The 122233-nt window shown below is 43.6% G+C and overlaps 6 protein-coding genes, 2 long non-coding RNA genes and 1 pseudogene across 14 annotated transcripts; 3 read left to right on the top strand and 6 right to left on the bottom strand.

Annotated features, from left to right (window-relative positions):
- Positions 1-1464: 1464 nt before the first annotated feature.
- LOC103708640 (uncharacterized) lies at positions 1465-2998 on the top strand. The gene has a single exon (XM_008793662.6). The coding sequence runs from the start codon at positions 1665-1667 to the stop codon at positions 2595-2597; it is 933 nt and encodes a 310-aa protein (XP_008791884.1). The 5' UTR covers positions 1465-1664; the 3' UTR covers positions 2598-2998.
- Positions 2999-10130: 7132 nt separating this feature from the next.
- Positions 10131-23000, bottom strand: LOC103708639 (nuclear transcription factor Y subunit A-3-like). 2 transcript variants are annotated; one of them, XM_039129411.2, is made up of 6 exons: positions 22724-23000; positions 18164-18562; positions 15519-15631; positions 15314-15385; positions 11163-11330; positions 10131-10794 (listed from the first exon to the last, which is right to left on the bottom strand). In XM_039129411.2, the coding sequence occupies exons 2-6, from the start codon at positions 18462-18464 to the stop codon at positions 10423-10425; spliced, it is 1026 nt and encodes a 341-aa protein (XP_038985339.2). In that variant the 5' UTR covers positions 18465-18562; positions 22724-23000; the 3' UTR covers positions 10131-10422. The 2 variants fall into 2 exon arrangements, with proteins under 2 accessions (XP_038985339.2, XP_038985340.2); XM_039129412.2 differs by having other exon boundaries at positions 22576-22808.
- Positions 23001-53266: 30266 nt separating this feature from the next.
- Positions 53267-62710, top strand: LOC103708641 (alpha/beta hydrolase domain-containing protein WAV2-like). Of its 4 annotated transcripts, none has more exons than XM_026805243.4 (8): positions 53267-53675; positions 54121-54156; positions 54243-54321; positions 54437-54491; positions 54584-54700; positions 58264-58428; positions 61621-61837; positions 62250-62710. In XM_026805243.4, exons 1-8 carry the CDS (start codon positions 53438-53440, stop codon positions 62264-62266), a joined length of 924 nt encoding a protein of 307 aa, XP_026661044.3. In that variant the 5' UTR covers positions 53267-53437; the 3' UTR covers positions 62267-62710. The 4 variants fall into 4 exon arrangements, with proteins under 4 accessions (XP_026661044.3, XP_089786736.1, XP_026661043.3 ...); XM_026805242.4 differs by having other exon boundaries at positions 53268-53675; positions 61621-61873; XM_008793663.6 differs by having other exon boundaries at positions 53268-53675; positions 61621-61938.
- A 2574-nt stretch (positions 62711-65284) lies between these two features.
- On the bottom strand, positions 65285-66972 carry LOC103708642 (phloretin 4'-O-glucosyltransferase-like). The gene has a single exon (XM_008793665.5). The coding sequence runs from the start codon at positions 66888-66890 to the stop codon at positions 65478-65480; it is 1413 nt and encodes a 470-aa protein (XP_008791887.3). The 5' UTR covers positions 66891-66972; the 3' UTR covers positions 65285-65477.
- A 7184-nt stretch (positions 66973-74156) lies between these two features.
- LOC148703323 (uncharacterized) lies at positions 74157-75268 on the top strand. The gene is made up of 2 exons (XR_015986897.1): positions 74157-74978; positions 75086-75268. It is a non-coding gene; the product is annotated as an uncharacterized LOC148703323 (long non-coding RNA).
- A 6274-nt stretch (positions 75269-81542) lies between these two features.
- Positions 81543-84268, bottom strand: LOC103708669 (phenylalanine ammonia-lyase pseudogene; annotated as a pseudogene). Its single transcript, XR_015986896.2, has one exon. The product of XR_015986896.2 is annotated as a phenylalanine ammonia-lyase pseudogene (transcript).
- Positions 84269-90834: 6566 nt separating this feature from the next.
- On the bottom strand, positions 90835-93510 carry LOC103708643 (phenylalanine ammonia-lyase 2-like). The gene has a single exon (XM_008793667.6). It carries the CDS (start codon positions 93383-93385, stop codon positions 91112-91114), a length of 2274 nt encoding a protein of 757 aa, XP_008791889.1. The 5' UTR covers positions 93386-93510; the 3' UTR covers positions 90835-91111.
- A 3514-nt stretch (positions 93511-97024) lies between these two features.
- LOC103708644 (PHD finger protein ALFIN-LIKE 3-like) lies at positions 97025-121609 on the bottom strand. 2 transcript variants are annotated; one of them, XM_039129409.2, is made up of 5 exons: positions 121390-121609; positions 121206-121238; positions 117679-117907; positions 98644-98767; positions 97025-97689 (listed from the first exon to the last, which is right to left on the bottom strand). In XM_039129409.2, exons 1-5 carry the CDS (start codon positions 121484-121486, stop codon positions 97423-97425), a joined length of 750 nt encoding a protein of 249 aa, XP_038985337.2. In that variant the 5' UTR covers positions 121487-121609; the 3' UTR covers positions 97025-97422. The 2 variants fall into 2 exon arrangements, with proteins under 2 accessions (XP_038985337.2, XP_038985336.2); XM_039129408.2 differs by having other exon boundaries at positions 97025-97692; positions 121390-121608.
- LOC148703322 (uncharacterized) lies at positions 119291-120746 on the bottom strand. Its single transcript, XR_015986895.1, has 2 exons — positions 120617-120746; positions 119291-119380 (listed from the first exon to the last, which is right to left on the bottom strand). It is a non-coding gene; the product is annotated as an uncharacterized LOC148703322 (long non-coding RNA).
- Positions 121610-122233: the final 624 nt, after the last annotated feature.

Raw genomic sequence — 122233 nt, 5'->3', positions numbered from 1 at the left:
AGCACATATATAACTGCCAAGATAGGTTTATTTTCTAATCTCGAATTATATGAATGTTTTGTTTAAACACATGTAAAGCAAAAGATCTTACAAATAAAACAACCAAAATACATGCAGGGACAGCCAATATAACGTGCCTAACACACTATCTGTGATTGTGATATGTTATATCAATTCTGGAACAAAATATAATTAGATATTAGATATCTAGACAAGATTTACCATACCTCTTAATAGGGCTTCCAAACTATTCCTAGTTAATGACCAAATATTTGGGTAAAAGAATTGATTACGACTTGTCTACAAAAATACTATGGGATCATTAATTTTGATTTATTTTATTTTTCAAGTATGTAGACACAAACCTACCTTGTTATGAGACCTACTTGTATTTTCCTATGCATCTAATAAGACGTTTTGTTAGTTTTGGCAATTCTTAATAGCAATGCAGTTTGACAATTAAAGATCTCTTGACAAGGGAAAATACTTATGTAATAAGGAATATCCATTATCCAGTTGGCTGGCATTATCAAACTCTTAATAAAGGAAAATTCTTATTTTAAAATAATGAAAATTTCCCTTAGATTCTTCTTCAGTATCTAGAAATTTGTCATGTATTAAAACTACAAGAAACATTTCAACACTAGAAGGATTGGCTGCTCTTTTTTTTTTTTTCCTTCGTACAGATCTAATCACATATTTTTGCTAGTGATTTGTTATGTACTTTACATCATATTTTGTTGCCAATTCTAATTACATATTTTGAAAAATTGGATCTAATTTGGGTATAGAATTAGAAAATTTATAGTCGAATTTAGGCTATGAAACCTAATTTTGCCTCAAAAAGGTGTCAATTAATCAACTGTTCAAATATTTCACTCAATTGTTTACTCTTCAAATATAAGCCTTTCAATGTGAATCACAAGCTAGATTATATCCTGACCACCTTAAAACCATCTTTCAATTCTGGTGTCTGTTTGGTCAACGGTAGCCCGGTAGGACTGCGGGATGGCAGCGCATTGGCTAAGCCCTTCTAGTGGTTTACGTGGCCCCCAAGCATCTCCACACCGGTTCCCCCTGTGGGGACCACCACATGAAAGCTGGTTCCAGAGAGCTTCCGTGGAAGTCATCGCAAGCTGCGTGCGTTGAATTAAAACCCTCCCCAGACGCCATGGCGCTTTTGCGTGGGAAAGACGAAACTTTACAAGTAGAATCAAAGTTCTAAGCTTCCAAATTGCCCCTAATCCTCTCTAAGGTCAACTGCTTCCCATCACAAACTATAGAACAAAACCAACTTAATTTTTTAACATAAGACTTCTAGAATTCAATCCATTTTTTCTTTCTATCTCGTTAAGAGAGAGTTTTAGATAAAGGTTAGGGGGCACTAAGGCCATTCCTCTATTTCTAGAAGGCCCACCCATGAGCTCATGTCACATTATGCGTCATCACATACAGCCTAGCGCTTAGGAACTATCCAGACTCATTTGAACCTCCTCTTTAAATCCCCCCTAAAACCCTCCCACCACCTTTCCCCCATAGCCCCTAAATCCCTCCTCTCCTCCCAACTTCTCTCTCAACTTCTCTCATGTCCCCATAAATCTTAAAGTTTATTTTTTTTTCATTTCTCTCAACCAATAGCTTCCTTCTTTGTTTAGTTGATAGCTATGGGCACTTTGGTAGGCCATGTAGCCCCTGGGTTTGGGTTCCTGGTAATTGGGCTGTGGCAGCTTTTCAACCATATCAAACTCCACTGCCTCCACCCCAAATCCTACGTAGCCCCGCCGTGGTTCCCCACCCCATTCTTCCGATACCTGGAGCCCGTCTTGATAATATTGGGCAGCCTGGCCTCCATTGCCATGGAGCTCGTGATCGGCCCGGAGGCCCATCAGCCGTTCGACGCCGATGGAACCATCCCTTCCAACCATCTCCACAACTTCGAGCACGCCTCCATCTCCCTCACCTTCCTGATCTACGCCGCCTTCGCCATCGCCTTGGACCGCGCGAAGCTGAAGCAACGCGACGGCATGACGCTGTTGCTCGGCGCCGTCGCGTTCGGCCAGCAGCTGCTCATGTTCCACCTCCACTCCGCTGACCACATGGGCGTCGAGGGCCAGTACCATTGGCTCCTCCAGACGGTGATTGTGGTATCCTTGGCCACCGCTCTGATCGGGATCGGGCTGCCGAGGAGCTTCATGGTGAGCTTCGTGAGGTCGATCAGCATCGCGTTCCAAGGTGTTTGGTTTGTCGTCATGGGATTCATGCTGTGGACTCCAAGCTTAATTCCGAAGGGTTGCTTCATGAATACGGAGGAGGGGCACCAGGTGGTGAGGTGCCATAGCGATGAGGCACTCCACCGGGCCAAGTCGCTGGTTAACATCGAATTCAGCTGGTACATGGCGGCCATGGCGGTGTTCTCCATGTTGCTGTACTTGTTCTTGTGCAGGAGATACCCGGAGGCGCCGGAGTACCTCCCGTTGGTGAAGGAGGAGGGTGTTCAAGACGATGATGAGGACCTGGAGTCGCAGAAGAGGCTCGGGGAGTCTGATAGCTTCGTTGAAATGGGGAAGGGGATGAGGGGCATGGAGCTCGAGAGATAAGCGCAAGGAAGAGGGCCCGTTGGATTAGGTTTCGTTTTCTTAACCATCCGGTCTTCTTCTTTTATATATATATTTTTTCTTTTTTATAAGGGTTAAATGAGGTGGAAAGATGTAGCTAGTGGAAGTTTAGGGGATTCTTTTGGATTGGAGCCTTTTGTGGTTGGATCGATAGAAGTGGCGTTTGGGTTTGGTTCTTCTCTTTTTCAAAGAGAAATGGGAAGGTGGGCCCTTTTTTTTTTCTTTTTTTTTTTCCGTTGTATGTGTGTGTTGCTAGTTGTGAGATTGAAACAATGGTCTCAACTTTGTAGTATATTTAGCAGTTGCAATCATGTAAATCCGGTCTAATCAGAGTTCGAGTTGTATCTTCCGTGCAAAAGAATGATCTTTTTTCACAACATCAACCATTGAATCGCATTACATAACAGTCATAGAAGTCGAATATCTTTCTACCATCCACATGAGCAAATCTCGAAGCGGCTATTGCGCGATTGAATTGTTGACATCATGAAAGAAGCAACTTAGAGATTTGGGTTTATATAGGGCTAGACATATTGCATAAATCTCACATGAGCCATGACTCTTGCTTTGCTACATATCACCTCTCCTTGAGCTGGACAACACATGGAAGATTCAAAAACTCCATTGGAAAATGCTGTGCTTTAACTATCCAAAATATAATTTGATAAAGGACTTGAGGATATATATATATATATGAGCATTTATTCTCGGTTGATATGAGAAGAATGATGTCATGAATTTTCTTCTCGGACCAGCAAAATGGGAATTTTGTATCGCCACCATGTATGTTTCACAAAGGTTTAGCAACTCGAGCAAGGCAAAGGATCCTATGCAGTGCTCACATGTTGATATTTAATCAAGACAGGAACACCAATAGGATAGGCTCAATTGACCAAGATGCGTTATTGGGCAAACCATCAAAATCAATAATATACTTAATCCAACAGATGCATTATTTTAAGTCCTTTCCTGATAAAAAAAAATGATGATTTCGGTTCCTAAGCAATTTCGGATGGGCCAATCAACCTAAGTCACTACCTGACTTTGCATAATTAATTTGAGTAGCAATTTCTGCAAAGAAATGGAGCAATAACCTATTTCAAAAACTACCATTGATCTAAAGATAGTGAATAATTCAATCAAAATAGTAAGGTCAGAAGCTAATACACCCCTCAATGTGACAAACTTATGAACTCTTTTGCACAAACAGTGGCCATCAGATCCATGTCAATTTTCCGAACTGTAACATAAAAGTACCATGAATTGAAACTTAAATGATCTATTAGATCAAATTGTGACATCAGAGCATCTGAAGATGGATCACAGACTGCAGTCTTTGCAGGCTTGCGAGACGACAATTCGGATTCGAAAAGGTCACTGTATTCAGATGGAATGAATGATCTTGACCATTCCTGCAATATGAGACTAGTTTGGAAGCTAAAGACAAGGGATAAGCATCAAAGATAAAGACTGATGGGTGAAGATTTTGGACCAAACAGAGCATTCAAGTTGTTGTGCCTTCATGGAAGGGCCTACTAAAGGGATTAAACCAAAAGAAGGCCTAATTTAGAGCCATAGAGAAGGTTGAAGTCGGTCAAGGTGTTCCCACCTGGAGAAGGAGCCCACCAAAAATGTGAACTTTTCTGTGAATATTAAGCAACTATTACAGTCTAGTCAACATTTTTTTTTTCTATGTAGAAGTCAATAGTTTGGTCTAATACGTTTTATTTGCTAGCTTCTTGACCAATGGACCTATTAACTGTCAATCTCCTGGGAAAAGGTAGCCCACCGGTTTCTCGCACTGCTTCCAGGAAATTAAGATGAAGACTATTTATTTTTGTTAGCCAGAATGGATGGTATCTGTCTCAAATCCAATTAGCAAAATAAGCTTGGGTTGAGATACACTAAATCTACATCATGTCTCAATTCAGTGAAACTCAGGCGAATTCCATCATGAAATCTCTTGTGAGCACAAGGTGATCTCGCCAAAAAAAAATAATGCGTGACTTCACATAGTGACTTCATATAATCTCATGAGATCATAAGCTGATCAAAGTGTGATAAAAAGAAATGAAGTCCACAGCGCCTAACTCTCTCCTTTGAAAGGCAATCAACTCTCTACTTGGTGATATCTGGCAGATGGTGAGAGACTGCAGTACCTTTCAGGTAATGCACGTATATAAAGAGGCGAACAGAGTTGTCGACTAGATCACCACCTATACAACACAGCATTTCAGAGGGGTTCTCTAGATCGACTAGGATACCCCTCCTCTACAGTTCTGTCAGATTGTTGTTGTGGCTATACTAAACTAAGACGAGCAGCCGTTGTATAAAAAAATAAAAAAAACAAAGAAAAAAAAAAGAAGGCAATCAGCCCATTGGAGAGACCTCCAAGAGACACACCCAATCTTTTATGTTTTCCTCTGAATAGAGGCACCATATAATTGGGTTTCCAAGAAAATGCAAGCATTCAAATGATGAGAGACAAAGATTCTTCTACAAATAGGCGAGAAATTAGGCTTCCCAGCCCCTTGGCAATTCCAAATCAAGATTTCATGATAACTGAGAGAGTGAAGGGTGGTTACCTCAGATTCTTCCTGTTTTGCCGGGTGCTTCTCCCCGTCGGGTGGTTACCTCAGATTCTTCCTGTTTTGCCGGGTGCTTCTCCCCGTCCCCTCCAAATCAAGCATCGGTCTTCTCTGGAAGATCTTCCTCGCTTCCCCATCCTCCACCGTGGCCTGACCCTCACCATCGTTGGCTTCGGAAGGATTTGAATCACCCGCATCCATCATCTCGTCTTTCCTTGTTCCACTTGCCAACTCAAACACAAGGTCGATCACCTTGGTGAAGGGGATTGCCTTAGCCGGAGGATTCCCACCCTTTTTTTTTTTTGATAAATTTTAAAAACTCCCTAAATTAACTTTTATTATTCTCGTACCAATAGTAAAAGGTTAGAATTATTTCTGAGTGATAAAAAAAAATTAAAATATATTTATATCCAATAGCTTGAAAAAACTATAATCCTGGAATTTATTTTTATCCAGCACGTTAATCCATAACTTAATATAATATTAGCCAAATCATTGACTTAAAAAGATATGAATACCACATAAAAAATTTTAAAAAATAACCAAATTAACCTTAAGTGATATGGTATCTATCTAAGAAGGAAAACAGCTGAGAGGCGTCATGGATCTAGAGCTTAATTAAATCATCATAAAAGAGTTATCTGCCCAAAAAAAAAAAGCAATCTAAATCTCTTAGGTTAATCTAAAATGATTTTCAGATCGATGTGCACTACTTTGGCCACTACGAGCAGAGCTAAACAGAGTCTAGAAAAACGATCTGCTACATATAAAAGTCGAGTCGCAGACCAAACTTTTCGAGGTCATAACTTGATCATACAATCTTCGATTGAGATTGTTTTTTTTTTTTTTTTTAATCTGGCAGATTTTTGGGATCTACGGCATGCCACCACACCCTTTAGGCGTAGCACCCCTAGCAATCGAGTCCAAATTCCATCATTTCGGGCTTGAAATGGTCCGGTCAAACCAAAATTTTTTTTTCGAATAAGACTTTGACCGGATGTAACTCTCTATCCAAGAAGAATCAGATAGAGCGACAAAAGATGGAGTTGATGTAAAAGTCGATATCTACCTCCTCGAAAATTTCAGTTTTTTCTAGAAATTTTTTACTAGAGAAATCTATTTTAGAAAAAAGAATCCTACTATGATTAAGAAGAGTAATTCGACCCAAATTATGTAAGGACGGACCTCACATTATAAAAAAGGCTAGGTACCTCATTTTATTTAATCATCAATGAAAGAAAAGGAACTTAAGTCCTACTTTCAAAATTCTTCTATCTTCTTTTAGTTATCTTTCGAGAAATTCGAATTGAGCGGGTTAAAAAAAATCTTTCTCGGATTACAAACAAGTAGATACCTTTAAAATTTTCTGTTGTAGAGAATTAGTGTCAAAAGTTTTATTGCTTGAGCCACCTACTTATGATCCAAGCCAGGCCATGGAACCCCAATTGATGCACCCTTTAAAAAGAAGAGTTCTCATATACGTACTAATTTAGATCCTTTTGATGAGAGGTTGCCAGAGGTATTCATAATTCTATATGCAAACATAAGAATCCTCATCCACAGCGATAATATTAAGGAATCATATCTATAGTATTGAGAAAGTAGAATTCAGAATCAGTAAATGATACACAAATATTCTTGATCTCTATGATGTGGTGGGTGGAGAAGTGAGAGCAAAATCTGATAAAAAAGGACGCTCGTTGCCGAATACTGATCAGAAATTAAGGATGCTCGTCACCGGATATCGATTAAGAAAAAAGCTTGTCGTCGGTTGCTCATTAGAAAAGGACGCTCCTGATGGGGTGGCGAAGCGAGAAAGAAATCCTAGCTACTCAATCTCGAAAAGAAGAAGTTTCTCAAAGAAGGAAGACTTCAAAGAGATCAGAGAGTCAGAAAAGTGAAAGAGCAGCCTTATTTTTTTAAGTGGTAATTTTGATTTTTCATAATAGATAAATAGTTTCACTAATGTTATTAATTTAGCTGAGTTTAACTATAGGTTTTACAAAATATTGGGTGTAAGTGTAATAAACGTAAAGCTTAGAAAGATTCTTGTAAGATTATTTTGATCATGTTAAAAAAATTTCTAGCATGGCACTTAGATCCTGTTGCTGGAAATTGGACCCGGGGGCGGCCGCGAACCGAGGAGGAGGAGCTCCGGCGAACACTGGCGGACGGCGATCCGTCGGCGAGCGGCGTCCTCCGGAGGACCTGCAAGAAGCCGGTGGCCGGGCTTTTCCGACGCCGCCCTCCGATGCCTAAGTCAGAGGGGGGCTTAATTTTGGAGAAGAGAGAGGGACTGTATGTGAAGTCCGAAAAATCCCCTTGGGAGGAAGAAGCCTCCTTTCTTTTAGAGGGAGAAGCTCCCCTTTTATAGGGAGAGTGGCAGGGTTACCTGTGATGTGACTGGGCGAATTAATGGGTTACCGTCACGATTGGACGTGGGCGTGGAAGTAATGAGTTGCCGTGGATGGCCCGTTCCCATCGTGGGAGGAGATGGCATGCAGCCAGAGCTTGCTTGAGGCGCGCAGTGCAGTACATTCTTGGAAATGATGAAGCGTTGACAGTCGTAGCAGAGTATGGTTCCTGATTAATATGTCATGGCGTGGCCGGCAAGTAAAACATGGTGCGGTAAAGCTGCTGCAGGGCATGGCCGCAGCATATAGACGACGAGGTCGGCCTTCTGAGGTCAGCTCGGCCTTCTGAGGTCAGCTCAGCCTTCTGGTCTCGTCCTGCTGGTCTTAACCTTCTGTGCTCGGCCTTCTGTGCTCGGCCTGGGAAGAGCCCGAGCACTTAGATAAGCTCGAGAGCGGAAGAGCCCGATCACTTAGATGAGCTCGAGAGCGGAAGAGCCCGATCACTTGGATGAGCGGAAGAGCCCGATCACTTGGATGAGCTCGAGAGCGGAAGAGCCCGAGCACTTGGATGAGCTCGAGAGCGGAAGAGCCCGATCACTTGGATGAGCTCGAGAGCGGAAGAGCCCGATCACTTGGATGAGCTCGCATAAGCTCGGCCTGGATGAGCTCGATCTTGCTGACGGATTTGGGTGCTATAGTTGCATTTGTGGGGTGGTCCATTTTTCCACCAACAGATCCCATTAAAAGTTAACAGTTTGATTAATATTTTGTTAAGTTATGAATTAAAGTACTGGATAAAAATAAACCTCAGAAAGGTAAACATATGTTTTTTATACTAAAGTGTAAATATAATTTACTCCTAATCTTAGAAAAATTTTTGTAAAAAAAAAAAAATATTTTAGAAGGATTTGTCCTCTATCTTCATTCGTAAGAGAGGGCCAAAGGGATCACACGTGCCCCATTTGAACTTCGTTCATTTGGGCAAACTAACTACTAAACGTACAAGTAAATTAACTACCTTTATCAACTTTAGATCTTCAATAATTAACTACCTTTATCAACTTTAGATACCTTCAAGATTTTTACTTTGTTGGACCTAGGATCCTCAAACCCTCCCTGAATGGTGAGTTATGTGGCTAATCAGACCGACACCACTCTATGGATTGCTGAGTTAGATATTGCTTTTGATTTCAAATTTTTTATTTTATGATTCATACGATAGGGATATATTTTTACTAGATTGATTTAATAAATCTATTTTTACCAAAAACTAGAAAGTGTCCTTGAACTCTTTTCTTTCTTTAACATGGAAATTCTCCATTTTGTACACTCTGTGTTTCTAGACAATAACAGAAGGAACACTCACCAATTCATTTCATTGGGAAAATGAAATGAACAAGCAAGAAAAAAGAAACAACCTCCTTGGAAGAAATTATTGAAAATTCAGTAAATAACAAGCAGTAATTATAATAGAGGCCTTTTTCTCCTTCTTAGTTAGTTTAAGATAGGGGCTTTTTGTAATTACAATGATGGCGTTGTTGGATGCCACGAGCTAGTCACAATTTTCCTTGGAGGCTTGGATTTCCTCGTGGACAAGCTGTGGTTTGAGCCCAGAGAGATGGGCTTTTCACTGTGATGTTCAATATATCGGCACACGTACGTCATTGCCAGCCACTGGAATAATGATTAAAGAGAGAGACGTGTATCAGACTTTTCATGGCGAGATGTTAGACCAAGTCCAACTTGAATGTTGGAAAAAGTCATACACATTTAGTAGGCTTAAAGTTTTAGATGCAATAGATTAAATTTTTATAGACGTCTACTTCTATTCTACTATTAAATTCAAGCTTCCTATTGGCAATCCGTGCAAGAATCCCTGTCCCTAGATAATTTGTCACCACGTCCTTTTTTCCTGTATTATAATGTAGAGAGAAGCTAAGCAGCCACGGCTCCTTCTCCCGGATTTCCCACGCCCTGTAATTGGCTAGGACCAACGTATTTATCACGAATCATCCAGTTTCCTAATAGAAGATATTCTCTCTTCTCAATTATACTGCCAAAATCCCAAGTCCTCCTTTCAAGAATCTGCCCCACTTTTCTGGCTCTCACTCCCAGTTTCTCCAGCAGGCTTTCTTTTCTTTTCTTCTTGGTTTAAAAAAAAAATTCCCTAGAATTGTGTATGGAATTAGAAATATCTTCCTGCATATCAAATTGCTACAATTCAACCTAACTCACCCTCCTTATTGAGATCAGAGCCGGAGACACCTACATAGCAAGTGATGTAGAGCGAGTTATGTTTGATGTAGACTTGGAGGTCTGATGTGGATCTAGTTATCTAATGTCTAATAGACAGTACCATAGACAGCGCACACACACACACACACACATATATATATATATATATATACACAGAGAGAGAGAGAGAGAGTCCATCTGCAAATATTTCAGTTCATAAACTATTTAGGGTTCTTCCATGTACCACAGAGAGTGGGCTTCACTATTACCCTATAATCAGTGTGAACCATTAACGAACTGGTTGCAGCTCCACATTTAGGATTATCCTGGTGACTCAATTCAGTAAAATCAGTGTTGTCTACCTTGAATCTTGCTGCAAAGCCATTAAAAAGCAGGAAGTCCAGATAGCAGATCTGAAATAGCATCCGGCTATCCACACATTGCCAAAATAAGAGAATGTCAGCATTAGCATTACCATACACTTTTTAAGTTTTTGATCCTCCTAATGACGCCATCTAACATTAGAAATTTTCAGAAAATAAGTATTAAAGCCAAGGATGAATTGCCCAGGAAACACCAGACAGATGTCGAAGTACAGACCACAGCCAGTGCCAGGTAAATTCCCCATGTTCACCTCATAACCGAGACCCGCTGCTGAGAACCACTATGAATTCTGCTGCTCCCACCTTGCGTGCTCCCCCCGACAACACGGGGATGGAAGTCAGTTGAAAAGTTGAGATGATGATCCTGATGCTGGAACAAACCACCATCGGATGCAGCCGTGACCTCGGAGCAAGTGGGTGTGGCTGCAGCACCTGTAGTGCCATTCCCTCCACCTCCCCCTCCACCCAGTTGCAGCAGAGAGGAACTGGCGGCATTCTTGTTGTCTTTGGTGGTGGTAGTCTGGGACCGCTGCTGGAGCTGCTTTGTGTTTAAGAATCGCCCACCTGATCCCCTTGCTCTTTTCATTGCATGACGATGCCGAGACTCATGAAGGTATGGCTGAAAAAGATGTGCAGCAGCAGATTGATAGAACAATGAATTTAGAACAGTCATAGCATATAATAAAATGCAGAAAAAATAAAAAGAACTCCACCCTTTCATATACGAAAAAGGCAATGCAACCACAGAATGCTTCGTTTCATATATGAAAAAGGCAATGCAACCACAGAATGCTTCATAAAAGAGTTTATACTACTTGGAGGTATCATGGCACAAGCACAAACTAAAGTGCCCGAAAAGAAACCCATTGAAATTTAACTCGAATTAGATAGCACTTCATCTCTTGGAGCAAAAACAAAACAAAAGCGAAAAAGAAACAAAAACACGAAGGGCAAGAGGGCAGGACCCACAAATGTCTAATAAGCTACCTTTCGATCTTTGATGAGTTTATTCTGAGCCTCTAACTTCGCACGCAGCTGCCTCCGTCGAAGAATTCCATGATATTGTTTTGCATTGACATATATGGGCTCATCCTCCAAAGGTTGCGGCAGGGGAACTCGAGCAGAAGGTGCCATTCCAGCAAGTTGGGGGTGAATCTGTTTTCAAGTATAAACTGATTAGGGATGCTAAGATGAAGAAAATTTTACCTCTAAAATATGTTTAAAAAATAATGATGAAGATGAATCAGCAGAATAAAAAAGTACAGTCCCTAATTCAAGAATTCAGTAAAACAAGCATGGACCAAAATCCTTATAAGTACATATTTGCACCCTCAAACATGAGCAAGTATTTTAAGTTATTGCAGCTTCCTATACTGGTCATCAGACCAAAATTCACTGATGAAACAGAGCCAACGTTCAAACTGCAAAAGAAGCTTATACACAAGTGAAGAAACTTACAAATGCACACATGCATGCATGTACAAATGTCTCTGTGTATTATGGACTTTAAATAATTAAATTTTATGTGTAAATGGTAAAGAAGGCAGATTGTAATTCCCTCCGAAACACAAATAAGAGGGGCCGCCGAGTGCCTCTCAGAATCAACAAGCAAGAGATTTTCCTAGAGGCATGATTTAGATAATGAGTAAAATTGAGGCCATCAATCAATAAAATATCTGTCAAATGTCACCCTCATAAAGCAACAGATTATATTACATGATTGTTCTTTTAGAAATTTAGGCAAGATTTACTGAGAGAACAGTTTCCTGTACATATTACCATGGAAAAGTAGAAAACTCATCCAGCAAGGAGTACTAAAAGTAAAATGACAAGCAAATCCAAGTATAAATCTCAATCTAATATATGATATTTCTACAAGAAGGCAGAATAAATTATCAATTGCAAGTTGCATTTATGATGTTCCATCCATAAATATATTAACATAGAAATATCCAAGAAAATCAAAAAAGCAGATATCTACCTCAAGCTGGCAGATATGGCACAAAGGCATCCAAGCAGGCAATGAACAATGTCTTGTAAGTAACTCAGTGAACATGCATCATCAATACATTATTACCTTATTTTCTTATGTACTGTATTAATACATGCATTAATTGTTGATTTGAAAAGATGCTGGCTTGGGCATGTTATTAGCAGATTAGATAATGCTGCTATGTGAGAGCAAAGACACTAATGTAAAAAAAAAAAAAAAAAAAGATTATATAGAAGGAAATGCTAGCAAATAAAGACGTAATGGTTAATCAAAAATAGAACAACCAAAACACTAGACAGAATGCAGTTTGAGTGGGTAATTCATGCAGGAGAAAGAAGCAACCAAAAAGATCGTTTTTCACTGCATTGGTCTGTAAAAGAGAATAGGTAAGGAGGATTGTTTAGACCCTTCTGTCAAGCACAAAATTAGATTTAGGCCCTGTTTAAATGCCAGATTGCTTTACATGACTGGCAAGGGACCCCGATAGAGGGATATAGTTTATAATGATGAAGACAGAAGTTATAGAGTCATGTGGCCCCATCCATTTCCCTCATCCCAATTTTTCAGAGATTATAGATTCCACTCCCAAAGGTTGCATGTGGTTAGGGAATAAAAAGAATATAAGCATTTAACCCAGTTACTTGAGCATCTAGACTAAATCACCTTTTCAGCTGAAAAGTTGGTACAAGATAAATGCTTCATTTTTGTCTGCCTAACCCATTTACTCCAATAACTACTCCTAAAAAAAAAGGTGGAATAGTTTAACCTTCAATTTTCCCCTCCAAATTTATTCAAATCAGGTAACCTGATTTTTTGGTCTTGAAAAAAACATAACCAAAGGATTTATCTTATCTGAAAGAATAGGGATTGTTAATACAAAAGGTACCCCAATTCTCTCCAACCAAGGGAGGAAATCCATGATTCAACCCACAACTGACATGAGTTAAGTGGATTTGGGTTTCGCATAAACTGGATCAGGATGCAAGGAATAGACTGAATTAATCCATTTATTAAATGTACAAGATTTAGGTTTGGAGTCCTGGTCTAACTTGTTTCAATTTGTTTAGTAATTGGGTTAGGTCTACACAGTTACAACTCAACCCATGTAAGACCTGTTTAACATGTTAAGCAATTTAAGACCTGTTTAAATGGTTTTTTTTTATAGATTCAGATTGATTAATAGGTTACACAGACCCAACACAACTTGCCTGTTAGACAGTTTACACATGTCAAGTTACCTTTTTAATAAACAGGTCAGATTTGGTTTTTGACTTTTGACTTTTACCTATGTAATAAATTGTTTAGGTTTGTGCTGACAGATTTTCCCTAATATATCTCAAGTCTCAACCCAACCTGACCTAACCCATTGCCACTTCTAGCTCCAACTCCTTCCTTGCAATTCCCTCTTCAACATAAATTCTTGCCAATGGCATCTTAACACACCAGCAGCGTAGTATTCTAACATTCAAACTGGCCCTTCATGGAGATGCCCAATCAGTTGATAAGTAGATCTAGTGGTTTATTCCAAACCAGAGTTTCAAGCTTCAAACCAACCAGACCCAGGCACTTTCACTTACTTTTTCCCTTTTTTTGTCTCGTTATAGTTATGAACTTGTGAAATAAACAACCATACTAAAAACTCAAGTTCATTTCCATACACTCCAACAGTAGTATCCAAAATTTTCATCTTTAGATGGAAGCACCGACATCTACACCTCATACCCCAAACTCAAAGCTGAAATGTGTCATATTTTAGTCTGTCCTATTTTATTCTGAGTATTGAAAAACTCTGAAATACTCCCAGACAAAAAAAAAATAAAAAATCGAAAGCAAGGGAAGCATGTTCCTCATTAGTGTACAAGTACATAAGTGTATGTTTCAACAAGCATCATGAAATATCTGCATAAATCTCAATCCAGTATGATGTGAAACTATCACAGAACATTTCAACTAGAACAGCAATTTTAAGTAACAGAGTGCAAGCATTGTATAGTTTTAAAAGGAAAAAAGAAAATCCAGTCAAAGATATAATGAAGCCACCTATGCAATCATCAAAAAGTAAATGTAAAGGCATTAATAAAGATATACAAAGAAAGTAAAGATTACTAAGCATCAAACTAAATTCTAACAAGAAAATCAGTGCATTAAACAAAAATAAAATTATGGTCTGCCCAACTTCTGATTGACTAACATCAAGTATCTGTCTACTTGTTCCACTATTACTGTTGGGTAGGAGAAAATAATTGTGCCTTCCTGGACCAGCTCAGAGTACAATATCCACTGTTATTTTGCAGCATAAATTGCAAAACATGGAAACCCTAACTTACCAATAGTTGTAAACCTGTGCCACCCTCTCATTGTTGCAGGTGGAGATTATTGCATGCTGCTATACCAGCAACAAGTGCAATGTTCATCAATACCTTGCCTCGCACATTGTAATGAAGTGTGATTAACCCCTTGCTTCCAAGCAGTAGGGCCTCTATATTTCAAATATTCATGGAGTGGAAATAAAATTGCAGTATCTGTTTCGTTCAGTATGTTCTGCCTTTTATTTGCAACTGAAAAATTAGATATGACGTGCTATATTATGCTGCATGAACACATGTCATCAAAAATTCTATGAAGATGTACACAATTTTCAAAAGACTGCAACAACATATAGCAAGAAACTCAACAGCTCCAGGCATACATAAGTCAAACAGGACTCAAAGGACAATCGAGTAAAAAGCAAATCCACCATGACTAGCATGAATTACTGCTGCATGAAAATGTTTGAACCACAACAATGTCATGATAAAATTTCACTCGTAGTTGTCAATCCAATTTCCAAAGCAGTATCACCTTAATGATGAAATCATACACTATCCACCGAAAATAGCTAAATGGAACTAAATTGGACTTGAAACAGAAATTGTCTCTTTTCTTCTTGCCTGGATTATTACATGCTTTAAGAAAATCTGAATCTAACCATTTTCATATTGTTATGAAACACAAGTAACCCTTTTTCTTCTCATGTTGTCTCTCTCATTCAATCTTAGCTCTAATCACATGCAAAAGTCCAACAGCTAGGCACACATGACAGGTAAGAAGAACATGTCTAAGAAAAGGTAATGCAGGAAAGGGAAATTTGCCCAAGAATACTAACCACAGCATGCGATCCATAAGCAGCCAGAATCCCTCCAAAGTATGGATCTGCATAAGGGCATGGAATGCAAGCCTGTGATGGAAATAACAGAATACCAATCAAACAAACACATGCAGATGCAATTAACTGCACAAACATGTAAAAATACATGTCTGAAAGTGAATATAATCAAATATTAAGTTCCATAAAATTAATGTGAACTCACAATAGACTGGTTAAAATCAATTTTTTGAGGTTGACCGGCAACTCCTGCAGTACCCAGAGATAAAACTTGCTTTGCATGACCTTCAACCTGCTTCCTGGAGGTCACATTATCACCTGCATGAAAGTACAGTAACACCATCAGACGCCTGTTCATATGAGAGAAAGGTGACATCAGCAAGTTGCCAAGTTTCAATAAATACACATTGCAGCAATACCCCACGAAAAAGTTTCTGAATTATCTAAACTCAAATGATGATTCACAATTATTCAACAAAAAGAAATTGCCATATTGATTACAATTCATTTTGAAATTCAAAACTTGTGATACTGAATGCAGAATATATATGTTGTATCCACGAAAGCATGCTGCAAATACATACTTTCATAGAAAGTACTACCACCATACAGACAGAAAAAATTACTTACCTAGAAAATGACTGGCAACTTTTGGCCACTACTGCAAACTGTACCCAAATATCAAAAGCTTGAACACCGGACATTTACACCATATCTAGTTATCCAATCTCTCACCTTGGACTGGCCAATAAAGTAAGGTTGGAAATATATTGGTTTTCAAAAGTAAAATTTACAAACAAAAACACAAGAAAATGAAGATTCACTGATTGGCACTTGAATTGCAGATAACCTTGAAATTAAAACAAAAATTAACATAAAAACATTTGGGGCATAGCCCAAGCAGTCCTAGATATGTATCGTGTTCCAGGATTTTCATTGGTTACGGGTTCAATGATGTAGAGGGCTTTTGTAATGTAGCAAGATGCATAGAAATATGTCGACCAAAATTAAGTCTTCTTGCCCAGGGATAGTAGAGTTTTGTGCCCAGGGAGAACAAGGTCCCTTGTATTTGACCTTCAAACCTTAATGGCTAAAATATTTACATGGACATGCAGTGCACACTCAAGCATGCACGGACACAAGCAAAAGCCTCGCACTCTCCATTCTTACTGAAGATAACTGGTACATTGCGATCAAGTATATGTTGTGCAAATTGTTCAACCTGATCGAGGAAGTCCCCTAGGAGTCATTCCATTGTCCAGCTTTTACTGACATCCAGGCTAATTCATGAAAGATGCATGTTAACAAAGCTTGATGATGGATTTGCAGTCTCTTAAATGCATGTAAAGCTACATCAAGTCCCTTAGTGCAAGAAATCCTTTAACAAGATAAAGAATGTCAATCATAAGAAAGCCCCATCACATTTTCATGATAACTTTGAAGAGATACTTCATCAATATTCAAATATTTATCACTGCCTAGATACCAAATGTATTCATGCTCTGAATATCGGAAATACAAACATGAGAATCATGAATAAAGATGATACATGTGACACTTGAACTTTAAATTATTTCCATTCTAAAATTGAGCTGAAAAATCAATATTTAGGGAAGATAAAAGGTGTAGGAGGTAAAAGTTGTACTTTGAACATATTGATATGGATTCCCTTCAGTATAAGCATCAATTATTTCTTGGAAGTTGCTGGATAGAAGACTCCCCCAACCCCCACAAAGAAAAAAAAAACATCAACTGCATATGCAGGTCTCAAGCTAGTAATTAGCTATATCTTATAGAAGAAGAATTGCTAATAACATTCACTTTTGTGCTCATACTCCTTTCCACTTGCAATGAGGCATTCCAACATTCCCAAGACTGCTGACCATGCATCAAACCACTTCTGAAAGATTAACAACAATGCTACCCAAGATTCGTCATCTCGGTACCAGATCCCGTACCGGTACATGGTACAGTACGAGACTGCAAAAAGTACCAAGTATTAGTATGATATGAGACTGCATGCTGGTTCATTACCAGTACGGTATGGTACCGACTAGTATGGAGAATCTTGATGCTACCATTACCTATTATAGTAGATCAAAGGAGTAAATAACCCAGAAGAGCAGTGGAATTATACGTTCCTGAATTTAATAAATTTTACTTCAGAAAAGTATGCATTGTCCTTAACTTCTCATAACATTTCTCCAAATCCAATATTTCAAAGCCACTTCTAATGGATTTTCAGATTAAGAATAAAAGCCTACTTTCGTCTCATTTGTTTCATCCAAACAACAAATCTCTTGCAATTTAGCTTGATCCCATCAAACCATGCTCATATGCAGATGCACATGTTCACACACAACTCTAGAATATAATTGGCTATCAAGTACATAAGATGTCATTTGTAAGTAGACAAGTAAAAGAAATGGAAAGGAAATGAAAATGTGCCTATTAGTACAAGTTACAATGGATGTGCAATGTAAGTAGATACAATCTTTGAAGAAGATATAAGACTGAAGATGATTACAACCATAACATGACAATTTATATTGCTTACTGTAAATAGTTTGTAGTCAGTTTCATGGATGGAAGAAATTCAAATGTGACTGATTAAGAACATCCGGAGAAAACTGACAGGCATAAATTTCAAAAGTATTATAATGCTAAAAGAACAAAATGACTAAAGGAACTAGCTAAAATTTAAAATTTCAACCCTCTAGCCCTCCATAAAACTGTTTTTGCATATTTTATGGACAGGAAAGTAATTTGGAAAAACTCAACTCAAATTACTTAACACAAATCTTAATTGGAAACTTCTGCTGAGTGATTAATTTCCATAGCAGATCATACCAGAATGTGCCAAAGCACCTTGCTCATGAAGGTTTCCCTCCATTCTTGCCGCCAGTTCTTGATGGGATTGACCAGTTGATTGAGTTGATGATGAGTCTTGGTCAGGCAATTGATGCACAGGTTGCTTCATCTGATTAGATTGTTGTGCTATGGTGCCCATGTTCATATATAAGTTCTTGGAATAAGAAGATTGCAGCATGTTTGGCCCGCTAGAGTTCCACCATGATGGGCAAATGGTTAGACAATTAGCTGTTGAATAAACCGAGCTTTGCTCAGAGCCTTTGTTGCTAAGGTTCTGCATCTCAAAAGCCTTATATTGCCACGCGGTGACTCTTTTTGACAAACACACAAGTTCCAAAACCCTAGGGATCTCAAATTCCTCTTGTGCTTACTTCATTCCTGTTAATGATAATTGAGTTATTCAAAAAATATGGTAAATTGAAAGAAAGACAAGAACATCCGCTAGAAGCATTGAAAGCCACTTTCACTGAAAAGTTTGTTTGCAGAAGTGTTAACTTTTCTGCTTAACAGAATGCCCATGAAGTAATATATAATTACCAGCAAACCTTATAATCTTAACCAACTAAATTACTAAGTAATTCTACAGAAGAACAAAGGGGTCAAGGATAATATCGTAAAACAGGTAGAATTACAGATATATCTTACATGAAATATTTTTTAAAAAGTAAGAAAACTTCATATATAAAACGTGGTAAGAAGTTGAAACTGAAAAAAATCCGAAATGGTACTATGTACTAACTATTAATATGTACCAGGTTGGTGAAAACTTATCACCAAAAATATAGAAAGCGGGAGTGGATTTTTTTTGTTTTTTTCTAGTCCTTTCTCACAAAACTTCTCACCGACATTTTAGAGATGATAAATATGTCCAAACCAGTCGATGCACCAGCCTTCGTCCAGCATGCTAGAGATGAACAAGAAGAGATTCACACAACTCCCACCAGTCCATCAAAAGGGTCTCAAAAATCTGGAAAACAAACCTAAAAATCTGCAATGCATGGAACAAGAAGGAATGTCCTTATGTACTCTACTACACAAGGTACCAAATCAGTCACCAAAAATATAGAAAAGGGAGGTGAAATTTTTTCTATTCCTTTCTCCATGAAACTTCTCACCAACATTTTAGAGATGATAAAAGCATATTTCCTTTTCTATCACTATCCAAACCTGTCGATGCACCAGCCTTCCTCCAGCATGCTAGAAACGAACAACAAGAGATTGCATGCAACACTGAAAAGTCCATCAAAAGGGTCTCAAAAATCTGGAAAACAGACCTAAAAATCTGCAATGCATGGAACAAGAAAGAATGTCCTTATGTACTCTTCTATGCAAGGTACAGCATAAAGCTTCATGCAAGATAGTCAGCTGGAAGTCTGGACCTACACAATTTATAGAAAAAACCTTTTTCTTAGAGTTGAAAACTTCCCTCCCTTTTAGCGGTCAACAAAGAATTCAGTGTCCATGCAGGAGGTGTGAAAACATTTCATCACAAATCTCCCTTAGCTTCAGGCTTCCAGACTTTCTTATCTTCCAAATCATGAGGAAATAACGACCTTGAAGGTCATGGAGATAAAACAAAATTCCTCATTTTCCTTGATTTTTCCTTCTCCAAGAAACAACTTGCCAGACCAACAAATTCCCTATTACAATTCTAGCAGTTATGAACTAAAGACTTTCACATCTTCCTCCAAATTACTCTATTCTTCTACCAACAAAAGGCAATGAAGACCCCTCCAAAACCTTATATTCCTATTACAAGAAAGGATACTCCAGTTTCCAAGTCCCATTTCTAAGGCTTGAGAAGTTAAGAGTTACGCATGCCACCCCATCTCACATCATAACTCATAGCCCCATTCACCTTTTATTTTAACATTAATCAACCTAGTCTGCAGGTTCTTCTTTCCCCTCATTGCTCAAAGCCCATGTGATGCAATAGGCAATCCATATAGTAATGTTACATATCTTAAATCACTGTAACTTAATACTATCTCTGCTATTCAAATGATATTTGCTAGCTCAGTCATTACTCCTAAATCAGGGAAACTGCACAGAATACTTATAACACTCATTCCATGCCTCTTATTCTTGCCACCACAAGCATGTAACTTCATTAGAATTTTCTAGCAAAAAGAAATTTTCTGAAAGTTACCATATAAAAATACCCAGGAGTGACCAGGACTTCAGAGATCTATGTTTACATACATGCAAGTTATGTTTACTATGGTCAGAAGCCCCTCCCCCTTCTTTTATCACAGTATGTTCAACCACACAATGTTATAAATTCATGGTGTTCCATACTTAAATATGTGAATATGTCCATATCCCATGATTGAAGCCTTATGTATAATATGCAACCTCGACAGATTATCTTATTTCAGTAAAGATACTATCCAATTAAAATATGAACAGATAGTTCTCAGTTGCCACCAAGGATAACCAGATGGTCTTTTGATATGAGATGTACCATCTCCCCCAGTTGCACTTTAATGTCATGTAGCACAAACTGCCAACTCTCTTCCTTCATCATAGAACAGTTAATATCAAAAATAAAAAGAAAGAGACTACAATAAATAAGAAAACAAGCAAGAAATCAGCAAAAAATAAAAGTTTCTGGTCTCTTGCTTTATACTTCATATTGTAGAAAAAAAAATCCCAAGCCAATTTAGAAAACATCAAATATTAAAACAACGGTTTAGTGATTTACAGCTTCCCAACACTTTTTTCAATCTTGTAATACAATATATTGTCATTCATGAGGGACTCAAGCTCACCTTGACTCATCATAATGCTAACCTCAACGATCTATCCCTTAAAATATTTCCTTTGACTTATGTTTAATTGAGCTTCTTGGTCTTCTCCTACATACAGAATTGTATGTTTCCCACATGTAAAGTAATGCCTCATTGCAGGTGCAATCAAGTTTGCATTCAACAAGCTAACATATCATAGGATTATGCCTCAACTGAATCATCATTACAAACTTTGGGCTCATAAATTCTCCATTATACTCTCTCAAGGTCCTCCTCGCCACCTACCTTCATATGAGAAAATACTACACAGGCCTTGAAGCTTCATTATGTTAAACCACGCAGAATCTGACAAATTATTAATAAAACAAGATTCAAAATTCTCGCCTGCCTGTAAATACACATCCATATTTAACTTCTCCTGCCAAAATTTCTAATACAGAAGAGAAATAGACTAATAGTCATCTTGTCCATCAATTTAATTTTCCTTTAACAACATTTTCACTTACTCGTAGTAAGTCAGCAAGTCGAAAAACACTTTTTCAACATCCTACCAAAAAACTCATATTTAGATATAATTAGTACCTCTAATATAGCTAGATTACCTTTTCAAACACTTGAACTCAGTAGTAAAGACCAAGATATGTTATTGAAGCAACACAACTACATGCAATAAATGAGCAGGAAATAGCCTGAATCATGTGCCTTGAAGAGGAACAGAAAACTGCTAAATACATGTGCCACGGCTTTGTGTCAGTGACTGGAGAGTTAGGGGGAAAAAAAAGGCCTTACGAAACAACTAGATTCTTAAATTCTTGCATAATAGCCACCTAGATATCTGATGACCCATCCCAGAGACCAGATTACCTTTGAGAATTATAGATTTACCCAAATTTTGTCCTGTCTACTTCATTCCATGAGTTCTATAGTTAACTTAGTTCCCATGGTCCTAAAAAATTAGACAGATTTCTTCAATGGCAACACTGAGGATGCCAGCAAATCATCACTTTTAACATCAGCACTGCACTCTCGCTCCTTCATTTTATCAAACATCCACTCTATATGATCAGCAAACATTTGCAGAATTGCCTCACCCTTTCAAAGGAGCGGATAAAGCATGTAAATTCATACCATAGCATCCATTAAATAAAGAGGGGAAGGTACTAAAATTTCTGTGCTCCAGATAAAAATTCTAGATGAAGCAGAAAATCTTTCTTTGCGATTGGCAGAATAAATATTAGGGGAGTCGAGCAAATTTCCATCGAAACAATCAAGTTCCCGCTCACAACTTCCATTCCAAACAACCAAATCCTACCGATAAACCCCTTTCTCAAATTGAATTCCAGCAAGTAATCCCTTCATTTTTCTTACCCCTCAACTAAACACAAGCAGTTCAATCAAAATCACATCCAATAGGAACAATCGCACCAATCCTATGTACTCCTTGAAAGCAAAAAAATCGCACACCCAACTCTCGAAATCCATCAAAAATAACCTAGCATACTGAAAAGAAATACAAACCCAAGCACCCAAAATGGTTCAAAAGAATGTTCATAAACCAAACCTCCTACCACCCCACATCCCCAACATCAAACAATCACCCAAAGCAATTCAAACAGAACGATAAACAGAAAATCAACATACCCTACCCATCGTCTGCAGCAACCGATATCACAGAATCAGAAATAGAAGAGATTCTATCCAAAAATAAAGCTAATGATAGCAAGAAAACAGAGACCAGAGAGAGAGAGAGAGAGGACAATAGTGGTTGGGAGTTGGGACAGAGAAGAACCTTTCGAGGTGGGGGAGCCATGTCTCCTAGCTTGAAACCCTTGGCCTTGCATCAGTGCTCTTCTCTCTCTCTCTCTCTCTACTTCTCGCCTCCTGCCACCTCTCCGACCTCTTTCATCTTTTCTAGCCTTGGCTCCATTCCACTCTTTTCATCTCCCATTAAGAAAAGTTTTAGGCATGTATAAATTAATTAATTAATTAATTAAAATCATTAAAATAAACTTTCTAACCTAATGGGCTTCGACACCCTCACAAGCCACCACAACCCACTCTCTCTCTCTCTCTCCTTTTTTTTAACTCAAATAAATAAATTTTGGGTCACGTACTTCTTTACGAGCTAACTAGCCGAAACCTCGCCACCTCACACAGGCATGCACACTCTCTTTCTCCCTCCCCACTTTTTGATGTGATTAATTAATATTAACTTCTTGTTGTTACATTAATGTAACTTGTTGCCAAAAACTATATATTTAAACTTCATAAGTGCCACCTTATCATTCTAGAGGTTGCTAGATCTATATTGCATATCATGCAGTTTGGCTGTGTGATGATATACCATTGCTATATGATGCAACATTACAAGATTCTAAAAGAGATGCCCTCATGCTTTCTCTCTAGTTTCATGCATCTTTTTTCTATACCAAACTAAAACAGCATACATCATTATTTCTCTATTTCCAAAGAAAAGTATTGAGAGTTCGCTAGAGACATATCTGGTTAGGAAGAGTTAAACTTTGAAATGAGAATAAAAATGAATGATTTTTATTTAAATTTCTAACTTCTTTTCGTATTCAAATTTTATTCTAATTCTGATTTCAATTTCCATCGCGAACCAAAAATATTGGAGGATATAGCCATTCCGATTCCAATTCCAACTCATTCCAATTTTGATTTCGATTATGAACCAAATGCGCCCTAAATGAACACATGCGTGTGCTTATAGTGCATACGAACAACTAAAAGATTTATTGATTAAATAGTTTAATAGCTATCCATGCTTTTCTCCCATGCACTACATACAATAAAAAGTTGTGTAAAAATAAATATTTTCAACATAAATCTAATAAATCTTATATAGCGCATAATTTTGCAATGCAAACCATATTGCTAATGCATAAGGAACCTCACTTGGTATCCTCCTCTCTAAGTGACTTCTAACAACCAATCAAGAGGCGGATTAGAGTGTTGCTACATGGTCTATTTAATCACGATGATCTCAGGACATGACTTTTTTGGCCGTCCAGTAGTGAAGTCTAGCCTGGTATCTGCGGCTTTTATTAGTACAAGACCAATGGATAAGCGCCACATCATACAACGGATGTTGTTGTAGCTATTTTGCATCCAAAGTCATATAAGGTTATCCAGAATGTTGGATACATTGTTTTATTATATTTTTTTACCTTCGTATCTAATAACTTTTCAGATGATCTGTGACGTAACATCTGCCATCTTGAAAGGGAAACAGTACCAGAAGCATTAAAACAAACATGGGGAACGGGTGAATAGTCCTTTGCCTCCTTTTTCCTTTTTTTTTTTTTGTATTAATCCAATCATATGTTAATCAAAGGCATGCATCACCTTTGAAAAATATGAAGTATATGTTGCCTTGGAAATAGTTTGGTAGTTAGGGCTGCAAATGTAAACCAGCTTGTTTCGACTCATTCAATTAAGAAATAAGTTTCTTTAAAACTTGGTTTATAAATAAGATAGTTTTGAATGATTTATGCTCTAAAACATATGTAAAACCTTGGTCTCTTCTTTATAATCTGATAATTGATACTCTTGAGTGTTGAGATTGTAATGTTTCGAACCACTGTGATCAATTTGCATGTCTCATCTGGTTGGTTAAAATTGGGATCAATTAACCTTGTCCATTGAGCTAAAAGAGCTTGATGTGACTCCAAAAAAAAAAACAAAAAGGTTTGAACATTTTACATCTCTTGATTAGTAAATCATGTTGATGCTATTAAAGTCAAAAGCGTATCGGTCATTTTAGTAAAAGTATATTCTTTATCACTACTATGTAATTTTCTTTACCACCACGCAAAGGGAGGGGGGAAGATGATGCAACATAAGGTTTCATTGCTTATTAGACTGATATCCGATTTTTTTCCAATAAGTAAATTCAGACCAAAATCTCAAGAGCTGTATTTTGTGCTGTTAAGATAGGGTGGCCCTAATCTGTCTCTTAAGAAAGTAAGCATGATTTAAATGTTATATTTTCTCTCTCATTATTATACTTTTTTTCTCATAATTTTCATCTTGTATGTCAGGATGTTTTCACATCTTCTCGCCTACTTGCTTGCATGATGTTCATATTTTGAAATGCTTTATTTGCAATATATATAGAGCGTTAGGTGAGCATTTATCAGTGCATTTAGTTCGAAATGCTTTATAGTGAAATTAATGATATAATTTTTCAAATAAAAATATCTAGAGACGAAAATTATTTATTTCAGAGGTCTATTACCTATGTATCAAGTAAGCATAAAATGAATAGTAGCAATGCAATTAATGAGCTAAAGTATGTTATACCTATACAACTTACAACTCTAAACCATTGGTCTTGATCGAACAGATTAAATTTTAGGCAATTTAGATATATCTAGTATATGTGTGTACGTACATTAAATTTAGAACTAGTCATAGAAGACAAAAAAAAGCTACTTTTCCACCTTTTTCAAAAATATCCTTCCATCAAAATTTACGAGTAAAACCTCTCTCTTTATTAAGAGTATAATAGTTATTTCATATAATTTTTCAGAAAAATAGATGCTCAACCAAACATAAGTGCGGAAAATTATTTTTTCATATATTATATTTTTAAAAATTTAAAAAATATTTTAGTAAGAAAACAAAATTTTGAACTAAGTGAATCCCATATTATAATCTATGAGTAAGATGTAATTGCTTTGCCCCATACTGTAACAACAGGGTAGCCGAATCGGCTCGCCAACGGAACTCAGCTTTTTTTTTTTTGTGGCTTTCGGAGAAGACATCCGGTTTGCCCATCGATCTGCCGTCATAAATGAGTGCCGTATTTTTGGCACTTAAATATGACAGCGGCGGGGAAGTTGTGGCAAGCGGAAGCATTCATTTAGGAGTTTCGTTGTTTCCGATGTAACGAATTAAATGAGCAGCTCCGGATAAGTAGCTGGTGCAAGAAGAGTCAAAAGGGTGATGGTTACGCCCTACCAACAAAAAAGAAAGAAGGAAAGATCGAAAGAAAGAGGTGATGGTTATCTCCTAGGATTTAGCTTTACTTGAGTTATTGGGTAGAAACCAAGCACCAACCATGCCAGCTATATCCTAAGTCCTAAGTCGATGGTGGGGAGAGATGTTTCCGACCAGGACCACCTAAAGCTTCTTTTGAATAATGGCAGCACACGGGACATGGATGGGGTGGGGGAGGAGACGAGCATCTTTCTTCGGTTTAACAGACTTCGAGAAAAGTTCTTTAGCAGACTGGGCATGATCAGGACTGGCTGACTTATTGAATGGACTATATACACCGACTGGCCGCTGAACGGACAAACACTTTGATCTTGATTGTGCAATCGATGCATCACGAGCAACGCTTCTTTTAAGCTGGGCTCGATTGAAAAGAAAACCGGGCTTATCCTTTTTTTTATCTTTTCTTTTTTGGGGCTCGGCTTAATAAATGAGGCTAGTCTGAGAAAAAATAGTAAGAAAAAAACATACGTGTGTTTCGTTCTATATCTGACTATACATTAAGTAGATATAGAGTACTAAGGAATTCAAATAATACTTTATAGTTAGTTTTTTTTTGGATGAGATCTTTAATTGTGACAAATGATATTAGAGTAGACTCGATCAATGATCCATACAGACTAAAGAACCATGCAACACAGGTCTATTTAGGTTGATCATCATACTTTATGATTTGATTTGTGGTATTAGGGATTGAACTTGAATAGATTTGGACCCTTAACCTGGTAAACACATCAGGACTTAAATAGGTAGAGTATGTAAGGGTTCAAACGGACGTATGTTTAATCCTACTTCGGTTATGTAATAAATAGATTTTGGGTACTTATACAAAGTCTAAAAATTCAGATAACACTTTCCTACTAGTTTTTTTGGATGAAGTCATCGCTGTTATGGCATCCTAACTAGTGTATAGTATCTACCACTGGGGTTGTTGTTGTTGTAAATTATTAAAATTAAAGCTCTCTCTCTCTCTCTCTCTCTCTCTCTCTCTCTCTCTCTCTCTCTCTCTCTCTCTGTCTGTGCACAAATCTATATAAATATTTAAGTGTGCATGTGTATATGTCCTCAATTGTTCTGCATGGAAATCATGAATGGTGCCCGACCACAACGTCATAGGGTGGCAACATCTCAAACTTATCTCAACTAATATCCTCATCTCAAACTAATGATGATTCATGTCATAAGACCCTTGAATGTATGCATATCAAGGAGCATTCACATGACACATGCCACCATGTCGATGGTTACAAAAGGTGGTAAGCTTGGTTAGCTAACTCAAAGCCTGTTTTGGATATAAGTTTATACTAATCCTAACATGTAGATCAAGAATTGGTTCATCGAATCACATTCTTTACCTACCCATCTTTTCGCATATATTTGGTACTTTTTTATCTTTTCGAAATCGTCCCTACGTGGTGGGTTCCCTTTTAAGTTATTATTACCTACCACTATCTCCCATACCTTTTTTTTTTTTTTTTTGATAAGATCTATCTCCCATACCTTCATGCGCGTTCCTTGATCGCATAACGTGATTCACAGTACTGTTCACCCTTTGCCATTAAGCCTTGCCAGGTCTTAAATTAATGTGGGCCATGGGAAGTTGCAGGGTTGGGAAAATAACATGAGAGGAAGAAAAGAAGCATGGTGATAGAGACAAGCATGTGGGTTGCCAACTTCAATTATTAAGTCTGCATTAGACTAATCCTAAGTGCCCATAATTAGTTCAGTCCTAAAGCATTGTTTAATCTAGATGGCATTTGCAAGTCACTATGTTGGTGGATTCTTAATTTATGAAAGATGCTAACCTACCTAAAAGCAGCAGCATCCCCTTGGAAGCCTCATCATTTTAGGTTTTTCGCTTAGCTCTATTGGAAGCAAACATACTTTGAGCATTCATCTAGTAGAACTTATCTCTACTAAAACCTCGTTTGGTTCGCACGAAAAAGAGAAAAGAAAGCAGGGTCAATAGGAAAATAGAGACATACCTTATATTTAGACGGAGTTTTCTATTCATATTTTATGAAAAAAAACCTTTATGAAATATGAGAAGGTAGAAATTAGGATATTTTTTTTCAAAAATATTCTTAAGCTTTTAGATAGAATATGATAAGATATTTCTCTTTATTAAAGGCATAATAGATATTTTATACAATAAGTAGATATTCAACTAAACGTAAGTCATGTTGTAATATGCTATTTTTCTTCGGTCAATCAAATATGAAAAAATTACTTTTCAAACATCATATATCCAGACATCGGCTTTTTTAAAAAAATATTTTAGTGAGAAATTTTTTTTCCACGAACAAAACTAGTCCTAAAAGTCTAGAAGCAATTGTTCCTATAGTTTCTTCATTAAGTATTTCTCAAACAACGATTATTAAACTTCACACGGCTCCCTTCTTCATATATTTAAATTTGGGCACGAATGCAAGGTCCATGGAAGAGTGTTTGTCCGTTAGTCACAAACTTAATATATATGTTTCCATTTTAAAAGACCCAGGATGCGAAAGGATCGGCCAAAGTTGGATTGGATCAATGTAGATCCATACCAGGATAAAGTGCTGTAGCCGAGTTCCAATGGTTCGGTTTTTGTTTTTTGTTTTTTGTCCTTTGTTTTTTTCCCTTTTTTTATAACACAATGGAGAAGGTGGGGGGTCATGAGGAAGGGTCATGCTCCAAAATTCAGCATCAAAAAATCTGAGCCTGCATTTGCCAACCAAGCAGCTGATTGGTTTCCTTCCCTAAGTATATGACTGGTTTTATTAAGTATTTTATTGATCCATTAGATTACAGTAATCCAATCACCTTCCATTGTGTAGATTTATATCTGAATACTGCAGTACATATACCATGCCATGCTGCTTGTAACTCGGCTTCAAGAGTAGAGCAAATAGAAAGACATATGGTTGCCACATAGCAATGATATATGATAATAAGTTGTGAGAAAACGTGCGGGCGTGTGTTTAGTTCTATATTGGTTATTCATCGAGAAGATTTCAAATACTTATACAGGATCAGAGAACCCAAATACTACCTTTCAGCTAGCTATTTTGGATGAGGTTTGGGGTTGTTACAAATGGTATTAGAGCGAACTCGGCTCATAGCTCATGTGAACTAGGAGACACTGCAGCATAGATTCATGGAGGCTAACCATAAGCTGGTTGCGATTAGATTTGAATGAATTTCAACCCTTAGCCTGACGATGGCGTCAGGGCTTGAACGGAGGCGTGTGTATGTGAGGGCCCGTATAGGCGTGTGTTTAGTACCACATCGGTTATTCGTCGAGGAGATTTTGGGTACTCATACAAGATCAAGAAACTCGAAGCTTCAAAGGCTTGAATTCAGGCCTTTTCTGGCTAATATCACCACCATTAAAGCTTCAAAGGAGTGCAGAGATAGGTTCAGGTCATGCTGAATTAAAATTTAAGTTCCACATGGATGTGGCAATTAGGCAATTCACCAAAACATGATCAACATCCACTACTATATCTCTACATATATATATATATCACACTAACATTCAGCAAAATTAAGAAGACATGTCGTAGATTCCAACATTTCAATTTTTTCAAAAAAAAAACTGACATGCTTGGGATCGTTGCTATTTTCTTTTTGTATTCGTTTCCATATATATTGAAGAAATTCTTTTTGGCGATTGATACAGAAGATAGCATTCACACCAAACTTCTGGTATTACATGCTTCTATTATCGTTTGCTTTTGAAGACAATAAATCTTTACTTTCAAGGGTTCATATCTCTAAGAAACTTGGTTTCTTCTCTTGCATGCTTCCTATGCTACATGTATCTCTATCTATTATACCCTACATTATATGTACTATACAGCCATGCATGCCACCAATCACAACTGCTCATTTTCATAACGATGCATCGAGATGCGCACTTGATAAATGGAGCCCAAAGGACTGAGCTCTACTTCCACTATTCAAACCATTCAAGCATCCCATAATTCTCCAATCTGTCATCGTTTTTCTTTTCTTGTTTTTGAACAGAAACTTGCATATCAAAATGACGACCATTAAAGTGGTGATGATGTAAAGACATTAACCCAAAAAAAAGCCGGTGATATGAACCAGTCATGATAGGAATTGGGAAATACCCATGTTACAAAATTAAGCACCAAAGCAAATCTCAGTATATTTACGAACGAGTACTGCTAATTAATTAGGATTCAAATAGTAAAGTAATTAAGCTTACATGGTGCCTCTCTTGTGCTTCTATTGTATTCCCTCAATGGATCTCACATGAAACATACTCTCTATGCATGCATGCGAAGGTATATAGAAAATACATTATTTGATACATGGTTCCTAGTCTTGGAGCCCATTTCTTGTCCAAAAAGCATTTCGAGCAATGAAATATGCACCCACTAGGCCACCTGCTAGCTAAAAGCAAATTCTCCGCTAATCTTCCGTTCTTTATTGCATGAGGACCACTCTTGTTCAAGTTAGGTGATGGTCCCATTGGAGGACAGTCATATGCCCCTCGTAGAAAGTGATCATGGAGTTTAAAAAAGGATGATAGACTTTGTATAAAAAAATTAATAATTATAACCACTTGGATCTCTTTTGGAGAAAAGATATCAGGTCCCTGCCCGTTGCCATCTAGCAATGATGCTTCTTCTCAAAACAAAGAGATATTTGGAGGAGCTTCTCTTTTCACAAAGTTGTTGTTATGGTGCTTACTGATGCATCTTGCAACTAATCTAAGCCGATGAGACAAACCAATCAATAAATCTCGCTACCTAACCGCATGCTGACTATTCAAAGCTTGCTATGTGGCTGACTCAAAAGGGGGTGTGCGAAGAGTCCTTCGTATTTCAAACTCTTCCACTAGCTGGTAGCAGCTCATCCATGATCGCCACTTGTTGCCAAACAAACACGATAAATGAGCGATCCGCGTGGTCAAAAAGTGCGAACATGATTTACGAATAAGATATACGAGTGTTACCATAACTGTCAGCATACATGCTTGAACTACTCGGTGACAAGCTCCGGCTCTCACCTATATATTGTGTTTCCAAAGGATCTCTAGGTAAATTCTTTTTGGACTCTCTTATGCTGCCTCTCTGCTGCTATAAAACCTTCTCTTATTTTCTAAGAGTCGTATTTAACTTAGGCATCGAAAGATCCCCTACCGACAAGCTTCGGTTGGTGGATTTCTTTGTCTTTGTTGTTTCATATTGAATCTAGTGTTGGAGCACCGAATAGAATGACACCTCTGCCAACACCAACTCGAAGGTGCTCGGCGTCTGAGCTATCACTACGGAGACATATAGCAACCCTCATCTAGTATTTCCGATTTAGATGGCGGATGAGTTGAGTGCTCCAGCAACTCAGCCAGCTCGATGCCTTCATCGGGCCAGTTCTGAGCAACAACACTAACTCACCCACTCACTCAAACCCCCCCCCCCAACATTCTCTTTTAAAGAATAAAGAAGTAATAGTGTCATGTGGTGCTCGTCTCAAACAAGTGGTGCTATTTCAATTGCAACACAATCACCCATTTATGCCCGCCAAAAAAAGAGTGCAACACAATCACCCAATGTAACGTTTTCTTACATTCAAATCAGTACAAATCCCAACTGAGCTGGAAAACACAACTACTAGGCTCAAGGAACAAGTACATTAAAAAAAAATAAATTGGGTAGAGTAAGGCCAAATTGTTGCTAGTTTTCTTGTGATTCTATAGCATTCGTGATCCAATTATCTAGAAAATATATAAGGTGGTCACCAAAACCATAGGGAAGGCAACATGGCTGCGAGCTGACCTGCAAGCAACGCCTTGGAGAAGAAACCCAGACATGGGTGGAAATTGAATAACATAAAGAATTCATAATGAGCATGAAAGCAGACAAATAAATGGTGCTTGTTTCCAGAGATAAGAAAAGGACAAAAAAATAGTGCTTATTAAGAAGGTGAAGACCATATGCCCAGGTGCTGTGCCACCTTGTAAACAAAAGGTTTTCTTTTTTTTCTTTTTTTAAGCGCTACCCCTAATTTTGAGTCTCACATGTTTTGTTTTAAGTTAGTTTATCATTAATTGTTGAAATTCTAATTTGTTTTGATGAAATCAGAAACTCCGTCGAAAGATTTTCTAAATCATGATAGATGGGAGGTCTCGCAACATCTATAATTTAAGATTCCGTTCTTTCTGCTCATAAAAAGCAAGTGCTAGGTTAAACCATAGATTTATTACCGCTGCCGGTAATAGTAGTATCTGTCCATGATATCATGATATATGATCATGCAAGCAATAAAAGATTAAACATTTTAAATTAATATATTTTGGTCTAATTTAGATGATTTTTTGGAATCAAATAATATGAGAATAATAAATTAAGGGATTTCTTATTATTTTTGTAATTGCATAAATTATAGTGAATTTTGGATTTTTTGTTTAAACTCATGGTTCTTGGATAATCACCCGCGTTCGGATCACTGGATTTAAGAATAGAAAGAGAAATCTAATCCAATGGATCAAAGAGTTAAAAATAAATAAACAAATAAAGGAACAGGTTTTAGATGGTTTTTGAGCCGCCTCCTTCTCTCGTCGGGTTTGGAAAGGAGAAGGGCAGCAGGTAGTGACTGTGGGTGCAAGTCTGGTTTGGGTTTTTAAATCGAATCCAAATCCAAATAACTTAAAACAAGAAAATTGAAGTTCAATCCCTGAATCTATATTCTATTTCATAAAAGTTCTAATCTATAACACTTTCCTGATTCAGTTTTCTCTTTGAAATTTTAAGACACTTACAGAAATTTGTTTGTGATTCGCTTGAATCAATCTATCCTATCCCTTTTTCATTGAAAATTGACCCAACACCATTGGGCTCGAAAAAGGATGGGAAAAAGTTTAACTATATTCTCTATGATCTGATCTTGAAATTGTTAATTATTTAAATTTTATTAAGATGTGTGCCTATTATTATCCCTTGCAATTTTATAACTAATTTGAGTTCTAAAGGTCCCTGCGTAGCCATTAGTTAGGATCAGGATGATTGGGAGATTTGGGAAATTAGTGCCTTTGTTCGGCCAATTTTAAGATTGTGTTTAGGAATTTTGTTTGCAAATTTGTAATATTTTCTTGACAAAAATCGAGGAGATATTATTTTGTTATCAACTATTGGTCAAGCGAGAGTGTTAGAATTTTTTTTTTCTAATGCGATATAAATTATTATTAATTAGGATCTCCTTTGGACATTGCTTTGATTTGGGATTGACCCGATCCGACCCGTGTAAGATCCGACTTTAGGACCCGCGGGACCGAGTCGGGTCCTAAATTTGGACCCGTTTTATGTTTTGGGTCGGGTCGGTCCACCCAATCTCGATCCGGACCTGGACCGACCCAACCCATTTTTTTTGCTTGATGCTATTTACTATTATATAGTGGAACTTTGAATATAAAAATACATAGATCCGAACCTAGACCCGATCTGACCTGAATGATCCATCGAGTCAAAATTTGTAGGCATGGATCCGACCCGATCCGACCCGATTTTTAACCGGATTGGATCTGGGTCCAAAATTAGAACCTAAACAAGAAACAAAGTCGGTCGGGGTCACTCAGGATCCGACCCGATCCGACCCATTTGTAGCTCTAGCTTTGATAAAACCTAAACCTTCCCCAAAGCATTTTCTAATTGTGATAGGGCGCTGTTCCTAGTTACATGCATAAGGAGATGGGATCCTATTAGTACTCCAACTATGATAAGGGGGTCAAGTAACATCTATAAATATAGGATCACAGCCTCTCTCTCTCTCTCTCTCTCTCTCTCTCTCTCTCTCTCTCTCTCTCTCTCTCTCTGTGTGTGTGTGTGTGCACTCATGAAAATCAAACATTGAATGGGAGAATCAGCTAGTATTGGATTCATGGTGCAAGATATGTTCTCTAATCTGCAGCTTATGACTTTGCATGATTCTAGATCATCGATTCTTTGCATGTTATTATGTCTACTATAACACCATCATCATCATAATTATCATAGTCAGTCATTGTTGTTGTCATCATCATGATATCTTGTCCATTAAAGAGAAATTGGGTTGGTTCACCAAATGATATCTATGTTTGTTGGGCGGATCTCGCAAAATTAAATAAGGAACATGATACATAGACATAGTTATAGTTGAAAAAGGCATCCAAAAAATCTAACCAAGTTTAAAACTTTAAAGCCAAGATATAGTACTGGACTAGGTCCATTTCCATTATCTAAGATTCCTATTGACCCACTTGAGGCATAATATTTGTAATTAACCTACTCCCTCTTTGGTACCACTGCAATTATAGATTTTCAATTTTTGAATACTAAAACAAAAAAATTAAAACAAAATTCTATTTCATAAGAGTAGTTTCTATTTTTTATTTTAAATATTCTAATGTAGCTTTTGAAAAAAGTGAAAGCTAATAAAAGTAATCCACTCTTCTTGAAGAAATTAATAAGTCTATTTTTAGATTTCAGCAAAAGAGAGAACTGATAATAATGCCAAACACAACCTTAATTAATTGCACCAACATTTAAAGCAAACATATGCTTGGTGATGACACCAGTGTTGAGATAGTATTTCATTTCTGTTGCCAATGTCTTTAATTTTCTTGGATCTAGTTTTCTTGGCACTTTTATCTTCAAATGTTAAGCAAAACATTATTGTAATCATCTAGCAAGTGCAAATGAAGGTAGACTTTGAATCTAAGTAAAGTACTCTTGCATGAGGTCTATTAGAAAATCAGGATACACATAGGTATGGCTGAGCCATGTCATCTTCCAAAGATTCAACGCAATATTCCGTGTAGGTATTGAAACTACCATTCGTTTATTCCTCAAGTACATCTTATGTACACATGATTGATTTCAAACTCAAACTTCACTTTTCTTTGGACATGACGTACGCCATTCACAAGCACAGATTAAAGTATTTGAGATCAACATAGGAATTATGCATCCAAAAGATAACATTCATCCACATGGCATGAATTAGCCGAGGAAATAATATTAAACTGTGCTGCAATGGCGCATGATGCAAGTAGTTTGTAACTTATTCAACTTCTTCTCTATTCTGCTACATCCCGGCTACTTTGGACCATGCTTTGCTTTGTCCAAGAGAATGTCGGAAAGAACACCCAGAGCCAATTTTATTTCAAGTTTAGGGTTGCAGTTAGATCAGACCTAGGTCAAGAATGATGCCGATCGACCTCAATTTTCTTCTCATCATGACCCCTAATGATAAATTAAATTTAGAGATTTAGCATGGTTGATCAAACTCAAGACTCGGGTACACATTATCTATAATCTTAGGGGCCAAAGATAATAATTCAATATTTTTTGTCACATCACGTACATTTGTATTAGGTTAGACTTGTAGTAATTAGACTATGGGTTTTTTCTTAAAAATTAAACTATATGTCACAGTTCGTGCATAGGATCTGTCCCTGTGGACCTCAACCTCCTCCACCCTTACTACAGACAGTTCGGCCATGAAAGACTGCTATTAAGTCATGGTGGTTTTATTAGATAGAGATGTTATTACACACACACAAGCGTGCCCTACATATATATATATCTTACTTCATCTAATGAATGAGCAAAGTCAAATACCACTAGTTTTTCACTGATGGCTTTCCATCATATATATATATATATATATATATGGTAAATTGAATGATTTAAAATACTCGAGTATAAATACATCAATAGAAATCAGATAATGGTTATAGTTTGAAAAACTATTCATCTAGCAAGCATTATATACTATCTTTTGGCTCTCTTCTTTAAAAGATTTGTGCATACGTGCATGTGTACGTATGCATGTGCATGTGTCCATACATGCGCGTTTGTGCATGCTGCACGTCAGTTTTTGCCCTATTGGGCTAGCTATTGCTACAGCAACCCAATCTCACCACCTCAATAACTCAACCTTTTGTCCAGAGCTCCAGCAAATGCTTGTTTCTCCAACTGGCACGGATCCCATTGCTGACCCATCTCTAGCTTAAGTTATATATATTGCGGGGTTTCACCCCGACAGCAGCCCACACACCAGCCGAGCAGGGAAAGCATCTGCGTCCCTCCCGAGGTATTGTCCGCTCTGGGATTGCCACTTCGGGTCTCCGGGAGGTCGCCCAGAGTCTTTGCCCAATGACAGTCCCGAGCCCTAACGGCGCGGGGGTCCGCGGAGGTACTACCCCTACCCTCACGGTTTTGTCCTACAAAAGGGCCCTCGGTAAGGAGAGGTTATTGAGCCCCCCATTTAAGGCACAAACCTTTCCGCTGATTAGCCGATGTGGGACTAAACTGGGAACCCCATCCCACAACACAGCCCCCCCAGCGGGAAGGTCTGTGCGTGGCCGGGGCCCTCCTTCTAGCGCCAACTGTTGCGGGGTTTCACCTCGACAGCAGCCCACACACCAGCCGAGCAGGGAAAGCATCTGCGTCCCTCCCAAGGTATTGTCCGCTCTGGGATTGCCGCTTCGGGTCTCCGGGAGGTCGCCCAGGGTCTTTGCCCAATGACAGTCCCGAGTCCTAACGGCGCGGGGGTCCGCGGAGGTACTACCCCTACCCTCACGGTTTTGTCCTACAAAAGGGCCCTCGCAGATGAGAGAGTGCTGGAACAGCTCAGCTCAGAGCGAATGTGGTATTGTCCGCTTTGGGAACCGTGGGCGCGGAGCTCGCACGGGGGCGGACCCACCTGCAGGCGCGGAGCAGCTGGACAGGTGTCCCTCACGGTTTTGTCCCCCCGTAGGGGGGCCCTCGGTAAGGAGAGGTTATTGAGCCCCCCATTTAAGGCACAGACCTTTCCGCTGATTAGCCGATATGGGACTAAACTGGGAACCCCATCCCACAACACAGCCCCCCCAGCGGGAAGGTCTGTACGTGGCCGGGTCCCTTCCTCTAGCGCCAACTGTTGCGGGGTTTCACCCCGACAGCAGCCCACACACCAGCCGAGCAGGGAAAGCATCTGCGTCCCTCCCGAGGTATTGTCCGCTCTGGGATTGCCGCTTCGGGTCTCCGGGAGGTCGCCCAGGGTCTTTGCCCAATGACAGTCCCGAGCTCTAACGGCGCGGAGGTCCGCGGAGGTACTACCCCTACCCTCACGGTTTTGTCCTACAAAAGGGCCCTCGCAGATGAGAGAGTGCTGGAACAGCTCAGCTCAGAGCGAATGTGGTATTGTCCGCTTTGGGAACCGTGGGCGCGGAGCTCGCACGGGGGCGAACCCACCTGCAGGCGCGGAGCAGCTGGACAGGTGTCCCTCACGGTTTTGTCCCCTCGTAGGGAGGCCCTCTTTACCTCCAGCCCGTGGGCCTTCGGTAAGGAGAGGTTATTGAGCCCCCCATTTAAGGCACAGACCTTTCCGCTGATTAGCCGATGTGGGACTAAACTGGGAACCCCATCCCACAACACAGCCCCCCCAGCGGGAAGGTCTGTGCGTGGCCGGGGCCCTCCTTCTAGCGCCAACTGTTGCGGGGTTTCACCCCGACAGCAGCCCACACACCAGCCGAGCAGGGAAAGCATCTGCGTCCCTCCCGAGGTATTGTCCGCTCTGGGATTGCCGCTTCGGGTCTCCGGGAGGTCGCCCAGGGTCTTTGCCCAATGACAGTCCCGAGCCCTAACGGCGCGGGGGTCCGCGGAGGTACTACCCCTACCCTCACGGTTTTGTCCTACAAAAGGGCCCTCGGTAAGGAGAGGTTATTGAGCCCCCCATTTAAGGCACAGACCTTTCCGCTGATTAGCTACCGAAGGCCCACGGGCTGGAGGTAAAGAGGGCCCCCCTACGGGGGGACAAAACCGTGAGGGACACCTGTCCAGCTGCTCCGCGCCTGCAGGTGGGTCCGCCCCCATGCGAGCTCCGCGCCCACGGTTCCCAAAGCGGACAATACTACATTCGCTCTGAGCTGAGCTGTTCCAGCACTCTCTCATTCGCGAGGGCCCTTTTGTAGGACAAAACCGTGAGGGTAGGGGTAGTACCTCCGCGGATCCCGCGCCGTTAGGGCTCGGGACTGTCATTGGGCAAAGACCCTGGGCGACCTCCCGGAGACCCGAAGCGGCAATCCCAGAGCGGACAATACCTCGGGAGGGACGCAGATGCTTTCCCTGCTCGGCTGGTGTGTGGGCTGCTGTCGGGGTGAAACCCCGCAACAATATACATAAACAAATACTATATATACATACATATATACACATGATACATGTACATACATACATATACATACATGTGTAGAGAGAGATAGATGTATAGATATATAGGTACGTAAAGATGGCCAAACATGGCCGCTTGTTATAGATATGCTATCGAACCAGTGGCCCATCTCGAGCCAGGCGACCTCCCACGGGTCATGAACCAGCTGATGGAGAGAAATCTCAGCTAGCCACCGGCGAGAAGAGTCAAAGCAGAAACAGTGCTGATATCTGGAGTCAACAGGGAGATGAAACAGGAAACAAGGATACTAATTATTATAATATTATGGAGAAGATATTATATATTATATTATTATTATTATTATTATATTTTATATTGATTATAATATAATGTAGTATAATATTGTTTATTATATGTGTTGCTGGTGGTCCAAACCGAGAACGATTGGCACAGCGGTGTGAACGGGGTTCCGTTTGGGTTGCCTTGGTTGGTGTTGATTGCGCTCCACTCTCCACCGGAAAACCTGCAAGCAAGCCTCGCACCACCACTGGGGTAGTGGGGGCCCTCCGACGATCAAGTCAGAGGAGATTGGAGGAGAAGGAAAGATAATAGTAGCAAGTAGGAGAATGCTCTGGAAGTTCTTGCTTACCCTCCCCCTTCTCCCCCCAGCCGCATATATACCAGGCTGGGAGGTCCTTTTGGGGGGTTGGTCATCGTGTAGCACGATGGAGCTGCCACTGACATGGCCGTTACAGGGCGTCGTGGGGCAGCGCTGGGTACGGCCATGACAGGGCGTAGTGGAGCTCCGCTTTGTACGGCTGTTACAGGGGATCGTGGAGCAGCGCCGGATACGACCGTTGCTGGGTGTAGTGGAGCAGAGGGCCGCGGCGTGCCTCTGGGGAATAGCCTGTCGTTGTCGAGAGATGACCGACTCGGGGTCGGGCTGCGGAGACGAAGATGTCCGACTCGGGGTCGGATTGCTGGATCAAGGGGCAGCCGACTCGGGGTCGGGCTGCGGAGACGAAGATGTCCGACTCGGGGTCGGATTGCTGGATCAAGGGGCAGCCGACTCGGGGTCGGGCTGCGGAGCCGAAGATGCCCGACTCGAGGTCGGATTGCTGGATCAAGGGGCTGCCGTAGTCTTCCTGGGCGCGCGTGCCGGTCACGTGGGGCATGGTGGCTAAGTTCCCCCGTAACAGTAGCCCCCCACTTCCGAGCCTGGAACCAGAAGGGGAACGGGTGAAGGGAGTGATGCTTCGTGATTGCCGCCATCCCTCGGAGAGGCGCGCGCGCTTCGAGCTCCCCGCCTTCTTTATGGCGTATGGCGGTTGTTGCTGACCTGGCAGTCTGAGGATTTCGGCGGACATCCTTCCTTAATGGCGTCGATTCGCCTTTGGGGCGCGAGCGACCCTTCGGCAACCAGGCGTCCTCTGGCGTCACCGAGGCGTCACCCACCTTTCCGCCTATTTAACCGGGGGCCCTCCTCCGTCCGCCTTTCTCTTTACAGACATCTTTGAGTTTCTCCTTTGCGCTGCCGTCATTGCCGTCGGACTGTTCGCTTGCTCCTCCTTTGACGCTCTCGGAGCCGTTCTTCCTTCTCTTCCGGTGAGTTGCCCCATTCTTCAATTTAAGGCTCTCCATACTTTCTCCTTTTGTATTAGGGTACTCCAGTCGTTCCGGTCCTTTCCCCCTTCTTGACCCCGTCCTGACCGTAGATTCACTGGCCATTAGGGATGGGCGAAGTGAGAGCAGACCGCATTAAGTCGGAGCTGGTCGCTGAAGACCTAGATAGGTTCGTGGCTCGATACCACCTTCCCGAGGCCTGCAATGTTACGCTCCCGGGGCCTGAGGAGAGGATGTCCCATCCTCCTCCAGGGAAGGTCGCCATCAATGAGGGCATTCTTCAGGCTGGGTTTCGCTTTCCCCCCTCGGACTTAGTTGTGCAGGTGCTTCGGGGTTTAAGAGTGGCGCCGACGCAACTGGTGCCGAACTCATGGCGCGCCCTGACGGCCTTCCAGGTTCTCTGCCGCATGCACGAGGTTCCCGCCACCCTAAATGTCTTTTGGGAATGCTACGGCCTGAGCGGCCACCCCCAGGACAAAGGGTGGTGGTGCTTTGCGGCGCGGCGAGGGTGCGGCCTCGTCAAGGAGGCTCCTTCCTCCATTCACGGCTGGAAGGAGCGTTTCTTTTTCGTTGATGCAGATCCCTCTTGGGGAATCAGGGCTACCTGGGAGACGCCGATGAAGTCTCCGATTGGCCTATCGAGGTTGTCGAGGGAGGAATCCGATGGCGTCGCCGTCTTGAAGGGGTTGGTTGCCGAGGGCCGGCTCCCCTCGGTGGCTTGCCTTATTTCCGAGGATACCTTGGTGAACGTTGGTCTGAGCTCGGTCCCCACTGACCGTGAGCCCGCCACCATTTCTTTTTTAGCTCTTTTCTCCTCTTTCGTCTCGTTCTTTCCTTCAGTTTCTCAACCTTCGACCACCTCGTCCTTTTTGCAGAGATCGACGACGTCATGCGGTCGGACAAGGCAACGGCTGTTGGTAGGACGTCCCTACTGGAAGCAGTCCGGAGGAAGAAACGAGCTCCTCCGAGCGGGGCCCCACCGGCGAAGAAGTCCCGCCGGCAGGTGACTCCGACACCGACAGACGGGTCCGGACCCACCGATCAGGGGGACGCCGCGGGCGAAGACCGGGAGTTGACGCTATATCAGCCCTCCGATGCCGAGACTACCGTTTCTCCGGAGGCATCACCCGGGCGCGGCCGAGATGGACGGGTCGGACGTGATCGGTCCCCAGCCCAGCCTTTGACTCGGTCGGCTCCGGATGATACGAGGAGGGACGCGCCGAGGCCCCGGCCGAGCGGGACCCTGTCAATTCCAGGGGCGGTCCCCGCCCCGAGCATGGTCAGCATGACTCTTCCCCAAGCGATGGGTAAGGGTAAGGCTGCAGAACCACCGTCTGACTCCGGGGAGAAGTCGGGGTCGGCCTTCACTTTCGCCGGCGCCCGAAACCTCATCGAGATGGTGCTGCTGGAGAAGGACCGCAGGCAGGTCCGGGAGATGAGGGTCCCTGACATTGGGGCTGCCAGCTGCGTCTGTCTCATGTCGGTGAGTGTTCTTTTGGTCGCTTTCATCATTTATAGGCTCTGTTGATCCCCGCCTGACGCCCTCGTTTTTCCTATCTCTTAGCTCGCCTAGTACATGATCCGCCTGGAGGAGTGCTACGGGGAACAGGCGAGGCTTCTGGCGAGGGCCGAGAGCCAACTGAAGGCCGTAGAGGAGGGAGGTCAGGCTGCGGCGGGGAGGACGACCAGGGACCTCGAGATGAGGCTCCAGGTGGCCGAAGAGCAGGCACTCGGCTTCGTCACCCTCGAGAAGCAACTGTTGGAGGCTCAGGAGCAACTCAAGGTTGCCTCGGGTCTCGAGGGCGAGATCAAGAAGGCGGAGGAGCGGGCCGAGAAGCAGTCCCGGAAGGCTGCCGACTACCGGGAGAGGTGGGAGAAGGCCCAGCGGTCAGCCGACAACGCCCGCAACCGAACCCGGTCTCTTAAAGCCAAGCTGGGCGAATTGGAGTCGGCCTTGGAGAAGTCCCGCGCGAGCGACCAGGAGCTTCAGTCGCGCCTGGAGGAGGCTGAGGCTGCTCGCATTGCTGCCGAGGCGAAACACAAGGAGGCTCAGGCTGATCTGCTGAGGATCTCCTCCGAGGCGGACGACCGGATTGTGGCGAAGGTCTTGGAGGCGAAGGCTCAGATTATGGAGCGGGCAGAGGCGGCGCTGGCCGAGAAGAGTGCGGAGATCGGGCGTCAGGCGGTACAGGCTTATCGTCAGTCCGCCGAGTTCACCCGTGATATGTCGGAGGCGGTACAGGCCTATCGTCAGTCTGACGAGTTCGTCCGTGACATGTCGGACGCGGGGTCCGACTCCTTTGTCTTAGGCTTCGAGGAAGGGCTGGCAAGGGTGTCGGCTAAGTACCCCGAAATTGACCTGAGTGGGATCTCCCTTCTCGACTCCCCTCCGGCGCCATTGCCTGCTGCTTCTCCAACCGTCTCCCTACCCCCTGCGGACGTGGCCGGCGTTCCCGACCCGGGGGTTCCCCCAAGCTGACCTTCTGTACTTTCGTTCTTTTCTTTGTGTGTTGGCGTTTTGCCAAGTTGTATGGGTCTCGGCCCTGAAACAATGAAAGTTAATGCAAATAGAGTTTCTTCATTTCACTTCCGTCCTTCTTCTTTTTAACTCTTGGTAGCGTCTCGCTGACTCTCGACTCTTGAAATTCTTCTGGCGCTAGGCCAGGCATCCGAGGGTTAGGCCTCAGGAACTTCTTCCGGCGCTAAGCCAGGCATCCGAGGGTTAGGCCTCAGGAACTTCTTCCGGCGCTAAGCCAGGCATCCGAGGGTTAGGCCTCAGGAACTTCTTCCGGCGCTAAGCCAGGCATCCGAGGGTTAGGCCTCAGGGAATTCTTCCGGCGCTAAGCCAGGCGTCCGAGGGTTAGGCCTCAGGAAATTCCGCTCGTTGGTCGGCCAAGGCTGGCGCAAGCCGAGGCGACCGGTCGGGGCTTCAGGCTAGTCTGCTCCCGGGATGATCATCGGGTTAGCCTGGCATCCGAGGGCCGAGCCTCGGGAGATTCCGCTCGTTGGTCGGCCAAGGCTGGCGCAAGCCGAGGCGACCGGTCGGGGCTTCAGGCTAGTCTGCTCCCGGGATGACCATCGGGTTAGCCTGGCATCCGAGGGTTGTCAGGCCTCAGGAAATTCCGCTCGTTGGTCGGCCAAGGCTGGCGCAAGCCGAGGCGACCGGTCGGGGCTTCAGGCTAGTCTGCTCCCGGGATGATCATCGGGTTAGCCTGGCATCCGAGGGCCGAGCCTCGGAAAATTCCGCTCGTTGGTCGGCCAAGGCTGGCGCAAGCCGAGGCGACCGGTCGGGGCTTCAGGCTAGTCTGCTCCCGGGATGACCATCGGGTTAGCCTGGCATCCGATGGCCGAGCCTCGGGAAATTCCGCTCGTTGGTCGGCCAAGGCTGGCGCAAGCCGAGGCGACCGGTCGGGGCTTCAGGCTAGTCTGCTCCCGGGATGATCATCGGGTTAGCCTGGCATCCGAGGGCCGAGCCTCGGGAAATTCCGCTCGTTGGTCGGCCAAGGCTGGCGCAAGCCGAGGCGACCGGTCGGGGCTTCAGGCTAGTCTGCTCCCGGGATGATCATCGGGTTAGCCTGGCATCCGAGGGCCGAGCCTCGGAAAATTTCGCTCGTTGGTCGGCCAAGGCTGGCGCAAGCCGAGGCGACCGGTCGGGGCTTCAGGCTAGTCTGCTCCCGGGATGATCATCGGGTTAGCCTGGCATCCGAGGGCCGAGCCTCGGGAAATTCCGTTCGCTGGTCGTGCGCCTGTCGCTTGCCGCCCGACGGGATTTCTCCGTGGCCAGCTGCGATCGTGTTTCTCCTCCTCTCCAAGCGTCGCCTGGGGAACACCAGATGGGCATTAAATGCTAATTGAGGGGTTACCTGGGAAATCGGATCGCCAGTTGCTGCTTGCGAGGAGTGTCAGTTAAGCGGCCGCGATACGCGCGTTCTTCGAGGCGGATGCGGCCTGGGCACGAGCGGAGATATGTGGACCTAGGGGTACAGGCCACCCGGAGTGTCCTGCACAAAGAATGCGATTAAGGAGAATAACGCTTAGGAAATCGCGGGAAGATACGCCTCGAGAGCCGGATCGGCTCCGGATTCAATGCGCCCGCATTTATTGGAGCCACCCGTAGCAGAACGACCGGGGGGCCGCAGTTTGGCTATAAATATAGGTGCAGGTGCGATGGAGCCTGCCAAGCCGGAGCTATTCAGGTTGCCATGGATCGTGGGCCTCCTCTCCGGCCCATGGTTGAGAGACCCCTATCGAAGGAACGGGAGGCGCGCCCTTCGCGACTTCCGCCAACTAGCCGTTTCATCTGGGATCAACAAGGAGGTTCTCCCCGGCGGAACTCCGCTCTAGGCGTTTCATCCGGGATCACGTCTCCCCTCCTTGAAGTTCGGCCTCCCGATTGAGCTCCGCACCAGGCGCTTGATCCGGGACCGCGCCTCCATATGCTCTTCTCCCTTGTATTCCTTCTCTCTCCTAACACTGGGGAGGACCGGAATATCCCTTGGAGGTGGCGTTCCCCTGGAGGCAGCGGGAGCTTCGTCTGCGGCGGCTCCTCGTCTTTTTCGTGAGGCGTGGATGGCGCCTCTGGGTAGGAGCAGTGTGGACTTCTCCTTCGTCCACTTCTTCTTCATCCGCGCCGGCTCTTCGTCTTCTTCGTGAGACGCCGATGGTGCCTCCGGTTGGAAGCACCCACTTCCGGCGGGATTGCAGCCGCTTCGGATGGAGGTTTCGGGATCCCAGATCTTCAGCTCCTCGGAGTCTCCACCTCTTCTTTACTTTCTTTACACCCTAATTCCCCTCTGGGAATTCCTTGTAATCACACGAGCACGCCATTGTAACCAGAAATTATTGAAATGAAAAGTGTTGTACATTTTTGAACTGTCTTTCTGGCATTGTTGTTCTACTGGTAATACATCCGCAGGTTAGCGGAATTCCAGCTCCTTGGAATTTCTCGACCATCTAGGGCCTCCAACTGGTAGGAGCCAGGTCGGTTTACCCAGCGAACCCTATACGGGCCTTCCCAATTTGGCGCTAGCTTCCCACCTTCCGCGGGTTGAGATGCTTTAGCTCGCCTTAGCACCAGATCTCCGATTCTGAAAAGCTTCGGTCGGACCTTAGAGTTGTAATATCGGGCCACCCTCCGCTGATACATCGCCATCCGAACCTGCGCCATTTTCCTTGCTTCTTCCAAGAGATCCAGGTTCCCTCGGAGTTGCTCCGAATTGGCCTCGGGTCGGTGCGCGGCCACCCGAGGTGAGGGGAGTCCGAGCTCCACGGGGACAACGGCTTCCGTGCCATAGGTTAGGCTGAAAGGCGTCTCCCCGGTAGGGGTCCGATGCGTGGTCCGATACGCCCAAAGGACATTCTCGAGTTCTTCGACCCAAGCTTGCCCCGTCCGACCGATTCGCGCTTTGATTCCTTGGAGGATTATCCGATTTGTGACCTCGGCCTCGCCGTTGGTTTGGGGATGCGACACAGATGTGAACCGATGCTCGATCCCAAACTCCTCGCAGAAGTCACGGAAATGCTTGTTGTCGAACTGTCGACCATTATCCGAGATGAGGACCCGAGGTACCCCAAATCGGACAATGATGTTCTTCTTCACGAACTTCCGGACTTGCGCCTCTGTGATAGTGGCCAGCGGCTCTGCCTCCACCCACTTGGTGAAGTAGTCGATTGCAACAATCAAAAATTTCTGCTGAGCTGGAGCGACGGAGAATGGTCCGAGGATATCCATTCCCCACTGGGCGAAGGGCCAGGGTGCAGTGATTGGTGCCAAGGGCACAGAAGGGACTCTCTGGACGTTGGCGTGGCGCTGGCAGGCGTCACATTTCCGTACATGATCCTTTGAGTCCTCCAACAAGGTAGGCCAATAATAGCCTTGCCTCATGATCTTGTGCGCCAAGGACCTAGCCCCCAAGTGTGATCCGCAAACGCCTTCGTGGACTTCGCCGAGGACGTAGGCCGCTTCCGAGGGGCGGAGGCACTTTAAGAGGGGGGCAGTGAACGAGGTCCGATACAGCCTCCCTTCATAGAGTACGTAGTGGGCGGACTTCATAACAAGTCGCCGAGCTTGATCTTCATCTTCACGGAGGATCCCTTCGGCGAGGTAGGCGACAAGCGGGTCCATCCAAGACGGCTCCGGATCAATCGCCATCACCGCTTCAGCCTCGCCGATGCTCGGGGCATCCAGGGTCTCCAGGTAGATCGCCCTCGACAAGTTGTGCGCGTCTGCGCCCACTAAGCGGGACAACCTGTCGGCCCTGGCATTTTCACTTCTCGGGACCTGCTGGATGTCGACACTGCCGAGGTCGGGAATGAGTGCTTGCACCTTCCGGACGTAATTCTGCATGGTCGGGTTCCGGGCCTCGAACTCCCCACGGACCTGCCCAACCACCAGCTGGGAGTCGGTGAAGACCTTCAGGCGCCGGATGCCGAGCTCCTTGATGAGTTTGAGCCCCGTGACTAGGGCCTCGTACTCCGCCTCGTTGTTGGTCACTGGAAATCCGAACCTCAAGGCGTACTCGGCCATCACTCCATCAGGACTGGTAAGGACCAGCCCGGCCCCTCCACCTTCGGGGTTCGACGACCCATCGATGTGAAGCGTCCAAATCGGGAGGTCGAGGCTGGGTGTTTCCGGCGACCTAGGTTCCGCCTCCTGCACCGTGCACTCAGCGAGGAAATCCGCGAGCGCCTGGGCCTTGATGGCGGGTCGGGGCTGGTAGCGGATGTCGAACTCACCAAGTTCTACTGCCCACTTCACCAGCCGTCCCGCATTCTCTGGATTGCTGAGGATCTGCCGCAGCGGTTGATCGGTCAAGAGGGTGACAGAATGGGCCTGGAAATAGGGGCGAAGCCTCCTGGTCGCGGTCAGCAGCGCGAAGGCGATCTTTTCAGCCTTCGTATACCGCGTCTCGGCATCCCGTAGGACCCGGCTGATGTAGTACACAGGCTTCTGGAGCTTTGCCTCTTCCCGAACCAGTACCGCACTGACTGCGGTTGGGGAGACCGCCAGATAGAGGTAGAGCATCTCCCCTTCTTGCGGCTTGGACAGCAGGGGAGGAGACGCCAAGTATTCCTTGAGCTGGTCGAATGCTGCTTGACATTCGGCCGTCCAGAGGAAGTCTTTCGGGCGTTTCAACACCTTGAAGAAAGGTTGGCAGCGTTCGGCCGATTTTGCCACAAATCGTCCGAGCGCGGCGACCCTCCCAGCGAGCTCCTGAACCTCCTTCACTTTGGTCGGAGGGGACATATCTTGGATGGCCTTGATTTTGTCCGGGTTGGCTTCGATCCCCCGCTGGTTGACAATGAAACCGAGGAACCTCCCGGCCGAAGCGCCAAAGGCGCACTTCGCTGGGTTCAGCTTCATGTGAAACTTCCGCAAGGTGGCGAAAGTCTCCTCCAGATCCGCGATGTGCTGGTCTGCATGGCGGCTCTTCACCAGCATATCGTCCATGTACACCTCCATGTTCCGGCCGATTTGTTCTTTGAAGATTTTGTTGACGAGGCGCTGGTAAGTGGCGCCAGCATTCTTCAGACCGAAGGGCATTACCTTGTAACAGTACAGCCCCCGGTCTGTTATAAAGGCAGTTTTCTCCTCGTCCTGTGGAGCCATCATTATCTGGTTGTAGCCGGAGAAGGCGTCCATGAAAGACAGCAGCTGATATCCGGAAGTCGCGTCGACCAGTTGGTCTATCCGCGGAAGCGGAAAGCTATCCTTGGGGCATGCCTTGTTCAGGTCGGTGTAGTCGACGCACATCCTCCACTTTCCGCTCGCCTTCCGGACAAGTACGACATTTGCCAGCCATTCGGGGTAGCTGACCTCCCTTATGAATCCTGCCTCCAAGAGTTTGTCTACCTCCTGGTCGACCACTCGGATTCGATCCGGGGCACAGTGTCTCTTCTTCTGTTTTACCGGTCGGTGGGTCGGGTCGACGTTGAGGGCGTGAGAAATGACCTCCGGGTCGATCCCAGGTACATCGGCCGCCGACCAGGCAAACACATCGACATTGGCTCGGAGGAATTCCACCAACCGGGCCCGAGCTCCCAGGTCGAGATTGGCGCCGACCCGGATCGTCCTGTCCGGGCGACCTTCCTTGAGGGGAACTTCGATCACACCCTCGGCCGGCTCCCCGTGCCGCAAGGCCACCTCGTCTCTGGCGTCGAGGGACTCGACGCTTAAGGCTTCTACGGGCTTCTTTCCTTTGAGAGTTGCTAGGAAACATTGCCTTGCGGTCGGTTGGTCACCTCGGACCTCTCCAATCCCGGCCGCCGTGGGGAACCGCATGAGCAAGTGGTACGTAGAGACCACCGCGCGAAGGGCGTTCAGTCCGGGTCGTCCGAGGATAGCGTTGTAGGCCGAGGGAACACGGACGACCAAGAACCCGAGCCGCACCGTGGCTTCTGCGGGTGCAACGCCCGCAGTCACAGGCAGCTCAACGACACCTTCGGCCGAGATAGCGTCACCAGTGAATCCTATGAGGGGGGTGGATGTTTTGTGCAACAATTGTCTGGACAAGCTCATCTTTTGGAAGGCCTCGTAAAACAAAATATCAGCTGAGCTTCCACTATCCACAAGAACACGCCTTACATCATAGTTTGCCATAGTGAGGGAGATCACCATGGCGTCATCGTGGGGGGTCTGAACCCCCTTTACATCTTCATCACAAAAAGTGATTACATTACCGACCCTCTGCCTCTTTGCGACGGCTGCCCCTGACGCTTCAGTCGAGCCCCCTGCGTTCCTCTCGGGCCGTGAGCAGCCCCCAGTGATAGTGTGGATCACGCCCGCGACGGGTCGATTCTGCTCCCGAGGCTCCTGAGGGGCCGGACCGGCCGGACGCGGGTCTGTGGGGGGACGTCGGTCATTCACATATCGACCGAGACGCCCTCGGCGGATGAGAGCCTCGATCTCGTCCCGAAGCTGGAAGCAGTCTTCGGTGTCGTGGCCGTGGTCCCGGTGGTACTCACAGTACGCCCGAGAGGGCCTCCTCTCAGGAATCTTCTTCATCTGTCTCGGGACCGGGAGGTCCTCCCGCCCCTTGATTTCCATGAGGATCTGGGCCCGGGGAGTCAGGAGAGGAGTGTACCGGTTGAAATGTCGGGGAGGAGAACGAGGGCGTAGGGCGCCGTGGTTCCTCGCCGGCGACAGGCTTCTGCGCCGACGTTGAGGCGTCGGGCTCCTCCTCTGGCGTGCCTCTTTTCGCCTTTTCTTCCCGAGCTTTGGAGGGATCTCGGCGGCCTCCTTGCTCCGGTGGGCGGCCGCCTCCTCGGCGTCCGCATACTGGTTCGCCCGGGACAACAGCTCCGGGAAGCTCCGCGGCAGGCGTTTGTCCGGGGAGAAGGTGAGTCTGCCCTTTCGGAAGCCACGCTTCAGGGCTGAAAGAGCCACTTCCTGGCTCAGGTTCCGGACTTCCAGCGTAGCCTTGTTGAAGCGGGTAAGATAATCCCGCAAGCTTTCTCCCTCGTTTTGCCGGACATCAAAGAGGGAGTCGGAGACCAGTCGCCGCCGGCTACTGACGGCGAAATGGGTGATGAAGAGGCGAGTAAACTGGTCGAAGGACTGGATTGAGCTAGCCTCCAAGCCGGCGAACCACGCCCTTGCCGGGCCACGGAGGGTCGCCGGGAAGGCCTTGCAGAGGAGAGGATCTGATGCTCCGTGGAGGAGCATAAGGGTCCTGAAACTCTCGACGTGATCCCGCGGGTCCGCCGCCCCGTCATAGGGCTCGATCGCCGGCATTTTAAACCCCGGCGGATTCGGGGTCCGCAGGATCCTCGAGGCAAGCGCCGGCTGGGAGGAGATCTCCAAGTCGGCGAAGGGATCTTTGGAGTGGCCCTTCAGGACCTGGAGTTGTCGGTGGAGATCGTCCACCCGCCGGTCCAGGGAGCGCGACCGATGGGTGGGGGACAAGGTGCACCGAGAGGGGGACCGACTGGAGCGCGGGTTCCTTGAGGACTGGGGGGTCTGGGAACGCGCCCGGGCCCGCCTCTCGTACCCCGCGCAGCTCCGATGGGAAGGTCCCGGCAGAATGGACCGTGCTCGAGAATCTTCCTCGCGCCGGCGCTCCTCCCCATGGGAGAGGAAGGAGCGCGGGTTGAGGAGGACAGGTGAGCGCTCAGGGAGCAGCGGCTCCTGGGCCCGCTGCGGCGCCCGAGACATCACACCCTGCAGGTTCTGCACTGCCTCCGCGAGGGTGCGAACCTGCTGGGCTAACTGGTCGAACTGAGCGGCTTCGACCATCTGAATGGGGGGTGGAACGGTGGAGTGTTGCTGAGAATGTGTTGGAGACGCAGCGGCCTCCCGGCCGGAGGCGCGAGAGGCCCCGCGACCGGAGGCATTGGAAGCTCCACGACCACCTCGCCGTGCCATTACGATCGCTCTGAGATTCGGGCCCTCCTTCTAGCGCCAACTGTTGCTGGTGGTCCAAACCGAGAACGATTGGCACAGCGGTGTGAACGGGGTTCCGTTTGGGTTGCCTTGGTTGGTGTTGATTGCGCTCCACTCTCCACCGGGAAACCTGCAAGCAAACCTCGCACCACCACTGGGGTAGTGGGGGCCCTCCGACGATCAAGTCAGAGGAGATTGGAGGAGAAGGAAAGATAATAGTAGCAAGTAGGAGAATGCTCTGGAAGTTCTTGCTTACCCTCCCCCTTCTCCCCCCAGCCGCATATATACCAGGCTGGGGGGTCCTTTTGGGGGGTTGGTCATCGTGTAGCACGATGGAGCTGCCACTGACATGGCCGTTACAGGGCGTCGTGGGGCAGCGCTGGGTACGGCCATGACAGGGCGTAGTGGAGCTCCGCTTTGTACGGCTGTTACAGGGGATCGTGGAGCAGCGCCGGATACGACCGTTGCCGGGTGTAGTGGAGCAGAGGGCCGCGGCGTGCCTCTGGGGAATAGCCTGTCGTTGTCGAGAGATGACCGACTCGGGGTCGGGCTGCGGAGACGAAGATGTCCGACTCGGGGTCGGATTGCTGGATCAAGGGGCAGCCGACTCGGGGTCGGGCTGCGGAGACGAAGATGTCCGACTCGGGGTCGGATTGCTGGATCAAGGGGCAGCCGACTCGGGGTCGGGCTGCGGAGCCGAAGATGCCCGACTCGGGGTCGGATTGCTGGATCAAGGGGCTGCCGTAGTCTTCCTGGGCGCGCGTGCCGGTCACGTGGGGCATGGTGGCTAAGTTCCCCCGTAACAATATGATATAAAATCCAAGTTATCTAATTATAAACTATTATTTTATTCAGATAATTAATTAATATTTAAAATTAACCAGTTCTTCTGTATTATGTTATAATTATATATAACACTATTATATTACTTTATGATATTATCATATTATTATTCTATCATATAAGATCTATTAAAGTATTATCATAAGATTATTAGAAAGAGGGAGTCCATGGTAGTCCTTCAAGCTAATAGAGACTTTGGTTCACGGCCATTTTTAGCACTTGTCACCAGAACCCACCTTAAGCTCATGCTTTCTCCGCCACTAGCCTCCATTACTTTAGGGCTATGTAAACAAGCTGTAGACCTCCTTCTTCAGGCTACGTAATTACAAACCATGTCATTTTAATGAAATACAGAGGTGGTATACCTATAAAAAAATTTTAATTGAAAAACAAACTACTAAGAAGAGTTCAATCAATTTGAAATTCTAAAATTAAATTTTATGACATGGCATGCTTAATTTTTCTACTGTCTTTCTAAATTTTTTCATAAACTTTTGAGGCTGCAAAACTTTCTTTGCTCTATTCATTTAATTAGATATGTTATCACGGAATATGAACCAAGACCAACCAATTCTGAGGGGATTGGGGTCTTGAACATGTCCTAGGACCCAAGCAGTCACCATTCCATTCTATATGCTTGTTGACAACTAATACCAACTAGATGCTATAACTATACAAATCATCAAAATCATTATCAGTAATGAACTACTTTTTGTTACATCTACATCAATATTGGTGGATATACAAGGTAAAATATTCTCATAAGAAAATTGATACAGGTTGCTGAATGGCAATCCCAACTTATATGCTAGCATAAAATCTATTATAATGCTTCTTTAAGAAAAAAAAGAAGTAATAACAGTCCTATCATCAAATATATAAAACATGTTTGTAGTTATTAATAGAATGAGCTGAAACAATCTTTTTTCTCTAAGAATTATTCTTTTGAATAAATTGATAAAAAAATTGATGTTTTTCACCTTAGACGTGCATTTAGATTTGAGTAAACTTAGTAAATGGTTCTAGCAATTTAGGGTTGGCATAATCAACTGGTTCTTGTTTATCCTACGTGGCCCGATTCAAACTTGACTTATATAGCCCAATCCATTAGGTTCATGAATTAGTTGCGGCTTTGTAAACTTGGCTTGATAGGAGGTCCGGTCTAATTTCAATCTTGGATTCTGACCCTCGTACTAGAACTCTATAGTTTATAATTATTTTGACTTACAAAATTTATTTATAATGTTTATACATATATTCTTGTAAAGTTATATCTATCTCATCTTCAAACTCATAATGCTAAAACTGATGATCCTATCATGTAGCATCACCTCTACTCTCTTCCCCCTCTCCTAATCCTCCTCCCCTATTCTTCATCTCTACCCATCTCTCCCCTCTCTTGCCCCCCTCCCCTTTCCATTCCCAACCTCCCTCTCTCCTTGTTAACAGACTATATTTTGGCACCAATCTCAGCAAACCATGCCAACCTATATTTCCATCAAATAGGTTAAATTAAATCAATTGGTCAGCATGTTGAAGCATAAATTAAATATGACCATGGACGGTCAATCATCAAATCTCCTTACCTATTTAATTAACTCACATGGGATTTAGAGATTAGTAAATTTATAATTGCACTTATTTTGTGCTATATAATCTTTGCCTTGGCCTTAAAAACAAATAATCAACATATGAACTCAACAAATATGAAAAACCTCCTTCTAGGAATAGAAACGAACCGATCATAACCCGAACCAAGCCTAGCCCTAGCTAGGCTTATTTTATTATTGCACCAAGGTCAAGCTAGCTCATTTAATTTTGTGCTTAAGTCAAGTTGTTCATAACAACTTCTTTAACCTATCCGTTGAAAGTTTCAAATTATTCAAGTTTTTTATTTATGTAGTTTGAAGTAATAATTCATATTACATTTTAATCTGATAGTTCCTAACATTTTAGTCTGCATCAAAATGAGCTTTTATTTGAGAAGTCAGCTCGAGATCTATACTCTGGCCCTCATCCTTTAAGGACCCAAACACAAGAAAGTGATGAATAAACCAAGAGGTTAACTTGGCCTAGAGGCTATGTGCATTGAAACTACGGTGAAAAAGACTTGGCACTATATCAAACCCAAAAAGAGAACCAATATTTTCCTCTAATAAGCTCCGGCCCCACCTAAATTGAAATACGTGTCACTCACTGAGCAGTGTAGGAGGCTGTTTGCTGGCTTATCTGCAATTGGAGGAAGCAGGACACGCGTCTCCCACTCGTACCACTTGCCCGGCCCCGCTTTCCGGCTCGGATCACGTCATCACAAAGCAACGGCCCACGCGCGGCTCGTGACACCGGCGGTGACCCGATCCGTCCCTCCGCCCCTCCGCCCCTCTGCTTTCTTCCTCCACCCGCCCGCAGTACCATCTCCCGATCTCCCGCGGCCGCCCATCACTCGTTCGAAGGAATTCCCGGGTGGCGGAACCACCAGGCGGAGCCGTAGGAATGGTATCGTTCCTGAGCGCCCTGGTGTACGGGGTGGGAGCCATGGTGGTGGTCGGGCTGGCGCTGCTGGTGGCGTTCCAGGAGAAGCTGGTGTACGTGCCGGTGCTCCCGGGCCTCACCAAGTCCTACCCCATCACCCCCGCCCGCCTCCGCCTCTCCTACGAAGACGTCTGGCTCCACTCCGCCGACGGCGTCCGCCTCCACGCTTGGTTCATTAAGCTCTTCCCCGACTGTCCAGGTGCACCCCCCACCTTCCCAAGTTCCTTGCGCTACGGTTAGGATTTTAGTTCTCTTTTGGTATATGCTGTTCGTTTTGTTTGGAAAATTGGCTTGAATTGCTCGTTTGTTATGCCAACTGTAATCTCAGTTGGTTGGCACGTCTTCCCCTAATGGCTTGCCCTTGGAGGAGGTCAAGGGTTCAAATCCTGGGTATCGCTCCGAAAAAAAGATCGTTGGTTGTGAACTCTGGTCTAGGATTAGAGTTATACGTAGCAAAGTTCTTATCTGGGTACTACTGTTTCAAATGCCTACAATATTTTCTTATTCTTTTGAATTTATGGAATATTTGAAAAGGCAATTTTGCTTTGGAGAATCCTTTTTTTTTTTTTTGTAATAGTGGTTTGGAGAAACCTTTGATTCTTTCATGGTCCCAATTTATAATAGCAGTGCTCCTGTTGTTGCAGGTCCGACAATACTATTCTTCCAAGAAAATGCTGGGAGTATCCTAATGATTGTGCATCTCTTTTTGTGTCTTCTACTCTATCCAGCTTAGCTTATGTTAAATGGCCTTTACTGTATGCTCTAGATATTGCTCATCGTCTTGATTTTGTCCGCATAATGATGCAGAGGCTGCGCTGCAATGTGTTTATGCTCTCTTATAGAGGGTATGCCTTTGTTCCAAGATTAACTGCTTTTTATGTGGTTCTCTTGTAAAATCCTTAGCATTTACATATGTTTAGAAACTTTATGGATGTTCTAACTTTGTTGTTCAATTGACAGATATGGAGCAAGTGATGGCTACCCTTCACAACATGGCATTACAAATGATGCTCAGGTTTGCGAATATGCTTTTCAACTTAAGTTTCAACTGATATCTTGGTCGCTTCAGTTTTAACTTGTGATTTTTGTTTTTCCTGCCTTGACCAGGCAGCACTTGATCATCTAGCTCAGAGAAAAGACATTGATACATCCAGAATAGTTGTTTTTGGAAGATCTCTTGGAGGTGCTGTAGGATCAGTTCTTACAAAAAACAATCCTGACAAGGCATGTCTTCTCACAGAAACATTTTCTTGTTTGCATCTGCCCATTGCCTTTATTAATCTGAAGACTGTAGACTTTATTTTCTTCCCCTTTTGGACTAGAACTTGTTAACTCCATTTGCTTGGCTGCTCAAGCCATTTACTTTTTAGCCTTTTGATTCCATTTCATGTTGCTTTCCATCCAAATATAATTGAAGCATTCCTATCTTTGTTTTCCAGATACTCTAAAGATTTCACTTGTCAAATATCTTAATGGCCTGGCTTACCTCAACTATTTATTGTCTGAATCGAGCATATATTATGCCCTCTGCAAAACTCTCCTCCATTTCTACCATATCTATTAATCACTGACATCTTGACACCTTTTCATGTTTGTGCTCATCAAAGGTTGCATATATTAATTACTGACATCTGATCACTGCAATTTATACAATCAGCACTTTAGTTTGCAAGATCATCTGCGGCTCCAGTGTTGCACACAATTTGCACTTTCACCCAAGTTGGAGAGCGGCAGGAAGAGGGTAGAGTGGACAGGAGAATTTTTGAGATCAGCTATTGATCACAAAGTATATTCGTATTAATATGCAAAAATATATCTACATATAAAATTTTGCTGCTCCATTTTTTGTTTTCGAATGAATACTGTGCCTTATGATATCATTGAGCTTAGGGTTTTTGATTTTTTGTTCTTTTTATTAGCATCTTGATGAAGTACTTCACTACACATTGATAGTATGCTCATGTGCACACCAACACATGATAGCATCTCACTGAAGTCCTACACGTAGCAATCTTTTTCTTCCCTTCATTTGGCATTCAATGATTATTCATTCTGAAACCTATCTAAGCTCAAAAGGGGTGGTCCGGGAAAAGTGAGGCTGATCCTAAGCCTCCTAATCGCAAATACCTTCACTTTAAATAATCATTTATGTAAATAAGCCCAAGTTCAAGATCTTCTGTGGCACAGATTTTGTTTGTGCATGTGTAAGTTAAATAAATATATTGTTGATTCAAGGACAATTATAGTTTCATCTTCATGTTACAAAACTAATACACTTGATTTGATGAAATTTGGTATGGGTGGTTTAGGGAAAAGAGCAAGAGCAGTTAGAATGATACCATATATTCTGGCTTAATTTTCACATGTTTAAGTGCTAAATATGACCTAGGAGAAATGTATTATGTTCATATCATGGTTTCAAAACTACCAAAACGGGATTGTGCGACTGGTAGTAGATTCGCCATCTTGGTTCCGGACCCCATACCGGTACCGTGCTAATACGATATCAATATGCCTGGTATAGGGATCGGTTCAACATATCATCTTCAAGTTTTCATCAACTCATTAGCACACTGGAAGTTCATCCCACATCAGCCTCCCATCAAGGTTTCTTTTGAAATGAAGCTCTGTCTCCTTAAATCTTTACTATGGTTGCTTAGGATCATCAAGAATAGATTCCTTAGCAGCTAATAGATAATCATGCTCTTTAATTGGCTGAGTGAGGGTGTCTATTTACAACTTTAAAATTTGGTTTTCTCCAATTATATGGGTTAAATCTCGATTTCTTCCCCTTCAAGTTCCACAACTCGCTTTTATTAACCAATCAAGTTCCTATTTGTGAATTTCAATGCAAGGGGGTTGACTTATTATGTTACTGTGAAAGATGGTGTTCATCATGAGCATTGTAAATGAACTACCATAAGTTTACATGAAGAAGAAAGATAATTCAACTCCTGAAAAAATGGCGTACAATATGTTCATTGATTGGAGTGCTCATATCACAAATAGCTTGGAATATCGTTATATTACTCCTTGTTCTTGTGTAAAGTAGCTTCATAAGCTATATTTATGAACAAACAGATTATTAGGGATATATAAGTCAAGAGTAAAGGATATATTAGTAGTACCAAGAGTTTAGATGTGAACTAAGAGTTACATGGTAATGCATACATATACAATCATGATAAGCAAGCCTAATCAGTTTAGGTTCGACGCAAAACCCCAAACTCTGGATGAATAAGTTGCTGTAGGGCACTTTAAATGTGATTAAGTTGTAGCTCAATATCTGCTCATTTCAGAGGCTGCCCTTTGAAATGGATAAACTTTGGTAGTTTTCAGTTATGACTACTGGTCATACTCATGGATGACCAAGTAGCAAAGCTTGCTTGCCTAATAAGAAGTGGAGCTTTAACACGGTTACAGGGCAACCAAACAAGCTCCTTGAATGGCACTGATAAGTATCATAGTCTTTATGTGGAAGCCTACTTCCACTATTGACGTCTCTCCTATGTAGTGGTATCTTTATAATTTTCCTTTTCTTTCATTATCCAGGTTAGAATTTTAGACAATCATTCATTGGTACTATTGATATTAAATGAAGATTCTATCATCAAGTATCATTGCTAAAATTGTAACCACAGATATTCATTTTAGTAAGAGGATATTTTATCAATGTTTTCTAGACACTTAACACTCTAAGAATCCTCAAGAGTTGGACATGGTTGCCTCCAAGTGTGCATGCATACACAAACATATAGTGCATTTTGATGCCTATTGAAAAAAGAGAGATTTAAAAGGGGATGGAGAGTTATTAGATGCTGTCTAACAAACAAACTAATAGATTATGTGTTTACAAGTTATTTCAGTTATTTGCTAGGTTCACTTAAAGTTACTTAAGATATATTGGGACACTTAAATTGATAATTAATTATGATATGTTTAACTTAAAGTGTTTATATAACTGTGATTACTTTGTATTAAGAACATAGTTCATATTATTTGTTATTACTTTATATTAAAACAGGAGTGATGCTTTGCTTAAAGTGCCTATGTAATCTTGATAATTTTATATTAAAACATAAGGACACTTTGCTTGAAATATCGACAAGACCTTGGTAACATTAAATTTAAAAAATAATTAATTTAAAGTGCCCAGCACTTAAAACTAAGAGTTCTCCTAAATGGCGCTCCAAAAAAAGTGCTAAGTTTAGAGTATGGCATCAGCAAGGCACTTCAAAGTGGAGTTTCTAGCCGTATTGTGTTGTGTTCGAGTGTCCAAAATGTCAACACTCACGGATAGCTTAAAATGAAGTGTCCAAGTAACATAGAACTTACTGAATATTGGTTGAAAATAAATAAAATTGGGATTTTTTTTCTTATAGTTTCTTTTTTTCCTCTTTATGTTGGACTTTTGGTGCCCACCTAAATGGAATTAGATGGTTTTTCCATAAAATAAGTATATGTAAGGTGAAATATAGTTCTGATCACTATATTATTGAAAGAAAATGGTATCTTCATGGACTGATAGCTCCTATAGTAATAAAGTAAATGGTTGACATTATGCAATTTAAGAGATCTGGTACCTTATAAATGCTCAAATTAGGTTTGAACTTGATTCTTTTTTCAAGTTTAGGGACAAACCAGTCTGGCCATCATTTTATTCAGACATTTATTCTGTTTGAAATTCCTTATTTAGAATGTCCTGCTGTTTAGAAGTTTGATCTTTATTACTCCTCTGCATGAATATTTTTAGCATAGTGATTATAGTGCATAATTTTAAACTGCAGGTTTCTGCTATTATATTGGAGAATACTTTCACCTCTATATTGGACATGGCTGGAGTTATGTTACCGTTCTTAAGGTGGTTCATTGGTGGAAGTGCATCAAAAGGATTGAAGGTCTTAAATTTTCTTGTACGCTCACCATGGAGTACCATTGATATTATTGGGCAGGTGAGCCTTTAATACTCTGGAAAATTTACTTCGCAAGGGTGTTTTGTTTGATTTCAGTTTTAGCAAAACCGCTCTAGATAAGGTGCCGATGCATGCATTTTACTTTGTCTTTTGGAAGAATTCTAGAAGAGGACATCTTTCATGTGGTTGAGTGAACTGGTCCAATTTAAAAGAAATAGAATGCTTAAGCGTAAGGGGTTTTCTTTTGGCGTATCTAAACCTTTACTATTTTAATTTTGCATGTATAAGTGCATCCTAGTGCACGAAGCTCTTACAAATGTAGAGTCTGGGGAGGGTCGGATGCATGTGGCCTTGCCCTCGCGTGTGGATAGATTATTTTCATATTTGGAACATGTGACACCAGGTTACAATGGAGCAACCTTATCGTTGCACCATGGCTTGCCCTTGCCATTTTTGACTTTGCACGTACAACCATGTAAATTAGCATTTTCTTAATACCTTTTTGAATAATTTGTTTTTACATCAATTCCCTTGCCATTGACTAGCTTTAAAACTAACTGTTTTGGGGACAAAATGACATAAATACTCTTCTCCAACTATGGATAGAGGGTAGTTTTGTCATTTCTAAAAGTTAACCTTTAATCATGATCAAATAACTTGAATCATGGTTGGGTTGACGGTTCCAAATGGTAGCAAACGGGGACCCTTCACCACTTGAGCCACATGCGGGGGAATGTGCACATGCAGTTCTTGGGGAAGGAGAACATCCATTGGCTCAAAAGTAATTTATTTGAAAGGGTGTTCATGCAAAATGCCAAATTAGAGGGTTATACATGGGAATCCAAAAACTTGAAGGGGCATAATGCAAAAAACCGTAACCATAATCTTGTCAGATGTTGTTATCATAGATCAATATTGGTAAATAACAAGCCTTGTCCTGTTTACATGGAGAGATGCTTTTTCAATATAATTTATTCTTATGATTTTACATACCCATTCTTTCTTCTAGAATGAGATTTTTTAGATCTATCACTATTGAACTATTGTTATATAATTTCTTGAAAAGGTTGAGGCATTCAAATAGAGAAGGTGGCCCAGGTGCCTCATTGCCTTTTTTTTCCCCTTTTCCTTTAGGGTTGGGTGGTGGTGGGGGTTCTAGGATGGAGGAGAAGCTCAATGAGAGACAGAGAGAGATGGCTCTGATTGGAAAAATAGTGGTTTTTGAATCTGAATCTAAAATAGATCTATGATACTGGGCATTTCTCTCAGTGAAAACAAAAAAGACTATGAGAAGTTCTGGGAGAACTTTGGCAAATTAATGAAATTGGGTTGCATAGAAGATCAATTGAATCATGAACATTGCTCTGCTCCTTCAGTTCTTCTCTTCTCAGAGCGAAAAAGAGTTAATTAGCTTAGACGAGTATGTTGAGAATACGAAACTAGAACAAAAGGATATCTACTACATTGCAGCAAACAATTTGACGAGTGCAAGAAATGCTCCTTTCCTAGGGAAACTGCTTGAAAAGGATTTTGAAGTGCTATTTCTAGTTGATCCCATGGATGAAGTTGCTATCCAAAACCTGAAGTCCATCAAGGAGAAGAACTTTGTTGATATCAACAAGGAAGATTTAGACCTAGATGATAAGAATGAATGCTGGAAAGTTGTCAAAAGGGATGCCAGAACAGATGGGGAACTGGCAAAAGATATTTCAAGTCTTAATGCTTCTTCAGAACTGCGACAAGATAAAAAGGCAAAAAAACAAGTTCAAATTCTGTTTCAAAACATTTAAAGATGGAGGCATCCAACGCTTCTTGGTTCGTTGGCGAGGATGACCAAAGTTCGAATCCACTTGGATCACGTGCGAGGAGCTATAGCAGATTGATCCGGACCTGTTGGAGTATTACCAAAGCTACACCGAGCCGTGCTAGGTCGACTTCTTTCTATCCGGGGGAGCTGGTGCGGACACTAGTGCTAGAGCGCCCGTCACTCGGGTCTACAGTCACCACAGGAGGGTGGTTCAGCCAGTTTCATTATGGTTGGATTGATTTTATTTTATTTGGGCTTATTAGGGTATTTTGTTATTTGATAACCTTTAGGGCTTATTTTGGTATTTCGTTATTGTGAGGGTCTTTTGTGAGATTAGTTTCTTTTTAGGGGGTCTTTGCATTTTCTGGATCTTATAAATATATAAACAATATATCGTATAGGGTATGCTATGAATAAAAATTCTGATTCTCTTCTTTTAGCCTCGATGTGAAACCCTGAGGTAGGGCTAGGTGTGAGGCCTAGTTCTCCTTCCCTTCTCTCTCCTTCTCTCTTTCTTTTCTTTCCCTTCTGTCCGGCATCAGTCTATGGAAGAGCCATTGTCTTCTTTAGTCGTGTCAGCAGATCTATTAGGCAATGACATGGCTGCAAGTGAGTATTCATGTTAAAGGTGAAGATCCAGTGGATGACATGCCCTCTTGTCATTTTCTTTTCAAAATTTTGCTGAATTTTAGAAATTTCCTACTCTCCAAATATACCACACAGTATGGAGAGATACTATACTTATCATGCTCTGTTGACTTTGATGTTCATTAGATCCTGATTCTTCATGGTATTCCTGAATTTTATAGATGCATGTTCAATAAATTTTCATACATTTAGCCCAATGCGTAATCAGCTTTCTCAGCAATTTGTCCAATTCATTGATATTTTCAATATTGCATGCCTTTAATAGACTGAAAAGAAATTAAAAGAATATGTGCTGATGCATCTTTTTTAACATGTAATTGGTGGATCTCAGAAATGCTGCTTTGTCCAAGTCTTTACTTTCTTGAAGAAGAAGAGAAACTAAAGATACCCTTATGAACAATATAGACACAGAATTTAGAACATTCTCCGGACCTACGCTTTTTTGACTGATGAGAGAAAGTGCTGTATATTTGAATACTGAATGTTGGGAAAGCTTTGTATTATTGAACCCATAATTCTGATTCTACAATTGCAAATGCATGTCGCAAAAGTGCAACATATAATTTCGTATAACTGTCTTACTGAAAAAATTATATGTTGGTCAATATCATGCAATCTTTTTCCAATCATCAGCCAAATAAATTCATTTCCGCTATCCCAAGTGCTGTCACTGTCTAATTTTTCCATCAACTTATTTATTTGCTCCTTTTTTTTTGGTGCACATTCTTAAACTGGCTTTCTATGCTCATTTGATTATCTTTTTTGTTGCTTTGCAGATTAAACAACCAGTTCTCTTCCTATCCGGGTTGCAAGATGAGATGGTTCCCCCATCTCACATGCAGATGCTGTATAAGAAATTGGTTGAGCATAATCGGCATTGTCTATTTGTTGACTTTCCAAGTGGCATGCATATGGACACATGGCTCTCGGGTGGGGACCGTTATTGGAGAATGATTGAATTGTTCTTGAATCAATATGTTCCAGAGATGCAAGGTGTGAAGTTGAGCCACAAAAATGATGAGGATGAGGGTATTAATCTGTCATATTAAATATTTGACAGCACAAGTTGCCAAGACCATTACATGCATGCTTAGGTCAGCTTACAATACTAAGATGGTTGTCATAATGAGGCAATAATTCTGTAAAAAGCATATCTACCATTACTAGTTGCCATGACTCTTTATCTGTGGAGATCCAAATGCATGCATGTGAAGTAATTTGGAAACCTTCAGATATTTGTCTTTTCTGGTTTGGGCGGATCACCACTTTTCTTGAAAAAAACTCACGTTTTTCCATAGACTTAAGCTGTTTCCTCTCTATTCCTTGGTGAAAATGGCTGAAGCACAGCCACAATTCTTCAACAATAGACATCGATTTTCTAATCTCATTTTCTCTATGTTTTCAGATACCACAGCAATATGACCTGCAGTTGATAAGATGGAGTCTCCCCTTCTTCAAATATATTGTTCATATATTTCTTCTGCTGCAGCACATCAATCCACCAATTTTGCTTTGATTTCAAGTATTGCTATTCTTTGTCGGCAGCGTCGAAGAGATGCTGAAGATAAGCGTTCACTGAACTTATTCCTCAAGCCCAATACTGACACATTCTCACTATGAGATAAGAAGATGCTGGTAAAAGATAGTCATCCTTGTGGATGTATGCGTTGTTGTTTAGACCCAGATTACATAGATCTGCTGGTATGTGTGTGATAATTTGTTCCCAGTCGATTTAAGTGTTAAATTCCTTCCTACAGCTAATTCAAGTTTGTAATGTATCTTAAGAATTGTTTAATTCTGGAAATAAAATTGCTTAGCTGTAGGAAGCAATTTTTATGCTTAGCTGCAAGAGATTGCCTTTTGGTATACTGTGCCTTTTTGTCTCTTTCTCTATGCTCTGGTTTTTCCTTTTTCAGACGAGCATATAGGCTATAGCCTGCCAGAGGATATAATTGACTGAATAAATCTTTCTCATTCTGATCTATGAAGAATATAACATATGATGGTTTTTCGAGAAGAATGCAAGGCAAAGTAGGTGCTGAGATCAAATAGATTTCTGTTCTTTCGTGGTCTGCAAGAAGATTTTTCACTGGCAGTCAAGAGGTTAGTACTTAGAATTACTATGCAGAGGAGTCTGCTTTTTATATCATTTGAAGAAATAGTTGGGAATGGAAAGCTGTTTTCCCCCTGCCAAGTTTTATCCTATATCCTTTGAATCTATTCGCTGTTGTCCTAACAATTAGACATGCTTTTGATAAACTGAACTGATATATCGTATTGCCATGAGAGAAATAGATAGGTTCTATGATCAAGGACTTTCGGAATGGAGGTTTGTGGTTTATGATCTATGATATTATGATCAATTACCTTACCGAGTTCCCGATCTTGGCTCCAAATTTGGTCCTCTGCCAAGAATTAATATTTAAGATTTTGGTCAGATGTTATATTTCTATTCAAATATCATTATTTTTACATTGAGAAAATTAAATTGTACTATTGTTGGTGACAATCCTCATACTGTAATATATGCAAACTAAAAAATTGGATCATATGAGGTTGTTAAAAATCAAGTATAAGGAATATGGAGATGCGAGATTCTACCGCGGGGACGAAGAACCCCTAGCATTACTCACAAAAATTGTGCTCGGTAAAAGGAAGGCATTATTCCAAAAAAAAAGGGGGAAGGCATTATGTACATGCGTACGTAATGTACGTATGTATGCAATGTATGTATGTGTGTACAATGGAAAAGAGGAAGGCCAAATTGTAGTATGTAATTAAGCATCCAAACTCCTAAGAGAGTAGGACATTGTCTTGTATGTATGCATGCAGCATTTTTAGCTGAATTTGTTTTATTATTTAATTAATTATGTTTAAACTAGTGTAAGTCTCGAGCTTATTTGAATTTTTTTTCTGCTATAGCGGATGGCTCATACACCTCTAGTATGGATACATCCAAAAAAGTAAAAAAGACAACATATTACGGAGTGCGCTAGGTAACTCTCTTTCTCCGACCCACAGAGTACTCCTAGAGTTATCAGCCACATACGAGGCCACCTAGTTCGCAGCCTCAGTAACCTCTCTATAAACGTGCCTAACCTGGAACTCAACATCACTCCTCACCATGACCTGGATGTCCCGAAGTAAGGGGTGACACCCATCTGCGCCACCAGATCTTCTTGAATCCAGCCAATTACCGTGGCTGAGCCACCCTCCAGTAGGACCGCTCTGGCTCACAGCACATGCCATGTATACCCTAAGCCAGCCTACGCCGCTCTCAACTCCGCCTCCGAAATAGAGGTGTCAAAGATCTGACACCTGCCAGCAGCAATCACCTGAAAATCTGGGGCCCCGATGATGAAGCATGCACCACCACTCTTGCCACCTTCAAACACGCATCCATCGATTTTGACCTTAAGAAAACTCAGGGGTCGGAACTCCTAGGTGAAAAATACCATCTGAGGCGCTACAAGAGCAGAAATAGAGCCCCAGGTAACCCGAGTTATCAAAGGCCCATCCAATGGACCAATGCCGATGACCTCTGCCGCTTGAACTTAGGCCTGCTCCATGACAAGCCTGGATGAAGGACTGCTCTCTCCATATGTTCAGACATTCCTGGCCAAACAGATGTAATAAGCTGTATAAACCGCCACAATGGCCACTTGTCGAGTTTGAGGGGCGATGACCCACTATCTAAGTACTTGCAAGAAAGGGCCTGAATGGCTCCGCACATCCAACGGGATGTCAACGAGCCCCCGTACCCTCCTAGCACGCACATACTGGAATAAGGCGTGGTCCACTGTCTCCTCCAACTGGCACCCTAGGCACTGAGGATGAATGTTCAGTCCCCACCGCACAGCACTAACCTTATTGGCAGCCTGCCCCAAACCACCTTCCAGAGAAATATGGCCACCCGTGGGGGGAGACCGACCTCGAGATTCAACCACAATCCTACCCTATGTGCTGCTCACTCCGAAGGGTGCGGTAAATGTCTCTCACACGGACTCTGAGACTGCTAGAGGAACTCCAAACCCTCACATCTGGACACGTGCTCCTCGAAACCGGCAGCGACCTGACTCTCTTCGTGAGGTGCTCCCCGGCTTGGAACACACTTTAGATAGCCTGGCACACAGATAAGTCTTTCTGACACATAGTTAAGTAAGCTTAGAACACAGTTAATATAGCCTGGCACACATTTAAGTCTTCCTAGTATACAGTTAAGTAAGCTTGGTATACAGTTATAAAATATTTGGACATAGTTAATCTAGCCTGATACGTACTTATTATATCTTGGCACACAGTTAATATCCTCAGTTACTTTGCCAATCATCTCTAAAAGCTGAAGTCTATGGTATGCTGCTTATGATTACATGCACCCTCTCAATTTTTATTTATCTATCTAACAAATTTTCTAGCTAGATAATAAAATTGTTTAAAAAATTATTAAATTTTCATATGAGAATCACATAGATAAGAATTTATTTAGTATTTACCGAGTACACACCATTAAATAAGGCTTGAAACACACTTTATATATCTTGGCACATTGCATACAGTTAAGTCTTTCTGGCACATGATTAAATAAACTTGAAACACAAAATAATTTGGACATTTGTGATGACATTCTCAAATCTTAATTGTTGCTTGCAATTTGCTCCAAAAAAGCCCTGAGGTTCACATCTGACGACCCACCTTCACGGATGGCCTCCTGTGCTTTGTTTTTCCAAATCTCTGCCCTTTTTCTGATCTCCACCCCTCTCTCCCCTTCTCCCATGACAACCTCCAAGCACCTCCTCAACTCCCTCCCCTCTAACATTCCCTCTTTGTCGACCTCGGTCCTCACCCCCGTCCCCCACGTCTCCACGAGCTTCGCATTTGTCCCTTGGTCCGACCACTGCGGCACCCCTACAGTCGGCACGCCGCACACCAAGCTCTCCAATGTCGAATTCCACCCGCAGTGGGTCACGAAGCATCCTACGGAGGGATGGGACAGCACCTTCACTTGGGAGCACCACTCCACCACCATCCCGTTCTCCTCGTCTTCGAGCTCGACTCCTTCCTCTCTGCCGTCCTTCCGCACCACCCACAGGTAAGCCCTCCCACTCTCCCTCAGCCCCCTCAAAACCTCCTCCAGTTGCTGCTTCTTCATCACCGCGATGCTGCCGAATGACACATACACCACCGACCTCTCCGGCTTCGAGTCCAACCATTCCATGTACCCCTTGTCATCCGGTTTGAAAAGATCCTTATCTTTTGAATCCATTCCAAGCAAAGGAAGGGACGGTACGAGCGGCCCTAGGGTGATGAGCTCCACGTTACCGACTGCCTTGATTGCATCAGCCTCTAATGCCTCGAAGGTATTCATCATGATTCTTGGCTTCGAGCTCCTTTGTTTCCGGTCCAACATATCAAAGGTCTCTCTGAAATCAAGGAGAATCACATAGTAGGGATCGTCGGAATTGGTGATAGTGAAGGTTGGGAGGTCACGGATTCGGAACGGCGGCAGTCCCGGAAAGTTTACCGTAAATAATGGGTCCTGACTGTGGGAGGTGATGAGCTCTTCGAAGCCATGAAAATAGTGGTAGTAGATAGCGAAGACGGCGGCAGGCTGGATCCAGTAGACGACAGAGGGGACGCCATGATCATAAGCGACGTCGGCGGCCCACGACATGAAGAGCATGGTGTGGATCATACAGGTCACGGGGCGGTCGCGTGCGGCAAGGTTTGCGATGATAGTGGAGAGAGTTCTGGATCCGACGAGCTTGAACTTGGACACGAAATCCTGGGCGTTTTCGGTACCAGTGCCGGCTTTGAAACCATTGTCGTAGCCATTGGAGAAAGGGATGTAGGAGAGGAGGCCGTCTTCTACTTCCTCGTCGGGTTTCGACAGTGCCGGAAACATGCGGCGGTGAGCGGAGATGGCGGTGGAGAAGGTGACATGAGCGCCGGTGGTGCTGGCGAGGCGCCTGGCGAGATGGAGAGCCGGGTTGATGTGGCCTTGGGCCGGGTAGGCCACTATAAGGAAATGTTGCGGGCGATGCTCCATTTGCTGCCGATAATGCGGTGGAACAATTGAACAAAGCAAGGAGGTATCGAAGGGATCTGGATGTGGTCGAACCGCGTCGTCGCCGCGGCGACTTAAATAGAACGTGGACGGTCGGCACGGGTGACGTCTGTAGTGACGTCTGTTACTTGCCAGATGGACTTTCTTGGAGTAGGCGCAAAGTCATATGGACCGGGCACTGGTGAAAGAAATATATTTTTTTTGTTTTATTATATATTTTTAGTTTCTATCCTGAAAAGAAACATAAACGTCAAACATTTTTTTTATCAACACGGTTTACATCCCATAATTATAAAAAAAAGCATGGCTTTCTTTTTTTCTCTCTTATTTTTAAAATATATTTTTTACCGATATATATTATATAACCAGATGATACACAACAAACAAATTAATCATCTAGTAAGTCAATATACATTTCTAAATAAATCATTATATAGTTTCCAGAATATGGTATTTACTAATAGACAGTATACGATTAAGTGATACACACTTTCCAAGTTAATCGTCTAGTAACACAATATACATCTTCAAATAAATTGATATATAGTTTTCAGAATATCAAATTTTTTAGTACACACTACATAGTCGGATGATATGCATTTATTGACTTCTTGATACATACAACAAGCTTTTTTTGGTCCACACCTAGTAGTACTTCAATATACATTTATAAGTAAATTGATGCGTAGTTTCTAGCATATGTTTTTCATCAGTATGCACTACATAGCAATATGATATACATCAAGAAAATTAGTTATCTATTAGATCAGTACATAACTCTAAGTAAATTGATACACAATTTATAAAACATAGTGTTCATCAGTATACAGTTTCTTATCTTTGTCTAATTTGCTAAGTGCGAATCATTTCGACGCGTACTGTGTGTTGTTGAACATCATATTCTGGATGGTGTATCAATTTACCTAAAAATATTATTGACTTGCTAGATGATTAATTTATTTGGTATATATCATATGACCATGTAGTGTATATCGGTAAAAAATACATTCTAAAAATAAGAAAAAAAAGATGCCACACTTTTTTTTTTAAATCGCAGAACTAATAAGAGAAATCTTTTACTTTTAGATTTCTTTTTTAAAATGGGTAGAGAAAATATGATAAAATATAAAGTCTGTCCTATATTTCTTTCTCTAGTGCCTGCCCCACATTATTTTTGTTCATTGAGCAAAACACGGATGACATTTAGGGGGAGCGCATATATATATATATATATATATATATATATATATATATATATACACATATATATATATATATATACACATATATATATATATATATATATACATATATATATATATATATATATATATATATATATATATATATATATACACACACACACATATATATATATAGAGAGAGAGAGAGAGATTGTAAAAATTAATATGCTCAATGACGCGTTCGCAAAGCTGCTCTTTCAAGTGCAGGAGAATCGCACAAGTAGTAAAACTCGAAAGTCCGAAGTCGAATCCTTAGGGAACGGTATATGTATTATTAGCGTAATTTTAGATGTAATTTCAGATGGTTTTCAGAATTAAAAATAAAGAATAATATGTAAATAAACAAAGTTCAATGAAATAAAGATAGTTAGAGATCTGGAATCCCCCTTGATGATATTATTTTTAATAATTAAATTCTGCGATTCTTGATTAAGGATTAATCAGATAGAATAGTTCTAATCATGGAGTATATAATTTGGAAACATGAATTCAATATCTAAGTATTTATTGTGCTGATTACGTCTACGACAAATCAAACATCAAAACAATTCATGCAATAATAAATATAAACCATAAAAGATCTATCTAATAAATAAGTATGCAAGAATCAAGAACATATTAATATATGTAAATCAAAGAGATCAATCGTTCAGAATTTACTTGAAAGAAAGCAATACATCAAAGGTTCCTCCATCACCCTTCACCTAAGAAATCAGCCCCCCTTTAAAAATATTAGCCTCCCTCTCTCTTTTTCTTTTCTTTTCGAAAAACAGAGAATGCTTTGTTTCTTTCTTTATTTTGAATGGCCGAGGCTCTGTTTTTTTCAAATGAGAGATCACCCCTCCATTCCAGCCAAGAGAGAGATATCCTCTCATCGCATGCGGTGGAGACGGTCGGATGAGATGAATCCCGGAAGAAGAGGATGGATGCGGATGGCTGGAGATGCGTGGGATTGACGCTTGGGATGAGATGCGGATCTAGAAGATGCCCGGCTGGGAGCTGATCACGATCGCTTGCATTGCAAGAGGCTGTTGGGGTGTGCTGTGAACGTGGAAGCTTTGGATCGGTTGGAACATGAGGGAGCTGAACCGGAAGATCGAGACGTGGACTCGGAAGATGACGCGATCCAACGCGTGAGAGCTGGAACGTGGACAGCTGGGACGCTCTGGGACGCGGACGTGGACGCGGAAGCTTGGATGCAGACGGATGGAGCTTGTACGCTCGGGCTCGCGGGAGAATGCTGGGATTCAGATGATTGAAGGAATCTGCCACGGGATCTTTGGCATGTGTCGCGGGAAGGAGCTAACAACGGAAGATTGCATGCAGGAGAAGGAATTGCTGAAGAACGGGATGCTGGGACGATCACGAATACAGAAGACGCACAGATGGGGAGGGAATCCGAAAGCAGGGGACTCCGGAGATTCCTGATTATGTGGCCCGATTGAGAGGGATCGGGATCTCTTCCACGCGGGCGGACGCGTGGGATTGGACGTAGACGGCTGGTTGCGATCTTCTTCAAATGGACGCACGGGATGGGACGAGAAGGAAACTGGAAACACTGTTGATTTCTTTCTTTATTTTGAATTCCAATGCACTCTAGGGACTGTGACGTGTAGACACATGTTGCTCGGGTGCAAGTGTGCTTGACCAGGTTCAATTCTGCTCCAGTGTAATTAGGCTTGAAGTCATGAATCATCCCAATCTGTACCAAATGCGCATTTAAACTCTGATTTACGATAATCTGTGCCAAATAAAAATCAGCAACTTTATTGTTATCTGTTGACAATAATACTAATTCAAGTAGTATGTAGATCGCACTTTTATACTTTCATCTCAATTATCACTAAAATTAATTATATGATATTTAATAAATATTAATAACATCAATATTAATGTACGATATGCATCAAAAGAAAACTTGACCATTGAAATCTTTTATTATTATAATTTATATTAAAAAAAAAAGATAAAGGGTAACCATGCATTAGAGCCGGTATTAATAAGAATTTTTTTTTACGGAGGATCTTGTGCAAAGTCCTCCATTTGCAATAATTAGAAAATAAGATGATTTTATTAATGTTGACATTAGTGACAACCGTGTGTACGTAGAGACTTAGAATTCTCAATTTATCATGTGAACTTTATGCCAGAAAATGACTGCAAATAGTCGCTGCTAGGAGGTTGATCGTAATTTCCATATTTAGAAGTCAAAAATCGTGGAACGGGACGAGCGTGCCGAATATCCCTTGTGGACTGAATGGAGGACGAGGGTGTCTTTGAAACGGAGAAAACCGTGGGATAAGTTGGTGTTGTTTGTGACATAGACGACCTAGATCGAATGAAATGCTAGAATCTTTGGCTCGATTTGGCACCTGTAGTGGAAGTAATCAATCTGGGCTTTGGTTCCAGCTAAATCGAAAACAAGTACATGGAAGTCAAGGGAAGCTCATGGTTTTTGTTCGTGCTGGGACTGGGACTTCTTTTTTGGAGGAGAGTTTTTCCTACCTGGTTTTGTTCGCTTGATGTTTCATGTGTGAGGATCCGTGCGGGCGTGTGTTTAGTCCCACATCGGCTATTCGCTGGATAGATCTTGAATACTTATACAGGATCAAGAAACCCAAACAATACCTTCTGGTTAGCCATTTTGGATGAGATCCTGGGTTGTTATAAATGGTATTAGAGCGGATCCGGCCCATAACTTATGTGGACTATGGGACACTGCAGCACGGATCTAGTGGAGTTGACCACGGACCGATCGTGGTGTTTGTGATTAGATTTGAATGAATTTGAACCCTTAGCATGACGAGGACGTCAGGGCTTGAACGAAGGGAGTATGTGAGGACCCATGCGGGCATGTGTTTAGTCCCACATCGGTTATTCGCTGGGTAGATCTTAGGTACTTATACAGGATTAAGAAACCCAAACAATACCTTCTAGCTAGCCATTTTGGGTGAGATCCTGGGTTGTTACATCATGTAACAATCTGATAGTCTTGGCTGGATCTTTCAGTCATTGGATTTGCATGCATGGATCTCCCCTCCCATTTTATTAAAAAACTACATAAAACAAGTACGTCAGGATCCATCCACACATAGGCAGTGACATATGAATCTGGTGCCATATGCATGCTAGTCTGATAGTCCTGGCCGTATCTTTAATTCATTCATTGACTTAATTTTATAAAAAAAAAATTAAAAAAACAAGTATGCCAGGATCCATCCACATAGGCAGTGAGGTATGAATGGATTTGCATGGATCTCCCCTTCCATTTTATAAAAAAAAAAAAACGTTAAAAAAAAACAAGTATGCCAGGATCCATCCACACAGGCAATGATGCATGAATGGTGCCTCATGCGTACCAGTCTGATAGTCTTGGATGTATCTTTCTTTTCTTTTTTTTTCTTTTTTGGTATAGCGCTGTGTCTTTTATTCATTGGCTTGATTTGCATGGATGTCCCCTTCCGTTTTATTAAGGAAAAAAACAAAGAAAAGAAGTATGCCAAAATCCATTCACGTAGGCAATGATGCATGAATCTGGTGCCATGTGCATGACCTTTTGTCATTTGTCACAATTGAATCGCTCACAATTCTACTTATAATATAAAATAATACCAATTAATTAAAACACACGCTTAAGTTGCGGTAACTCATGTCTTGTGAGAATTCTTAGCAGCCAAGACTCGATGGAAGATGCTTTCATCCAGACCATGCATGCTAAGCTTTGTTGTCCTTTTTATGGATATGCTCTGCGTATTGGCTATCAATCCATTCTCGTCATACTCCTTTTCTACTTATTGTTGGGTTTTGACCCACATGACCACAACGTGGTCAGTTACAGAATGAATCCCGTAACTGACTCCTAGAGAAGTGGAAACTCCCTTAATCCTTGATGGAAGGATAAGGCTTATGGGTCTCACTCTCTGCCTCTTGATCGACATAGAACCAGCCATCGTGGGTGTCATTAACATAGGGCCAAGAGGGAGATACGACAAAGAACTTGATCATTCATCAGATTGCTTATGAATCCAGATATGCTTCCTTTCATTATTGGTTCATGATCCTCTTTATAGATGTTCCTACATGTGGTATCAGAGCCTGGTTCATCCTAGAACCAGATCACAGTGAAAGGATAGATCACAGTGGACAAGGCAATGGTCGTTTTGGCACCATAGAGGCGATCTCATCATCGCCATCTTGACCGGCCATCACTGGGACGCCGGGATATTGCGCCGAGAGCCGACCATTGCATTGTCCCTGGATGGGTTTTTGATGATTCCAAGTAATCCAAATGCCGGATCGGGCCGGATTCATGGATTTGAGAAACAACCCAAAAGGGGAAGAATGACCCTGCTGACGCCGGATCTGGCCGGCATATGCCGCCGTGAGCCATCAGAGGATCCGGCGTAGCCGCCAGCCATGGTCTCCCTCCCACTCTTAAAAAAAAAAAAGGGAAAACTTACCGGATGATCGCCGTCGGTCGGCGTATTCCTGCGGGTGACGCCGTCGGGCGGCGTTTCGTCCGGCGTCGGGCCCATCCCGGTGGCGCCGTCGGGCGACACTTCGTCCGGCGGCATGATCGCCGCCTGCTGCTCCAAAGGGCCGACGGGCTGGGTTCGGCGGAACCCCAGCCCGCCGGCGTTGCGCCTGCTGGCGTGCGACCGCCGGTGGGCTCGCTATCGGGCGGCGAGTCCACCGGAGGGAGGCGGCGCGCTCGCCGCCCCGGAGACCGGAGGCTGGCGGGCTGGGTTCGGCGGAACCCTAGCCCGCCGCTAAAAGAGGAGGAAGACGGGTCGGGATCGACCCGTCTTCAGTTCTTTTTTTTAAAAAAAAATATTAATTTATTCATAACGGGTCCGGGTTTTGAGTTTTGACCCGAACCCGTAATTGGTAACCCGTCTGCATTTAAAAAAGGGCATAACGGGCATAACAGGCATAACGGGTTCGGGTTTTTGGGTTCGATCCGAAACCCGAGTTCGTTTAGCCAATAAAAAAAAAAGAAAATTTTTGGTTAAGCCCCTCTGCATAGTTTATTTGTGCTAACAGTCCTTCTAGGGCTGTTAGAAGGACGAATTATTTTCATTTCAGTCCCTGTTAAATGTTAAACTTATGCATACAGTCCTTCCAGGGCTGTTAAAGAAAGAAAATGTTTCTGTTAAATCCCTGTAAAATATTTTATTTATAGTGAAGTCCTTAGAGGGCATTTAAAAGATGAAATTGTTTCTGTTAAGCCCCTGTGAAACATTTTATTTATGCTGACATCCTTCTAGGGCTATAAGAAACAAAATATTTTGATTTAGTCCCTGTAAAGCATATCATTTATGCAAGGTCCTCAAAATATGTTAATGTAGTCCCTGTAGAATATATTATTTATGCAGAGGTCCTTGTAGGGTAATGTGATAAAAATTTTTTGTCATTTATTTTACATTTTAGTATACTTGATAGCATGATATGACACATGTACTGATTATGTAGATTAGTAAAATATTAAATACATGTTTTATTTTAATTTGTCATATTATGAATTGTCAATTATGTGCAATGTCATTATTTAATTTGATGTCTATATTATGTAATGGTTTGGTAGTTACCAAAGTAACCCAACTAGAATGTTTAATAGACACTAAGTTATCAAATACTCTAATCCCGGGTATTAAGATAATGACTTTGCAAATTATGACTTACAGTTTTTCAATCATGAGATATTATGGATTGGCCCAAAGGTGCACCACTTTCAAATAATTGATTTGCTGAGTTAGGATAATTAATGAGTATCCTTGATTTAATAGGTATTGGATGCTCAAAGGCAACAGACCTATTTGAATTTTGGACCTATATCATTAATTATTCCTAGGTGAATTGGGAATCACCATAATAGTAATTTAGTGTTTCATAATTACTACCCAAAGGTGTATTATGGTAATACTGTTTATGTTATTCATCATTATTGCTAACTCAAAGTGTTAATGTTGTAAGCATTTTCTTATTGTTAATTTTCTTATTGCAGTATCTATTCCTGTTTCGCTTCATTCGCAAGCTTCATCTGTTACGATCTTTAATGGAACTAATTTCTCAGAGTGGAATGAACAAGTCCAGTTTCACCTAGGTGTTTTGGATCTTGATTTAGCACTCCGATCTGAGAAACCGGCTGACATTACTGATTTGAGCAGCTCGAAAGAAAGGTCTTTTTATAAGACTTGGGAAAGATCGAACAGATTGAGCATTATGTTTATGCGGATGAGTATAGCGAACAATATCAAGTCAACGCTTCCTGAATGTGACAGTGCTCAAGCATTATTGAAAACTGTGGAAGAACGTTTCCGATCTGCTGATAAGTCTCTGGCTGGGACATTAATGGCTAAACTTACCACCATGAAATTTGATGGTACTTGTGGGATGCATGAGCATATCCTTGAAATGACAAATATAGCTGCTAAGCTGAAGGCTCTTGGGATGGATGTGAATGAATCTTTTTTAGTTCAATTTATTTTGAACTCCTTGCGTCCTTAATTTGGATCATTTCAAATTCACTATAACACTATTAAGGATAAGTGGAATGTGAATGAATTGACCAGTATGCTTGTTCAAGAGGAGACAAGACTTAAGCAACAAGGATATCATTCTGTCAATCTTGTAAGTCATGGAGCCAAGAAGAAATGGAAGAAGCCAAGAAAGGGCATGAAGAGTGGACCATCCAAGGGTAAAGAGCCTCATCATGATACCGAGGTTCATAAGAAGAAACAAAACAAAGATAGATGCCATTTTTGCAAGAAATTGGGACACTATCAGAAGGACTGCCATAAAGGCAAGGCATGGTTTGAAAAGAAAGGTAAGCCTTTGGCTTATGTATGTTTTGAATCAAACCTTACTGAAGTTCTTTCTAATACTTGGTGGTTTGACTCAGGTTCTAATGTTCATGTTTCAAATACGATGCAGGGATTCCTTACAACCCAGATGCAAGATCCAAATGAGAGTTTTATCGTTTTGGGGAATGGGGTTAGAGTTCCTGTAACAGCTATTGGAACCTATCGTTTGCTTTTAAATACTGGTTGTCATTTAGATTTGCTTCAGACTCTTTATGTTCCTTCTATTTCTAGAAATTTAATTTCTGTTTCTAAACTTGATGTTGAAGGATATTTCTTTAAAATTGGGAATGGTAGTTTGCGTCTTTTCAAAGACAATGTCTTCCTTGGTACTGGTGTTTTGTGTGATGGCTTATATAAAGTAAATCTTGATAATCATTTTTGCTGAAACTCTTATGACCTTGCATCGTAATATTGGAATTAAACGAAACATGATAAATGAAAGATCTTCTAACTTGTGGCATAAAAGATTGGGTCATATATCCAAAGAAAGATTAGAGAGATTAGTAAAGGATGGGATTTTGTCAAACTTAGACTTTACTGATCTCGGTATGTGTGTAGACTGCATTAAGGGAAAGCAAACCAAACACACAAAGAAAGTTGCCACAAGAAGTGAAGAACTTCTTGAAATTATCCATACAGACATTTGTGGGCCTTTTGACTCCCCATCATTTGGTGGAGAGAAGTATTTTATCACCTTTATTGATGATTTTTCACGTTATGGTTATGTCTATTTGTTGCATGAAAAATCTCAGGCAGTGGATGTCCTAGAGGTATACATTACTGAGGTTGAAAGACAATTAGATAGAAAGGTGAAAATTGTCAGGTCTGATAGAGGTGGTGAATATTATGGTAGGTATGATGAAACAGGACAACACCCTGGCCCATTTGCTAAACTCTTAGAAAAGCATGGCATACGTGCTCAATACACTATGCCGGGAACGCCACAGCAGAATGGAGTAGCTGAAAGGCGTAATCGTACACTTATGAATATGGTTAGGAGTATGTTAAGTAATTTTCCGTTACCCATATCGTTGTGGATGGAAGCCCTTAAGACCGCTGTATACATATTAAACCGGATTCCTAGTAAGGCAGTTCCAAAAACTCCTTTTGAGTTATGGACGGAAAAGAAACCGAGTTTAAGATACCTGCATGTTTGGGGTTGTCCAGCGGAGGCCAGAATTTATAATCCACATGAAAAGAAATTGGATTTTAGAACGATTAGTGGATACTTTATAGGTTATCCCGAAAAATCCAAAGGGTATAGGATTTACTGTCCTAACCATAGTACGAGAATTATAGAGACCGGTAATGTCAAATTCATTGAGAATGGTGAAACCAGTGGGAGTGATAAACCACAAAATATGAAAATTCAAGAAGTTAGGGTGCAAGTCCCTTTACCCATGACTTCTAAGAAAATTGTTGTTCCTCCAATTGTCACACAGTTTAATAACAATGAACAACAAATTAATGATCAAACACTCCATAATGAAGTTATCACCACTGAACAAGTTGTAGAAGAACCACAAGGGATGACATTAAGGAGATCTCAAAGAGAAAGGAGATCTGCCATTCCAAATGATTATATGGTTTATCTACAAGAATTTGATTTTGATATAGGGACAAGAAAAGATCCGGTTTCTTTTAAACAAGCCATAGAAAGTGTTGATTCTACTAAATGGATTGATGCCATGAAAGATGAGTTGAAATCAATGGATCAGAATGAAGTCTGGGATGTTGTTGATTTGCCCGAAGGTTGTAAAACAGTTGGGTGTAAGTGGGTCTTTAAGACCAAGCTCGACTCAAAGGGTAATGTTGAACGACATAAAGCCAGACTGGTGGCCAAAGGTTTCACTCAGAAAGGAGGCATTGATTATAAAGAGACCTTTTCTCCTGTATCTAAAAAGGACTCATTTAGAATCATTATGGCTTTGGTTGCACATTATGATTTAGAGTTGCACCAAATGGATGTAAAAACTGCTTTTCTGAATGGGAGTTTAGATGAAGAAGTCTATATGGACCAGCCCGAAGGTTTCCCATTAAAAGGAAAAGAACACATGGTTTGCAAATTAAAGAAGTCAATATATGGTCTTAAACAAGCTTCCCGACAATGGTATCGCAAGTCCAATGATACCATCATTTCCTTCGGTTTTAAGGAAAACACTGTTGATCGGTGTATATACCTGAAGGTCAGTGGGAGCAAGTTTATCTTTTTGGTCCTATATGTTGATAACATATTGCTTGCCAGTAGTGATCTTGGCTTATTGTATGAAACTAAGGTTTTTCTCTCAAAAAATTTTGAAATGAAAGATATGAATGAGGCAACCTACGTGATAGGCATTGAAATATTTCGTGATCGATCACGTGGATTGTTAGGGTTATCTCAAAAGGCATATATAGACAGAGTTCTAGAGAGATTTGGTATGGAGAACTGTTCAGCCAGTGTTGTTCCAATTCAGAAAGGGGATAAATTTAGTCTCATGCAATGCCCACAGAATGAATTGGAACGTAAGCAGATGGAAAATATACCTTATGCTTCTGCAGTTGGTAGCTTGATGTACGCTCAGACCTGTACCAGACCGGACATCAGTTTTGCAGTTGGAATGCTAGGAAGATACCAAAGTAATCCAGGGATGGATCACTGGAAAGCTGCAAAGAAGGTGATGAGATACTTGCAAGGAACAAAGAATTACATGCTTACATATAGAAAGTCAGATAGCTTGAGGTGATTGGCTATTCGGATTCAGACTTTGCTGGATGTGTGGATAGTAGAAAGTCAACGTTTGGCTATTTGTTCCTATTAGCTGGAGGAGCAATCTCATGGAAAAGTGCCAAACAGACAAGCACTGCTTCGTCCACCATGGAAGCAGAATTTGTGGCATGCTTTGAGGCCACGGTTCATAGTTTGTGGCTGCGTAACTTCATCTCGGGACTTGGGATTGTCGACTCTATTGCCAGGCCGCTGAGAATCTTTTGTGACAATACTGCAGCCGTCCATTTCTCCAAAAACGACAAATATTCTAATGGTGCCAAGCACATCGAACTTAAATATTTTGTTGTCAAGGAGGAAGTTCAGAAACAAAATGTGTCTATAGAAAATATGAGGACAGAGCTCATGATTGCAGATCCTTTGACAAAAGGTTTACAACCGAAGACTTTTAAAGAGCATGTTGAAAGAATGGGTCTTAGTTGTAATCCATGATATTAATTGAGGATTGTATTATGTTTATTTCTTTGACACTTAGATATAATTGATTATGTTTCTGTTTTTCCTGTTCTTCAAATATATGTACATGTATGGGTTTGAATGTATGATTACAAGAATTGTCTCTGACAAAGACATAATGTTTGACCATTAAAGATACTTCTCATTTATGGACTGTAGTTAAATAATTTGCTAGTATTGTAGTACTTGGAAGGAACTATGTCATTATGTTGATGTGGAACCGCCTTGACTCACATTAGTAAGTTGTTTAATTATGGTATTATGATGACCCAAGTGACTATGGATTAGAATGATGCGCGCCTAATGTTTATATCATTCTAACTAAAGTATGGTCATATGGGCCAAGTGGGAGAATGTTGGGTTTTGACCCACATGACCACAACGTAGTCAGTTACAGAATGAATCCCGTAACTGACTCCTAGAGAAGTGGAAACTCCCTTAATCCTTGATGGAAGGATAAGGCTTATGGGTCTCACCCTCTACCTCTTGATCGACATAGAACCAGCCATCGTGGGTGTCATTAACGTAGGGCCAAGAGGGAGATACGAAAAAGGACTTGATCATTCATCAGATTGCTTATGGATCCAGGTATGCTTCCTTTCATTATTGGTTCATGATCCTCTTTATAGATGTTCCTACACTTATCCCTATTGGTGCTCTTTCAGATCCGTCCAGATGCATCATGGGGCACGCTGGTAGATTTCTGTCTAGGTACAGTAGAGAAGAGTGGTGACAAGTTAGATGGCATGGGTCAATACGTGCGGGCATGCCAACGACGTCTGATCAGCTAGAAAGTAATCAAAGGGATGATAGAAAGTAGTATGGTTCCAAATGCCTTGATTCTTAAGATACTTTTGCCACTATATATCATATCACCGTTCAATGGATAAGGAGTGTCACGCTAGATTATAGTAGAGAGATATAACGCCGGGCTATGATAAGGGTGTAACACTATGCTATATATATATAGTATTACACCCTTATCAATACAATCGACCTTATAGTCATACTTGCATAATTGTATTAGCTGATGCTAATAAAATAGCATGATTTTTTAACTTTGTATTTTCTTGTATGCCTCTTTCAATGTAAACTTCCTATTAATGGCTTGGGCATCAACAGTCTTCATTGTTCAGCCTACACTTTGGCATATCAGGCTAATGATCTTCAATACTAGTCAGAAGAGTCAGATCGAGTCTTTCGATGTAGGGTTGATTGATATTTGCTAAAAAGTATAATTTCTGGAGAAGCCCGCGAACCAACATCCAAAGTTCTCCACAAAGAGTGAAAAAAAATTGAAAAAATTATGAAGGGCCTATAAAATAGAATCCATCATGGTGAAGCACTATTGTCTGTATTGGCCTTTTGGCCAAAACTTTTGTGAAATTCTTAGCTAGATCATATATAATATTATTATTTATTCTACTTTCAGACCAAATTCATTATTTCTTCAATCTTCGAACAACTTTTACGTAAGCATTAAGACCCACATTTTCTATAATCTGTATGAGAGTCTTTAATTATACATAATGTTAGGCCAAATCGTTCCTCGCATTGTCATGTTGCCTGCTAGCACATGAAATATGTATCATTTAGAAAAACTCTAGAAGCACATTTTGAGAAGGTTGCTCTCCGGTCCTCATGATGCTTATGGCTGGTTTTACAAAGCCGTGTTATTTTTATCCTTCACTCCTAAGCAAATGATCATGAACTGATGTCAATAAGGATTTGCCAACTTCTTTAGTGTTCCTCTGTAACTGACACGATCGCCAATCTCAAATTTTGACTAGGTATTGACCGAAATATTCCTTGATAATCCGGTCTTTTCAATCTTAGCTTAACTTATACTAACTGGTTCTTTTACTTTGGCCTAAGATATTATTTTGTATTTGGGATTATTCTTGAGACCGCGTTAGCTAGTCACCTCAGTTTATCTCTATATATTGCGCATGTGGTTGATCATAACCAAGTTCTAAGCTTTTGGTCTACTTTTAATCGTGCTCTCCTCCTACGGTCTATACTTATACACTTTGTGAAATTTATCATAGTTGAAAACTCTTTAGTCTAGCTAGGGTCATGTGATTCTCACCTATTATGATTTCATCAAATTGATCCATATGGTACTTGCTCTAGACTACTAGATAAATTGTTGAGATAAGGTGTTAACAATCCCAAAGATCAGAAAAGAAAAATTAGGCCTTCAACTTCATGCTCTGCATGTTGTAGACATCTCTATTGAGAATCGGCATCAATGGCTTTGAAGATCCTACCAATTTGACATGAATACGATGTTATTACGATGGCTTAGGATCAAATTCCCCTAAAAATATATCAAATAAACCTGTTACTATACATATGACTCAAGCATAATAAAAATAATAAAGAATAATAAACAGAGAGTCCACGTTAGTAGACGACATGATAAAGAGCGAGCCTTCACGTTGTTGAGGGTGAAGGAGAAAGTAATTGAAAATATTTTACACTCTCGCTATTAGCACCATAGTACAGCACTTTTAAGAAAAATAAATGGCTTATCTAAAACTATTTACAGATTCCAAATCAGTCACAAACTTGGTTCAAGTAGAACGAGGACACAAGCACTAAGCAATGCACCAAATCAAAAAAGATAGCCATAAGCTTCCAGTCAGCTATAAACAACTCAAACTAAACTGAATGCTGGAACTACTTCATATCAAATTGCTCCTAAAAAGTAGATAATGATGAGAGTAGAAATTAGACTTTAACTCGATCACTGTAAAGAAACTGACAAACGAGAAAGAAAAAGATTCGGAAACAGGGGAAGCTGAGGAGAACGCCTCAACCTTTTTTTATTTCTTAATGAATACTTTCTTACATGATATGATCTATATATAATGGTATATTAACTGAATAACTAATTAACAGAAAATCTAAGAATCAACTGAAAGTAGTTTGCTTCAGTTGTTCTGTACGTTCTGTTTTGCAGTTGAAGTTCTGAAGTTCAGCATGTAGTTCTGTTTGCTTCAGTTGTGATTCACAATAATCACAGCTCATACTGGAGCCTCGTTTGGTTCACGGGAAAATAAGGGGGAAAAATGTGGTCAACGGAAAAGTAATGAGATGCCTCTTGTTTGGTTGGAGTTTTCAAAAAAGAGAGATAGAAAAGTTGTATTCCCATTGGAATATGATTCCCATATTTCATGGAAAAGTCTTTTCCATGAGAAATATGGGAAAGTTACTTTCTCATGAGGCAGAAATCGCTCCATTTTTATTTTTTCCCAAAAAGACCCTTCAGAAAAGTGGATGGTCAACCAAACATAAGCACTTTAAAAATTTGTCACTTTCCAATTATTAACTAAACATGCTAAAAGTATTTTCCTAGGCATTCTCTTCTTAGGAATCTGCTTTCCAGAAATTATATTCCTATAAGGAAAAATGCTTTCCGCGAACCAAACGAGCCCTAGGGGATTTATTGGACACGAATACTTGTTTAAAAAAAAAAAAAAAAAAATCTAACACTGGAATGTACTCCACGCGACAACATATATACCACCAATGAACGGTGTTCGGCGACTACTTCAACTGCTGGAGCTTCTCCTGCGATGCAAATCCACTCCAACCCTGGATGCACTCCACGACTACTTCTCCGACTCTCCTCTCCTTCATCGCCTCATACACCTTCTCTATATACTCCCCCGGGCTCACCTTCTTCTCTCCTGTTAATAACTCCGTCCCCACCTCCTCCCTCACAAACTTATACACGGGATAAGTCCTGCACTTGTTTATACTACTCCCAGTGACAAAATCACCCTTTCCAAATCTCTCCCTCGCCCTTCCCACCTCCTCCCTCAATCTCTCCTTCGCCTCTTCTTGAAACTCTGGTATCCTCTTAAACACCAGTCTCCCCTCCTCATTCCCCTCTAACGCCTTGTCCACTAAAACTTCCCTTAGCTGTTGCATCAAAGCATACTTCGCATTACCCGGGTCATCAATGTAACAATACACCGGCAGCCTCTCCACCACTTGAATCAAATCCTTCTCCCAAGACCTCGCCTTTGATAAGCTTCCATCCTCGGCCGGATTCAGTACCTTCCTTGCAGCCTGTACCACAGACTGCCTCACTACTTCTCTTAGATTCTCTTCCAACTGCCTCAAATCTATGGCCTGGCATAGAGCTACCATGTAAGTAGCCATCATCAGCCTCAGTACCTCAACAGCTTCGGCACTCTTTCTAGCTGCAATCAGACCCAAAGAGTTGACATCCTGGTTGTTCTGCTCCGCGCTCTGGACGTGGGTCGTGACGGGATTAGCCAAATACTGTAGCTCGGAACAGTAGGCAGCCATCGCGATCTCCGCCCCCTTGAGCCCATAGTCAAGACTCGGGTCCGCGCCGGCGCTTAGGTTCGACGGCAGCCCGTTGTTGTAATAGTCGCAGACGAGCTCAGAGAACTGGGCGAAGATGAGCTTCCCGATCGCTGCCAGCGCCATGCGGAGGCTATCCATGGAGACATCGATGGGGGTGCCCTGGAAGTTGCCCCCCCGGAGGAAGACGCCGCGGGAGACATCGATCAAGGGGTTATCGTCGACCGAGTTGATCTCCCGCTCGATCGAGTGCGTCGCCATTCGAATCAATTCGATCAGCGGCCCCAGCCACTGCGGCGACGTCCGGAGAGCGTAGCGGTCTTGTTTTGGTTTTGTCGGTGCCTCTCTTTCGCGCCGGAGCTCGGTCTCCTTAATGTAGTCGCTGTTGTCCAGGAGGTACTTCATGATGGCCGCCGACTCGATCTGGCCCGGGTGGTGCTTCAGCTCGTGGGTCAGCGGGTCGGCGAATTCCGGCTTCCCTTGCACTGCCTCGCAGAACATGGCTGACAAGATTACCGAAAGTATGGCCAAAATATTGGCGTCGTAGCACGCTGCCGCTGCCGCCGCTGACCCCAATGCGGTGCCGTTGACGAGCGCGATCCCCTCCCTGGAATGGAGCTCGAACGGCCGGTCGATCCCCACTCGCTTTAGCGCTTCCATGGATGTGATCTCCTCGCCTTCCAGGGTGGTCACCAGTGCATTGTGCCGCCCGATTAGTACGCCGGCGATGTAGGATAAGGGAAGAAGTTCGCAAATGGAACCCCGCAGAGGAATCTTGGGGATAAGGTTGTGATTCATGAGTTTGGTCATGGCCTCGAGGAGCTCCCACCGGACGCCGGAGTAGCCCTGCATGAGGGTGTTGGTCCGGACAAGCATCGCAGCCTTGGTGTAGCTCGAGGGGAAGGGGTCGGTGCCGATGACGCCAGCGTTCAGGAACCGGATGAGCTCCGCCTGGAGGTCTGCAGTCTTGTTGGTGCCGCGGTGGGACGAGGCACCGAAGCCGGCGGCGCTGTTGCTGTGCTCCGCGACCCATGCGGCGCTGCGGTCAACTCGAGCACGGGCGGCGGCCGCGTCAAGTGTAACGGCAACACTGGAGCGGCGGCTGATTGCAGCAACCTGGGCAACCGTCAAGGAAGTAGTGCCCTGGAGGCAGATGGAGGTGAGGTCAGAGAATTGGGTGATCATGCGGCGGACTTCATCGAAGTAGGTGCTGCTGAGGGTCTCTGCAGCCTTCTCCCAGTGGTGAGGATTGGAGACGTAGGTGGACGCCGAGTCGGCGATTGGATGAGGAAGGACGACGCAGCCTTTTGATTCTGAGGGTTGACTAAGAAATGCCATCAGTGTGAAGGAGAGGTGTCGATGAGGTTCTTGGTGTTTGCTTGCAGGGTGGTGCTAGTTGCGGAGGTGCATGGCAAGAGTTTATATAAGCATTTACAAGCAGTTGTAGGTGACACAGTTGGGTCAGCAGCCCATGGGGCCATCTACTCGCATCGTTGCCTCTGATACGAGGGAAAAAATTTCAATGGTTGGTGCTCCACTCGCTATGGCAGTCAATAAGGGTGAGTGCGCCAACCTGATCTGACCCTCACCTACGGCTCCTGCATGCATTGCATCAGCTCAGAATTGACACCCATAATGCCGAATTTAGCAGGAAGTAGAATCGGAGTTTGCAGCAAGTTATGATCAAGTTATGATTTTGAGGATTTACGTTATGAAAAAGGATGATCATATTTGGATTGCAAATCCTGCATGAGGAGAAAGGATAATGATTCATAAGTAGTCTCATTATTGAAGGGTGATGGTCGACAAAACTACTTCTATTTCACATAAACTAATGGTTTCTTGTTTGGATGTTGTTTAAGTCATGGCAATCTATGATGCCCACCCTCACAAACCCAGGAGGGGTAGTTGTAACTTACCAGTCTTACATGGAAGATCCAGGGTCTTGAAAGGCTCAAGAGGATTTGTACATGATGACTTCTCGGTCTATTCTTGCTTTGGGAATGGGTTGCTCATCACCGCATGGAGAATAGAGGTTGGTGAGGTCCTTGGACTTTTGAACTTGTCCTTCTTCGTGTGAGAAAATGCATCTAGACAAAGAAGGTGATGAAATGGGTTGGTGGAATTAAAGTTGCTGTATCCTTATTCTCCTTTTCAATCTATTATTAAATGAACAACGCATTGCACTTGTTGGACCATTCATTCTTTAAGGTAATGATGACTTTTCAATGTAATTCTTTTTTATTTTTGGGTGGAACCAATTTGTTTCACAAAGTCCTTTTGAAAAAGTAAAACCAATACCAAACCTGCGAGTTGACACAGGACAAATTATGGCACGAGGTAGAAATTGTTAATACCTAATCAAATAGAAAACTTGTTGCAGAAGTAGAGAGTTTCAACTGCATGATTCTTCCTAAGCTACCATATCCATACTGTGAGGCATTAGATATAATTATCACGTAAGAGATGCGAGAATCTTCTTTTGGATATTGTTGTCCTATATAAAGTTATGCCTTGCGAGTTTTGAAGCTTTAGGATGGTGTTCTTGAGTCTTTTCCTTGTGGATGTTTTGAGAACAACTTAGAAGATAATGTTTATCGGTGATGCAAAAGCGTGAATAGGAAACATCCCAGTTTCCAGTTGATGGTGGATGGGATGGTGATTTCGGCCTACATTGTCATGTTCAATGTGCACTGAAGTGGTTTAAGTTAGATTATAGAAGGTTAAGCCCCTTTCTTTCTTTTGAAAAAAATAGAATAAGCCCATATAACTAGAGAAATAGCTTTATTACTTATTAGTTGTGGCACATCCTCATCCAAAAAAATCAAGCTAGAAGATGTTATTTGAATTTCTTGATTCTATATAAATACCTAAGATCTATCCATTTCATAGGCCAATATTAGACTAAACATATGCCTATACGGCTTTTACAAACTTTTCATATTTAAGTCTTGGCGTCCTTGTCAGACTGAGAATCCAAATCCATTCAAATCCAATCATAAGAATAATAACCAGCCATAGATCAACCAAATCGGCCTAAGCTACAATAGTATCCCTTAGTCCACATATATCATGGATGGATCCGCTCTGATACCATTTATCACAACTCAGAATCTCATCCAAAAAGCCTAGCCGGAAGATATTATTTGGATTCTTTGGTCCTATATAAGCACTAAGAATCTATTCATTGTATAGTTGATGTAGAACTAAACACGCGTCCGCACGGATTTTCACAAGACGAATGGGGATTTGCACTTTGCCTTATTGTGGAATGTAACGTGAGCCAGATAGCCCGTTGAGAGTTCCACCGACTATGTATGTATGGAGCCCAACATCAACATGATGAGAGGGATATGAACCAAGTCGTCATGGGTCTCATTCATGTTCTTCAATATATTGTCGGAACAACCCAATGCTACTTTATTAAGCTGTGATTAGAGATTGAAGCATCTTCTTCTTGTTTTTTTCATGCCGAAGAACAAGCATATTCTCTTTTAATAATATTAGGCTTTCCTTTTTCTAAGAAATCTAGTGTCCCGATAGAACATAATTTAGAATTTCTATAAATCATTATAAAGAATATAATAAAATATTAGAAAAATAGAACTCAATTTCTTTATAGTAGAATTGTGCTTCAGCAAAAGGCCCAGTGAACTCAACTGTAGTTAAAGGCGCTGACCATTTGAAATGTTTGCAACATTTGGATCAAGATTTGATCCAACCCGACCCAAAGCATCACTCAACCTGATATTGTTAAAGACCCGATCCGAGTGGAAGTCGGGTTGGCCAGATCCCAACCAACCCAACCAATCTCCCATTGATTTGAGAGAGCATCAAAGAAGTTCGCAGAGAATAATGAGAGAGAGGTATGGTAGGATCTAATAAAAGCTCTTTGAATCTAACCAAATTGACTCCTTTCTTCAATTCCTCTGGGTCGACAAGGATAGAACTCAGAGAACATGGTCATCAAATGGTGAGAAAATGGGTGGCCTAATCACAGAGGGGTAGTATGTAATAGCCCAACTGCTCTAGGCTAATGGGTCGGCCTGAACAGGCCAGGCCCATGGGCGGTAATTGTGGTTGAGCGATCATGGTTCGTGGAGGGGTGGAAAAGAAGACTCCAACCTCCCTAATCGCGTTGGAACCCTAGAGTTTTAGGGTGATCCAAAGACCGCCAAGAGATGGGATTTCCATCTATTTGAGGCTTTTTTTTCTCCTCCTTTGAGTTCCATCGATGAATAACCGAGATTTCTCTCTTCCTCTTTTTCTCTCTCTTGGTGTCTTCTCTCTATAGTTGACCCAGGTAAGCAGGAGCTCGGGAGACGTCGTAATGTACCCCTGGTGGACGCTGGTAGGCAGTCTAAGTTACTAGTCTACTGTATGTTTTTTTTCTGATATTATGCACCCCAGCTAGTAGATCGTGAAGTGGGTCTATAATTACTATTTAGTCAATCTTTGATAGAGGTAAGGATCCTTATACTTAGTTACCATTATAAATATATACATATTATTGATTTGTACCATTGGATTTGCATTGTAAGTTTTATATTAATAAATTTGGTCTGGCATGTGATGGTATGATTTATATAATTTTCAGTACAAATATACTTGTATGGATATCATATGTATCAGTAATTTAAAGCATGATTATATGAACAATAATACTTTTAATTTGAGAAAAATGCATGATAAAGTGGAAATTGATTCGGCAAGAGTAACATATAAATTAGAAGGATAAGATATGGTTTGAACTAATCTTGTTAGTGCAAAGCTGAAAAAATATTACTATAAAATCTAAAAATTAAGTTAGTAAAAAATAGATGACATGACATAAGAAACTGTTGCTGAGCAATTGGTTAAATTTAAGATATATATATATATATATATATATATATATATATATATATATATATATATATTCATCTTTGGTAAGGTGATAATGAGAGTTATGTGCACGTTATTTGTATGAACTTTCCAAGTATTGATATGGTATTTATTTTATCTGGTATTGTTCATTTGATTATTTCTTATGATGTAGCAATTCAGGATTCTTACTGGGCTGGAAAAGCTCATATCTTTATAATTTTTTAGTCACAGGAGGCATAGTTTGGAATTAGAGGGACGAGAAGTTTGTGCAGCAGGCAGTTAATTAGCTTGTTATCTCTTTTATTTTGCGGATACTGATAGACATTTGAAACTTTTTTAATTGAACTAGTTGATTATTTAATATTAGTTGTTTTATTGGATTAATTTGATTATTATTGGTTTTGTGTGGATATTATTCATCTTAGGCCTTACATAACCTCTAGGGCTTCACTTTAAGGATTATTTGATCGTGTCACATGTTTGATTTAGGTGACAGGTTTGGGGTGTGACATAGTAACTGAAGGAGTGGGAGGCGGATGTGCGAATGGGAGAACCAATGGCAACAGAGGTTGTCATCGGAGAAGATGGTTGGGAGGAGATGAGATGGATTGTATTTTTGGATGAATTTAGATTTAGACTGCATGATAAAAGATTAAAAATTATTGCTTCTAAAAGGAATGAAAATAATCAGTTGCTTCAGGTATACGACCCATCAATTTCCCACAAAAAAACTAATTTCTTATTGGTATTATCAAGTGGTATTACATAAGTGATAGCACTAAGACTAGATTTCTTTCTGCAGCAGTCCATGCTGTTGCTACAATCATTTTACTCTTGTTTATACCCAAAGGTCCAGATTGTGCATATTACCAAAATAGATATCAAGCTGTTTTTGAGTTATATTGAGTTCAATCATTTTCTTCCAGGTTTGATCCTTTTGATCTTTATCTCAAGGTGAAAAAATTACAAAGCCAACGAATATGATTGTAAATATTCCAAAAATGTAGTGAAGCCAAAACCATGAGTTTGCAGCTCTACATTTGGAAGCTTTATTTTCATAACCATGCTTAGTTGGCTTAATAATAACCAGTACATATTTGCAGGTGGCATTTCTTCATCTTTTTTTTTTTTTGTACCTTTGTTTACTTGTATAATTAATCGTGAATATAATCATGGTTGATGAGTTTACCAAAATATTGATGTTCAAAGTTTCTTTACCAAATATTTGCCTTTCACAAATGTTTCCATGACTAGGATATAAATTTTATGCTTGTTTAAACAAAAGTTGACTCTGTCCACTTGCATGCTAGTCTTATATATGTAAATTTATAATATTCAAAAGCTTGCATGCAGGCCTGCTTGGCAATAGTGGTGAAATTATAATCTTATTTATAGAGTTTCGTTTGAACAAGTGATACATTTTTCTTTTTTTTTTTGGATCATGACCAAGTGATACAATAATGATGTGGCTTATAAAAAATAAATTTGGTTGGTCAATGGTGGCTCACTGCCAATTTAAAATAAGCTGATATTCTTGGCTTGCACTCTTAGCTTTATCTATAAACATTATTATTTTATTATCAACTTCCAACTATTAAAACAGAAAAAGGTGCTAGCTCATCAAGTTGATAAAACCTAGGATAGTTGAACTGAGAAAAAAAATATCAGGCTTTGGCAGTATGAATATTGGGAAAAAAAATATCATTCATTATGTAACTCAAACACTTCTATAACAAAATAAATAAATAAAAGGGATAAGACTCATTTATCAGCATTAGTATTCCAAATTAACCATCAGCACATTCGACAAGCGAGTTTAATAACTAGCTTTGAGGGAAAGAGAGTGTAAACTTATGCAACTAAAATTTAAACAATTTTTAAATCATCGAATCTAGGAAGTATAATAAAGAAGTTGAATTATATTGTACCAAAGAAAAGGGAAGTTAATTTGTATGCCCGTGAAGGATAAAGGTATCAGTCGACACATACTGGTGTACCAAAAAAAAAACACAGGAGATGGACCATGATTTATATTTTAATTATAAAAAATTTAAATCTTTTTTAAATCTTGTTTTAAGAATATCCCGATCCCTCTCTATGTCTATATATATATATATAATCAAATATGTGTACTTGCTTCCTTATGTATTTCCTTCCTTTTTCCTTAATTTGATTTCCTTTCTTTTGGGAAAACTGAAAATTGATCCTTTAGTTAACTTAGTAATTAATTTTTATAATTAATTATTTTGATTAAAAATAGTTTAATTTTGATAATTCTAGTTAGCATGGCTACGATTAGAACTGTCATCACACATAATTAGGCCTGTTTTACACTTTAAACATGCTAATCTATGTACTAGAAAGCCACACATCTTATGAGATAGAAAACTGGGTTGCAAAGACCATCAATATTAAAGATTAGAAACAATTATCTAGTTAGCAATCTTCAACATAGATTTCTCGTTCGCCAACCCACATAAGTTGTACAGATCATCCCTTTACCACTCAATAGACAATATTTACATGTCCCTGAACAACTTAAAAATTGAAGCAAAATATTTAATCTTAATCTCTTGCTAATTCAAATTTGCATTTAAAATTTGATATATTATATAGCTTGTCGCGTATATATTAGTTTGGTTGATTGCTCCAAAAATTTAAACTAATAATTAAGAGATATTGATAATGATAAGATATTATTTTTCAATGGATAATGACATTATAATATATAACACATCATCTTTGAAATATAGGTACATCGAAAGCTCCCGGTAATTTTTGAATAGTCTACTACCTCTTCAATAAGATGAGAGCCTTAAACCTTCAAACAATTCACCAGACTAGCTCTACTGCTATAGAGTTTAGAACCTTTACGGTGCATGTGCAATATCTTAAAAGATTGTACAACTCTTGAAACCCACCACATCATTCTATTATTGAGATGAATCAAACATGGTGCATTGCACTGGATGCAAAACATGGTAATGCCAAATAGCCATCCATCTCCGTGATAAGATCCCATGATGGCTATTAGGAGTTATACAAGTCTCTGTGTACAAAACATGCATCATAGAGGATCCCGAGTCACTAGTCGATAATACTTCTTAAGTGATATAATAAAAAGAAGAATTTTTTTGCATAGATATCCTCATAAATATTGAGATTTGCATAAATATCCTTCTAAAATTGATATTTGTATATATACTCTTACAAAATACTTGTTTTGTCTGTATATTCTTTATTTTTTTTATTTTTTTATATGTGCCCATGCGCTCAATAAATCGCCACGCGTGCATGTAAAAGCTTCCAGGGACTCCATTTTTAACATGAAGTCTCCATGAGTTCTATGCATCATAGTTCAATACAAACGAAGTAAAGCAGCCAACAAGTTAAGAAGCTAAAGCAATTTGAATTATAGCCTTTGATTCAATGGAGAGTTGTGCACGTAAATTATGCGTCTGCCATTGAACCAAACACCAACTTGTTATGTGAAAATTCATATATCATAAATGCGAAGTTCGGACATCAACAAAATTTAAGCCAATCCAAGGCTAGTTATAAATTAAAGAAACAAAAATAAAAAGAGGCAAGCTGAATCCTGTTTTTTAATTGAAAACACTGTAACACACCAATTCTCCCTGTAGGCAGTAGGCTGTCCCCCCTCTTTCAGAGGTTCCAGTACCCCCTCCCACTGGTCGCCGACGGCGAGCGTCCCTGCTCGAACCAGCCCCAATACTCCGGCTTCTTGTGCACCGGCGACGACACCTCCGGCCTCGGCGTGAACGGCCCCGCCGATCCCCTCCACCCTTCCACACACCCGATCACCACACTCCCCACCTTCCCCTCCCCCATTGCCTGGTAAACCTTCTCAATATACTCCCCTGGGCTTGCCTTCTTCTCCCCTGTTAACAACTCCGTGCCGAGCTCCTCTCTCGCAAGCTTATACACCGGATAAGTCCTGCACTTCTTTATCCTGTTCTCCACCATGAAATCCCCATTCCCAAACCTCTCCCTCGCCTTCCCCACGTCCTCCCTCAACCTCTGCCTCAACTCCTCCTGAAACTCCGGTATCCTCTTGAACATCACCATCCCCGCATCACTCCCCTCCAGCGCATTCTCCACCAACACCTCCCTCAGTTGCAGCATCAGAGCATACGCCGGGTTCCCGGGATCATCAATGTAAGAGAACACCGGCTGCTTCTCCACCACCCGGATCAAATCCTTCTCGCAGAACCTCGTCTCCAATAAACTCCCGTCCTCGGCCACGAAGAGAGCTTTCCTCGCAGCTTGCATCACCGAGTGCTTCACCACCTCTTTCAAGTTCTCTTCCAACTGCCTCAAATCTATGGCCTGGCAGAGAGCTACCATATAAGTGGCCATCATCAGCTTCAAGATCTCGACAGCTTCCGCGCTCTTTCGCGCTGAAATGAGACCCAAGGAGTTCACGTCCTGGTTGTGCTGCTCGGCGCTCTGGACGTGGGTCGTGACCGGGTTAGCCAAGTACTGGAGCTCGGAGCAGTAGGCCGCCATGGCGATCTCCGCCCCCTTGAGCCCATAGTCGAGACTCGGGTCCTCGCCGGCGCTCAGGTTGGAGGGCAGCCCGTCGTTGTAGTAGTCACAGACGAGCTCGGAGAACTGAGCAAAGACGAGCTTCCCGATTGCCGCCAGCGCGATACGGAGGTTATCCATGGAGACGCCGATGGGCGTCCCCTGGAAGTTGCCGCCGTGGAGGGCGATGTCGCGGGCGACGTCGATCAAGGGGTTGTCGTTGACGGAGTTGATCTCCCGCTCGATCGCGTGGGTCGCCATTCGAATTACTTCGATCTGCGGCCCGAGCCACTGGGGTGAGGTCCGGAGAGCGTAGCGGTCTTGCTTCGGCTTCGTTAATGGTTCCCTCTCGTGCCGGAGCTTGGCCTCCTTCATGTAGTCGCTGCCGTCCAGGAGGTACTCCATGATGGCCGCCGACTCGATCTGGCCAGGGTGGTGCTTCAGCTCGTGGGTTAGCGGGTCGGTGAATTCCGGCTTCCCTTGCATTGCCTCGCAGAACATGGCCGACAAGATTACCGAGAGTAGGGACAAAATGTTGGCGTCGTAGCACACCGTCGCCGCCACCGCCGCCCCCACGGCGGTGCCGTTGACGAGAGCAAGCCCCTCCTTCGCCTGGAGATCGAATGGTCGATCGATGCCGACACGCTTCAGTGCTTCGGTGGCTGCGATCTCGACGCCTTCAGGGGTGACGACACGTGAGTTGTGCCGCCCGGTGAGTACGCCGGCGATGTAGGATAAGGGAACGAGATCACCGGAGGCGGTGATGGTGCCTCGGAGCGGGAGCCTGGGGATGAGATTGTGGTTCATGAGCTTGGCGATGGCTTCCAGGAGCTCCCACCGGATGCCGGAGTAGCCCTGCATGAGGGTGTTGGTACGGACGAGCATCGCTGCCTTGGCGTAGCTCGACGGGAGGGACTCGGCGCCGATGACGCCGGCGTTGAGGAACCGGATGAGCTCAGTCTGGAGGTCCGCGGTCTTTTTGGTGCGGCGGTGTGACGTGGCGCCGAAGCCGGTGGTTACGCCGTAAGTGTCGGTGCCACGGTCGACATTTTCAGCAACCCAGGCGGCGCTGCGGTCGACGCGGGAACGCGCGGCTGCTGCGTCGAGCTCGACGGAGACCGTGGCGCGGCGGGCAATCGCGGCGACCGCGGCGACTGTGAGGGTGGTGCCTTCCATCTTGACGAAGGAGAGGGAGGAGAATTGGGAGATCATCCGGTGGACCTCGTCGAAGTGGGCGCAGTCGAGGGCCTCGGCGGCCTTTTTCCAGTGAGGTGGATTGGGGACGTAGGAGCTACCGGAGACGGCGATGGGGTTGACGCCGTCGGCCGGGATCGGGAGGGTCGGGGGCTTGAGGGCCCGAATGGAGCGGAAGGAACCGCTGGGGGAGGCCATTGCAGGAAATGGACGGTGCTGATGAGGTCTTTGGTATGTGTTTTGAAGGGTGGTTAATCTAATGGTAATGAGAGGCGGGGCTGGTTTTGAAGCGGAAGGGAGGAGCGCTTATTTATAGGCAGCGGGAGGAGGGAGCGAGGGAAGGAGAGGGAAGCGTTACAGTGCTCCGTTGGTGTAGGTTTCGAGTTCAAAAACAAATAGCTTAACAACTCATGGGTGTAAGATACTAAGATAGGCACCTACAGAGACTAAGTCCGCGGTCAAGTTTGACTGGGTGTGAGAGGATTGGTGGGGAGGGTAGGTGAACTTGAGGGGAGCACTAGGGAGTTGGGGAGTTTGGTGGATTCTTTGGAAAATTTCTTCTCCTCGTGTGCGGAAATGCAAGCAGGCACGGAGATGATGGCAAGGAGTGGGTGAAGATTGCTGCCGTCCTTCTTCTATTTTTTCATTTTATATTAGATATGTTGCGGTCAAGGGTTTGTTATCGACTACCTCAAACGGAGATGATGGCAAGGAGTTGGTGAAGCTTGGTGCCGTCCTTTGTTCATTTTATTTATATATACCTATATAATATTGCCTATAATATGTTACAACTAATTATTTTAAATATTTGATAAAGAGTTGCCATAAATCACATTAGTTGGCTACAATATTGTATTAAATATTGCCTCAATCTTATCATGCCTCCTCAAACGATTGGGAAGGTTCCCCCAAAAGCTTGGCTCGAAAAAATAGAACGTGCTTTGTGAGAATATTAGCATGCTATGTTTGTGTAATGAACAAATAAAATATTAATTTTGGTAGACAAGATCACGAGCAAGTGATAGGAGGTCTTAGTTTGTTTTGTACAAGCATGAAAAATGGGATTGGCAGCAAGCTAAGCGGCAATCATGGACAAAATGATAGGAGGTCACAATATGCTTTATACGAGCATGAAAAATAGAATTGGCAGCAAGCGAAGTGGCACCCAAATTATCTGAATGATATAAAAGATAAGGCTTGATAAACGGAAAACTAATTATATGCAAGACATATGAAATCCGAAGTATATCTCGAGTAGCCACAGAAACTATCATATATTCTGCTTCAATACTTGACCGGACAATGACACCTATTTCTCCGTATCCCATGAGATAAGATTAGTCTCAAGAAAGATGTGATCATAACTCATTGTCGAACGTCTGGTATTGGGACATCTAGTCCAGTTAGCATCAATACATAATATACAAAACTAAGAAAAGAATAACGCAGAAAAATGAATCCAAAATATTTGTGCCATGTTATTCTTGATACTAAAGTACAACCACCATCATTGAACAAGACTTTCTATCTCCACCATTTCTACCAATTAACTGCTTCACATTTCTAGTAAAAATGGCATGCAAGTGTTCCTAAATTGGTCTATCCAACAATCACTATAGAAAAATCAGGCATTGCCAACGCTTTTTAAGGTATATACCGACACAAAAAACGAGGAGCATCTCAATTATTATACATGTTTTGACCTCCAAATTGCGAAGAGGAACTACAGGTATCATGCCTATCATACCATCGGTTATGCTATCCATCATGCTTAAAATCTCATTGCTAATTAATCTTCACGATTATAGAATCACTAACCATCGCTTTGTCGACCTATCATGACTGTCTCGTTATTCACAATTAATCTTATTGTAATGTTTCTTGTGACATGATATTGTTTATTTATTTTTTTTACCAAAAATATGAGATGACCTTCAATTCTTTTCTGAACCAAAACATGTTAATGGTTATCTAATTACTAAAAACCATAATTGCAGATTAATCCAATCTCTATTTCTTCTTATTTCAGAAAACCTCTTGAACCATAGTATAAACTATTGCATTGATGGTGGCAATAACATAGGTTTCCTTAAGCTGTCTGTCCCGTATGCAATAAGAGTAAACAGAGTGCAAGGAAAAAAACTTCCAGACCAGCTTTTAGCCAATATTATAATTTTGATACAAAGGAGTTAGAAAGAGGCTTGCAGACCCAAGTTATTCAGCCAGCGAAAAAAAAAGAAAAAGAAAAAGAAATCTTGAATATTAAAGACATTTTTGCATCATTCAGTGACTTTTCTATGGATTGAGAATATTAGAGATTGAGAATAGCATTATCAAGCTGCTACAGCTACTTAAACCATAGAGTAGCTAAAAAATGCGAAAGTGCCCGGTTGGTTAAAACTCTCTTGGTTTTGACTGAAGGATCCTTAAGTTGAATATCGCCTTCGCTACATTTGATGATATCAATGAAATTTTAATAAGCTTTGATGCTTGTTCATCCCCATCAAAAAAACAGAAAAATAAAAATAAAAAAACTGAGTGAGCTAGCATGGGACATGAGATCCTTTCTAGGCACTGACAAGAATAAGATTAACAAGTTGTTTTTTAAGGGTTTGTGGGAGTGTGCATGCTATCCGGATCTCGAGAGATGGACTGCTAAGATATTGGGAAGACAAGCTTTGAGACAAAGCAGCAAGCTTTCTTTCATAGTAAATCATTTGCATTACACATTAGAATTAGATTTATTTACAATATAAATCAGATGGTCGCAAACATTTACCTAGGTAGAGGCATAAAAAAAACATCCAGAACACAAAATGCGCACTCATGAGCAGCTTATTGTATAGTATTAGAATTTGCCAATGGAACTATACAACTGAGATGCACAAGTTGACTACTGGTATGAGGACTTGGTCCTCTTGGCAAGAAAAAACAAATAGAGAACCAATAGCCAAGAGGACAGTAAAGTTATCATATCATGACATCAGATCAACATTTTCAGAACCTTGCCCAAACTAGTGGACAAGTCTCGTAAGGATGCCATGGAAGTTTCCTTCACCAATATATAAAGAACCTTGTCTGGGTTCTTGGATAAGAATTGGTCATGCACATGAAAGATCTATTTCACAAGGTTACCTACTACCTATTTGTTATTATGCTAGTGGCACAGCGGACTTCCATTAGGCCATTTTATCTATTTGAATTAGGCAGGAAATTGATTACTTCTAACAAAGGATCTCAAAGTAGCCACCTTTAATTGCCTTCAGAGCCCAAGCATTTTAAGGGACTATCAGTAGAGACCAAAGTCATTGTCCAGCAGTCCTGAAAAGCCTACTCCACGGTCTTCAGGCTTCATCAACCAGTTGGCCATCACGTTCTCCTCTTTTTGGACACTGAAGTAGTTCTAAGAATTTTAGGGCAGACACAGGTAGAAAGAAATCCAGGTTCACAATGCCTTCCTTTGTTGCTTCCACACTCCAAACTCTGGTAGGCCAATCAGCCAGCTAGCTGGTTAAACATAAATTACCATTACCTAATTCTCTAGTTCGGAACTTGCCCTGTGGAGGATGAAAAAATTCGCCCTATTGATTAAAATATAAGTTTCGCAAAGCATACCAATAAACTGGTTTCGACTCATGATGAAAAATGAAATGGATATACTGAAACATTTTAATAGATAGGAGAGAGTACATGACTCAAAAAGCCTTTACACAGTTATAGCTTTGCTAATACTTTCATGTTATACTGTACCATGTTGCTGGTCAATTCAACCCATGCTATTTTGTTTATAACCAAGTGAATTAGCTAAGCATGGATTGAAGAGTTTCAAAGAAGACATTTGTCTCCACAAACAAAGGCACAGGTTTTATCTTCAAAAAATTCAAGTCACTTACAGCTGACATGATGACTCCAAAGTTTAACAAATGCAACAAGAAGTAAATATTGGACTCGTTTATCTGCTACGATGAGACACATGAAGCAGAGCCATCACCAAGCATTAAGATGAAAGGGTCAAGAAAACAAATAAGCACAGCCTCGGTTAAAACTGAGTTTGCAATTTTAAGGCCACAGAAAGTATTGACCATTCCAAAGTAACATTGCTGCATGACAGAACACCCTTGTGTGGGTGCTGCTATCTGGCACAACACAAGTTTCCTGTAGCTCGAGACAGGACTTCAGTTTTGTTAGCAGAAGACCACCAGCATTACAAAAGACTTTTCACAGTGACCATCCTGTTAAAAGCGCCCCCTCTTGTTACTGCACCAAGGGCACTTGTACTGCTTGATGTGCTCAGCCTTGGCCGGGGTGATCTTCACACACTTCCCATGGAACCACCTCTCGCAGATGTCACAGCAGATCCAGAACTCATCTGATGCATAATTCTCGCCGCATGCCCCACAGAGTGTCTCCTCATGCTCCTCTTCATCATCTTCATCCAAACCTTCATCCCCTTCTTTGGGGTGCATTCTTTTCAAGTATTTGACCTGAGATTCTGATGTCCGCTGCTATTTTACAACAAAACAAAAAACTGAGCTCAGCAAGCATAATAGACTAGCATGTAACTCTAAAAACAAGTAGAGCTCTCTTGTCCAGTTTTTGTGATATATAGTGTAACAAAGAGTAGTACTGATCCCTAAAGACTCTTAAACAGGAAAAAAGAGCCACTAATCAGCACAACTAGATGAAGACAATAAACCTCAAGAGATATTTATGCAGGTCTACGCAGCATCATACCCTTGCAACAAATTTCTGAGAATTTTTATAACAAAATATTAAGGGATAGGGCAATCGATGGGAATCATGTCATAAAGTACATGTGCAAGAGCATATACAGCATATGAAGTGGGCTCTTGCAAGAATATGTGTGTAACTTTTGCACAATAGCACAGGTCATTATCACCAAAGATCCTGGTAGATCTAGCATTAACATTAAATTCCCAATGAATCCTTCATAAATAATGACAGACTTGCCTATTTCGCAATGTTTTACAACTAGCAAAGAAAAGGATTTTGAAAAAAAATAGAATCCAACAATCAAGCACTTACAGTATTATCAATAGAGAGTAAAATATTCCTTCTTTAGTCAAATTTAAATGGAGCAAAAGTACCTGAATGAGAAACAAACTTTTGAAGAGAACAAAGCATAAAATGCTTCATTTAATCAAACTGTAATTCCTATCAGAGGTAGAAGCATATTCATGAAATGAATATAGAACTCAACAAATAATTTTGGGAGAAATATTGTCTTTGGAAATAATATGGTCCTGAGCATATCATCCAAGTAGCATAGGTGATGGTAAAAATGCTGTGCCAAGCATAAATGAGACCAGATGGTCCAAGAGACCATTTAGTGCTATAGTTGATGACACTTGTTTGTTAGAATTTTGATGCACATCCACCATAAGCAGGAAAAGCTTCAGATCATTTTCAAAGAAAGGATCAAAATTATGCTCTACCACTTTGGAGTTTGATTTGAAATTGTTACTGCTGTGGTTAGAACCAGAAGTCCTCGCTTTGTTCTTTCCACTCACAACTTCATATACCGTAGGCAGATCATTTATCATACCAAAAAGGCGCTTTCTGCATCACAAAATACCAACCTAATTATGCTGGAGATACTGAAGTTACAAATCTGGAATTCTTGATCAATTATGTACAGGTAAGAGTTCAATATATAAGAAAATAACAAGGAGGTTAACTAGATGTTAAACAAGAGATAAAAAATTAAGGGATATTGCAAACAAAGGAGCAGAAATCCCACTATTTTTCATGACTCGAAACATTTTGCTGATGCTGCATAATTTTGAAAAAGAAATTTTCTACCTAAATCATGATAGACATTTGGAAAAAGCAATCTTGAAATTTCATTTAATAACAACTTCAAATTCTTAATAGAATAACTATATGCTGGAGAAAATCTGAAATAGCAGCCACTGAGGTGGTAGCTCAGGGAACAGGGCCTTACTTCCAACCAAGTGGTTCCAAGTTCGAAACGTGCAAGCGTCGATTAAATTGTGGAGACCGGATTCTCCCTGCTCAGACAAGGGGTTTGAAAGGGCTACTGGTCCGCTGGTAGCCTCGATGGTGCCAGGTGTGACGTACTCACACAGAGAGTTTGTGTCGGAGCCCATAGGGGTATCCGAGCCGGTGCCACGGGTAGGGAGGGTATGAGTAAAACCGGCCGGGATGCCCAACACACGGTCATTTCTGCCCGCATCGAGCATTCTCCTGGCGGGGTGGGGGCCTAGTGGGGGCTGCTACGTGGGGGTGGGCTTGTCCCTTCCTCCCCCCTTCCCCTTTTTCAAAGCAAAAAAAAAAAAAAAAGAATCTGAAATAGCAAAGCCATGCATTCCTACTATTTGTAGTGCTGATTGAAAAACTACCAGATCACTACAGACCTTGGCAAACAAAATATTTTATAGTTATTCCAAAAGCTCTAATGAGATGCACATCAAGTTGTACTCTCTATTTTAAAGTATGTCCCTACTGTCAAAATCTGTTGGTTTATGGTAGTTTAACTAGGATTAACTCAGTTAAACTAGACTTGCAATGATTATTTTGCCATTGGTTAAAATTTTGAGCTCTCAACATTTTACCATCAGGTCAAGGGTATTAAAGTCTTTTTATTTTTAAACATCTACTTTCTGACAATGTTGGACAGCAAGCTAACTGCAGGGCATTTATACAAATAGAAAGGGTTTTGAAAGGTACACCGGCAAATAGTTTTTGGAAGCATATTCCATGCAAAATTGATTATTTATATGGGCATACATTCAACATACCCTAAATGTAGCACTTTAAAGATGAAACAATAAAATTATTAATTGGCCATTAGATAGGCTAGTTTTCTTTCTTAGAAAATTATTAATTGGCCATTAGATAGGCTAGTTTTCTTTCTTAGAAGTTTTTTGTTTAATTTCCATAATCAATGCGCAAAGCTGTAGAAGTGGAAAACTCACTTAAGGTTAAAAAATCATTGACAAAGGGGAAGTTATGAGAGAGTGATCTCAAAAATGGCTAAAGTAGATTAGAATGAGCTCCATGAAAGGCAATGGGAGCAAAAAAAATGCACAAACATGGTGGCTCCAAAGCTTCCTGAAGTGAACTCTGGAGATGACCTTCCTTGAGGCCAAAAATAACTTAAAACCTAAACTTAATCTGAATCACTCATTAAATTAAACAAATCTTAACTTTTAAACCAAACTTACAACATGGGGAGGGGAGGGGGGCATTGGGCTTCCATTCCTGTTCAAGCCCTAGCACTTCTCTAGACATAAAGAATTGTTCAAAACAAGCATGTTCAGTGCATCTAATGCATCCATAAGATGCATCACATTGGAGCACTACAAAATCATGTAGAAAATGGCTAAAAAGGAAACCTACATCTTAATTTATGTTCCATGAAAAGCTCTGATATAACTAGGTACAAAAAAGGGATATATGTGAAAAATTAAATTCTAAACTTATGATTCATCTAAGTTACCAGACCTCCAATACATCACCCTTGAACTAATATTTCAAGACAATTAATTCTGGAATAGTGTCACGCATCGACCACTTGTTTCTAAATCATCAAAAAAATGGTCACCTTTTGTTTCTGTATAATACAAACTAGGAAAGGTCAGCAACTGAAAACAGTTTCTGGCATATTAAAAGCTATCAAGGAAAAGGTAATGTATTCACTATTCAAAAGATTCTCAATGGGCGCCAAGATGGTACATTAGTATCTGTTACGGGGAACTAAGCCGCCATGCTCCACGTGACCGACACGCGCGCCCATGAAGACTACGGCTGTCCTTTGATCCAGCAATCCGATCCCGAGTCGGACATCTTCGGCTCCACAGCCCGACCTCGAGTCGGCTGCCCTTCGATCCAGCAGTCCGGCCCCGAGTCGGACATCTTCGGCTTCGCGGCCCGACCCCGAGTCGGCTGCCCCTTAATCTAGCAATCGGACCCCAAGTCGGATATCCTCAGCACCGCAGCCCGACCCCGGGTCGGCTGCCCCCTGATCCAGCACTCCGACCCCGAGTCGGAGATCTCTTGATAACGACAGGCTGCTTCCCAGAGGCACGCCGAGGCCTCCTGCTCCACTACTCCCTGCAACGGCTGTATCCGATGCTGTTCCACGATCTCCTGTATCAGCCGTACAAAGCGGAACTCCACTACGCCCTGTCATGGCCGTACCCAGCGCTGCTCTACGACGCCCTGTAACGGCCATGTCAGTGGCCACTCCGCCGCGCCCACGATGACAAACCCCCCTCAGAGACCCCCCAGCCAGGTATATATGCGGCTGGGGGGAGAAGGGGGGGTAAGCAATATCTTCCAGAGCACTCTCTTGCTTGCGATTATCTCTCCTTCTCCTCCAATCTCCTCTGACTTGATCGTCGGAGGGCCCCCACTACCCCAGTGGTGGTGCGAGGCTTGCTCGCAGGTTTTCCGGTGGAAGGTGGAGCGTAACCAACACCAACCAAGACAACTCAGACGGAACCCCGTTCACACCGCTGTGTCAATCGTTCTCGGTTTGGACCACCAGCAACAGTTGGCGCTAGAGGAAGGGCCTGATCTCAGAGCGATCGTAATGGCACGGCGAGGTGGTCGTGGAGCTTCCAATGCCTCCGGTCGCGGGGCCTCTCGCGCCTCCGGCCGGGAGGCCGCTGCGTCTCCAACACATTCTCAGCAACACTCCACCATTCCACCCCCCATTCAGATGGTCGAAGCCGCTCAGTTCGACCAGTTAGCCCAGCAGGTTCGCACCCTCGCGGAGGTAGTGCAGAACCTGCAGGGTGTGATGTCTCGAGCGCCACAGCGGGCCCAGGAGCCGCTGCCCCCCGAGCGCTCACCTGTCTTCCTCAACCCGCGCTCCTTCCTCTCCCATGGGGAGGAGCGCCGGCGCGAGGCAGGTTCTCGAGCACGGTCCATTCTGCCAGGACCTTCTCATCGAAGCTGCGCGGGGTACGAGAGGCGGACCCGGGCGCGTTCTCCGACCCCCCAGTCCTCGAGGGGCCCGCACTCCAGTCGGTCCCCCTCGCGCCGCTCCTTGTCTCCCACCCACCGGTCGCGCTCCCTGGACCGGCGGGTGGACGATCTCCACAGACAACTCCAGGTCCTGAAGGGCCACTCCAAAGATCTCTTCGCCGACTTGGAGATCTCCTCCCAACCGGCGCTTGCCTCGAGGATCCTGCGGACCCCAAATCCGCCGGGATTCAAAATGCCGGCGATCGAGCCCTATGACGGGGCGGCGGACCCGCGGGATCACGTGGAGAGTTTCAGGACTCTTATGCTCCTCCATGGAGCATCAGATCCCCTCCTCTGCAAGGCCTTCCCGGCGACCCTCCGTGGCCCAGCCAGGGCGTGGTTCGCCGGCCTGGAGGCTGACTCTATCCAGTCCTTTGACCAGTTCACTCGCCTCTTCATCAGCCATTTCGCCGTCAGTAGCCGGCGGCGATTGGTTTCCGACTCCCTCTTTGATGTCCGGCAAAACGAGGGAGAAAGCCTGCGGGATTACCTTACCCGCTTCAACAAGGCTACATTGGAGGTCCGGAACCTGAGCCAGGAGGTGGCTCTCTCAGCCCTGAAGCGTGGCTTCCGGAAGGGCAGACTCACCTTCTCCCTGGACAAACGCCTGCCGCGGAGCTTCCCGGAGCTGTTGTCTCGGGCGAACCAGTATGCAGACGCCGAGGAGGCAGCCGCCCACCGGAACAAGGAGGCCGCCGAGGCCCCTCTAAAGCTCGGGAAGAAAAGGCGAAAAGAGGCACCCCAGAGGAGGAGCCCGACGCCTCAACATCGGCGCAGAAGCCCGTCACCGGCGAGGAACCACGGCGCCCCACGCCCTCGTTCTCCGCACCGACGCTTCAACCGGTACACCCCACTCCTGGCCCCCCGGGCCCAGATCCTTATGGAGGTCAAGGGGCGGGAGAACCTCCCGGTCCCGAGGCAGATGAAGAAAATCCCTGGGAGGAGGCCCTCTCGAGCGTACTGTGAGTACCACCGAGACCACGGCCACGACACCGAAGACTGCTTCCAGCTTCGGGACGAGATCGAGGCTCTCATCCGCCGAGGGCGTCTTGGTCGATATGTAAACGACCGACGTCCCCCCGCAGACCCGCGCCCGGCCGACCCGGCCCCTCAGGAGCCTCGGGAGCAGAATCGACCCGTCGCGGGCGTGATCCACACCATCACTGGGGGCTGCTCTCGGCCTGTGAGGAACGCAGGGGGCTCGGTGGAAGCATCAGGGGTGGCCGTCGCGAAGAGGCAGCGGGTCGGAAATGTAATCACTTTTTGTGATGAGGATGTAAAGGGGGTTCAGACCCCCCATGATGATGCCATGGTGATCTCCCTCACTATGGCGAACTATGATGTAAGGCGTGTTCTTGTGGATAGTGGAAGCTCAGCTGATATTTTGTTTTACGAGGCCTTCCAAAAGATGAGCTTGTCCCGACAAGTGTTGCACAAAACATCCACCCCCCTCATAGGATTCACTGGAGACGCTATCTCGGCCGAAGGTGTCGTTGAGCTGCCTGTGACTGCGGGCGTTGCACCCGCAGAAGCCACGGTGCGGCTCGGGTTCTTGGTCGTCCGTGTTCCCTCGGCCTACAACGCTATCCTCGGACGACCCGGACTGAACGCCCTTCGCGCGGTAGTCTCTACATACCATTTGCTAATGCGGTTCCCCACGGCGGCCGGGATTGGAGAGGTCCGAGGTGACCAACCGACCGCACGGCAATGTTTCCTAGCAACTCTCAAAGGGAAGAAGCCCGTGGAGGCCCTAAGCGTCGAGTCCCTTGACGCCAGAGACGAGGTGGCTTTGCGGCACGGGGAGCCGGCCGAGGGTGTGATCGAAGTTCCCCTTGAGGAGGGTCGCCCGGACCGTACGGTCCGGGTCGGTGCCAACCTCGACTCGGAAGCTCGGCTCAGGTTAGTGGAATTCCTCCGAGCCAATGCTGATGTATTTGCCTGGTCGGCGGCCGATGTACCCGGGATCGACCCGGAGGTCATTTTTCACGCCCTCAACGTCGACCCGACCCACCGACCAGTAAAGCAGAAGAAGAGACACTGTGCCCCGGATCGGATCCGGGTGGTCGACCAGGAGGTAGACAAACTCTTGGATGCAGGCTTCATAAGGGAGGTGAGCTACCCCGAGTGGCTGGCAAACGTCGTACTTGTCCGGAAGGCGAGCGGAAAGTGGAGGATGTGCGTCGACTACACCGACCTGAACAAGGCGTGCCCCAAGGATAGCTTTCCGCTTCCACGAATAGACCAACTGGTCGACGCGACTTCCGGCTATCAGCTGCTGTCTTTCATGGACGCCTTCTCCGGCTACAACCAAATAATGATGGCTCCACAGGACGAGGAGAAAACTGCCTTTATAACAGACCGGGGACTGTACTGTTACAAGGTAATGCCCTTTGGTCTGAAGAATGCTGGCGCCACTTACCAGCGCCTCGTCAATAAAATCTTCAAGGAGCAGATTGGCCGGAACATGGAGGTGTACGTGGACGATATGCTGGTGAAGAGTCGCCATGCAGACCAGCACATTGCGGATCTGGAGGAGACTTTCGCCACCTTGCGGAAGTTTCGCGTGAAGCTGAACCCAGCGAAGTGCGCCTTTGGTGCTTCGGCCGGGAGGTTCCTCGGTTTCATTGTCAACCAGCGGGGGATCGAGGCCAACCCGGACAAAATCAAGGCCATCCAAGATATGTCCCCTCCGACCAAAGTGAAGGAGGTTCAGGAGCTCGCTGGAAGGGTCGCCGCGCTCGGACGATTTGTGGCAAAATCGGCCGAACGCTGCCAACCGTTCCTCAAGGTGTTGAAGCGTCCGAAAGACTTCCTTTGGACGGCCGAATGTCAAGTGGCATTCGACCAACTCAAGGAGTACTTGGCGTCTCCTCCCCTGCTGTCCAAGCCGCAAGAGGGGGAGATGCTCTACCTCTATCTGGCGGTCTCCCCAACCGCAGTCAGCGCAGTACTGGTTCGGGAAGAGGCAAAGCTCCAGAAGCCTGTGTACTACATCAGCCGGGTCCTACGGGATGCCGAGACGCGGTATGCGAAGGCGGAAAAGATCGCCTTCACGCTGCTCACTGCGGCCAGGAGGCTTCGCCCCTATTTCCAGGCTCATCCTGTCACCCTCTTGACCGATCAACCACTGCGGCAGATCCTCAGCAATCCTGAGAATGCGGGACGGCTGGTGAAGTGGGCAGTAGAACTTGGTGAGTTCGACATCCGCTACCAGCCCCGGCCCGCCATCAAGGCCCAGGTGCTCGCGGACTTCCTCGCTGAGTGCACTGTGCAGGAGGCGGAACCTAGGCCGCCGGAAACACCCAGCCTCGACCTCCCAATCTGGACGCTTCACATTGATGGGTCGTCGAACCCCGAAGGTGGAGGGGCCGGGCTGGTCCTTACCAGTCCCGATGGAGTGATAGCCGAGTATGCCTTGAGGTTCGGATTTCCAGTGACCAACAACGAGGCGGAATACGAGGCCCTAGTCACAGGACTCAAACTCACCAAGGAGCTCGGCATCCGGCGTTTGAAGGTCTTCACCGACTCCCAGCTGGTGGTCGGGCAGGTCCGAGGGGAGTTCGAGGCTCGGAGCCCGACCATGCAGAGCTATGTCTGGAAGGTGCAAGCACTCATTCCCGACCTCGGCAGTGTTGACATTCAGCAGGTCCCAAGAAGCGAAAATGCCAGGGCCGACAGGCTGTCCCGCTTGGTGGGCGCAGACGCGCACAACTTGTCGAGGGCGATCTACCTGGAGACCCTGGATGCCCCGAGCATCGGCGAGGCCGGAGCGGTGATGGCGATTGATCCGGAGCCATCTTGGATGGACCCGCTCGTCGCCTACCTCGCCGAAGGAATCCTCCCAGAGGACGAAGATCAAGCTCGACGACTCGTCATGAAGTCCGCCCACTACGTACTCTATGAAGGGAGGCTGTATCGGACCTCGTTCACCGCCCCCCTCTTAAGGTGCCTCCGCCCCTCGGAAGCGGCCTACGCCCTCAGCGAAGTCCACGAAGGCATCTGCGGATCGCACCTGGGGGCTAGGTCCTTGGCGCATAAGATCATGAGGCAAGGCTATTATTGGCCTACCTTGTTGGAGGACTCAAAGGATCATGTGCGGAAATGTGACGCCTGCCAGCGCCACGCCAACGTCCAGAGAGTCCCTTCTGTCCCCTTGGCACCAATCACTGCACCCTGGCCCTTCGCCCAGTGGGGAATGGATATCCTCGGACCATTCCCCGTCGCTTCAGCTCAGCGGAAATTTTTGATTGTTGCAATCGACTACTTCACCAAGTGGGTGGAGGCAGAGCCGCTGGCCACTATCACGGAGGTGCAAGTCCGGAAGTTCGTGAAGAAGAACATCATTGTCCGATTTGGGGTACCTCGGGTCCTCATCTCGGACAATGGGCGACAGTTCGACAACAAGCATTTCCGTGACTTCTGCGAGGAGTTCGGGATCGAGCATCGGTTCACATCTGTGTCGCATCCCCAAACCAACGGCGAGGCCGAGGTCACAAATCGGACAATCCTCCAAGGAATCAAAGCGCGAATCGGTCGGACGGGGCAAGCTTGGGTCGAAGAACTCGAGAATGTCCTTTGGGCGTATCGGACCACGCATCGGACCCCTACCGGGGAGACGCCTTTCAGCCTAACCTATGGCACGGAAGCCGTTGTCCCCGTGGAGCTCGGACTCCCCTCACCTCGGGTGGCCGCGCACCGACCCGAGGCCAATTCGGAACAACTCCGAGGGAACCTGGATCTCTTGGAAGAAGCGAGGGAAATGGCGCAGGTTCGGATGGCGATGTATCAGCGGAGGGTGGCCCGATATTACAACTCCAAGGTCCGACCGAAGCTTTTCAGAATCGGAGATCTGGTGCTAAGGCGAGCTAAAGCATCTCGACCTGCGGAAGGTGGGAAGCTAGCGCCAAATTGGGAAGGCCCATATAAGGTTCGCTGGGTAAACCGACCTGGCTCCTACCAGTTGGAGGCCCTAGATGGTCGAGAAATTCTAAGGAGCTGGAATTCCGCTAACCTGCGGATGTATTACCAGTAGAACGACGATGCCAGAAAGACAGTTCAAAAATGTATAACGTTTTGCATTTCAATAATTTCTGGTTACAACGGCGTGCTCGTGTGATTACAAGGAATTCCCAGAGGGGAATTAGGATGTAAAGAAAGTAAAGAAGAGGTGGAGACTCCGAGGAGCTGAAGATCTGGGATCCCGAAACCTCCATCTGAAGCGGCTGCAACCCCGCCGGAAGTGGGTGCTTCCAACCGGAGGCGCCATCGGCGTCTCACGAAAGAGACGAAGAGCCGGCGCGGATGAAGAAGAAGTGGACGAAGGAGAAGTCCACACTGCCTCCAACCGTAGGCGCCATCCACGCCCCACGAAGAGGATGAGGAGCCGCCGCCGACGAAGCTCCCGCTGCCTCCAGAGGAACGCCACCTCCAAGGGATATTCCGGTCCTCCCCAGTGTTAGGGGAGAGAAGGAATACGAGGGGGAAGAGCATATGGAGGCACGGTCCCGGATCAGGCGTCTGGTGCAGAGCTCAATCGGGAGGCTGAACTTCAAGGAGGGGAGATGTGATCCCGGATGAAACGCCTAGAGCGGAGTTCCGCCGGGGAGACCCTCCTTGCTGATCCCAGATGAAACGGCTAGTTGGTTGAAGTCGCGAGGGGCGCGCCTCCCGTTCCTTCGGCAGGAGTCTCTCAGCCATGCGCCAGAGAGAAGGTCCACGATCCATGGCAACTTGAACAGCTCCGGCTTGGCAGGCTCCATCGCACCTGCACCTATATTTATAGCCAAACTGCGGCCCCCCGGTCGTTCCGATACGGGTGGCTCCAATAAATGCGGGCGCATTGAATCCGGAGCCGATCCGGCTCTCAAGGCGTATCTTCCCGCGATTTCCTAAGCATCATTCTCCTTAATCGCATTTTTTGTGCAGGACACTCCGGGTGCCCTGTACCCCTAGGTCCACGTATCTCCGCCCGCGCCCAGGCCGCATCCGCCTCGAAGAACGCGCGCATCGCGGCCGCTTAACTGACACTCCTCGCAAGCAGCAACTGGCGACCCGATTTTCCAGGTAACGCATCAATTAGCGTTTAATGCCCTTCTGGTGTTCCCCAGGCAACGCTTGGAGAAGAGGAGAAACACGATCGCAGCTGGCCACGGAGAAACCCCGTCGGGCTGCAAGCGACAGGCGCATGGCCAACGAGCGGAATTTTCCGAGGCACGGCCCTCGGATGCCAGGCTAACCCGATGATCATCCCGGGAGCAGACTAGCCTGAAGCCCCGACCGGTCGCCTTGGCTTGCGCCAGCCATGGCCGACCAACGAGCGGAATCTCCCGAGGCTCGGCCCTCGGATGCCAGGCTAATCCGATGACCATCCCGGGACCAGACTAGCCTGAAGCCCCGACCGGTCGCCTCGGCTTGCGCCAGCCTTGGCCGACCAACGAGCGGAATCTCCCGAGGCTCGGCCCTCGGATGCCAGGCTAACCCGATGACCATCCCGGGACCAGACTAGCCTGAAGCCCCGACCGGTCGCCTCGGCTTGCGCCAGCCTTGGCCGACCAACGAGCGGAATCTCCCGAGGCTCGGCCCTCGGATGCCAGGCTAACCCGATGATCATCCCGGGAGCAGACTAGCCTGAAGCCCCGACCGGTCGCCTCGGCTTGCGCCAGCCTTGGCCGACCAACGAGCGGAATCTCCCGAGGCTCGGCCCTCGGATGCCAGGCTAACCCGATGATCATCCCGGGAGCAGACTAGCCTGAAGCCCCGACCGGTCGCCTTGGCTTGCGCCAGCCTTGGCCGACCAACGAGCGGAATCTCCCGAGGCTCGGCCCTCGGATGCCAGGCTAACCCGATAATCATCCCGGGAGCAGACTAGCCTGAAGCCCCGACCGGTCGCCTTGGCTTGCGCCAGCCTTGGCCGACCAACGAGCGGAATCTCCCGAGGCTCGGCCCTCGGATGCCAGGCTAACCCGATGACCATCCCGGGACCAGACTAGCCTGAAGCCCCGACCGGTCGCCTCGGCTTGCGCCAGCCTTGGCCGACCGACGAGCGGAATTTCCTGAGGCCTAACTCTCGGATGCCTGGCTTAGTACCGGAAGGATTTCCTGAGGCCTAACCCTCGGATGCCTGGCTTAGTGCCGGAAGAATTTCCTGAGGCCTAACCCTCGGATGCCTGGCTTAGTACCGGAAGAATTTCCTGAGGCCTAACCCTCGGATGCCTGGCTTAGTGCCGGAAGAATTTCCTGAGGCCTAACCCTCGGATGCCTGGCTTAGTACCGGAAGAATTTCCTGAGGCATAACCCTCGGATGCCTGGCTTAGTGCCGGAAGAATTTCCTGAGGCCTAACCCTCGGATGCCTGGCTTAGTACCGGAAGAATTTCCTGAGGCCTAACCCTCGGATGCCTGGCTTAGTGCCGGAAGAATTTCCTGAGGCCTAACCCTCGGATGCCTGGCTTAGTGCCGGAAGAATTTCCTGAGGCATAACCCTCGGATGCCTGGCTTAGTGCCGGAAGAATTTCCTGAGGCCTAACCCTCGGATGCCTGGCTTAGTGCCGGAAGAATTTCCTGAGGCCTAACCCTCGGATGCCTGGCTTAGCGCCGGAAGAATTTCCTGAGGCCTAACCCTCGGATGCCTGGCTTAGCGCCGGAAGAACTTCGAGAGTCAGGAGTCGGCAAGACGCCGCCAAGAGTTAAAAAGAAAAAAAAGAGGAGGACGAAAGCGAGATGAAGAAACATTCGACTTGTATTAATTTTCATTGTTTCAGGGCCAAGGCCCATACAATTTGGCAAAATGCCGACATACAAAAAAAGAGGACAACGAAAGGTACAAGAGGTCAGCTTGGAGAAACCCCCGGGTCGGGAGCGTCGGGCTCGTCCGCAGGGGGTAGGGAGGCGGTAGGAGAATCAGCAGGCGATGGCGCCGGAGAGGAGTCGAGAAGGGAAATCCCACTCAGGTCAACTTCGGGGTACTTAGCCGACACCCTTGCCAGGCCCTCCTCGAAGCCTAAGATGAAGGATTCGGACCCCGCGTCCGACGCGTCACGGACGAACTCGTCAGACTGACGATAGGCCCGTACCGCCTCCGACATATCACGGGTGAACTCGGCGGACTGACGATAAGCCTGTACCGCCTGGCGCCCGATCTCCGCACTCTTCTCGGCCAGCGCCGCCTCTGCTCGCTCCGTAATCTGAGCCTTAGCCTCCAAGACCTTCGCCACAATCCGGTCTTCAGCCTCGGAGGAGACCCTCAGCAGATTAGCCTGAGCCTCCTTACGCTCCGCCTCGGCAGCAGTGCGAGCGGCCTCAGCTTCCTCCAGGCGCGAACGGAGCTCTTGGTCGTTCGCGCGGGACCTCTCCAAGGCTGACTCCAATTCGCCCAGTTTGGCTTCAAGAGACCGGGTTCGGTTGCGGGCGCTGTCAGCAGACCGCTGAGCCTTCTCCCACCTCTCTCGATAGTCCGCGACCTTCCGGGACAGCTTTTCAGCTCGTTCCTCCGCCTTCTTAACCCTGCTTTCGAGGCCCGAGGCGACTTTGAGTTGCTCCCGAGCTTCCAACAGTTGCTTCTCGAGGGCGGCGAAGCCGAGTGCCCGCTCTTCGGCCTCCCGGAGCCTCGCCTCGAGGTCCCCGGTCGTCCTGCCCGCCACGGCCTGACCTCCCTCTTCCACTGCTTTCAGTCGGTCCTCGGCCTTCGCCAGAAGCCCCGCCTGTTCCTTGTAGCACTCCTCTAGACGGATCATGTACTGGGCGAGCTAAGAGATAGGAAAAGTGAGGGCGTCAGGCGGAGAACAACAGAGCTAATAAATGGTGAAAAGCGGCCAGAAGAACACTCACCGACATGAGACAGACGCAGCTGGCAGCCCCGACGTCAGAGACCCCCAACTCCCGGACCCGCCGACGGTCCTTCTCCAGCAGCACTGTTTCGATGAGGTTTCGGGCGCCATCGGTAGTGAAGGCCGACCCCGATTTCTCTCCGGAGCCGGATGGCGGTTCTGCAGCCTTACCCTTATCCATCGCCTGGGGAAGAGTCCTGCTGATTGTGCTCGGGGCGGGGGTCACTCCAGGAATTGATAGGGCCCCGCTCGGCCGGGGCCTCGGCGCGTCCCTCCTCGAATCATCAAGAGCCGGCTGAGTCGAAGGCCGGGCCGGGGACCGATCACGTCCGACCCGTCCGTCTCTAGCGGGCTCGGATGATACCTCCGGAATAGCGGCAGTCTCACCACCGGAGGGCTGATACAGCGTCAGCTGCCGGTCCGTGCCCACGGCGTCTCCCTGATCGGTGGGCCCGGACTCGTCGGTCGGCGTCGGAGGCACCTCCTTGCGGGACTTCTTCGCTGGCGGGGCCCCGCTCGGAGGAGCTCGTTTTCTCCTCCGGACCGCTTCCAGTAGGGACGACCTACCAACGGCCGGTCCCTTGTCCGACCGCATGACGTCGTCAATCTCTGCAACAAGAACGAGATGGTCGGGCTGAGAAACCGAAGGAAAGAACGAGACGAAAGAGGAGAAAAGAGTCAAAAAAGAAATGGTGGCGGGCTCACGGTCGGTGGGGACCGAGCTCAGACCGACATTCACCAAGGTATCCTCGGAAATAAGGCGGGCCACCGGGGGGAGCTGGCCCTCGGCAACCAACCCCTTCAAGGCGGCCAAGCCATCGGATTCCTCCCTCGACAGTCTCGATAGGCCGATCGGGGACTTCATCGGCGTCTCCCAGGTCGCCCTGATTTCCCAAGAGGGATCTACATCGATGAAGAAGAAACGCTCCTTCCAGCCGTGAATGGAGGAAGGAGCCTCTTTGACGAGGCCGCACCCTCGCCGCGCCGCAAAGCACCACCACCCTTTGTCCTGGGGGTGGCCACTCAGGCTGTAGAACTCCCAAAAAACATTCAGAGTGGCGGGAATCTCGTGCATGCGGCAGAGAACCTGGAAGACCGTCAGGGCACGCCACGAGTTCGGCACCAGTTGCGTCGGCGCAACTCTTAAACCCCGGAGTACCTGCACGACTAAGTCCGAAGGGGGAAAGCGGAACCCGGCCTGGAGAATGCCCTCATTGATGGCGATCTTCCCTGGAGGAGGATGGGACATCCTCTCCTCAGGCCCCGGGAGCGTAACGTTGCAGGCCTCGGGAAGGTGGTACCGAGCCACGAGTTTGTCTAAGTCCTCGGCGACCAGCTCCGACTTAATGCGGTCTGCTCTCACTTCGCCCATTCCTAATGGCCAATAAACCTACGGTCAGGACGGGGACAAGAAGGGGGGAAAGACCGGAACGACTGGGGTACACTAGTACAAAAGGAGAAAGTACGAAGAGCCCTAAGTAGAAGAATGGGGTAACTCACCGGAAGAGAAGGAAGAACGGCTCCGAGAGCGTCAAAGGAGAAGCAAGCGAACAGTCCGACGGCAACAACGGCAGCGCAAAGGGGAAACTCGAAAATGTCTGTAAAGAGGAAGACGGACGGGGGAGGGCCCCCGGTTAAATAGGCGGAAAGGCGGGTGATGCCTCGATGACGCCAGAGGACGCCTGGCCGCCGAAGGGTCGCTCGCGCCCCAAAGGCAAATCGACACCATTAAGGAAGGATGTCCGCCGAAATCCTCAGACTGCCAGGTCAGCAACAACCACCATACGCCATAAAGAAGGCGGGGAGCTCGAAGCGCGCGCGCCTCTCCGAGGGATGGCGGCAATCTTGAAGCATCACTCCCTTCACCCGTTCCCCTTCTGGTTCCAGGCTCGGAAGTGGGGGGCTACTGTTACGGGGGAACTAAGCCGCCATGCTCCACGTGACCGACACGCGCGCCCATGAAGACTACGGCTGTCCTTTGATCCAGCAATCCGACCCCGAGTCGGACATCTTCGGCTCCACAGCCCGACCTCGAGTCGGCTGCCCTTCGATCCAGCAGTCCGGCCCCGAGTCGGACATCTTCGGCTTCGCGGCCCGACCCCGAGTCGGCTGCCCCTTAATCTAGCAATCCGACCCCAAGTCGGATATCCTCAGCACCGCAGCCCGACTCCGGGTCGGCTGCCCCCTGATCCAGCACTCCGACCCCGAGTCGGAGATCTCTTGATAACGACAGGCTGCTTCCCAGAGGCACGCCGAGGCCTCCTGCTCCACTACTCCCTGCAACGGCTGTATCCGATGCTGTTCCACGATCTCCTGTATCAGCCGTACAAAGCGGAACTCCACTACGCCCTGTCATGGCCGTACCCAGCGCTGCTCCACGACGCCCTGTAACGGCCATGTCAGTGGCCACTCCGCCGCGCCCACGATGACAAACCCCCCTCAGAGACCCCCCAGCCAGGTATATATGCGGCTGGGGGGAGAAGGGGGGTAAGCAATATCTTCCAGAGCACTCTCTTGCTTGCGATTATCTCTCCTTCTCCTCCAATCTCCTCTGACTTGATCGTCGGAGGGCCCCCACTACCCCAGTGGTGGTGCGAGGCTTGCTCGCAGGTTTCCCGGTGGAAGGTGGAGCGTAACCAACACCAACCAAGACAACTCAGACGGAACCCCGTTCACACCGCTGTGTCAATCGTTCTCGGTTTGGACCACCAGCAACAGTATCTATTTGCAAATTATCCAGACTGTACAGTAAAGTAGATGAGATTGTTAATGAGTTCTCACATAAGTCATATATTCGTTGGAATTAAGCAAATGTGGAGGTGAGGAATGCATTTAGAGCAAAGATAGTTTTTATCTCAAGAAGCCTTTTTTACCTCAAGAAGCCTTCTTGTTCCTTCTCTTGGTTTTCTATGGCGTACATTTGTTTTCATTTTTTCGAGAGGGGAGATTGCAATTATTGGAAGTTCCAATTTAAGCTACCTAGAAGTCCATGTCAAAACTCTTACTGAAATTTCCACCAAAATTATGGCTATTCTTGTTTTTTTGATAAGCACAAAGCATTACACCCTCCTGTGAAAGACAAGCCCCAGGCAAGACTATTCTTGTTTTAACCTCTACCTAAAGCAAATTGTTTATGAAGTGTTCTCCACTCCTAGCAAACCATTGAGGTGCCATATTGTAAAGTTACGTCACTCACCATATCATAAAGTTAAAAGAAAATGTTGGATTTCAAAGAAAATCCAGCTAAAGCATGCCAAAAAGAATATAGGCCTTCATTCATGCAAAAAAGAATGAGAAAAAGTATGGACCTAATAAAGTCCTCTGCTAGTCATAGGGGTGGCAAAAAAGGTTGTGTTTTCAGCCTTTCCCTGCAAGAGGAGTGCTTAACACGATGCTCAAAAATAATTTGTGCATTTGAGAAAAAACCTCCAATGAACACAAGTTGGTTATCTAAGTAGAAACTGTCGGCAATTTATCCTTTCTTAAACCTTATGTTGGCATTTGATATGGGGCGATGATTCCAAGTTCAACGGTAATGTGGGTAGAAGTAGCGAGCCGCATTTGGTTGCATCCTAGTGATCTCAAATTACCCCACACCTAAAATCACCGCCCAACCCATTGATGTCAAACTCGTCCTTGAGGATAGGTTTTCAAGATCATCCTAGGGCAATGATATGGGGATGAAATTTGGGGACAAAATGCCCATCAATCCAACTGAAAAAAATTGTTTCAAAAAAAATGCCAATTTCTAAAAAAAATCTTCTAACTTAGAAGGGTTTGATAATACCATAAAAAAAATGTTCTAGTTGGGAAGGTTTGATAATCCCCTAGAGTTACTTTGACAACATTATTAATTTCTGGTCTTGTTAAATTAGTCTAGAATGATAGATTTTGATAATTTGGTTTGTATTCATATGTATTTTCCTATAATATGATTGAGAATTCTATTTAGTAGTTACAATATATATAAAATATAGGGTAGTTTTGGTATTACATGATCGGTGATCTTGGATTTCTATGGCACATCAAATAGCTTAATTATGGATATCTTGGGATCTTTGACCACTAGAATATAGCATACCAAATATGGTGATCATAGAACATCGGGGATCAGATTATCCCGGTATGAGAATCATCGGTGATCTAAGATCACCATAGTGATCGCATTTGGGTCATTAAATGCCACCTATTTATTTTAATCTGCAAAGGCTAAATCCCTTTTCTCAAAACCTTGTTCATCATAAACTTTTGAGATTTAGCAAAGAAGATTTAATTCTTTTTAAGTAAAACAAGTGATCTGCATTTTCAAAGGCATAACTCAACATGAACAATTCAATTGAAGCATGAGAGTAGTCATTTCCAACCTAATTTCAGGCCAATAACTCTTAACATTAACATTCTTGGTTGTATTGTATTTATATAATTGTATCCAATGTCCAAGTGTATTGACGAGAATAAGATTCAAAGTTTGGGACATTAATGTTCAAAGGAAAATGCTTATTTAATTAAAAGATTGCATCTATGTTTGTTTTAAAAATAGATGATGCTAGTTCAGCCCGATATGGCAAACAAAAAACCTTTTTTAATGTTCTCTCATAACAACGATGAGGAGCAAGTACATCAATAAGGCATAGGCATGGTGATGTGATCCAAGGAAGAAACACCAATAGGCTCAATGGATTGGATTTGTCAATCAGATCAATCAAAATTTAACCCAAGTTTTAGAATTTTTTACTTGATCTAGCTCAATGACTCGACAAATCCCCAAAAGAGCAATACAAGCCCCATTTAATTGAAAATCTGTTATCCTATTCAAGAATCCAATATAATATAACAAAATAAACGGAAAAAAATGAAGGGAGAAGACAAGGATTATGATGATGGTTTGAGCATTAGTGAAGGTAGTGGCTCAAATACCTAGATGGGGTTGATTAGAGAACTTTATGATTAGGGTTGACGGTAGTCTGGAAATGGCTGTGGAAAGTGTGGATGGCGAAAAGAAATTAAAGAGTTAGATGGAGTGAGAGAAAGGAGGGGGTGGTGGAGGGCATGGGGGAGAGACAGCGAGAAATAGAGAGAGAGAGAGAGAGAGAGAGAGAGAGAGATGATTGGAGGCAGGGAGATCAATTTTGAGGAGAGGTAACTAACAAAGGAGGAACTTGACAATGGAGGCAATTAGGTTAAGAAACTGAAAATACAATCAAAAAAAATGTTGTGCATTAAGTTTTATATTATAATATATACAAAGGACTTTTGGCTTGATATCAAGCCATATTGACCTATGTTGAACCACCATGGTCGATACGAGCTGACATGGCAATGGGTGCCCATACTAGTCCAGCATAGCACATGCCAACTATCGGCCAGCATGTGACACCATGTTTCAATTTACCACCTAATGTAGCAATTATGAAGAACATATTCTAACAAAAAAAGGGATCATGTATCATGATATGATAGAAAACATCAAAAACCATGTCTCATTCACCAACAAAAAACTGTATGTGTGTATTTAAATGAAGACTATCAAGCAATCAAATGAGGTTCCTGAAAACAGAAAAAAGAATTGCTTTTCATATGACCATATAAGTAGGTACCTAGGTACGCAAGGTTCTCGATAGATACATCCAGCTCTAAAAATGTGAGCTCAAAAGCCAAATGCTATTTCTTAACCCAATATTATGCCACTGTGCTTAGGGATAGCTACAGGTCGGGTATAGGTCAGGTAGGCCATTACCCGTACCCGCCCCATACTTGCCTCGAGGTAGAGCAGGGCAAGTAGAGTCTCAGGATAGGGTGAAACGGGATGGATAGAGTTATATAGGGCGAGTTGGACAAATCGGGCCAAGTAAAGCTAGAAAAATCAATTTTTTGCATACAAATTAATTTTTTTACCTCGAGAAGGAGATTTTTGAGGAGTTGTATATATCCAGATCATGCTCAGGGCAGGTTGCCCCGAATCCACTGCGGGTTGAGTACCCAATGGAGCAGAGTAGATTGCCACCCTATCTATGCGCCAATGTTACCCAAGTTTGATATTTATCGAAGATTCACCATAGGATGGATTATCCTAGGAGATATCAATAAATTGACAAATAGATGAAGTCCAAGCGAAAAAGCATAGATGATAATGAACAACAAATAGCAATCACCAGGCATAAATGATAATGAACAACAAAGTTCATCGTAACATAGTAATAAGCTGGTTTCTGACATATGGAAATCTTAAACATCTGAAAAACACAGTATCTTGTACCATTCAGCAATTATAAGGGCCAGCACATAAACTTTCATTATGCAGAGAAATAATGGCAACTAAAGAAGTCAAGTCAATGCACAAGTTTAATAAGAAACAGTTTTTGTTCATGAGAATCACTAAATTGTTTTGTGCAATATGCTCAACACTATAAAGAAATAACAACGTAATGATAGATGAACAAAAAGAACTGAAAAAGGGAAAGGAAAATGACCAAAGAATTGCAGAGCGCTACAGCATTAGAGAAAACAAAAAATTCTCAAGCCACATAGACCTGGAAGTAGAAAAAAATTAACAGGGAAAGAATTTACAAGTTATCTACCAGTAATGGCAATAAGAGTAAGCAAGGAAAATCTAGTTAAATAAGTAATACTGCTTATTTTGTTTGTTTAATCACCTATCATTTTTATCAAATCCAAATCTAGCTCCAAAATAAAATGCTACAGCAAGTAACCAAGCATCGCTGTGTACAGCAACCAAAGATAACCAATCCTTTTCTTGCATTCCATCTCTTGCAAAGTTAATACCCAGAGCAGGCTCCGGAAGCTCTGGAGGAACCTCTTCTGCTGGCAGATTAACTTCCCATTGCTCATTGGGAAGTCCATAAAGGCATAAGTTTTCTTTATCTGAAAGATGTAACATTTAGTTAAAATTTTGAAGCATAACAAACTACATAACCTTCTTACAACACTTAAAAGTCCAGAATCATCAAGATTCTATGTCTTAGCTGCATCTGAGAAATGATATCTCGTTATATATTATTGCATGCAACCTCACTAGGCATGTATCAAGCAGTACCATATGTCATGTAAACTCGCTAGGCATGTATCAAGCAGTACAATATGTCACCATCCATGAAGAAAAAAAATCTGATACATCCTGCTGAAACATATTAGAGACAAGCTATTACATTAACAACCAAAACAATTAGACAAATATTTGGTCAGATAACTGGCTCATTAATGATAGCATTTGAGGACAGCCATACAATGAGGCATGGTCCAGCCCAGATGACAAAGATCGAGGATGTAAGTTAGGTTGATATCCAATTTTAAGAAGGAAAAGAAAAGCTAGTCCATGAAATATATATACCAATTTGACAATCATGTGTAACGACATTACCATTATTATTATTGCAAAGCCAAAGGGATTTTTGATTGGTTATTAGCATTTGAGAGGAATATAAGACCCCTAGAATTCTGGGATGGGCCGTTTGTACTTTGCATAGCATTCCTGTTGGTCTCTAACAGAATTCACTTCTGACAAGGCATTGCAAACCTAAAAGTTTGTAATTCAATTGGTTGTTAGCACTTGCACAGCATTTAGTATTTCTTTCTTATTAAGAATTAAGAGAGGCCCACTTCTAACTCACACCCTCTCATGCTACACTACAAATGCCAAATTTTATTCTGTTATGGATATGAAATATAAATATTTCACTGCGTGGCATAATATTTATCAAGAAAGGAGAAATGTGGAATCAAACTTTTGGAGGCCTGATTAATCTTATGAAAAGAGAACATCTGTAAACTAAATAATTTGGGTTTAGTAGGGATACAGAACCATCAGATATGACTTCCGATTTTGATTAGAACATTAATCCCATGTGTCTGTGCCATTTCTTTGGCTAAAAAAGACACACGTAATGCTATACATTTTCCTGTTTGTCACCCACAATTTTATGTTTAAAATGTTTAATTGGTTCATGTTTCACATAGCTGTTTTAGGAATTGGGTTCAAATTATAGTTAACTATTACACACCCGTCGAGCTCTCTATTATGCATCAATATATCATTAAACAGCAACCAGTTTCATTCAAACCATAAATTAGGAAAGCGAAAATTTTGTAATGTTTCTTTTCTTCGACTATTGTTGTCTACTTTAGTTGGGTAAGAATAACGGATTTAAAATGTCCACATTTTTTAGTTATAAAAAGTATTCGCAGACCATTGATTGCTATCATTGTCCCATAAACTAGTACTTTCTAGACATGCGAATAAATGAGCACCATGTTGTTATGTTGTCTATGTGATGCCCAACGCGCATCCCAGCCACCATCTGTGGCCTCCATCCTTCTTACCTCTTGTTCATGTGATGCCTGCATGACCAAGCAAGACAGCTAGGAAGGGGTTACACAAACTACAAATCTGGTAAGCAAGAATAGATGCCTTTTCATGTGCTTGAAAAACAGCATTATCACCACCAATTATAATGTGAAAAATCATATGTGAAATAAAAAAGCAGACCGTGATATCCTATCATATGATCTGTGTTAAGAAAGGAACCAGTCCAACTATTGCAAATGCAAAATTTATAATAAAAAAAAAAAAACCTCTAGCGCCCAACAAATAAAGGAATTGTGTCTGATGCATGCCATTAAGAAAATAATCAATGACCTCATTAGCATGGTCAAATATAGTCTACAAAAGAATGCACAAAAATATGCAGGAAACTAGCATTTGAACCTCAAATGTATTGTACAGAATTATAAAAGAAAAACTACATAGCTTCTAAATGTTCTGGTCAGTAAAAGAAATCAAAAGAAAACCTATATTATATCCTGCAAGCCTTGGTTTGTTGAAATTTCAGATATGGAAAAAAACTAATTCTTAATGTCTTGAGAAATAAGTATGTGCAGTTGCAATCACCTCCACAGAACCTGACATTGTTCCTTTTAAATGTAGGAAGAAAACATAAAGTACTTATTTCAGCATTGATCCCTTAACATCTTTTTGGACTAATATTGCCTCTGAAGTGTTTTCAACACAAAAGCATAATTCAAAAAGTAAATGCAATAATCATACACAAAAAAAAAAAAAACCATATGGAGTAACCTGTACCTCCTAATTGTGCATAAGTAGCAGTGCAAAGTCGATGAATCATCATTTTACCATGTTGAGTGTCACTCAATGATGCGGACATGCAAAAATGGTGGTCTAAGGAATTAAAAAAATCACGACATTTAAGAGAAGCAGCAACATGTTATATCATCAGTGCAACTAAAAAAATTACCATAAAAGCTGGCAATAAAACTATACTTATTATGTAATGGTTATAATACCCTAGCAAAACTACAGCATTATATGGTAATTACTGCTCTCCCCTTTTTGTAGGGCTATTTGCACTAAACATCACTGTTTATAAAACATAAGCCCATATAAGAAATTCAATGCAGAAAGCTCATATAGAAACAAACAAATAGAAGGGGAAAACACTACTATAACAAAAGCACAGACGCATGGGAACTCGTATAGAAACAAACAGACAAAGGCGGGAAAATCTTTTATAAAATATACATATTGAAACAAACAGAAAGAAAAAAATATAACTTTACTTGGTAAGCAACTACAGTAGCAAAATGCCACCAAAATCCAACAAAAAATCCAAGAAACTGCGGAGAAGACATTATGCCTTTGATTAGCGGAACTCAATATGCATAGCTTGAAAGCATTACGGGCCACAGCAGACCATATAAAAAATCTCTTTTGAATTATTTAATCGATGCACCATCAGTGCGAACGTTAGCCTGCATGAGAGCACATTATAGCTTATAGCATCTTAATATATATATATATATATATATATATATATATATATATATATATATATATATATATATATATATATATATATATATATGAGTGTTTCGTTTCAAAAAATACTATATCCTTATACTAAAATTATGGATAAATTCAAAAAAAAATCAGAAAAATAGTGATACTGCTAAAACACTTGGATTAGCCTACTTTAGCAATAAAAATAATACTATCGATGTTAATCTCAAAAGAACGCTAAGAAATGGAACCTAAAGCTATAACAGCACATTAGATTATAGACCCAAATATTCACAAAGTCCAAAAAAAAAAAAGAACCGGAGACTGGAGAGCAACAGAAGGAAATAAGGGAGTAGTGGAAATCCTAACCAGGATCACACTGCCGGTAGAAGTCCTCCACGTCTGCATTAAAAAAAAAAAAAACCCCGAAAGGAGGATCAAATTCTCGAATTAATGAGCAGAAGAAAAAAAAATATTTTTTTTTTTTTTAGTTCAGAGGGAATCCTGAGAGAAGGAGATGGGAGGGAAGAAGAGGAAGAGGCGGTGGAATCACCGGCGGTGAGGGCCTTGACCATGCCGGCCCTCCGGCCCTTGAAGTCCCGGAACACATCCTCCACGGACCGCCAGTACGCCGCCGATCCGCCGTCCATCGCTCCTTTGACAGCCCGATCAAGAGATCCGATGCGATTCAAATAGGCGAATTCAAAGCGGGAAAGGAATGGCTTCTCCGTGGATTAGAGAGGGGGAGGCGGAGGTTTGCGTCTCCGATAAAAAGGAGGGTAAGTGGGCGAAATGTTTATATTATAAATGCTCGTAGATAAATTACTATGCGAGAAATGTTCCACCGTTAGTATTGTAGATGAAATCCATCTCGTTCATACCGCATAGGATTTGTATGAATCGACGAGTACTGTTTATACGTGGCGGATTTGAGCGGTCTGAGATAGACGGTTGTTAACTCCGATGAAGAGGGCACATAAGTCCGGGGCTTGGAGTAGGAGAGGTTCGGAATGGGCATAGCCGCTCTCCTGTGAGCTGAAGCGCGCGCCATTTCCACGCTACGCGTCCCAACAATATACCCAACAATATATATGCTGTGTTGCAGCTAGAGTTGGGCAACGGGCCGTGCCGGGCCGGCCCGGCCCAGGCCCCCCGGGCCCAAATTCTAAGCGGGCCGTGCCTGGCACGGCCCGTGAGGCACGGAAGGCCAGCCCGGCCCGGCCCCCGGCCCCTCTATTGGTGGCACGGGCCGGGCACGGCACGGCACGGGCCGGGCCAGGCACGGCACGGGCCGTGCCAGGCACGGCCCGTAACGGGCGCAAACGGGCCGTGCCTGGCACGGCCCGTAACGTCTCCAGACGGGCCGTGCCTGGCACGGCCCGTAACGGCTCCAGACG

The sequence above is a fragment of the Phoenix dactylifera genome, chromosome 5 (assembly GCF_051530095.1).
Source record: "Phoenix dactylifera cultivar Ajwa chromosome 5, Ajwa_hap1_PhDact_Kaust_v1.1, whole genome shotgun sequence".
Taxonomy (NCBI): Eukaryota; Viridiplantae; Streptophyta; class Magnoliopsida; order Arecales; family Arecaceae; genus Phoenix; species Phoenix dactylifera.
The sequence above is the reverse complement of the archived record's forward strand: the minus strand, read 5'-3'. Positions and strand labels throughout refer to the sequence as shown.

Bases quoted from the DNA above. Each gene is read 5' to 3' on its own strand.
- LOC103708643 (XM_008793667.6), bottom strand. From the start codon at position 93,385: ATGGCCTCCCCCAGCGGTTCCTTCCGCTCCATTCGGGCCCTCAAGCCC.
- LOC103708641 (XM_008793663.6), top strand. From the start codon at position 53,438: ATGGTATCGTTCCTGAGCGCCCTGGTGTACGGGGTGGGAGCCATGGTG. The intron at 54,157-54,242 runs GTATCCTAATGA...TGTATGCTCTAG, and splicing joins CTTCCAAGAAAATGCTGGGA to ATATTGCTCATCGTCTTGAT. The intron at 54,492-54,583 runs GTTTGCGAATAT...TGCCTTGACCAG, and splicing joins GCATTACAAATGATGCTCAG to GCAGCACTTGATCATCTAGC.
- LOC103708644 (XM_039129408.2), bottom strand. From the start codon at position 121,486: ATGGACGGCGGATCGGCGGCGTACTGGCGGTCCGTGGAGGATGTGTTC. The intron at 117,908-121,205 runs GTTAGGATTTCC...TACATCTTTCAG, and splicing joins CTACCGGCAGTGTGATCCTG to ATAAAGAAAACTTATGCCTT. The intron at 98,768-117,678 runs GTGATTAAACAA...TTTGTGATGCAG, and splicing joins GGATTTGATAAAAATGATAG to AAAGCGCCTTTTTGGTATGA.
- LOC103708639 (XM_039129411.2), bottom strand. From the start codon at position 18,464: ATGCAGAACCTTAGCAACAAAGGCTCTGAGCAAAGCTCGGTTTATTCA. The intron at 11,331-15,313 runs GTTAGTATTCTT...ACTTGAAAACAG, and splicing joins CTTATGGATCGCATGCTGTG to ATTCACCCCCAACTTGCTGG. The intron at 10,795-11,162 runs GTAGCTTATTAG...CATCTTTTTCAG, and splicing joins AACTCATCAAAGATCGAAAG to CCATACCTTCATGAGTCTCG.
- LOC103708642 (XM_008793665.5), bottom strand. From the start codon at position 66,890: ATGGAGCATCGCCCGCAACATTTCCTTATAGTGGCCTACCCGGCCCAA.
- LOC103708640 (XM_008793662.6), top strand. From the start codon at position 1,665: ATGGGCACTTTGGTAGGCCATGTAGCCCCTGGGTTTGGGTTCCTGGTA.